This window comes from Carcharodon carcharias, chromosome 13 (assembly GCF_017639515.1).
Source record: "Carcharodon carcharias isolate sCarCar2 chromosome 13, sCarCar2.pri, whole genome shotgun sequence".
Lineage (NCBI taxonomy): Eukaryota > Metazoa > Chordata > Chondrichthyes > Lamniformes > Lamnidae > Carcharodon > Carcharodon carcharias.
Window position 1 is genome coordinate 81,238,388 of NC_054479.1, and position 144,179 is coordinate 81,382,566.

Here is a 144,179-nt window from a genome sequence, read left to right on the forward strand (position 1 = left end):
GTTATCTCCTCCCTTGCCTCACTCAACAGCCTGGGATAAATTTCATCTTGGGCTGGAGATTTATCTACTTCTAAGCCTGCCAGACCACTTAGAACCTCCTCCCTTTCTATGCTAGTTTCTTTAATCATATCACAGTCCTTCTGCCTGATTTCCATACCCATGTGTCCTTCTCACTTGTGAACACCGACCAAGTATTCATTTAGAATCCTACCTACATCTTTCGGCTCCACACACAAATTACCACTATGGTCCTTAATGTGCTCTACTCTTTCCCGAGTTATCCTCTTACTCTTAATGTATTTCTAAAATAACTTTGGATTTTCCTTTATTTTACCTGCCAATGTTTTTTTCATGCCCCCTTTTTGCTCTCCTAATTTCCTTTTTAAGTCCCCCTCCTACACATTCTGTACTCCTCTAGGGCTTCTGCTGTTTTGAGCCCTCGGTATCTGCCATTAGCCTCCCTTTTTCTCTTTATCCAATCCTGCATATCACTCAACATCGAGGATTCCCTGGATTTGTTGGTCCTACTCTTTGTCTTTACTGGAATATGTTGGCCCTGTACTCTCCCCATTTCCTTTGAAATATTGTCTGTTTGGGATAGTGAAAAAAATTACAAATGATAATGTATCAATTACTTAAAATTTTAAAAACCTTATTCACTTAGATGCTCTGCTTCATCTAGATCGGTCAACAGCATGGAGGTTTGAGACGTTACCCCGGACCACCATTGATTGGAGAGAAGACAAATCCAACTCATCCTTTGGAATAGGGAATTACCCTCTAGAAATTGAAACTGTTCAGTTTTGTTTTACCTTCCCCAGTGCTTGGGCATTCAGGTCCCACATATTTAGACTTACAGAAGAATTTAGGTGAAGTGCAGACTAGTATCGGTGGTTGTTTGCAAATAAATTGAACATGTCTAATGGAGGGCGAGAAACATGGAGGATGAAATATAAGGTAATTTTGAAAAGTATTTATTTCAATCATTGCCTTATTAACAGGTGGTTTGTTGCAATTCTGCGACATTGCAATTTTAACATTATTGTACAATGTACAGCTCAGTTTTCAGTTGACATGACAGGGGTAAATGAATCGAAAAGCTGAGTACTTTTGTAATTTAGGATCTCAGTGATAATACTCTTGCCTCCAAAGCAGTAAGTTGTGAGTTCAAGCCCCACTCCAGAGACCCAAGCACAATCTAGGCTGACACTTCAATGCACAAGTAAGGGTGTGCTGCATTGTCAGAGGCATCATCTGTCAGATGTGAAGTCCCATCTGCCTTCTCAGTTAGACCTAAAGATTGTATGGCACTATTTGAAGCGTAGGGGAGTCTTTAATACTGGCAAGGAATATTTTGGTTCCTCATGTAGGTTGCATTCGACATTAAGAAAAATAGAAATAATCAGAATGTAAGCTTTCAAGTCTGGAATATATAAATCTTTTGGTGTTTCAGTAGCTTTATGCAAACCATGAATACAGAATATAAAGGTTTAAAATAAAGTCAGACACAATATATTTCTTGTGATAAACAAAATCACTCCAACTTTCTGCAGGAACAGTACAGATCTCGCCAGTACATTACAATAGCACTCTCTGCTGAATAACTTGTGGGAGAGCATCTACCCACTTAGAAAGCTCTGAACGATTCTGACTTCTGCAATAAAAACAAAGTGCTGGAAATACTCAGCAGGTCTGGCAGCAACTGTGGAGAGAGAAACAAGTTACATTGAGTCAAGTGTGACTCTTCTTCAGTTTGGTATTCTTTCTGCAATTTGGTATTAGGAGAAGTCTTTACAATAAGTACAAATTAGTCCTCCCCTCCCCATTATATAAAACAAGGAAGGAATCTCCAATATCTGCGGCTCAGTGAACTATTTCTTGTCTGAGGCCTGTTATTTCCTGAGGCTTCACTAGGTATTCTGACAACATGCATCATGGTGTAGCTCCACATCATAGTCCTTCCTCCACTCCTGTTAAGGCTTCAAAATCACAACTTTAGTGTCAGCTGGAAAAGCAGCCCTTGATTAACAAACTACATATACTAAATTACACATACTAAACTGAATATTAAGCAGCTCCAAGTAGTACCAAGTCAGATTCATCATGATGAATCCGTGAATCTTTGTACAGGGAGGTTGAATTTCTTTTGACGCATATGTGTAAGGCTTTATCTAATGGTAAATATGTCGTGTTCTCCCTTATTCGTTGAATCTCAACGTAAAATAATAGTACTATACCAAAGTGGTACAGAAATCAGTAGGATTCATGGATATCCAGCTTCCTTAGAGCTTTACCATATCAAAGCATCTGTTATCATATGAAGACAATGATACGTTGCAAAAGCATGCTCGTTTCTCGAAGTAGCTTCTCTATGGAGAGCAAAGAGAGAGATTGCCTGCAACTTAGTCTATGGAACGATCAAAGAATACATAGAATAATTCTTCCCTGTTATTAGCTCACAAGGAAATGATGCAAGGAGATTTACTTCAATATCCAATTCAGCACTGTATGTGGGGACTTCAATTTATTTCATTTCAATAAGAAACAGCATCTTGGAAATAAATAGGTTTATCTTTATCTAGGTAATTGAAGCTCAATAAAACACCAAAATGATGGTTTCTTTCACTGGCAGACATTTAGAAAAATACAGCCTACTGGAAGTGGTTTTGGTAATAATAGCTAGATAAATTCATTATGGCAAGTAATCACAATATCTCTCAGAAAGCAACACTTTCACTGTCTCAGATTCAGCAAATTGTGTATACAAAGGTTTAGACACTTAAAAGCTATAACAATTTGGATTTTTCCTGAGCTCAAATTTTTTGAATGTATAATGACCCAGAATTTGCTGCAGCAGGGCATCTCACAATAAGTGCCTTGATTTGAATTGTTTCTTTAGCCTTCAGCTCCAATTATTTTTTTATGCCACAAATTGCTGGCAGCATGAATTGGTTACAGCGAGATCAACAGGGCATCAGGGTTCTTGATGAATGATGGGACAAATAGCTCATTGCTCTGCCCAATGAAACAAAGTGAAGGATGGAAAAGGAAATAGGATGTATTTGAATCAAATTAGATACAAGAGAGAGAAAAACAAGGAGGAAATAAATGAGGGAATGAAGATTGGATTAAGCGAGGAAAAAAGATATGCAATATTAAGAAACCCTCTAAGAACAATACATTATCTTCAGGAGTGAGACTACAGTTTTAATTGTTCCCTTCCTGGACCTTTGAGGTTCAGTAGCATTACAAGATCATAAATTGAGTCACCAAATGTGTCCTTACATCCTGCAAGACCAGTCCTATCCTAGGCATCTCAAAGGATAAGCCAATCACTTACTCTAGTTGCATTTCATTGATTACAAACGTACTTAAAATTATTTCAAAAATTAACTAAATGATTTACAATCTCATATTAGCAACTGGATTTTCAGGAAGGATCTGATGATTCGGAAGTTAATGTTCAAGAAATTAATAGGAATTTTGATACCTGGGCTGAAAACCACGGACTGAGGTGAAAGCAAAAATAGATTGGTCTTGGGTAACAGTAAACTTACTGACAAACCTCTACACTCGCCATTAAGTTGTAACATCTTTGAGATTAGCTATTCCAAGAATAAAATGAATTAAAGTCCTATTAAGAGGGGTGGAAGTTACAGTAAAAATGAGTTATTCAATGATTCTCTGAGGCTTGACATTTTCAGAACAAATATGCAGGTGGGGGTTGTGGTGAACAAAGGCTGTCCAGGACAACCTGCTGGAGTTGAAAAGTGAGAATGTGGCATGACTAAAAGGTGAAGTTCAGGCCTACTTTTAGCTGAAATAGAACCTTTTACTGATCACGAGGCCCTTTCATCAAGTGCAGTACTTCTTTTGTGACTTTCACACCCAGTTAAAACATCTCTGGTGCCCATAGCTACCATGCATCCCATGTTATCATCTCAACATCTTTTTTAATTTTAATGGGCATGAGATGTCCCATTATTTTTGGTGCAACCTAGCATTCAGTTCAAATTGTATCTCGGTGGCTTTGGAAGTTACTTCCACGTTTCATTGCCCACAGCTTCACCATAACCTCTGATTTTGGGAGGTGGCTGGCCTTGTGAAATTGGAAATGTTCCTACAATTGTAATTTCTCTAAACTAATAATACAGCTGTCAGAGGTAGTTCCTCAATGAATGGTCAGCCAGCATAAGTGAATCAGTAATCCTGGAAAATTGCAGAGCATTATAAGAGGCAGTACAGGAAATTTTTTCTCTGTGGCTCTGGTGGTCTTACGTGTTCCCTGGGTTTGTCTATTCTCTGAGCTAAAAGGCCCTCTCCCTACCAGCAGTAATGTGGGTGACGCAGACTTAAGCATTTAGGAATCAGAGATGATCTGTTCTACCTTAGATTTCTATCTGGGTGTTATCCTAAATCTGTTGAGGTGCAACCGTAATTGGGTAATTTTTTGCATAAGCGTTACCCAGTCACTTTGCTAAAGAAACTATTTATACTTCAATTGCACTTCAAGAATATACCAATCTCTTGAGCTAGCTTTTTCCGGAACAACCAACACCTTATTTTATGCTGTAAAGTTACTTTTCTTTTTTACAATGGAATTCTGTCAAAACATCTGTGACAGAATGTCTTAGTGGGAAAGGCTGTCAAACAATGTAGGACCTATATCCAAAGAAAGAACTTGCACATTTATAAAGCACTTTATCACATTCTCAAGGCATCCCAAAACCTTTCACAATTAATTGCTGTGCACAGTAAGGGTTCCAAATAACAAATGAGATGAATGACCAGTTAATCTGCTTTTAGAGATATTGAAATTAATCGGGACACGAGAATTGGCTAATCTTGAGAAGTGGACCTTGGACCTCTGCCTGCTGATCAGGCCCTAACTCCTATAACCAAAGTTTCTGCAAACACTAGGTGGGACCTGGCCTCCATTTAGCACATAGGCTTGATCTCAATCCATACCACGAACACCGTTCTCACTGACATCAACTGGTTCATTTTCAAATCATTCCATGGTCTCACTACATCTTACCACTGCAATTTTCTACAGTCCTACATGCTGACATTACCTTCCAATCTCAACTCTGTCCTACTTTGCTTCCTCACTCTTTCCCACCATTGGTGTCAGGAACTTGGGCCATCATTTTCCCGCACTCAAAATCTTTGCCACTTTCAAAAGCCAAATCAAAACTCACCTCACAGTCCACACTTTGTCACCTCCTGTGACATATCTCCGTCATCCTGCACGGCGCCTTCTGGTCTCCTGTAAAGCTCCTTGAAAAGTGTCAGCCTTGGTTCAGAGCGTAGCACTCTTGCCCAAATCAGAAGAATGCAGGCTCAAGCCCCAATTCAGAGGCTTTTGTGCAATACTGAGGGAATGCTGCAGTGTCATAGGTGCTTCATTTCAGGAAAAAATGTTAAACCCCCTCTGCCTGTTCAACTGGGCATAAAAGATCCCATGGCATTAATTGAAGAATAGCAGAATTCTTTTGGGATCCTGGCCAATGTTCATTCCTCAACCAAAACTGAAAACCTATGATCTGATTCTTTATCCCATTGCTTTTTTAGGAGTTTGCTCACAAGAATTAGGAGCAGGAATAGGGCATGTGGCCCCTCAAGCCTGCTCTAGCATTTGATAAGATCATAGCTGATTACAGTCTCAACATCATTTTCCTGTCCGTCCCCCATAGCCCTCGGCTCCATGGTCAATCAAGAATCTACCTAACTCAGCTTTGAAAACATTCAATGACCAGCCTCCACTGCTCTCTGAAGAGAATTCCAAAGACTCTCAAACCTCAGAGGAAAAGCTCGAAACGGACTCGAAATATTAATTCTGTTTTTCTCTCCACAGATGCTGTTAGACCTGCTGAGTTTTTCCAGCACTTTCTGCTTTTGTTTGAGAAAAAACTTATCCTTATCTCAGTCTTCATGGGTGACCTCTAGCTTTTGAACCGTGCGCCTAGTTCTTGACTCCGTCGCAAGTGGAACATTCTCTCAGCATCTGAAATAAAATGCAGCAAAAATTTCTCAAGCTCTACAAAATTCTCACTTCATCAGTTTTAATTTCTGCCAATGTCCGGCTGAGTACTGAACTAAGTTTCTGAGCAGCCAGGATACAAATCTCAAACTAAAAATACAGCAAGTCATTGAACACGACTAATGTTCAAATTTTCCATCTTGTTTAAAAACTGTTTTTCTTAGCCTCTCCAATTTAAAATATTTTATACAGCTTTGGATATGTTTAAATGCACAATGTAGTAACCTATAGCTTAATCTCTCCGAAAAATAAATATTTGGTAACTGATTGTTAAAAATAGGAGTGCAATAGCTTTAATCAGCTTTTATCAAAACATCCAACAAGTAATAAACTCGATTTCCCTCTGAAATGTCCTAACAATGCGGTATATCATATTAAAAACACAAAATACGCACTGCTTAGCAGCTTTCAACTCTTCCAAGATGCATGTGATTATTAAATCCAAGTTTTCTTTTGTCAAAATATTTTAATGATCGATCACGTGTAGGATGATTTTCCTTGCTGCAGTAGCAAAAATTTTAACAGCACCCGAGTATTTAAAAATACACCAAAAGTTTATCGATATATTTATTGCTTAACATGTTTGATATAGTATATTTTCCATCAAAAATATACTGCAATTTAATTGTTAATTCAAAAACCAAATCCACACAGGAATTCTTTTATAAAATTGAAGTGCTACAACAGTGTGTAAGGTTCCATATAAACAATTACTTAATTCTAGACAACTGTTGCATATCAGGCCAAGCAAGGACAGTAAATTGGAGTAACTGGCTTACTGCTGTCTGATCAACCTACTTCCTTCAAAAACCCACTAGTTCTTAAAAAAGGCACTTAAGACCATCCTTTCAGCAATGATGCAGTATTTTTAAATTTAGTTTCACTTCTCCAGAATCCTGAAAATACTGCTTACACCAGAAACAGATATAAAACAAGGTAAAGCAGTATCTTTTGTAAGTACAAGAAAAACTCAAAGATATCACTGACAAGCAATCCCAATTTAAGGATCCGAACAGATATGGCGATTGTTGTTGTAGGACAAAAACATAAAATCATAAAAGTAGAATCTATAATAGAAAACGCCTCATCTAAAACAATCTCTACTCAGAACTGTTCTTTTCCTGGAGTGATATTTTCATTCACTAATTTATTTTAAGAAATTCCAGGACAGCAGAATTTGACTAAATGCATATCTAATCCAATCTTTGTTCTGATTCATATACTGAATTTCAATGGGATCCTTATTCATTCGCATTATATAGGAGCCTTGATTAAAGCATACTCCTTGGAAGATCAGCTAGACATCCATCAGAATTCAGCTGTTTCGCCTCTGAAAATTCTGCTAGTTATAGATCTTCAATGCTTTTGTTCCAACCATTTTAGTGGAATGGTATTAGTTCATTTTAGAACAAAGGCTGACTAATATCAGGAACTTTCCTGTTTTACAAAACATTTAACATGTTAACTATTTTGAAACAGTTTGAAATCAGTGTCCACCATCTGGGTCTTCCTTGCTGCAAGAAGCTATTGCTTCTTCTCATCAGAATGAAACACTCTTGCTGCAGTGAGTGCTCAGAAATGTACTATTAAAATGTTGCACGCAGTCTTTTATTCTCTTCTCGTAATCTCTCATTTTCTGACACCAAAGCTTCATTAACAGAATATTTTTCAAGTAAACCATGGATTTCATTCTGAAAGGAAAATGTGATATTTAAGTCAAGTTTACATAAGAAACCCACTGCAAAAAAACAAATTAAATAGAGACTAAGATAAGTGATATAGTTATAAAGTAAAGCATAGTTTAAACAACTGAGATTTCTTGGAAAATGAAGTTTATTCCCTCAGTACCATTCCTTTCATTTTCCACTTCACTTTGTAGTTCCTGTGTTCTAATATTTTGCCGTGCCTCTCTACTTTATTTCCCCTGAAGTTCATTTGGAGGAGGCTGAACTCCATGCTCAGTAAGATGGATGAAAGCAATGCTGGGGAACAAATACATCATTCAATTTTATCTACCATGTCAACATCAAGTCCCCACAAAGCCATAATATAGCCAACTCCAGACCAAGGCTCCCTTCACTCAAACTTAGGAAACGCTCTCTATTGCACCACTCTAATGTTCGTATTTCTCCCCATCTCCCAAGGCATTAATCCCTTGCTAATGTGCAGTTCCACAGTCACTGACATCCTTCATTGCCTTACCATGCAAGTGCCAACAGGTTAAATGAGCATAGGGCAGGCCATCAAAGCCACACCCAATCCTGCATTCATCAGGCAGGCATACATGAGATGTGGGGGGCGGGGTCAATGGTTAGCAATCGCTTGATCTTTCCTCTTCCTAACCCAAAGATACTGAAGGCAATTGTACGATGGCCTCGCCCAAACTACAGCACAACTGTTTGGTAGGAGAATTATTCAGAACATTAGCTTTGAAGACTGGCATGTGTCATTTTTTTTTTTTGTTCTTACTGTCTTTCATTGTATAACTGTAATTTCAGCTTTCTTTAGGTAAAGTGAAATGCTGCAATATGGGTCATATTTTGCTCAACTTCAAAAACCATACACAAATTGCATTCAGAGCTTTAACTACAAAAAGACAATTTGTGGGTTTCAGATTGATTCAGCTTTTTAAAAGATTGTGTAAACAATATTTAAAATATTGTGTTAAGCAAAAAATAAATCTGGTTAATGTGCGCTGGCAAGCATTCTTTAGGAAAACATCCCTGTTTTTGCAAAGGAGAGATAATGTGATTGGAATCTCATGATGGAGAAAGGTTGCTGACAGCAAGGGTGAGATGGCAAAATAAAACAGTGATGGTCCTTTGTGGAAATTCGAAGTAAAAACTAATTCGACTCCTGTAGCACTTAACTCGCGTCATTCCAGAAATTTATTTGCAACTTCAAATTTAATCCAAAGAAAGCACCTGTTAAAAAGTAAAACAGTCCAACATTGATCAACTGAGTTCAACACCTGAAATAAAGAGAAAATGCTGCAAATATTCAGCAGGCCATTTGTGCAAACAGAAACAGTTAACTTTTCAGGTCAATGACCTTTCAACAGAGCTGTAGTCAAATACAGAGGCCAAGAAAGGGGAGGAAAGGACAAAAGAAAAGAAAGACAAAAGGGCAGAGGACAATCACAAAAGGATTGATGGCCCATGGCAATAGGAACTAGTAATGGAACAAAGTAAAAGTTCAGAGGAGCTGTAAATGGCAACAGCAGAACCATTACCCAGCACCTGATGTCTGAAACTGCTGAACGCCTAGTACAGCGCCTTGTACAAATTCACCCAATTTCAGTACTATTACCCTACTCTTGTCCCCAGCACAACAGTTTCTGGATTCCCTCATATAAGTCTGGCCTACATGTGACTCCAGGCCCACAGCAATGTGGTTGACTCTTAAATGCCCTCTGAAATGGCCTAGCAAGCCACTCTGTTGTACCAACCCACTACAAGGTCTAAAAGGAATGAAACCGGATGGGCCACATGATATTGACTTAGGCACCAGAAATGACATCAGCAAACTCAGCCCTGCCAACACTGCGAAGTCCTCCTTACTAAGGTCATGGAGCTAGTGCCAAAATTGGGAGAGCTGTCTCACAGGTAATCAAGCAACAGCCTGACATAGTCATCCTCACGGAATCATACCTCACAGATAATGTCTGTCAAGAAACTATCATATTTTTCCCAGTATTATTGTGGGATATTTTAAAGCAAGCTTTTGTGTATGTGTGTGTATGTTTCTGTATCTGTGGTTAATTTAGTTAAACTAGAGACGATTAGACTATAAGGTTTATATTATTAAAGAAGTGAGGTGTAAAACAGGCATTTGAAATGGAGATGAGTAAAGCTAGGGTGAGGTCAACAGATAACAGTGTGAATGAAGTTTGCATTTTTAGATAAGTGGAAAAGGTGTTTGATTTTCAAAGGGACCTGATAAGATTTTTACAACTGACAAGATAAATAAGGCAAGGTTCTAACAATTTTTCCCAAAAGTGCTGGCCATAATGAGAACATGAAAGATTTTTATATTCTAGGAAAAATAACTTTTAAAGGCAAGTGGAAACAATGGGATTTACAGACCAAAAGGGGAGAAATATATTTAAAGAAGGATGGAAGGCTAAGAGAGGTGTGGCTGTGTGAGATCTTGAAAGCTGCACCGTGTGAAACAGACTTGGGGAAAAAGCCTCTAGCCAACCTGCAGAAGTTTACTGTTCCAATAACTGAAATTGTGTTAAGCACCTTTGGAAGTCCATTGACCAGTGGGTGCTTGTGGTAGTATTGCTGGATGACTTTATTAGCTTGGAACCTATTTGGACTGTTGCCTTAAAGGGCGTATGTAGATGGGAATCTGGTTAAGTAGAAATTTTGGGAACTGTTATACTCTGTAACTGTAATCTTGTGTGTGTTTAAGTTTGTTCTTCTTTTGTTAATAAACGCTTTAATTTAATCTCTAAAGGTGGTAGTGGACTCATTACCTTTGATTTCAGTGCACAAGCCTTCTCGTAATTAATACAAATTGCAAAATCGTTGTGATAGCGTGGCCAAGTTTCCCTTGTAGAGATGGTCAGCGTAGCAAGTGCTGCCTGCCACATCATAACATGTCCTTGACATCACCATCACCATTCCTGGATATATCCTGTTCCACCAGCAAGACAGACCCAGCAGAGGTGGCAACACGGTGATATACAGTTGGGAGAGAGTTGCCCTGGTCCTCAACATCGACTCCGGACCACATGAAGTCTCATGGCATCAGATCAAACATGGGCAAGGAAACCCCCTGCTGATCACCATATACCATCCCCCTCAGCTGATGAATCAGCTGTTCCACGTTGAACACCACTTGGAGGAAGCACTGAGGGTAGCTAGGGCGCAGAATGTACTCTGGGTGAGGGACTTCAATACCCATCACCACGGGGGACTGGGTAGCACCACGACTGACCGAGCTGGCTGAGTCCTAAAGGACATAGCTGCCAGGCTGGGTCTGTGGCAGGTGGTGAGGGAACCAACAAGAGGGAAAAACCTACTTGACCTCATCCTCACCAATCTTCCTGTTGCAGAGGCATCTGTCCATGATAGTATCGGTAGGAGTGACCACTGCACAGACCTTGTGGCGACAAAGTCCCGTCTTACCATTTCTGGACCATTTCAGATTCAAGAGTTTGATCTTCACCATGGTTCTGCACAGAGGCATGCTGAAATCACCTGCACTCTTCAATAGTTTCATGCAGCCCTAGGAATATTTTCACAGTTTCCCACTGACAGGTCAATATAGTCATTCTCAACAATCACTGCGGGGAGTTCAGTCACTAGTGCAATTACCTTCAACTGCATCTTGTACTACCAAGATAAACTAATCTATTCAACATGCTATAACACTAGAAATAAAGGACAGAACAGTTCAACTATTGTTGAATACCTGTTGGATTTGGAATTGCTTGATCATCTCCAGCTGCAAGTTTACAATGTCTCGATGCCACGCATCTCTGGGTTAAATAAAAAGAAACTTCAGAATTTCAGTTCCATAATTTGACAGAGTATGCAGAGTTTTAAGCATTTCTAGAGTGAAACAGAAAAAGGCAAACAATAGCTAAAATAACTAGCTTCTTTATCTCTTTTCTTTTTAAAAACACTGAATGTCAAGTCTCTAATAATAAAAAGTACAGATTTACTTCTGGTTTCATCCAAACAACTCTGAAAAACAGAAGAAAATAGGTTCGTCTTTCTAAAAAAGATTTTTTGCAAGATTTTTTAGTCTCAACATTCCTTACTTGTAATCCTCCAAGGTTTCTTGTATTATGGTCCTAACTAACTGAATTTGAACAGATGTTAATTGTTGCCCAATGTCATCATTTCCAAAAGTATCCACAATTTTGTCAGCCAGCTTCGGAATTCCTGCTGATGTAGGCATTGTCAACTTAACACCTGTTGAACAAGCACAAACGCAATCACTGATCTGAACATTTTACAATTTTCCTTACAAGTGGCAGAACTTGCACTCTGCAGTGACATATTAAAACTCTGGCATATGGAATATAATTGTGTCTAACTATTTGATAGTTCATTAAACAAAATGTATTAAAAGCTTTGGTCCTTACTTTGTCATCCTTATATATATTTCAGTTTAACCTTTGGGTAACTTTCCAAACTCTTGGTTGAATTAAAGTTCTTTGATAAATTAATGGAGAGGGTTGATGAGGATGGTGCCCTTGACATGTTTATGGACTTTCAAATGGCATTTGACAGAATAACACATAGGCTTCAATCTTGCTAACAAGCCTATCAAATTGAGTGGACTGCAGCAGCATGGATACAAAATTAGATAAAGGATAGAAAGCAGAGACTGGTTTTCCAAACTACAGGGCGTATGCATTGGTGTCCCTCACTGATTAGCATCAAGACCATTTACTCTTTCTGATATATATTAATGGTCTGGGCTTGGGTACATAACGCATAATTTCAAAGTTTGCAGGTCACACTCGACTCAAATGTAGTAAATGGTGAGGAGGAAAGTAACAGACTTCAGGAGGAAACAGATTGGTGAAATGCACAGACACATAGCAGATGAAATGTAACAAAAATAAGTGTGACGTGATACATTTTGCTTGGGAGAATGAGGAGAGGCAATACAAATCAAATGGTACAATTTTAAAACTAGTACAGGAACAGAAGGCACCTGGGGGTTTTTGAAGGTGGCAGGACAAACTCAGAAGGCTGTGAAGAAACATTTGGAATCCTTGGTTTTATTAATAGATGCTTAAAGTACAAAAACAAGGAATTATGACAAATCTTTGTGAAGCATTGGTTAGGCTCCAGCTGGAGAAGTGTATTCAATTCTGGATGCCACACTTTAGAAAGGCCTTAGACAAGGTGCAGATGTTTATTAGAATGGTACCAGGGATGAGGGACTTCAGTTATGCAGACAGACTACAGCATCTGGGAAGAACTCAGATGTTTCCACATAGTGAATTATTATCTGAAATGCACTACATGAAAGGATGGTGAAAGCAGATTCAATAGTAACTTTCAAAAGGGAATTGGATAAATACTTGAAAGGAAAAAAAATGAGAGCTATGGGGGAAGTACAGGGGAGTGAGACTAACTAGACAATTCTACCAAAGATAAAAGCAAAGAACTGCAGATGCTGGAAATCCAAAACAAAAACAAAAATACCTGGAAAAACTCAGTAGGTCTGGCAGCATCGGTGGAGAAGAGCACAGTTGATGTTTCGAGTCCTCATGACCCTTCAACAGAACTAAGTAAAAATAGGAAAGGGGTGAAAAATAAGCTGTTTTGGGGCGGGGGGGCTGGGACAAGAGGAGCTGGATAGAGGGCCAGTGATTGGTGGAGATAACCTTTTTGGTTATTTCCACCTATCACTGGCCCTTTACAACTGTGCTCTTCTCCACCGATGCTGCCACACCTGCTGACTTCTACCAAAGAGTCAGCACAGACATGACAGGCCAAACAGCCTCTTTCTGTGCTTTATCATTCTATTTAAGTAATTTATAAACAGGAAACCCAAAATTAAACTCTCAGCAAGTTTCATGACCCTGCTTCTGGTAAATTTCACTAAAAACACGAAGTTTTATTTTATCTAAGGGCCACTACATCATGTAGGCTGCAAAGTCTAACTGATATTAATGAAACACTGGGATTCTTAGAGGTCTCTAAGTAGACAGCTGCTGTTGAACCAAACAGATACTAATGAAGAGACTGGCTCTATGATTACATGTTCCAGCACTTTTCTTTGAAAAGAAACATGAGTCAAACAAAACTGATTGAGAAATAAATTGCAAACTTGACATACTGGTTTTATCGACAGCCCTTTGTTAAGTGTTCGGCTCACTAGAGTGTTTGTATGAAAAGCTATTATCTTTCTGGTGAAAGCTGTCGTGTCCAAATAGCAAAATAAATTATTTAGAATTGGAAAACTAGTGTCTCTCTTGATTCTGAGCATTTCACACCTAAAATGAGAGGAGGAAATCCCTAGTTTCTCAATAATGATTAAAGCTGTATTATTGAACTCTACCCTGAAAGTATATAGCATTCCTTCATAGAGTAATGCAATCAATGGCATGTTGGAATTGCATTTCCCTTTTAATTTCCCTACACATAGGATCACAGTCACTAAAGTAAGTCTACCTACGCAGAAGCCTTGCTGTGCATCTTGTAGCACCTTTGGCCTGGTCTCACAATGTGCCTCTTGTTCTCACTTCAATTACTCTATCCTTCCCAACATATGACAGAATTTTTCCGTTTAAATCTCCCTTCAGTAATCTTCAGATGTTTCATCAATGACCCTCTTCCATCATAAGGTCAGAAGTAGGGAGTCGAGGATGACTGTGCAATGTTCAGCACCATTGGCGACTCCTTAGATACTGAAGCAGTGTGTCTCCATATGCAGCATGATCTGGACAATATTCAGGCTGGGGCTGGTAAGTAGCAAGTAACATTCATGCCACATATGTGCCAGGCAATGACTATCTCCAACAAAAGAGAATCGAACCATTGGCCCATGACATTCAATGGCATTACCATCGCTGAATCTCCTACGATCAACATTGAGGATAAAACTATGGGTGGGGGAAGAGGGGAGGACGAGCTCCAGGCATGACAAAGCAGAGCTAAGAAAGGAACCCATTGCTGGACATGATCAGCTGCATAGAGAGCAGGACAAACCAAAGGTAACCCCAATGAGCTGGAGGAGAACAGAGGAGAGGCTTTGGAGGACATCATTGGTCAACCATATCAAAGGCTGCAAAGGGATAAGAAACCAGTCACACAGCATATTATTTGTTTCAGTGCTGTGACAGGGCTAGAATCTGATTCAAACTGAGCTGCAGGAAAGGTCGGCAAGCATTTGGTCGACTACAACACATTCAAGGACTTGAGATGGAAGAGGGGTTGAAGTTGGGGCAGAAATTTGCATAGGGGGAAGGGTTAAGGGTGGGCTGAGGGTGGGGGGGGTGGAATTATGACAGATTTGAAAGGAAGGGATGTTGTTGAGAAGGAATGGGGTTATCAGGAGGAGAAGTTGTAAGGGATTGGAGCTCGGTAACCTTTTATTTTTAACTGAAAAGCCTTTCTTTAAAAAAATTGCCATAAGTGAAAACTTCTCAGAGCCTCAAGACAAAAATAAAGAATGAAGTAAAGGTATAAGTGTACATTAAGAGGAAAAAAACTAATGTAATGATGACATGAACTGACAGATGGTCTTCCTTTAGCTGCTGGAGTGGGCTGAGTTGTACTGGCAGATAACAGAATGAGTCTTCTAAAATACTACTCTCTTTAATTTCAAAACACTGCTTCAATATGTTGAATGAGAGACTCTGGAATATGTTGAGCACTTCCCATGTCTTGGCAACCAACTCTTTCAAAAGGCCATAATTGACGAGGAGATTCAACACTGGGTCAGCTCTGCCGGCACAGCTTTCTACAAACTAAGGAACATTATGCACTTATGTGCCAGGAGTAATAAACCATTATTTTTGTTTTCAAAGTTGAATCTTGATGCGACCCAAATCTTAAATTTGCCTTTGACTTTATTAACTTTCTTCTGGAAAATCATAAAGGAATATTTTCTTTTACTTCAAAATGGATATTTTAAGCAAAGGTTTGGAGTTTTGCTAACTTGCTGCAGTGAGTTTAATGCACCTTATTATTTGAACATGTTGAATTTTAAAATTCATTAAGATATAAAGTCCATGAAAGATACTATATATATTTCTGGATTAGTTAAATCACATCTTGGGCTAACTAATGCAATGATGACATGAACTGGTAGAGAGGCTTTCTTTAGCTGCTGGGGTGGACTGAGTTGCACTGGCAGATAACAGAATGAATCTTCTAAAATACTACACTTTTTTATTTCAAAATGCTGTTGTAAAACATATGCTGAAGGAAATACACTAGGATATGTTGAGCACTACCCATACCTCGGCAGCCATCTCTCTCAAAAGGCCATCAGTAATGAGCAAATCCAACATGGGATCAGGCGTGCCAGCTCAGCCTTCTACAAACTACAACAACGCATCTTTGACAACAAAGACCTCCACAAGTCAATAAAAGTCCCAGGGAACAAAGCAATTGTCATCACCACACTCCAGTGCTGCACCAAGATGTAGCCTGTGTATCAGTGACATATAAGAACGAGAGAGAAATTCCATCAGCAATGCCTCTGCCACATCCTCTGGATTCATCTGGGGAACCGTCAAACAAACTCTAACGTCCTTCTTGACTGGGCACCATGTCCAGATGGCCAAAAAGCGTCTCCCCACCAGATCTTGTTTTCTCAATTCTCAAATGGCCAATGTACCAGGGGAGGACAAAGAAAATGCTTCAAAGACACTATGAAACTCTCCTTGAAGTTCAGCAGCATTACATTAATGACTAGGAGGAGCTTGCTGCAATGGTTCAAAATGACAACGACCTGTCCATCAAGCTGCATCACGCTTTGAGTCACAACGTCTCAATGATGAGGCAGAGCAGTGACAGAGAAGGAAAGAAAAGGAAGCAAATCCTGCACTCTGGACCTCACTACCTTGTTGGACGTTCTGCCGTATGTGCTTGAAGATCTGAGGATCAAGAATTGGCCTGTTCAGTCACAGGAAGGCCCATGGCAGAAACTCGCAACCCTGAGTAGGCATCACTTTCGAATTGAGGTACACTAAGTCCTCACTTAATGTTGTAATTGTGTTCCTGAAAATGGCGACTTTAAGTGAAACGACTTTAAGCAAATCATGTTTTCCCAAAAAAAAAATGAAGTAAAAGCTGTAGTTAGGTTCTGTAGGATCTTCCTCACCACCAAAAAAACATGGAAAACATTATATCTTTAAGTTGAAATATTTTACATTGCTAAATTCCTATATTGGTAAATGAAATAACGTTTAAAATAAGCGTAAAAATATTTAAATAATGTGACACAGAACCTCCTGCTTGCTGCCAACCCTGCTTCACCACACATCCCACTTTCTTGACCCTCTTAGACATTGTGGACCCTTTCTCTTGCCAACCTTCTGACGTGCAGCCTGTGCTGCTCTCTGACTCACCCTCTCACCATCCTTGCTCTCGCTGAACCTCCTGCTCGTCACTTCCCTGTCCTGAACCCTCGCTGTGAGCAAGGGCTCTGGACATGAGCGGTGAGACGCAGGAGGAACAGCATCAAATTGCAGGAGATAAGTTCTCTTCAAGTAGTTTGTGATCAGCTTGACCTTTTTTTGATCGGAAATCTCTCTTTTCAGCCTCTCCGAGGTCTTAAAGCCACCAGAAATGGTTCATGAGCAGAGCGAGTGGAGGTAAAGTAAGCAAGGTCTCTACCCTGCTGGTTTTACTGCAGTAGAGAAGAGTTGTGTCCCAGCCTGGTGTCCCAAAGATATTCAATCCATTGTTGAATAAATTGACTCATTGTCAGGATCAAGAAACTGTTAACCAGGAGATCTCTGATCAAAAAGGGGTGAAGCTCCTGCAACTCTAAGCTGTTTGTCCTGCCTCTCATTTCCAGAGCCCACGCTCACAGCAATGGTCCAGTAGAGGGAAGTGATGAGCAGGAGAGTCAGGGAACAGGGAGGCCACAATTCGGAGGGCCAGTAGTAAGAGGGTGGGTTAGGGAGCGGGAGACACCTCAAGTCGGAGGGTCGGCAGCAATATAGTGGGCTAGGGAGTGGGAAAGGCTGCTCCAAAATGTCGCTGATTGAGTCACGCAGCCCTCTGTCAGACTGGTGCAAAACAACGTTAAAATGAATCTTGCAATGCTAAACGAGAATACAGGACCATTAAGTGACAGTGTTAAAGTGAAACAACGTCAAACAGGGTCTTAATGTACAATGATATGCAAAATATTCCCATAGGAGCAGAAACATTGATTCCTAAATGTTACCAAATCTTTACAAATCGTTAGTATAAACAACACTAAACAGGAGCTGCAAACGGATGTTAAAGAAGCCCACAGGGCTCCGGTGCTGCAGATTGCCAATTCCTGGAATAGGATGTACATCTCATGGATGAGATGACCTTGGAGGGATGCCCTTTTTCAGTTATATATGTGGCAAAAGAGCAGGGAGGTGGATTAATGGAATAACTCTTTAAAACACAATTGGCCATATGGTCTCTGATCCTATGTTTTGATTTACAATAGGGAAGATTATAGGACAAGTGTCACTTCTACCGACATTGAAACCTTTAAATAAATTACAGGCTGCTACATTGATTGCACAGGGTCGACGATGTTAACAACCGAAAAACAGCAGTGAAAACTGAGTGCTGCTGTGCGGATTAAGCTGCAAGTTAAGTCCATTGTAATTTGGATTAAGGCAAGATTTTTGAAACGCTACTTATATTAAGACGTGAGGGGAAACCACACAAAACTCTCAGTTTTTAAGTAGATTACAGTTTAAAAGAGTGAACCATACATAAGCAGGCCTTATGTAAAAGTGCATTAAAATCTTCTCATCAAACTAAAATTGTTCGGTTTTCAAAAAATCAATTTCGCTCTTTCAATCTCCCTGATATACCTTTATACTCTGTGCCTATTAAATTCATAGAACATATAGCACAGAAATAGGCCATTCAATCCATCCTGTCATGCCTTTTGGAACTAGTACAAATATAGATCAGTGACTGCTCACCAGATGTAGAGGTCTCCTGCTCTGGAGATTCCTGAGGAAACGGAAATTCTCTTCCTTTTCTTTCACATACATCAGGTGTTTTCACCATGGAAGATGTTAGAGGTGTCCCCAAGGTCCCACAATCAGCAACAGAAGAGTTTAACTTTGTAAACATATTGAAACCATGAACAAATTAACATCTTAACATTTAAAGCCTTTGAGAACTGAAGCGAGATTTCAAAATAAAAACAAAAACATGTTTCATTATATTCATTTATACTAACATTCATGGTTTTATATATTTTTCTTTTTCAGTATTTACAATATTCATGCAAGCTACATAGTCGACTGTATTGAGGTTCTGGACAAAGCTATACATATTGAATACTAAACAGGGCTAGTCATATTATGGGTTAAAGATCTGTATTCATTTCAGTCCTAACAGTTTTAAAAAAAAGTATTTTTAAAAAGGATAATAAATCCAGCTAAGGATATGAATACATTTCAAGCTAAATATATTTACGGCAAATAGGATCACAATAGATAAGGAACATAGGAACAGCTGTTAACCATTCAACCTCTACAGCCTGTTACTGAACTCAATGAGAGATCATAGCTTGGCTCACCACCTTGGCTGTGTATTTTTATATCTTTGGGAAGCAAAATCTGATCAGTCTCATTTAAAATTATTAATTGGGGTTGAGCGTTCCACACTTTTACCACACTTTGTGAAAAAAGTATTTCCTAACTTCTCTCTAAAATAACCAGGCTCTGATTTTAAGGTTATTTCCCCTAAGCCTAGACCCCCCCACCAGCAGAAAAAAAATCTTATCTAACCTCTCAATTCGTCTCAAAATTCTAAAAGCTTCAATCAATTCCCCTTCAACTGTCTACATTCTAGGGAATACAAGCCTAGTTCATGTAGTCTCACTTCAATCAAACCCTTGGAGTCCATGTTGGTGAATCTGCACTGTATAAGTCCTTTCTAAAGTGTGGTGCCCATAACTGTACTCAGTCCTCTAGATGGGATCTATCCAGGGCTTTGTTTAGCTGTAACAGAATTTCATCCCTTTTACACTCTTGACTTCTAAATAGAAAGGTCAACATTTCATTAGCTTTTCAGATTGTTTTTGTACCTTATTTACATTTGTGTACAACCACCTAAATATCTTTGGGCCTCAACTGTTTCACCTTTTAATATTCAGATGTATTCTTTAGTAAAAATGAATGACTTCACACTTGCCTGCACTGAAATCCATCTACCACAGTTTTGCCTATCAATCTCTTTGTAATGTTATGCTTCCAACTACACTTCTGACTATTCTGGGGAAGTGGTGGCATAGTGGTATTGTCACTGGACTGATATTCCAGGGTAATGTTCTGGGGACCTGGGTTCAAATCACCAGATGGTGAAATTTGAACTAAAGGTCTGATGATGACCATAAAGTCATTGCTGTAATAAACAGTTCTGAAGAAGAATCATACGGACTTGAAACGTGGTCTTTCTCTCCACAGAAGCTATCAGACCTGCTGAATTTTTCCAGCAATTTTTGTTTTTTGTTTCAGATTTCCAGCATCCGCAGTATTTTGCTTTCATCGTTGTAATAAACCCATCTGATTCACTAATGCCCTTTAGGGAAGGAAATCTGCCGTCCTTACCTGGTCTGGCCTACATGTGACTCCAGACCCACAGCAATGTGGTTAATGAGGACAATTAGGCATGGACAATAAATACTGGCCAGCAATGCCCACGTCCCATGAATGGATAAATAAAAAAACCACCATTCTTTTGTGCCATTGGCAATCTTGGATAAAAAGCAGCTCTGAAGAAGAGTCATACGGACTTGAAATGTTAACTCTGTTTCTTCTCCAGATGCCGAGATGCTGACCCAGGCCTGCTGAGTGTACCAGCATTTTGTTTTTATTTCAGATTTACAGCATCTGCAGTATTTGGCTTTAATAAAAGTCTCACTAATATGTTATGCAAGTTATTAATAGTGTAAATCGTTGAGGCCTCAGCACAGATTCTTTTGGGACAGCACTAATCACTTCCCTCCAATTCGAGTGCAAACCTATTGTCCCTGTTGTTTTCAAACACCTAAACAATCTCCTAACCAGGTCAATAGTTTGCCCTCTATTTTATGAACCTTAATTTTAGGTAACAGTCTGTTCCGTGGAACCTTACTGAATGTGTTCTGGAAGTCCAAAAACAGTACATTGAGATATTACCCTGCTTAGAACTTTAGTCACTTTCTCAAAAAATTCGATTTGCTTCATTAGACACAACCATCCCTTCACAAATCTATTTTAAGCTCTCTGCAATCAGCTCAAATTGCTGAGTGCCCAGTCACTCTGTCCTTAATTATACATTCCAATAACTTCCCACAAGAGATGTTAGACTAACAGGTCAAAAGTTCACTGATTTCTTTCTCTCTCACCCTTTAAAAATAATGAAATTACATCTGCAAATTTCCATTCTAAAGAGACATTTCTGAATCGCATACGCTTTGAATTGTGTCTGACGCACCTCCAATTTCTTCACCTACTTCCTTTTAAATCATTTGTTTTCATGATAGAAAACACAAAACATGCTCTGGAAACAGTGAGAATGGGGAATTTTAAAGAAAATAGTAAAGAATTAGTCCTGGGGAAGTTAATGGGACTAAAATCTGTCAAACCCTCTGGACCCAATGGTTTACATTCTAGAGTTTTAAAAGAGGTAGCTGCAGAGATAGTGAATGAATTGGCTTAAATTTCCAGAATTTATAGAATTGGAAAATAGAAAATGCAGTGCACTATTTAAGAAATGAGACACAAGAGGAGATTACAAGGAAGTTAGCCTGAAATCAGTAGTAGGGAAAATACTAGAATATTCTTAGAGACATGGTAACAAGGCACTTTGGTAAGTTTGCGCTGATGCTTCCCAAAGGGAAATCATGTTTGACAAATCTAGTAGAGTTTTTTCTGGGGGGCTGCAACTAGTAGCATGGATAAGGGGAAACAGCGCATTTCGCTTTTCAAAAAGCATTCAATAAGATGCCATCACAAGAGATTATTACACATAGTTATGGCTCATTGGATTAAGGGTAATATATTATCATGGCTAAGGATTGGTGAATGGACAGAAGGCAGAATAAATGGATCATTTAGTCACATGGCAGTACAGAACTTGAGTATTGTTGAAAGAGAGACATGCTGTTGCAGCGTTTCCTCTTGCACACATCAAGACATTGCTATAGAGAATGAACCAGGCAACCATATAGTTTAATTTAAAAAGGCACAATGCCTGGATATTCCTTTTGCCTGCAGGGGACAAGGTCCTTGTATATGAATATATGTAGCCTCTAGCGAGCATAAGTGACCTACATTGTAAGCCCAACTGATAATCTTAAGTTGATTGTGTCGCTGGGTTCCTACAACATGAAAAGGAATCCAACTTTATGTTCAAACCTTAATCCTTATTGCTATTTTAAAAAAAAGTTGAACAATTAAGATGGCTGCTACAAGTCACCTGATCACAGGGTTGGCCCTTTGCCTGGGAGCTTTCCCCAGGAGTTAAGGACAAAAGAATTCTTCTGAGTTTCTGGAATGTCACATCTCATTATGCCTAGGTGGTTACTAACAGATTCATATAGGGAGGCAATGGTATAGTGCTGTTGTCACTGGACTAGTAATCGAGAAACCCAGGGTTTGAATCCCTACATGACAGAAGGTGGAGTTTGAATTCAATAAAAATCTGGAATTAAAAGTAAAAATGATGACCATAAAACCATTGTCGATTGTTGTAAAAACGCCTCTAGTTCAGTAATGCCCTTTAGGGAAGGAAATCTGCCATTCTCACCTGATCTGGCCTACATGTGACTCCAGATCCACAGTAATGTGGTTGACTGTTAAATGCCCTCTGAAATGGCCCAGCAAGCCATTCAGTTGTAACAAAACGGTACAAAGCCAATAAAAAGGAATGAAACCGGATGCACCACCCAGCATCAACCCAAGCACCAGAACGACAATGGCAAAATCATCCTCGTCGACCCTGCAAAGTCCTCCTTACTAACATCTGGGGGCCTGTGTCTCAGGCTAGTCAAGCAACAGCCTGCCATAGTCATACGAGATCATGTCCCAACCATAGAGGTATACAATTGGGAAGGACTTGCCCTGGGAGTCCTCAACATTGACTCTGGACCCCATAAAGCCTCATGGCATCAAGTCAAACATGGGCAAGGAAACCTCCTGCTGATTATCACGTACCACCACCCACACCCCCCCTCCCCCCCACCTTCAGCTGATGAACCAGTGCTCCTTCACATACACCACTTGGAGGGAGCACTGAGGGTGGCAAGGACGCAGAATGTACTCAGTTGGGGGACTTCAACATCCATCACTAAGAGTGGCTCGGAAGCAGCACCACAGACTGAGCTGGCTGAGTCCTAAAGGACATAGCTGCTAGGCTGGGTCGGCAGCAGGTGGTGAGGGAACCAACAAGAGGGAAAAGCATACTGAAGTCATCTTCACCAACCTGCCTGTTGCAGATACACCTGCCCATGACAGTCAGTATCGATAGGAGTGGCCACCGCACAGTCCTTGTGGAGACAAAATACCATCTTCACACCATGTTGTGTGGCACTACCACCATGCCAAATGGGATAGATTTCAAACATTTCTAGCAACTTAAGACTGGGCATCCTTGACATGCTGTGGGCCATTAGCAGCAGCAAAATTGTACTCAACCACAATCTGTAACTTCAGGGCCTGGCATGTCCCCCACCTACCATTACCACCAAGCCAGGGGATCAACCCTGGTTCAATGAAGAGTACAGGAGGGCATGCCAGGAGCAGCACCAGGCATACCTAAAAATGAGGTGTTAGCCTGGTGAGTTACAACACAGGACTACTTGTGTGCCAAATAGCATAAGCAGCAAGTGATAGACAGAGCTAAGCAATCCCACAACCAACGGATCAGATCTAAGCTTTCCAGTCCTGTCACATCCAGTCATCAACGATGGTGGGCAAGTAAACAACTCACTGGAGGTGGCGGCTCCATAAATATCCCAATCCTCAATGAAGCAAGAGCTCAGCACATCAGTGCAAAAGATAAGGCTGACGCATTCGCAACAATCTTTGGCCAGAAGTGCCTAGTGGATGGTCCATTTGGCCGCCTCTGGAGGTCCCCAGCATCACAGATGCCAGTCTTCAGCCAATTTGATTCACTCCGGCTGAAGGCACTGGATATTGCAAAGGCTATGGGCCTTGACAATATTCTGGCAATAGTACTGAAGACTTGTGCTGCAGAACTTGCTGCACCCCTAGCCAAGCTGTTCCAGTACAGCTACAACACTGGCATCTACCCGGCCATGTGGAAAATTGCCCAGGTATGTCCTATATACAAAAAGCAGGGCAGACTCAACCCGGCCAATTACTGCCCTATTAGCCTACTCTCCATCATCAAGGGGTCATCATCAGTGCTATCAAGTGGCACTTGCTTAGCAATAACCTGCTCAATATCACAATTTGGGTTCCACCAGGGCCACTTAGCTTCTGGCCTCATTAAAGCCTTGGTTCAAACATGGATAAAAGGGCTGAACTCAAGGTGAGTTGAGAGTGACTGCTCTTGACATTAAGACAGCATTTGACAGAGTGTGACATCAAGAAGCCCTGGCAAAACTGGAATCAATGGGAATCAGGGGGAAAACTCTTCACTGGTTGGAGTCATACCTAGCACACAGGAAGATGGCTGTGGTTGTTGGAGGTCAATCAGCTCAGCTCCAGGACATCACTGCAGGAGTTCCTCAGGATAGTGTCCTCAACCCAACCATCTTCAGCTGCTTTATCAATGACCTTCCTTCCATAAGGTCAGACGTGAGGATGTTCACAGATAAGTGCACAATGTTCAGCACTATTCATGGCTCCTCAGGTCCTAGAGCAGTCCATGTCCAAATGCAGCAAAACCTGGACAATATCCAGGCTAGAGCAGACAAATGGCAGGTAACATTCGTGCCACACAAGTTCCGAGCAATGACCACCTCCGACAAGAGAAAATCTAATCATCACCCCTTGACATTCAATTACATTGCCATCACTGAATGCCCCACTATCAACATCCTAGACGTTACCATTGATCAGAAACTGAGCTGGACCAGCTATATAAATACTGTGTCTACAAAAGGTCACAGGCTCGGAATCCTGCAGCGACTAGCTCACTTGCTGACTCCCCAAAGCCTGTCGACCCCTACAAGTCAGGAGTGTGGTGGAATACTCTCCACTTGCCTGGATGAGTGTAGCTCCAGCAACACTTAAAGCTTGACACCATCCAAGGCAAAGCAGCCCATTTGATTGGCACCCCACTTACAAACATTCACTCCCTCCACCACTGATGCACAGTAGCAGCAGTGTGTACCATCTACGAGATGCACTGCAGAAACTCACCAAAGTTTCCTAGACAGCATCTTCCAAACCTACGACTGCTACCATCTAGAAGGACAAGGGCAGCAGACACATGGGAACACCACCACCCAGAAGTTCCCCTCCAAGGCACTCACCATCCTGACTTGGAAATATATTGCTGTTCCTTCACTGTCGCTGGGTCAAAATCCTGGAACCCCCCTCCCTAACAGCACTGTGGTGTGCCTGTACCACGCTGACTGCAGAGATTCAAGCAAGTAGCTCACCACCACCTTCTCGAGGACAATTAGGGATGTGCAATAATTGCTGGTCAAGCCAGCGATAGCCACTTCTCATGATTGAATAAAACAAAATCAGAGGGTTTGGAAAAACACGCTACCACCTGGTCTTTAAAAGACAAATAGAAAACATCTTCTGTTTACAGATAGGTGGTAAGAGGAAATCTTACCTCTGTTTCACTGTCTCTAGCTCCTATCCATAACAGTGCAATTCTTAGCACACCTGGCATTGTTCAGCAGGTGCTGCATTCATGGAATCACATCTAACATTAGACATTATAGTCTGAGTTTTGCAAGCACAGGTTGGTTGAGTACTATCAGTATTCTGCAGACAGCCAAAGGGATGAGCTGGTTGATACAATCTGCCAGTTGTTGGGACATACGGACTATGTAACTGGCATCGTACTGGCACTGAAATTCACACAGCACATTATTTATTTGTGTGGTAGGCAAAAAGTCTTTTTGTCTTGACAGCAACAGCCTGTTAGTGGAGAATACTATTCATGTTGCTACTGTATAGTGGCAGCGTGAAACTGCTATTTTCACCTATTGCTCAAATTTTTAAGATACTTTATCCTTCCAAGATAATTTCAGGTAGATGGGACACTTTGTAGGTGCAAAAGTGACATCCTGAGGCCCATTCCTGATTATGCAAGATACATTGCGAGCAACGGTCTGATTGTGGTAGCCATTATCCTGCAGGATAACTTTGATGCACCCCATTTTGGCATTAAGCTTGCACAGCATGCAAATGGCTCAGGCCTTATTCACATTATTGCTGATGAGGTTGATCTTATAGCTCATGGAACTGTAGGAACCCCAACGTGTATATTGACCAAAGTAGGCTTGTGGTAGACAGAAGAAAATACATTGGCGGATTTCTCAACTAGTATGTTGAGGAAAGTGTGATCATTAACCTGCTTCATTTCAAAGGTGAATTTGAGTGCAAGATGGAGCACATTAAAGGTGTTTAAGAAAATTCATACATGTAGCTGCAGATTCAAATGTAGCAAATGTATCATCTAGGCATCGGAAATATGCAAGGGGTAGGAGGTTAGGGGTTGATTAGGGGTAGCTAAAGTTGTCACAGGACTAGTAATCAAGATACCCAGGCATGGGGACATGGTTTCAAATGCCACCATGGCAGCTGGTGGAATTTAAATTCAATTCATGGAATTAAAAGCTAGTCTCAGTAATGGTGACCATGAAGCTATCATTGATTGTTGTAAAAAACCCATTTGGTTCACTAAAGCCCTTTAGGCAAGGAAATCTGCCATCCTTAACTTGGTCTGGCCTACATGTGACTCCAGACCCATAGCAATGTGGTTGACTCTTAACTGCCCTCTGAAATGGCCTAGCAAACCACTCAGTTCAAGGGCAATTATGGATGGGCAACAAATTCTGGCCTTGCCAGCGATGCCCACATCCCATAAAAGAATTTTTTTTTAATAAAACTGGTGGGGTGCCAAGAGGATCAGTACCTGGGCCTCAGCTTTTTACAATCATTATCAATGACTTAGGTGAGGGGATTGATGTAACATATCCTAATTTGTTGGCAACACAGGGTTAAGTAGGAAAGTAAGCTGTGATGAGGATACAAAGAGGCTGCAAAAGGATTAGACAGGTTAAGTAATGGAAAAGAATACGACAGATGATATATAAAGTGGAAACATGTAAGCAGAATTTGTTTTTTAAATGATGGGAGAATGGGAAATGTTGATATTCAGGGAAATTTGGCTGCCACTGACGAAAATCACTGATAGTTAACATGCAGGTATAGCAAACAATTAAGAAAACAAATGGCAGGTTAGCCTTTATTACAAAGGGATTGGACTAAAAGAGTAATATAGTCTTACTACAATTGTATAGGGCTTTACAAGACTACATAGTTGGAGTACTATGTGCAATTTTGGTCTCCTTACCTAAGGAAGGATATACTTTCTTGAGAGGGTGTGCAACAGAAGTTCACTAGGCTGATCCTGGAATGGGAGAATGGTCCCATGAAGAGAGCTGGAGTAGGCTTGGCCTATATTCTCTAGATTTTAGAACAAGAGGTGATCTTTTTGAAATATATAAAATTCTTAGGGATCTGACCGAGTAGATGCTGGAAAGATGTTTCCCTGGCTAGCAAGTCTGGAACAAGGAGGTCACAGTTCCTGAATAAAGGGCTGAAATGAAGAAAATAAAATTCACTCAAAAGGCTGCAAATTTTTGGAATCCTCTACCCAAAGGAATTGAGGATTCTAGAACATTGTCAGGGACATAACAAGGCACTTAGAAAAGCATAATATGATTGGGCGGAGTCAGCATCTACTTTTCAAGAGATCGATAGATTTTTGGCTACTAATGGAATCATGGGGTATGGGGGTATGCAGGAAGGTGTCATGAGGTAGATCAGCCATGATCCCATTGAAAGGCAAAGGAGGCTCAAAAGGCTGGTCTACTCCTACCTCTATTATGTTATGTTAAATCCAGAGGTGAAAACCATTGGCCCTGTAGATTCATCAGTTTTTTGTGTCCTTACTTTTTCCAATACTTTTTTCTTAACTAGATCTTGATTCATTATTAATTTCCCTAGCAAGTCAGGTATATTATCCTCTTCGATTTTAAGTGTCCCCTAGAGAGATTTTTTTTTACACCAGCTTCCATCATAATTTTTAGATTACTTCCCAGTTGGTAGATCAATGAAAAACAATTGTCTTAATGCTTTTACTAGAAAAATATCTTATTTTTGCTGAGACTTGCTGAGTTCAATGTGATCACAAAATTCACAACCGGGTAAGTGGTTATATTATTGGCCTAGCAGAGGTCTGGACAATAACCCAGAGTTTAAACCCCACTTTGGTAGCCTGAGAATTTGAATTCAGAAGTCAACACAAAGCTTGATGTGGAAAAAAAATAGCTGATTCACAAATGTCCTGTAGGGAAGGAGACCTGCCATGTTTTTACCTAGTCTGGCCTATACTTGACTTCAGTCCCACATCAATATAATTGGCTCGTAACTGCTCTCTAAAATGCACTTGCAAGTCTCTTTGTTCTAACACGTATCTTTGTTCTAGCAAGTATCTCATCTAAAATAGCATCTTCGATGGTGTAGCACTCCTTCAACACTGCAATGAAGTGTAAATATCAATCCAGGAGTGAGCTTTAAACCCACAAGAATGCTACGACTGAGCCATGCAGCTTAATGTGTCTTTTTAAGGAAATGCCATACTTGTTATGTTGGCCTCTAGCGACACTCCAAATAAAACTGGATTCCACATATTTCCTTCAATTTACTTAGGTTATTTTTTTAAGACCAATTTGTCCACTCTGTCTCCTTGTTTATGTTAAAATGAGACTGTAAAATAGGTTTTTAAATTGGAAATAAAACCCTATTTAATGGCCCTTAATAATGAAGTATTTCCATTATTAAAAGTCTTTGAAACATATTGCTCCATTATTCCAGTTATTTAGGAACGGTTTAGAAAACAGAAAAGATGACAAGTAAATTTTCTAGCCACAGAAAATAATCACTTCAGCATCCACCCAGCTTTGAAAGTTGATGGACACAGCAAACAAATCCATTTTGGATGGGGTGTCTTCATATGGCGCACCACTGCTGATGGCAAGAGCGGCCAATACTTGAGGGGTAGTTCTGGAATAAGTGCCACACACGAAGCTGCTCAAGTGTCATTGTGGGTTTTTGGCTTTGGTGTCAGTTGCAAAGCCATTGTAGCCACTGGTCAACGTGGTGATGCACACCACTCTACAGGAGGTGTTGCCATTTTTCTCTGTCATCAGCTAGTGACTCCCAGGTGTGGTAATAGATGTCTCGAGCCTTCATGTCATACTTGCAAGCATCCTTGCAGCGGAGCTTCGGGCATCCTACTGGTTGTCTGACTCCAGGTACCCCACCGTACAGAAAGTCCATCTTCCATCCTGAAAGTGTGCCTGATCCACTGAAGCCACCTCTGCTTGATGACCTTTAACAAACTTGAGAGCTCTGCCTTTGAGAGAATTGCCACATTGATGATTTTGTCCTGCCAGGATATGCTCATAATGTGCTGCAGACAGCGAAGATTGAAATTGTTGAGCTTCTTTTCTTGATAGTTGTAAGTCATCCATCTTTCACAGCCATAGAACAAAGTACTAAGAACACAGTCTTTATAAACCTTCTGCTTAGTTCTAAGGGTCAGCTTCACAAAATCACAGAATTTTACAATATAGGAGGCCATTCACCCATCGTGTCTGTGCCAACTCTCTGCAGAAGCAATTTACCGACTGTCACTCTTCCGCCTTCTCATCGACCTGCACATTCTTCATTTTGAGATAACAATCCACTTCCCTCTTGAATGCCTCCACCACATTCCCAAAGCGTGCATTCAAGATCCCAACCACTCGCTGCAAGACCAAGTTTCTCTTTATATCTCCATTGCTCCTTTTGCCAATTATGTTAAATGTGTGTCCTCTTGCTCTCAATCCTTCCACCAATGGGAAGTTTCTGTCTATCTACTCTGTCCAGACCCTTCAATTTTGAACGACTTTAACAAATCTCCTCTTAACCCGTTTTTCTCTAAGACAACAGCTCCAATTTTGCCAAACTATCCTCATAACTGAAGTTCCTCATCCCTGGGACCATTCTCATGAATCATTTCTGCACTTTCTCCAATGCCTTCACATCTTCCCTGAAATGTGGCACCCAGAAATGAACGTAATACTCCAGTTGCGTCCGAACCAGTATTCTATGCAAGCTTAACATAACTTCTTTGTTTTTATACTCTCTGCCCCTATGAAAAAAGCCCAGGATGCCACATCCTTTAACTGTTTTCTCAACCTGTCCTGGGCCACCTTCAATGATTTATGAACATGATGTTATTCCATGCATTTCAAAATTTCATTTGATTCCCTTGAATATAAAAATTTACATAATAAAAGTCCACTTTGAACACATCGACTGTTGCCCTGCAAAGCCCAAGCAACACCTACCTGATCCCGCCTTGCAGTTTCAAACTGACCACTGTGCTCAATCATTTTGGATTTCTGCAGTCCCAGGACATCAATTTCCTGTTGAGAAATTGGAATACGTACATCATTGGAGACTGAGATTTCTTGGGTTAACACACTACATCACATTTACCAAAATCAATGCACAGGAGAGGCTAAGAGAAACTATTTTCTACAACAAATACTCTTTGATACTATTACTGGCCTAACCTTTATAATGGATAAAAACTGGTCACAGAAAGCTTGGTGCATGCAAAGCACATCATGGTGCGATTGGCTTAACAAGAAACAAGTGGAAAATGCACCTTGAAAGAAGTCAATGGCCAGGATTTGCCATGCCCACCAGTGTCAGGCATGTTCAGTAGCATGAGCAGACAATATGGCGCGATCGGTTTCACGACAGCATGAAACCTGTTTGTGATCGTCCATTCAGCCTGCTAATGGTGGGCCCCGTTTCCCACCATCGGATGTTGGAAACCTCACTGTAACACATCAGCTGGATTGTGCGCCCACGTCAGTGGGAAAACACGCTGATGTGTTTCACAATAGCACATATGTACTGTGCACCTGGCAGGCTGCACTACGCTCAGGTTTGTTTGTCTACCTTGCTTCAGTCAGCACTCTCCGTCATCAGCGCCAGGCTTCACAGACAGCACATCATCAATTTTAGAGGGGCTCACGGCAGGTGTCGACCTACAGATCAGCCAAATGTGGGTGGCTTTTCAATGGTTGCAGGGTTAGGGCTTGCTTGGAGATGGGGGAGGATGGCCACAGGCAAGGGAAGAGGCTGCAGGGCGAGGGCTGTACTGGGGAAGGAGGGTAAACCAGGGTGTGTGTGGGGATATGTGTTGACCTGTGCAAGTGGCCTCAAGATGTTGAGAGCTGAGGAAGCAGTCTCCAGAGGAGACGAGGCCAGATGGACATGAGGATATGTGAAAAAATGGCTGATGTCCCATGAGCTGGTGAGTGAGTGAGATGACAGTGAGTGTGTGATGGGCCTGAGTGTGAGAGTTTAGAATGATGAGATGGTTGCCTTAACCTGGATATGATCATTCATCCTCTATCTGCATTGGATGGCCAACCTTTTCTGTGCAGCACTGGCGTTGATCACCACTGCCACTGCCCCCGCCCCCCAAACCTGGCTGGTCACAGTGCTGTCCATCCTTCGGCCAGAGTGGGGGTAAAGAACATCGCGGCAGGCCACCACGGCGTCCAAAAGGAGTTCCAGTTATGCGTCACTAAACCTGGAGGCTGCAGTCTTTCTGCCTTTCGTGGACACCTTTCCTGCAGTATTCGTGGGCTGGAAGCACCAAGATATGTGCAGGGGTCTGGACTTTAAATATGGCGCCCGGCATGATGGCATGGTGAGGTGATGGCATGGTGGGCAAATAAGAGCCTGCTTACCATCGAAATGGTATATTTCCCAGGAATGCATTACAAATGAGGCTGGTTTGGGATGATATAGCGTGAAAACCCGCCATTGCGGCTGGGTACTGCACTTAGTGCGAATCTGGGACGATTCCACCCAATGTCACATCACGTTATAAATACTCTACGTGCCAGAGCGGTAACATGTAGGTTCAAAGCAGCAATTCTCCATACGCAAGACCCTTATCACAACCATACCAGATACGCACTGAGGCAGGTACTCGAACAGAGTAATGAAAACACTGAAGATAAATCACACCCAAGGTCTCTGTCACTCATTGTGTAAAGTGCAAGTTCAGAAAGGTGACTGCAAAGGTTTGTGAGCTTAACTGGTATTTTGCAGCCAAGATATGGAAGGAGAAAATGTAAAGGGCCTTCTATAAAAGGGGTCTGCCATCATGGATAAAAGAAATTTACAGCAAAGGAATAGGGAAAAGGCTGGTCACTGATCAGATGATGTCATTATCCTTATAATTCTGATTCACCTGCAGAGTTCTTGCGTTTCCCAGAACTGATCAGGTTTTCCATATCTATCAAAATCAGCTGAACTTTTTGAATATACGAAACAAAGGTACTTTTCTGCCATTGACAAATTTTCTCCTTTCACAGAAACGCTACTCTTGCTACAGTTTTGTAGCACCAATAATTCAACTAGACAGTATTTGCCTTGACTGTGAGCAGTCAAGACTATTCAACCACAGGGACCATCATAGCCAAACCATGCACACTTCTAGTGAATATATTTGGATAGTCTTCAGGAGCAGGACGTTTACAATTCTTCCTTCTCACGCCCAGAAGTTATGCTGTTACCTGTGGTGTTCCTCACTGAGATCAGCCAAATCAGCATAGACCAAGGATCAAGTCTGGACCTTCCTCGCCTTGGCTGCTTCAACTATTCACTGTGTACACTGGTAAGCTATTAATTTAGGAACGTAAGTCATTCAGCCGCTCAAGCCTGATCAGTCATTCAGTTGGAGTATGGGTGATTTGTACCTCAACTCCATTTACCTATCTTTGCTTCATATCCAATGCTATCCTTACAAAACAAAAATCTATTAATCTCAAGCTTGATTATTTCAATTACCTCAGCATCCAGTTTTTTGGGAGAAATGCTCCAGATTTCCAATACCGTGTGTGTGGAAAAAGTGCTTTCTTTTTTCACTCCTAGATGGTATAGCTTTAATTTTAAGATAATGCCTTCTTATTCTGGATTTCACCCACCCCAGCCCAAGAGGAAATAGTTTCTCTATATCTACCTATAGGAACCCTTAAACAGTATAAACACCTTAATTAGATCACTGCTTAATCTTTTAAACTCAAGGTACAAGTCAAATTGATGTGACTTGTCCTCATAAAAGCAAACAGAAATCTAAGTGCCGTTGATATGGATTTTATACCTGGCCAGCTGTCTCTTTTGAATCTTGTCTCACACTTTGGAGTTTGTTAAATATGGCACTCATGTCTCGTTGTGGAGTCTGTTCTTTAATGGGAGATGGAGATCCAAAACCATGTAATGAGTTTGAGTTCAACTCTTCTTTTGTACTGGCACCCACGGGATTACTTCTTGCGGAAAATATGGTGTTCAACTGTGGCAAAAAGCCAGAACCTACAAAGAAAAATATATTTCAGCCTTTTGTCCTAGAGGAGCAAAAGATAAAAACATGAAACCATAAAATGCAGGTACCCTTTAGGGGCATTTCTAATAATGATTGGGGCAAGATTAATCATATATTAAAATAAAGGAATAAAGGCGTATTTTCTCTGCTTGAATTTAGCTGGATCTTAATTGATAACTACAATTATGGTGAATTACACATGCACTGACCTTGTTAAAATGGTTGCATTTCATACTCCTCCCTCAACCAAATTTCAATGTTTGTTTTGAATGGAAATTTGTGAAAATCAACATTTATCACAAAGGTCTTCTTAAAATCATATGAAAATTTATATCAAAAAATAACAGGCTGAAATTTAGATTTGGGAAAAGTCAATAATTTCAACTTCATCTAGAATAGTCACATTTCTTGCCTGAATGATTGCAGCTCCAGCAACACCCAAGAAGCTTGACACCAATCAGGACAAAGCAGCCCATCTGACTGCACCCATTCCACCACCTTAAACATTCACTCCCTCCACCTGTTGTGTCTGCAGTATTTACCATATACAAAATACACTGAAACAACTCGCCAAGCCTTCTTCGATACATCTTCCAAACCTGTGACCTCTACCAGGACAAGGGCAGCAGATGCAAGGGAACACTACCACCTGGAAGTTCCCCTCCAAGTCACTCACCATCCTGATTTGGAAATATATCACAGTTCCTTCACTATAGCTGGGTCAAAATCCTGGACTCCCTTCCTAACAGCACTGTGGGTGTACCTATACCACTTGGACTGCAGCCCTTCAAGGCAGAGGCTCACCACCACTTTCTCAAGGACAATTAGGGATGGACAACATATGCCCGTAATTCCCACATCCCACAGTGTAGTGGCAATGTCACTGGAATAAAAATCCAGAGGCCCAGACTAATGCTCTGGCAATATGGGTTCAAAGCAAACCATGACAAATGGTAGAATTTAAATTCAATTTTTTTTTTAAATCAGGAAGGAAAGTTGGTTTTAGTAACAGTGGCCATGAAATCGCTGTCGATTGTCATAAAAATCCATCTGGTTTACTAATGTCCTTTAGGGAAGGAAATCTGCCATCCTTACCTGGGTCTGGCCTACATGTGACTCCAGACCCACAGCAATGTGGTTGACTTTTAACTGCCCTCTGAAATGGCCCAGCAAGCCACTCAGTTCAAGGGCAATTAGGAATGGGCAATAAATGCTGGCCTTCCCAGCAATGCTCACATCCCACGAAGGAATAAAATAAAAATAACGCAAGTTGCATACCCAGCTTCTGAATTAGCTGCTCTCCAAACTTCCAATTGTGAGTTGCACTTAGTCCAATTCTGTGATACAATATTGCAAATTCAGCAGAGCATAAAACCCCACTGACACTGATTTTTATTAAAGTGATGCCAGGATTTGTGAGTCATCTGAAAAATGCTGAATTTACTTTACTGAACAAAAAAAGTCAAGAGGTGACACAACTGAAATCTTGAAGAGAAATGAATGGAAGAGATGTAACAAGGATTTATTTAAGACCATAAGACATAGGAGCAGAAATTAGGCCATTCGGCCCGTCGAGTCTGCTCCACCATTCAATCATAGCTGATAGGTTTCTCAACCCCATTCTCCCCGTAACCTTTGATCCACTTACCAATCAAGAACCTATCTATCTCGATCTTAAATACACTCAATGACCTGGCCTCCACAGCCTTCTGTGGCAATGAATTCCCTAGATTCACCACTTTGGCTAAAGAAGTTTCTCCTTATCTCTGTTCTAAAAGGTCTTCCCTTTACTCTGAGGCTGTGCCCTCGGGTCCTAGTCTCACCTACTAATCTTCCCCACGTCCACTCTATCCAGGCCTTTCAGTATTCCGTAAGTTTCAATCAGATCCCCCCTCATCCTTCTAAACAAGTATAGACCCAGAGTCTTCAAAAGTTCCTCATATGTTAAGCCTTTCGTTCCTGGGATCATTCTCGTGAACCTCCTCTGGACCCTCTCCAGGGCTAGAAAATCCTTCCTGAGATACGGAGCCCAAAATTGCTCACAATATTCTAAATGTGGTCTGACCAGAGCCTTATAAAGCATCAGCAGCACATCCCTGCTTTTATATTCTAGTCCTCTCGAAATAAATGCCAACATTGCATTTGCCTTCCTAACTACTGACTCAACCTGCAAGTTAACCTTAAGAGCATCCTGGACTAGGACTCCCAAGTCCCTCTGCACTCCAGATTTCTAAATTCTCTCCCCATTCAGAAAATAGTCTATACCTCTATTCTTCCTACCAAAGTGCATAACCTCACACTTCCCTACATTGTATTCCATCTGCCACTTCTTTGCCCATTCTCCTAACCTGTCTAAATCCTTCTGCAGCCTCCCCGCCTCCTCAATACGACCTGCCCCTCCACTTATCTTTGTATCATCTGCAAACTTAGCCAGAATGCCCTCAGTTCCTTCATCTAGATCATTAATGTATAAAGTGAAAAGTTGTGGTCCCAACACTGACCCTTGCGGAACTCCGCTAGTCACCGGCCGCTATCCTGAGAAGGGCCCCCTTATCCCCACTCTCTGCCTCCTGCCAGACAGCCAATCTTCTATCCAAGTTAGTACCTTACCTCTAACACCATGGGCTCTTATCTTACTGAGCAGCCTCCTGTGCGGCACCTTGTCAAAGGCCTTCTGGAAGTCCAAGTAGATAACATCCATTGGCTCTCCTTTGTCTAACCTGCTCATTACCTCCTCAAAGAATTCTAACAAATTTGTCAGGCATGACCTCCCCTTGATGAAACCATGCTGACTTTGCCCTATTTTACCATGAACTTCCAAGTATTCTGAAATCTCATCTTTAATAACGGACTCTAAAATCTTACCAACGACTGAGGTCAGGCTAATTGGCCTATAATTTCCTGTCTTTTGCCTCACTCCCTTCTTAAACAGGGGGGTTACATTAGCGATTTTCCAGTCCTCTGGGACCCTCCCTGGCTCCAGTGATTCCTGAAAGATCACCACTAACGCCTCCACTATCTCTTCAGCTATTTCCTTCAGAACTGTGGGGTGTAATCCATCTGGTCCAGGTGATTTATCCACCTAGCACCTTCTATTTGGTAATGGTCACCATACTTACCTCTGCCCCCCCGACTCGCTTGAACTTTGGGGATGTTACTCGTGTCTTCCACCGTGAAGACTGACGCAAAGTACCTATTTAGTTCCTCCGCCATTTCTTTGTTCCCCACTACTACTTCTCCAGCGTCATTTTCCAGCGGCTCAATGTCCACTTTTGCCTCTCTCTCACCCTTTATATATCTAAAAAATCTCTTGCAATCTTCTTTTATATTACTGGCTAGTTTACCCTCATATTTAATCTTCTCCCTCCTTATTTCTTTTTTAGTTGTCCTCTGTTGATCTTTGTAGGCTTCCCAATCCCCTAGCTTCCCACTGCTCTTCGCCGCATTGTATGCTTTCTCTTTAGCTTTTATGCTGTCCCTGACTTCCCTTATCAGTCATGGTTGCCTCGTCCTCCCTTTAGTATGCTTCTTCTTCAGAGGGATGAATTTTTGCTGTCTCTCCCAAATTACTCCCAGAAAATCCTGCCATTGCTGTTCCACTGTCTTTCCTGCTAGGCTCATCTCCCAATCAATTCTGGCCAGCTCCTCCCTCATGCCTCAGTAGTTACCTTTATTCAACTGTAATACTGTTATATCTGATTCCGGCTTTTTCCTCTCAAATTGCAGGGTAAATGCTATCATATTATGGTCACTTCCTCTTAAAGGTTCCTTCACCTTAAGTTCCCTTATCAAATCTGCCTCATTACACATCACTAAACCACAAGCTGCTCCAAAAAGCCATCTTGTAGACATTGCACAAATCCCTTTTCTTCGGATCCACTACCAACTTGATTTTCCCAGTCTATCTGCATCTTGAAATCCCCCACGATCACTGTAATCTTGCTTTTCTTACACAACTTTTCTATCTCCTGGTGTGTCTTGTGCCTGACATCCTGACTACTGTTCTGAAGCCTGTACCTAACTTCCATTTTGGTTTTTTTAACTTTGTGGCTCCTCAACTCTACCCACACAGATTCTACATCGTCTGACCTTACGTCATTTCTTGCTATCGATTTGATTTCATTTCTTGCTAACAAAGCAACCCCACCCTCTCTGCCAACCTGATTTCTGACTTCAATTGCAGTTCTGAGAATGCAGAATATCAATTCATGATAGCCAAATCTTATATGAGAACAAAGGTTTATAGCAATTATTTTCTTTGCATTGCAATTTTTAAAAAATGTATTCATGGGATTTGGGCGTCGCTGGCTAGGCCAGAATTTATTGCCCATCCCTAACTGCCCTTGAGAAGATGGTGGTGAGCTGCCTTCCTGAATCGCTGCAGGCCCTGTGGTGTGGGTACACCCACAGTGCTGTTAGGGAAAGAGTTTCAGGATTTTGGCTCAGCAACAGTGAAGGAACAACAATATATTTCCAGGTCAGGATGGTGAGTGGCTTGGAGGGGAACTTCCAGGTGGTGGTATGCCTGTTGCCCTTGTCCTTCTAGATGGTAATAGTTGTGGGTTTGGAAGGTACTGTCTAAAGAGACTTGGTGAATTCATGCAACACATCTTGTAGATGGTACACACTGCTGCCACTGTTCATTGGTGGTGGAGGGAGTGAATGTTTGTGGATGGGATGCCTATCAAGCGGGCTGCTTTGTCCTGGATGGTGTCGAGCTTCTTGAGCGTGGTTGGAGCTGCACTCCTCCAGGCAAGTGGAGAGTATTCCATCATATTCCTGACTTGTGCCTTGTAGACTGGTGACGGGCTTTGAGGAGTCAGGAGGTAGGTTACTCATTGCAGGATTCCTAGCCCCTGACCTGCTCTTGTAGACACAGTATTTATATGGCTAGTCCAGTTCAGTTTCTGCTCAATGGTAACCTCCAAGATGTTGATAGCGGGGGATTCAGTGATGGTAATGTCATTGAATGTCAAGGAGCGATGTTTAGATTGTCTCTTATTGGAGATGGTCATTGCCTGATACTTGTGTGGCGTGAATATTGCTTGCAACTTGTCAGCCCAAGACTGGATATTCTCCATGTCTTGCTGCATTTTGACATGCACTGCTTCAGTATCTGAACAGTCGCAAATGATGCCGAACATTATGCAATCATCAGCGAACATCTCTACCTGACATTATGATGGAAGGAAGGTCATTGATGAAACAGCTGAAGATGGTTGGGCCTAGGACACCACCCTAAGGAACTCCTGCAGTGATGCCCTGGAACTGAGATGATTGACCTCCAACAACCATCTTTGTGCTAGGTATGACTCCAGTCAGCAGAGAGTTTACCCTGATTTCCATTGACTCCAGTTTTGCCAGAACTCCTTGATGTCACACTCTGTCAAATGCTGCCTTGATGCCAAGGGCAGTCACTCTCACCTCATCTGTGGAGTTCAGCTCTTTTGTTAATGTTTGAACCATGGCTGTAAGAGGTCAGGGAAGCCCTGGCAAAACCCAAATTGAGCGTCATTAAGCAGGTTATTGCTAAGCAAGTGCCACTTGATAGCACTGTTGATGACCCTTTCCATCACTTTACTGATGATAGGGTGTAGACTGATGGGGTGGTATTGGCTGGGTTGGATGTGTCCTGCTGCTTGTGCACAGGGCATACCTGGCCAATTTTCCACATTGCCGGGTACATGCCAGTGTTGTAGCTGTACTGGAACAGCTTGGCTAGGGGCATGATGTCAAGGCTGACATTCCTAACCAGAGATGCGTCATCAAAAAGCCAGTATAGACTTTTCGCTTGCCTACCTGGAGGTCCAATTTGGTGAGTCAACCTGTTATCAAACAAATACAATTTCTGCTACTCTCAATGAAATCACTATTTCTCACCCATGATGCCAAATTTTGTGCAACTTTGATATGGGATTACAATTGGTAGGCATTAGCTTCATATGGGAATGCTGCAGGCAGCTGCAGCTTTCATCTCATCAGTCTAAACTACATTCAAATCCAGGCCTCAGAAAGGACAGTCCATTAGTGGATTTCTAAAAGCAAGTTAACTAAATCATGTTCATGGAAGCCTATCTTACCATTTTCTCTTGCAATGCTGTCTTCACTAGTCTTTATTCCTGTAACATCTATAAAAGCAAACCATAATTCATGTTATGTAGTTAACGAACCATTTGCACAATTCAATAAATGCCAAAGAGTGCTAATTTAATTCAACTTACCATCTCTGACTGGTGAGAACACGTCTCCAAAACTATTTCTACCCACACAATCAAGGTTTTTAAAATCGCCACTGTTGTCTGCTCTTTTTGTATTTTCTGTCTCTTTGGATGGAATGACATCCAAACTGGTGCTATGTGATAAACCTAGAAATAAAGCACAAGTAGCAAAGCAGTTTTCTATTGGTGAGTGAAAATTTTGTTTTGCCCCAATTTATTTAAAAGTATCATACATCTATCCAAGAATACTGCTATTATAATCCCCAAACTAAAGATCCGTTAAGCATTTATATTACAAAAACAGGAGATGAGGGCATTTAGACCAACAGCATCTTGATTAATTCCTCCTACCTTCCCTTTCACAATACCTATCAGTTCTTTTCTCTGAAGAAATGAATCTACTTCTCTCCTGAACCTGTTTATGCAGTTCACTGACATTCCCTGGAAAATTAATCCTAAATTTATTGCTTAACTCACTTGCTTAGACTAAATATACCAATACACAGAACTTCGAATGTTAGGATTTTAAATCTTTATGACTAAGGTTAATTATATAATCATTTGATCTTGGAATGTTGGTAACACTGGCAATCAATATTCATTACCCATCCCAGGTTGCCTTGATGCCATTAAGTCAATCATAGTATGGGACATGAGTCATGTACACAGTAGAGTGGGATAGGGGTGGCAACCGCCCTTTCCTGAACAATATTAATGGACTAGCTTTGTGTGCTGGACAATTTATAGTTTGCATGGTAGGATCTGAACTCCTGACTTTGGGCTGGTCGTGCAGTATCAGAACCACTTAGCTACTATACCCATGCTTGAGTAAAACAAAGTTCGAAGAGCTACTCGGTCAACATTTTGCACTGGAAGATTTCCAAGGTCCTCTCTTCAAAACTTTTCAATAAATCTGCTTTGGATTTGGGTCATTTTGGCATAGCACTAATAGTTGCCTTTCCTTTGGACTCTGAAGGCATCAAGAATCAGCCATGCAGCAGGGAACTGGAGGTGTATATCAGCCACACTGGATAGGAATGGCAGCTTTCATTGCACCAGCCCACAAATTAGGAGATTTATTCTTAATTAAATTCAATTTGACAATTTGTCCTTTTAGGTTGCCAGTCCAGGACCATAGCAACAAGGCTAATATGCTCCTGTAGCTGCAATTTGAATTATTTTCAACCTTAATGTATTGCCCTTGTCCATTTAATTCAAATAGAAATAGTTCTACCTTTTACATCTAGATTAGCTTCAGCTCCTTTTTGTTCTACAATAGCAGGAGGTACTTTGACAGCTGGTGCAGATGTCATCAATGCAGTAAGCTCCTGGATTTCCTTAGCATTGCCACTACCTGAAGCACTGTTCACCTTAGCTGAAGTCCTCTTAGTAGCTGCAGCGGACAATGAGGATGAACCCCTGCTTGCAAAGCTTTTACCTCCATTTGACTGGAAGAGAGAAAAGACATATTTAAAAAGTGCAACAAAGCTACCAGCCAACCGAAAGGCTGACAATGTTATGTCTACGTGACTCGCACAACACCCACTGAAGAGTGCTGAAACAATCAAAAGGCCCAATGTCAATGGCACAAAATCAGTGATTTCTACAATGATGCTACAATCTAAACCTACATTAAACTTAAAACAGATAACTTCAGTGCAATCCTCTTGATGCTTCGAAAGTGGTTTATCCTCCAAATACAAATAAACAGGCTGAGGAATCCAACAGAGAGAGAAGAAATCAAATATGGACCTTGAAATTCCTTGAGCTGCATTTACTCCCTCAGAGGGGGCCTGAAATATGGTCAGAGCCTGGCTCTCACCTCCCCATTTGGGCATTTGTGGAGTTGTAGGGGATTGGGGCAGAGGCTTTAAACTTATTTCCCATGTATACCTATGTCAAAGGGGTGAGTAGGGCAGTTTTCTGCTCTTGAATGACCCATGGCAGTTGAGACCCTTTCAGGCCCAATAGACCTCAATGCTTCACCAGAGTAAGATAATCAAATCCAGAGTGGCTCCAGTAGGAGCCAGAGTTATATTCTATGACCCTCTAGAGGGATACACGTGGCCTTACAAGAGCAGATCTGTCCAACCCTCTGCAGCTGCTGCAATGCATCTTTGTAATAATAGCAACCCTCTACAGCTTTGCAACTGAAGTAGCCTCCAATGTCTGTGATGTGATCAAGCCTTGGACAAAGGAGGGCTGGGGTACCACTTCGCCTTAGCAATTCCCAGGTTATGATCTCTTTCAGGATCAACACCAACTTGCTCTTCCACCAGAACTCCATTTAAAAATAAAGACTGTGCTTACAATAAGATATTTTCTTTATTGGGTTGACAAGTGGCAAGGAACATTTGCGGCACACAAGTGCCAGGCAATGACCATCTCCAACAAGAGAAAATCTAAACATCGCTCCTCGACGTTCAATGGCATTACCATCACTGAGTCCCCCACTATCAACATCCTGGGGGGTCCAATTGACCAGAAACTGAACTGGATTAGCCATATAAATACTGTGGCTACAGGAGCAGGTCAGAGGCTAGGAATCCTGCGGCGAGGAACTCACACCCTGACTCATCAAAGCCTGTCCACCATCTACAAGGCACAAGTCAGGATGATGATGGAATACTCCCCACTTGCCTGGATGAGTGCTGCTCCAACAACACTCAAGAAGTTTGGCACCGTCCAGGGCAAAGTAGCCCACTTGATTGGCACCACATCCATAAACATTCACTCCCTCCACCACCAACGCACAGTGGCAACAGTGTGTACCATCTACAAGATGCACTACAGGAATTCACCAAGGCTCCTTCAACAGCACCTTCCAAACCCACAACCATTACCATCTAGAAGAACAAGGACAGCAGATAGATGGGAACACCACCACCTGGAAGTTCCCCTCCAAGTCACTCACCATCCTGACTTGGAAATATATCCCCGTTCCTTCACTGTCACTGGGTCAAAATCCTGGAATTCCCTTCTTAACAGCACAGTGGGTGTACCTACACCACATGGATTGCAGCGGTTCAAGAAGGCAGCTCACCACCACCTTCTCAAGGGAATGGGCAATAAATGCTGGCCTAGCCACTGAAGCCCACATCCCCTGAATGAATAAAAAAAAATTTCCATTTACAAACTGAGAATGGGAAATGGAAATCTGCTGCTCAGTGTCGAGACAAGATTAAAGCAGCACAAGAATCGTTCCATCATATAAACTGCCAGACCAAAGTCAATCAGGTTTCTCCATATCTTGCACACTAAGGTCCCAAACTGCCTGGGCAGTAACTATAGTAGGGGCTGTAAATGCCTCACATTGTTCTTGACTTGAAGAACATAGCAAAGAAAGCTTGAAAAGAAAAACCATGAATGCTGGACAGATTATAGAAAATAACAGGTCAATTAATAGTGAAAGAAGTCACTGGTCCGTGTGTCTTCCTGACATTTTGGATGAAATCCGTCATCATGTATCATTTGAAAATTGAATTTGCTGAAATTTATTCTGTAATATAAAATCAGAATCTTATAAGAGAACAGGAGTCCATACTGTGTTTCTTTGAAAGTGCTCTCCAACTTAATCCCACATTCCAGTTTTTACTACTTAATCCAACAAATTAGTCCTCTTCAAAAAACACTGGACAAGTACATGAAAGTTCCTATGGAATCTGACTCCACCACTAGTTCAGGTAGTGTTCTACATCATAACTGAGGGAAAGAATTTCTCAATTCCCCTTTTTGTAAGTTATTTTATATCTATGACCTATCCGCCTGCCAAAGAAAACAGCTTCTTCCTTCATTGCTCTGTCAAAACCCCTCAATTTTAAATACATCCATTAGGTCTCCCTTAACTTTCTCTGCACCAAGTAAAACAATTTCAGCTTCTCCCCCTCTGTATATAATGAAATCCTTCATCCGTGGTACCATCCTAGTAAGCCTCCTGTGCACCTTACCCAGGCCCTTCCCAAATTGTGGTGCTCAGAACTGTACACAATGCTCTAGCTGGGGCCTAACAGGTGATTTGTAAACATTTCAATGACTTCTTTGTTTTCATATTCAATACCCCTTTCACAAAGCTAAACATCCCATATGCTTTCTTAACTGCCTTATCAACTAGCCCTACTGCCAGCTTCAATGATTTGTGAATATACACACCCAGCGCACTCTGCCTTTGCACCCCTTCAAAATTTCACTTATTGAGATTATACATGCTGTTCCTACCAAACTCCATCACTTCATACATATTCACACTAAACTGAATCTTCCTATTTCTGCACACTTCACTGGTCTATGTGCCTTCCTGAAGCCTATTTCAGTACTATCTTCCTTACTATTTACAGGTTGCCACCTTTTGTATTGTTCACAAAATTCAGCATATGTTCCCACCAAAACAAATAAAAGGTTATGACTAAAAATGCCGAGCCTCAGTAAATGTGAACAGAATAAAGTGGGAGGTTGGAAATAGGAGGTATTGGCTAAGACTTTGGTGCTGTTACTTGGTTAAGTTTGTATCCCTCTAATCAGGATCCCGCCCCTGCTGCAGCACTGAAATTGCTTTCAAACTCACAAATGACATCCTTTGGGATTGTGACTGTGAATTATCCCTCCTAATCATCTCAATTCTTCAGCCACCTGCAGCCATGGTTCTCCAACGCCTCTCTTCCATTGCCCAGTGGGGTGGATCTGCTATTCCTGTCTATCCAGTCACAGCTAGAGGATCTCCTACAATGGATTCTCTTCCCCCTCCTCCGCTGTTATCTCTGGTATCCTCCGAGGATCTATCCTTGGGCCCCTCATATTTCTCACCTGTATGCTGTCGATTTCCACACCTACGCAGATGGCACTCAAATCTACCTCTCAATTCCTCCACTGCCTCCAATGTGTCACACTGCTTCTCCTACATCCAGTACCGGATCAGCAAAAATTTCCTCTGGTTAAATATTGGGAAGACTGAAGCCATTTGCTTTCAGTCCCAGCCACAAACTCCATTCCATAGCCACTGACTCCATTCCACTCTCTGGCCACTGTCTGAGGGTAAACTGGACCATTGGGAAACTTGCAATCCTATTTAACCTTGAGCTGAGCTTCCAACCCCGTATTTCCTTCAACCACAATGACTGCATTCCATCCCAGCCACATTGCCAATTGTCCCCACCCATCTCAGTTCATCTGCTGCCGAAATCCTCATCCAAACCTTTTCAACCTCCAGAGTTTATTATTCCAATGCTCTATTGGCCAGCCTGCCAACCTTGCACCTTTTGTAAACTTTAGCTCATCCAAAACTCTGCTTGTGTCCCAACTTGTACCATATCCTGTTCACCCATCATTCCTGAGCTTGCTGACTCCACTGGCTTCCAGTACAGTGATGCCTCGATTTTAAAATTCTCATGCTTCAATGGCTCCCCCCTGCCCTATATCTCTGGACGTTCCTCCAGATCCACAGCCATTAAAGATCACAACACTCCTCCAATTCTAGCCTTGTGCATCCCTGACTTTCTTTGCTCCACCGCTAGCAGCCCTGCCTTCAACTGCCCAGGCCCTAAGCTTTGGGATTCCTTTCCTAAACTTCTCTGCGCCTTTACCTCCTTCTCACCCTATAAGCCGCATCTCAAAACATACCTCCTTGACCAAGCTTTTGCTGCCTTGTCCTAACATCTCTATATGGTTCAACGTCAAATTTTATTTAACAATTTTATTTTGAAGTGTCTATGTTAAATGCACTATATAAAAACAAGTTGTCAAATAATTAGAGCTCTTTGCTGACAAACTCAAACGTTAGAAGAAAGTAATGGGTCAGATCTAATCTCACTAATGATTCATTCTGGGACACCATATACAGGTGTGACCCTTAAAAAATATTTGCATTTATATAGCACCATTCATGACTAAAGGACATCCTAAAGTGCTTTTAAAATAAATGTAGGAAACACAGCAGCAAAGCTGCACACAGCAAGGTCCCACAAACAACAATGTGATAATGACTGTGTACTCTGTTCTAGTGATGTTGACTGAGGAATAATATTGGCCAGGACACCAAGGATGAATCCCTTGCTCTTCTTCGAAAGAATGTCACTGGGTCTTTTATGCCCTGAGAGTACACAGGGAGCCTTAGTTTAACCTTTCAATTTGAAAGATTACATCACATTTTATTGAAAAAATTGATATAGCACCTTTGACAAAATGAATGTGCCAAGGCACTTCACAGGAGCATTATGAAACAAAATATGACACCGAGCCACACAAGGAGATATTATGTCAGATGACTGAAAACTTGGTCAAAGAGACAGGTGTTAAGGAGTGTCTTAAAGGAGGAAAGTGAAGTAGAGAGGTGGGGAAGTGTAGCAAGGGTATTCCAGAGCTTAGAATCTAGGGAACTGAAGGCATGGTTACTAATGATGGAGCAATTATAATGGGGAATGTAGGAAGACCAGAATTAAAGAAGTGCAGATTGCAGATAGGGAGAGACAGGCCATGGAGGGTTTTGGTTTTAAAATTTGCATCCCTGTTTTCAAGATGTTGCTTGACTGGGAGTCCATGTCAGTCAGCGAGCACAGGAGTAGTAGGTGAATGAAAATCGGTTTGAGTTAAGTCACAGACAGCAGAGTTTTAGATGATCTGAAGCTTGTGAAAAGTAGAATGTAAGAGACCAGCCAGGGAGATATTGGAATAGTTAAGTCTAAAGGTAAAGTGTGAATTAGGGTTTCAGCACGTAAGCGGAGTCAGGGGCAACCTCAGGCGATGTTACGGAGTTGGAAATAGGCAGTTTTAGTGATGGCACAAAATATGAGGTCAGAAACTCACCTCAGAGTCCAGTGTGACACCAAGGTTGTGAACAGAGTGGCTGATGCTTTTATTAAATGAAACAAATATGTACTCGGTGATAATTAAGTGCTTTGGTGTTTGGTGATATAGTGACAATTTTATACCGCTTCACTTCAATACCCTTGGCTTTAAAACTAAAAAGATATTGTACAAGGTAGGAATTTAGTAAGAGTCAGTGTACCTACCTTGAATTGTGTCGAACCATTCTGAAACTTTAAGCACCGTATAGATTTCTTGTGGGCACTGACAATTTTTAGTGGTGACGTTGTCACTCGTAAATCATAGACATAAATTTTGCCCCTGATGGATCCGACAGCCAAAGTTGCTCCATCAGTCATAAAATCTATCGCAGTCAAAGGAGCTTCAACAGAAATAGTTCTCAGTAGCCTGTGCAAAATGAAATTTAACAAGATCACAAAGCTTTAGCTTAAATTCTTTAGGCAGTACAGTTTCCTAGATAAAAGATTAATACAATGATATGCCATTTTTAATGATTTTTCCACTAAACCATACGCTTATTGTTCTCTAATATACCTATATAAAAATGTTTTGTCATCACATTTTAAATGTTGCGAGTCTGTGCATAAATTTCTAAGTTGCACTTGTGCCTGATTTATAAATATGAAATTTAATTCAAATAACAAAGTATAGCTAAAGGGATGGGGATCAAGCAGCAAGTTAGGAGCAGAAATGAAACAATGTGAAAACAGACAACCAAAAATAAAAATATAGGCGTTGAAGCAAATTGCTCAAAATATATTTTTCTGAAAGCTTTTCAGCCATCTCAATGTCCAAAAAGCCGAATGCTTATTGTTGAAAACAGGATTTGCAACCAATTAAAAATTACTATCTTATTGAATTACTATCACCAAGTTTGCAGATGACACAAAAATAGGTGGGAAGGCAAGTGGTGAGGATAACACAAAGTCTACAGAGGGATATAGACAGTTTGAGTGAGTGGGCAAAAGCTTGGCAGATGGAACATAATGTGGATTATATACTTTGGCAGGAAGAATAGAGGAACTGAATATTATTTAAATGGTGAAAGACTGCATAAAGCTGCAGCACAGAGGAATCTGGGGGTCCTTGGGCATGAATCCCAAAATGATAGCATACAAATTCAGAAGGAAATGGGGAAGGCAAATGGAATGTTGGCCTTCAGTTCAAAGGGAATGGAGTATAAAAATAGGGAAGTCTTGTTAAACTATACAAGGCACTAGTCAGACTACATCTCGAATACTGTAAACAGTTTTGGTCCCCTTATCTAAGGAGAAATATTTTGGCATCGGAGCCAGTCCAGGGATGGTTCACTAGTTGATCCCGGCTTTGGAGGGATTTTCTTATGAGAAGTTGAATGGTTTGGGCCTGTATTCATTGGAGTTTTGAAGATGAGAGGCGACCTTATTGAAACATGTAAGACTCTTAGGGGGCTTGACAGAGGGGGAGAGGTTGTTTACCATTGTGGGAGAGTCTAGGACCAGAGGGCATAATCTCAGAGTAAGAGGTCGCCCATTTAAGACAGAGATGAGGAGGAATTTCTTTTCTCAGAGGGTAGTGAATCTGTGGAATTCTTTACTGCATGGGCTGTAGAGGCTGAGTCATTAAGTATATTCAAGGTTGAGACAGACAGATTTTTAATCTGTAACAGAATCAAGAGTTATGAGGAAAAGGCAGGAAAGTGGAATTTGGGATTATCAGGTCAACCATGATCGCGTCGAATGGCGCAGCAGACTACTTCTGCTCCTAGGTCTTATGGTAATGACAAAAGCTTCTTGAAAAAAAAACAATTGAGCTATGCATCAGCAGTTCTCCATTCGAATAGCTTTATGACAATATTTTCTGTAGAGGGGTCCAACTGGGGAGGAGAACTAAATAACCTAAAAACACAAGTCTTACACAAAAAAGAATGGACGTTTTGAACTGCCCCAACATCTGATCTGTGTATAACTGCTCAAAGTGGTCACTTCATCCAAATCTGCCTTTAAAAGTGAAATGCCATAGCTCTATGATTTGAAAGATTGTTTCCCTGATCAATAGCAAGAATACTGCATGCAAATCATTAAGTCTGTATTTTTTAAATTATTTTTACCCCAATAATATATACAAATAATAAAAGAAAGACTTGCATTCACAGTGCTTTTCACGACCACCAGGCGTCTCAAAGTACTTTGCACCCAAAGTAGCTCAATATACTCTTCCAGTTTACGTGGGAGCAATAAACCATCCCACAAGAATACAAAGAAGCCTCCATTGTCCATCTGTACAAGCGGAAAGAAACACACCAATCTTGCAAGAGAAATCTCACTCATCTCCATCGCCAGCAAAATCTTCACCAGAACCCTCCTGAACCACTTAGTGCAACATCACGACCAAGGTTTGCTTCCATTGAGTCAGTGTGGTTTCAGAAAAGTCAAGGAACCACAAATATGATGTTTACAGTTAGACAGCTTCAGGAAAAATGCCAAGAACAGAACATGGACCTCTACTCCAGGTTTGCTGACCTGACCAAGACCTTTGAAACAGTCAGCCGTGAGGGCCTTTGGAAGGTTATGGAGAAATTTGGCTGCCCTGAGAAATTCATCGCAATGGTTTGACTGTTCCATGGCAGCCTGCTTGTGCATGTCCTGGATGATGGTGAGTCTTCTGACCCATTCCCAGTCACTAATGGAGTTAAACAAGGCTGCATGCTAGCACCAACCCAATTCAGCATGTTTTTCTCTGCCATGCCTTCCGATGCCTTCCACAGTGACGATCCTGGCATCGAAATCAGGTATGGCATGGACGGGAAGCTGCTCAATCTGAGATGACTCCAGGAAAAGATCAAGATCTCCAAGGTCATATATCGCGATTTCCTGTTTGCCAATGACTGGACTGTGCACTAGCTACTGGTCCAAATCTGCACATGCAACATAGCATGGATTTTTTTCTCCGATGCATGCTGCAACTTCAGCCTTATGATCAGCATGAAGAAAACTGAAGCAATGTACCAGCCTGCTCCAGGAAAGCCCTCTCTTGAGCCCAAGGTCCACGACCAGAACCTGTCAGCAGCAGATAAGTTAACTTATCTCAGCAGCACACTTTCTTGAGCTGTCTATATTCAGGAGACGCATGCAGAAATTGTCAAAATATATGTAGCCTTTGAACATCATTCTGGGAATGAAGAGGAGTAAGTCTGCTGAGAGCCTTTAGAGCAATAGTCCTGCTCACTTTGCTGTACACATGAGAGGCATGTACCAAAGTCAGGCCAAAAAAGCTCAACCGCTTTCACTTCAGCAGTCTTCGGAAACTTCTGAAGATTTGATGGCAAGACAAGATGCCACTGAGGAGCTCACCTGAGCTGGCATATCAAGCATCCATACCAAATTGAGTCTCGGCTGAATTTTTTTTTACTCATTTACAGGATGTGGGCATTGCCGGTTAGGTCAACATTTATTGCCCATCCCCAATTGCCCTTATGATGGTGAGCTGCCTTCTTGAACTGCTGCAGTCCATGTGGTGTAGGTACACCCACAGTGCTGTTAGGGAGGGGGTTCCAGGATTTTGACCCTGTGACAGTGAAAGAATGGCGATGTATTTCCAAGTCACGATGGTGAGTGACTTGGAGGGGAACTTCCAGGTGGTGGCAATCCCCTCTATCTGCTGCCTTTGTCCTTCCAGATGGTAGCAGTCATATATTTGGAAGGTGCTGCCTAAGGAGCGTTGGTGAGCTTCTGCAGTGCATCTTGTCGATGGTACACACTGCTGCCACTGTTCTTTGATGGTGGAGGGAAGGCGAATGCTTGTGGATGGAGTGAAAATCAAGCGGGCTGCTTTGTCCTGGATGGTGTCAAGCTCCTTGAGTGTTGTTAGAGCTGCACCCATACAGGTAAGTGGAGAGTATTCCATCACACTCCTGACTTGTGCCTTGTAGATGGTTGACAGGTTTTGGGGAGTCAGGAGATGAGTTACTCGCCACAGAATTCCTAGTCCCTGACCTGCCCTTGCAGCTACAGTATTTATATGGCTAGTCCAGTTCAGTTTCTGGTCAAAGGTAAGCTCCAGGATGTTGATACTGGGGGATTCAATGATGTTAATGCCATTGAATGTCAAGGGGCGATGGTTAGATTCTCTCTTGTTGGAGATGGTCACTGCCTGGCACTTCTGTGGTGTGAATGTTACTTGCCACTTGTCAGCCCAAGCCTAGATATTGTCCAGGGCTTGCTGCATTTGGGCATGGACTGTCACAGTATCTGAGGAGTCACAAATGGTGCTGAACATTGTGCAATCATCAGGGAACAACCCCACTTCTGACCTTGTGATGAAAGGAAGGTCATTGAAGCAGCTGAAGATGGTTGTACCTTGGACACTACCCTGAGGAGCTCCTGTAGTGATGTCCTGGAAATGAGATGATTGGCCTCCAACAACCGCAACCATCTTTCTTTATGCTTATGACTCCAACCAGTGAAGAGTTTTCCCCCGAATCCCATTGACTCCAGTTTTGCCAGGGCTCCTAGATGCCACACTCAGTCAAATGTGACCTTGACGCTGACAGACACTCACCTCACCTCTGCAGTTCAGCTCTTTTGTCCATGTTTGAACCAAGGCTGTACTGAGGTCAGAAGCTGAGTGGCCCTGGCAGAACCCAAACAGAGTGTCAGTGAACAGATTATTACTAAGCAAGAGCTGCTTGATAGCACTATTGAGGACCCTTTCCATCACTTTACTGATGTCCGAGAGTAGACTAATCAGGCAGTAACTAGCCGGCTTGGATTTGTCCTTTTTGTGTACTGGACATACATGGGCAATTTTCCACATTGTCAAGTTGGGCTGATCATGTAGCCAAAATACCTGATACTTGCTTACCAAAGTGAATCTTCTATGGACAGCTCGAGTCTGGAGTGCACTCTCATGGCGGTCAAAAGAGGTGTTGCAAGGGCACCCTGAAGGCTTCACCTTGGAGATACATACTGTGTAGTGTAATGTAATGCTCCTTCAGTACTGCACTGTAGTATCAGCACTGATGTTTGTGATTCATAAGGAAATGTGCTACCAACTGAGACACGGCTGACATGGCTAAAGTGTAAGGAAATGATTCATAATTAGACCTTCCGTATTTAATGATGAGCTCATTTTGAATATATGTAATGCATGGTGCTATGTGCTGTTAAACTATGAAAAGCTAAATATAATTAAGGCATTGTAACTTCATGATAAGAATAGAATCACTATCTACAGATGTTTGCTGTACAGTATCTCAATGTTCCTCCCACTCTCTTGAAGGCAGTGGCCATTTTTGATACAGTTCCATCGGTGAACACGACTGTGTAACTTAGAATACAGGCAGCAGGTTTTTGAATTCAAAAATGGATATTACTTCAACAGTTCATAATGTGATGTGCAAGCAATGTTCTACCAACAGATATTGCTAGATGACAGCCTCACTCAGAGCTCCTGCCTACCATCTGTTAGCAATTTGAAAAAATGGTAGAATGCTCTATAGTACTTGTAAGAATGAGTAATTCTACTAAAAGCCTTGCATAATCTTTCATGGCATGTGGACATCGCTGGCAAGGCCAGCATTTATTACCTTTGAACTGAGTGGCTTGCCAGGTCATTTCAGAGGACCCATTGCTGTGGTCTGAAGTCAATTGTGGGTCATACCAGGGCAAGGATGGCAGGTTTCCTTCCCTAAAGTGAACTAGACGGGTTTTTACAAGAATCAGTAAGAGTTTCACGGTCACCTTGACTGAGACTAGCTGTCAAGTCCAGATTTTATTCATTTAATTTAAATTCCACCAGCATTAACCTGGGCCTCTGGATTACTAGTCCAGTGACACTACCATTACACCACAAGCTGCTCATAAATATTCATATATTATATGCGATAGTCTTAGAATCATAGAATAGAACATCACAGGAGGATATTCATCCCATCGAGTCTACACTGGCTCTTTTAAAAAGCAATCAAGCTAATCCATTCCCTGTTCTTTCCCCTTTCCCCTGCAACTATTTATCCAAGTATTTATCTAATTCCCTTTGGATGGCACAAAAATTCAATAATAGCTTTCCAATCACGTAGTGCATTTGAAATTCTAAGCACTGCTGTATAAAAAACGTTTTTCCTTATGTCATCTCTGGTTCTTTTGCCAGTTACTTTTAATCTGTGCCTTGAGTTATTTACCCTGCAGCCACTGGAAACAGTTTCTCTTTATTTGCTTTATCTAAACCCTTAACCATTCCAAATACCTCTATTGGATCTCCCCATAGCCTTCATTACTCGAAGAGAAGAAAACAAAGTTTCTCCAGTCTATCCAAGTACTGCAAATCTTCTTCCCTGAACCATTCTAATAAATCTCCTCTTCACCTTCTCCAATTTAAATCCCTCTAAATCCCTTCTACAGAGTTTTGCCCAGGATTGGACATAACACACTTGTTTGGTCCCAGATGTGTATCATGTAGGTTAAGCATAAATTTCTGGATTTTATACTCCATGCCTAACTTATAAAGCCCAGGATCACATACATTTTATTAGCTGCTTTGTGCACAAAGATCTATGCATAAATAGCCCAAGGTCTCTCTGGCTTGTACCAATTATCATGCATGGTTTCTCCCCATTCTTTGAATCAAATGTATCATCTTGCACTTCCTTGTATTAAATTTCATCAGAATTTCTGTTCAGGGCCATGCGGCTGGACCTGTTATGTAGAAGGTTCCATATCAAAAAAGAATGAAGGCTACAAAAGGATAGAAGAACATTCAGGACCTGGATCAGTTTTGAAGGAGTTAAAATTTCACCATGATTCTGTCTTAATCAATAGCTACTTTTATTGTGTGTATAACTCTTGGTATATTACGATCAGTTCGGGCCACTAAATTTCAACTTTCAACCTTGGTGTTGCATTTGACTCCAAGATGAACCACTGATCATGTATCTGCCCATCAGCAAGATCATCACCAGCTTCGCAATACCAAGCTTTCTCCACTGGATTTGCCAATTGTCCGATTTGACCCATAGAACTTTAAGAGCTTTAAGCTTTAGGGGGAGGCAGTGGCACAATGGTATTGTGACTGGACTGCTAACCAGACACCCAGAGTAATACTCTGGGGACCCAGGTTTGAATCCCGGGGCCCAGGTTTGAATCCCGGGGCCCGGGTGGAATTTGAATTCGTTAAAAATTCAATAAAAATCTGGAATTCAAAGTTTAACGACCACCATGAAAGCGGTGTCAATTGTCGTAAAAATCCATCTGGTTCACTAATATCCTTTAGGGAAGGAAATCTGCCTACATGTGACTCGAGACCCACAACAATGTGGTTGACTCTTAACTGCCCTCTGCAGTGCCCTAGCAAGCCACTCGGTTGTATCAAAGCCGCTAAAATAATCAATAAAAAGGAATGAAATCAGATGGACTACGCGGCGTCGACAATGACAACAGCAAGCCCAGCCCTTTCGACCCTGCAAAATCCTCCTTACTAACATCTAGGGGCCAAAATTGGGAAAATTGTGTCACAGACTAGTCAAGCAACAGCCAGACAGAGACATACTCTCGGGATCATACCTTACGGATCATGACCCAGATTTGACCATCACCATCCCACCAGAGGTGATGGCACAGTGGTATAAGTCGGGAGGGACTTGTCCTGGGAGTTCTCAACATCGACTACGGCCCACATAAAGTCTCATGGCATCAGGACAAACATGTGCAAGGAAATCCCCTGTTGATTACCATGTACTGCTCTCCCTCATTACTCCTCCATGTTGAACACCACTTGGAGGAAGCACTGAAGGGTACAGAACGTTCTCTGGGTGGGGAATTCAACATCCATCACCAAAAGTGGCTCAGTAGCACCACCACAGATGCAGCTGGTGGAGTCCTAAAGGACATAGCTGCTAGGCTTGGTCTTCAGCAGGTGGTGAGGGAACCAACAAGAGCGAAAAACATTCTTGACCTCATCCTCACCAACTTGCCTGCCACAGATGCATCTGTCCATGACAGTATCGGCAGGATTGACCACCTCGTGGAGACAAAGGCCCGTCTTTACATTGAGGATACCCTCCATCGTGCAGTGTGACACTACCACCATGCTAAATGGGGTAGATTTTGAACAGATCTAACAACTCAAGAGGTGCGGGTCATCTGCAGCAGCAGAATTGGACTCAACCACAATCTGCAACCTCATTGCCCAACATATCCCCTACTTGATCATTACCACCAAGCCAGAAGATCAACCTTGGTTCAATGAAGAGTGCAGGAGGGCATGCCAGGAGCAGCACCAGGCATACCTAAAAATGAGGTGTCAACCTGGTGAAGCTACAACACAGAATTGCTTGTATGCCAAACAGCATAAGCAGCAAGTGATAGGCAGAGCTAAGTGATTCCACAACCAACAGATCAGACCTAAGCTCTGCAGTCCTGCCACATCCAGTTGTGAATGGTGGTGGACATTTAAACAAGGCACTGCAGGAAGAGGCTCCACAAATATCCCCATCTCCAATGATGGAGAGGCCCAACATATCGGTGCAAAAACATTCACAACAATCTCCAGCCAGAAGTGCCAAATATCCATCTCGACATCACAGATGCCAGTCTTCAGCCAATTTGATTCACTCCATGTGATAAAGAAATGGCTCAAGGCACTGGATACTGCAAAGGCTTTGGGCCCTGACAACATTCCAGTAGTACTGAAGGCTTGTGCTCCAGAAATTGCCACACCCGTAGCCAAGCTGTTCCACTACAGCTACAGCACTGGCATCTCGCCGACAATGGAAAATTGCCCAGGCATGTCTTGTACACAAAAAGCAGGACAAATCCAACACGGCCAATTACCGCCCTATCCTCAATCTCAATCATCTGTAAAGTAAGGGAAGGGGTCATCAACAGTGCTATCGAGCGGCACTTGCTCAGCAATAACCTGCTCACTGACGCCCGGTTTGGGTTCTGCCAGGGCCACTCAATTCCTGACCTCATTACAGCCTTGGTTCAAATATGGATAAAAGAGCTGAGCTCCCGAGGTAAGGAGAGAGTGACAGCCCTTGACATCAAGACAGCACTTGACCAAGTGTTGCATCGAGGAGCCCTAGCAAAACTGGAGTCAATGGGAATCAGGGGGAAAACTCTCTGTTGGTTGGAGTCATACCTAGCATAAAGGAAGGTGGCTGTGGTTGTTGGAAGTCAATCATCTCAGTTCCAGGATATCAGTGCAGGAGTTCCTCAGGGTAGTGTCCTCAGCCCAGCCATCTTCAGGTGTTTCATCAATGACCTTTTTTCGATCACAAGGTCAGAAGTGGGGGTGCTTGCTGATGATTGTGCAATGTTCTGCATCATTCATGACTCCCCAGGTACTGAGGCAGTCCATGTCCAAATGCAGCAAGACCTGGACAATATACAAACTTGGGCTGACAAGTGGCAAGTAACATTCACACCACACAAGTGCCATTCAATGACCATCTCCAGCAAGAGAGGATCTAACCATCACCCCTTGATATTCAATGGCATTATCATCGCTCAATCTCCCACTATCAACATCCTGGGGGGGGGGTTTCCATTGACCAGAAACTGAACTGGGCTAGCCATATAAATAATGTGGCTGTAAGAGCAGGTCAGAGGCTAGGAATCCTGCAGCAAGTAACTCACCTCCTGACTCCCCAAAACCTGTCGACCACCTACAAGGCACAACTCAAGAGTGTGATGGAATATTCTCCATTTGCCTGGATGAGTGCAACTTCCTCAACACTCAAGAAGCTTGACACCATCCAGGACAAAGCAGCCGCTTGATTGGCACCACATCCACAAACATTCATTCCCGCCACCACTAACACACACTGGCAGCAGTGTGTACCATCTACAAGATGCAGGAGTTCACCAAGGCTCCTTAGGCAGCATCTTCCAAACCAACGACAACTACCATCTAGAAGGACAAGGACAGTAGATAGATGGGTACATCACCACCTGGAAGTTCCCCTCCAAGCCACACTCATCATCGTGACTTGGATACATATCACCGTTCCTTCACTGCCGCTGGGTCAAAATCCTGGAATTCCTTCCCTATCAACACTGTGGGTGTACCTACACCACATGGACTGCAGCAGTTCAAGAAAGCAGCTCACCACCACCATCTCTAGGGATATGGGGACAGGCAATAAATGCTGGCCTAGCCAACGACGTCCACATCCCGCATAGAATAACAGACGGTTACAGCACTGGAGGCCATTTGGCCCATCAAGTGAATGCTAGCTCTTTGGAACTGCAATTTAGCTAGGCACATTCCCCTATCCCTTTTCCATAGCTCTTCAAATATTTTGCCTGCACATGTTTATATATTTCCCTTTTGAACACCATAACTGACCCTGCTTCCACCACACTCTCAGGCAATGCAATCCAGATCCTAACCACTTGCTAATTAAAAAAGTTCTTCCTCCTGTTACCATTGGCTCTTTTGCCAATCACTTTAAATCTGTGCCCTCGTTCTCGATCCTGCCACAAATGGGAACAGTTTCTCCCTATCTATTCTGTCTAGGCCATGCATGATTTTGAACATCTCTATCAAATCTCCTTTCAATCTTCTCTTCTCCAAGGAATACAGCCTAGCTTCTCTAATCTACCCTTGTAATTGAAGTCCTTCATCCCTGGGACCATTCTCGGAAAGTCTTTCTGCCCCCATTCTAAAGCCCTCACATCTTTCATAAAGTGCATGCCCCGAACTGGACACAATATTCCAGTGTTTTGTAAAGGTTCATCAGAACCTCCTTGCTGTGCCAGAATTCCATATCCTTTTTTAAGTAACTTTTCCAACTTACCCTGCCACCACAACATCAACTTATAATATAGCACTTTTACTGTAATTAACATCTCAAGACACTTCACAGGAACATTATGAAACAAGGTATCACACCAAACCTCAAAAGGAAATATTAGGTCAGATGACTAAAAGCTTGGTCAAAGAGGTAGGTTTTAAGAAATGTCTTAAAAGAGGAGAGCAAAGTACAGGGGCAAAGAAGTGTAGTGAAGAAAATCCACAGACTGGGGCCGAGGTAAGGGCCACTGCTGCTGGGTCAATTATAACTAGGAATGCACAGCAGGCCAAAATTAGAGCAGCACAGATACCTGAGGGTTATGGTGCTGGAGGAGATTATAGAGGTAAAGAAAGGTGAGGCCTTGGAGGGATTTGAAATATTGCTTGGCTGGGAGGCAATATAGGTCAGAGAGCTCAGGGGTGATAGGGAACGGGAATTGGTGCAAGTTAAGGCATGGGCAGAGTTTTGGATGACCTCAAGTTTACAGAGGAATCTTGACATGTGAGAGACCAGCCAGGAGAGCGTTGGAATAGTTGAGTCTACAGAAAGCAAAGAGATGGATCAGGGTTTCAGCAGATGTGCTGAGACTGCGTGGGGGAGGGGGTGGCAGCATTGGGCAATGTTACAAAGGTGGAAACAGACAGTCTTAGCAATGGTGCAATTGTCTTGTGATCAAACATGACACCAAGATTGTGAACAAACTGACTTAACCTCAGGGTGCTGCCAGGGAGAGGGATGGAATCAGTAGCTAGGAAATGGAGTTTGAAGCTGGGACCAAAAATATCCAGTCTTCCAACATTTGCTCGGAGTACTGGATGTCGGATAAGCAGTCTAAATAGTTTAGAAATAGTAGAGGAATCAAGAGAGGTGGTGGTGTCATAGAGCTGGGTGTCTTCAGTATACACGTGAAAATTAACGCTGTCTTCAGATAATGTCCGAGGGGCAACAGAAATAGGAAGGGCCAAGGATTGAACCTTGGGGGAACAGCAGTGCAGGAGCAGGAAGAGAAGCTGATTCCTTGGCTACGATTAGACAGATAAGAATGAAATCACATCAGAGCAGCCCCACCCACCTGGACAACAGGGGAGAGGTGGTGGAGAAGGATGGTGGGGTCAAGTGTGTCAAAAGTTGTCTTTAACAACTTGTTCACATTTGCCCCCAAGTGTCTCTGTTCTTGCAATCCCTTTATTTATAATACCTCCCTTCATTCTTCCCACCAAAATGTATCACTTCAATACTTTCTACATTAAATTTAACCTGCCCACGTGTCTGCCCATTCCACCAGCCTATGTCCTTGAAGTCTATCACTATCCTCCCCACAGTTCACTGTACATCCAAGTTTTATTTCATCTTCAAATTTTGAACTTATGTCCTGTACACCCAAGTCTAAGATACTAATGTATTTCAAGAAAAGCTAGGGTCCTCATACTGACAATACATAACGGAGATATGTAAAGTAACCACCACACATCCCAAAACATACTCACATCTTGCTGGATGAATCATAGCAGTTGATCTTTTTATCCAAACCAACTGTGGCAAACAATAGATCATTTACTGGTGAAAAGCACAGTCCAGAAGCTGGAGCCTTGTGGGCATTTTCAAAGTTATGATAAGGTTGTTGTGTATTAACATCCCAAAGGGTTACAGTTCCACTGTCATGGACACTTCCCAGTAAAGCTTTCTTAAAGATGGAATACTTGAGATTTTGCACTGGCTGAAAAAGGAAAAAAGAAAATCAAGCAGAAATACTTGAAATGTGTAGCCATGGAGGGAGGTAGAAACAGATGTGGAATTTTCTCCAGTTAAAATGAAAGAAATAATTTCAATCTTCCAACATTTAACTTGCCAATTCAGTTAATTATTTTATTGGGACACAGAATGCTGCTTAAAGTTCTGATAAAAGGTAATTGAACTGAAACATTAACTGTTTCTCTCTCCACAGATGCTGCCAGACTTGCTGAGTTTTTCCAGCATTTTCCACATAAAGTCAATCTGATTTGTGAAGAAAACATCTTATGTTAAATACACTGTCATACCAAATTAAGTTTTAGTTTGACATTATACATTAAGCAGCAAGTAACCAGTCACTAATTGTGGTACTAAAACAAAAGAAAGCTCAATTATGTTTTTTTGAAGTGATTTGTGTAGGGCCATTCTGGTTCCATGTATAGCAACAAACAGTTCCAACCTGTTGACAGATTAATATGTAGATTTTGCAGTATCAATATTTAAAAAAAATATTTTGTTGAGAGCAATAAGATGGTGAAACTGGTGCTCTAACTGAAGTAAAACCAACAACTTGAATTTCTAATTAATGCACAGCTTTTCTGATAGTTTATTTATTTACAGGGATAGGGAGAGGATGACAAATTAGTTGAATACGTCTCTGAATTTAGTTCATTCAGCAGAGTTTATTTTTTGGACTCAGCTAAACTCGAACACAAACATGACTTTCATGCAGAGTTCAGTAGTTGCCTGAAAAAAAATAGCAATGAGATTTCCCCAGGGTAGCAATATCCACTAAATTAAAGCAACACAATTCAGGACAGCAATCAGGAATTTCCCCTCTCTCCATCCTTCCACTGCACCCCAATCCCCCAGACCCCTTACACACATTAAGCAGCAAGGTAAAAGTGAACACATTTTTAAAGTTTTACCCTGGTTTTACAATTATAACACAAACAATTCCGTGTTTGATTAAGGACTTCGGCAAAAATTGTTCAAATAAAAACAGGCAAAATAAAGTTAGCTCTTATTTATGCAAAAAAGTGCATAACTTTATTTTATGTAGGCTGATAGCCATCAGGAAGAGGAGATTTCCAACTAAATGGTTTGAGCTGGATTTCATCTCCAGTCCTGTAAATAAAAACCAGCGTTGAATTCACTGCTCCCAAGAGGAGCAAATTGAAATGATAGTGGGAGCCTATCACCACATCGTTAGCAAATGAGTTCCTGCATAGGGTACAATTTGGAGAAAATGATGCTTATTTGGAGTCAAACTTGGTATGTTAGCTAAAGATTTTAAAATAGACACCAATTAGCATGTATAACACAAAATCAAATATACATATTAAACCACTTTCAAATCAATAATCATAGAATAACACAGCAGAGCAGGCGGCCATTTGGTCCATTGTGCCTGTGCTGGTTCTTCGAAAGAGCTATCCAGTTAGTCCTACTCCCCTGCCCTTTCTCCAAAGCCCTGCAAGTTTTTTCCCCCCTTCAAGTATTAACCCAATTCCCTTCGAAAGTTACTAATCCACTTCCACCATCCTTTCAGGCAATGCATCCAGTAATTTATCCCAATAAAGCCTCAAATCAAGATTATTTCCAATTTCTTCCTGACCAAAACAAACAGTCAAGCACTAAACTATATGTGACAACTCATTTCCCCAACATATTGCCAGTTTACAAAAGTAGAAAAAAGAGCATTTACAAAATTTTAAACTTCAAAACACTGGCTGAAGAAAATATGTACCTGAGTTTTACCGTGACCAAATGGAGCACTAGAAATATTAGTTGTAACACTGTGTAGAATAATATCACCACTGCGGGAGCCTGATGCTATATAGTAGTCATTCCAATTGAAACATACACTACTGACTTCATCCCGATGATCCTGCAATGCACATTATTGATTAGAACGCCATTAACATGGAAGCTGTTTTTAGATATGTAAATTGTAAAAAATATATATTAAGCATAAAAATGTCAAAGAAAGTAACGCTAACATAATACTAAGAATGGTACATCAATTTTTTAAACTTCCACAATTAGGAAGACACAAAAGTAGTTAGCGCACAGTTTGGGAGTGGCAGAGATGCTTTAAGGCACTCAAACACCAAAACGCTGATCCTGAACAGAAAGGTAAATGTTACAAAGCTCAGGGAGAATAGATGGGGTAATACAAATTCAGAACTGTTTTATACCTTCTCAGATCTAGTGGAATCAGCTACTCTGATAAGCAGTCTGAACACTTATTTTTGTAGGATTTGACTCATGCTATATCTGTTTCTACAACAGAATGACCTAGGATTCTAATAACAGTACCCGCCTTCACAACCAGAACTAGATATTTGTGTCTCTTACACCACTATTCTCTATGAAGGCAGAGCAAGCAATTATTTGGTGAGGGTAGAAATTAACTTATTTATCTGCTTCATTTTACAGGGAGAGGACATACAGAACAACTGTTAAGATCAGCCTCTTTAATTTATTAATACCAAAGAACATTAATGCCCCATCTTAACTACCTTAAGGAACTTGCTTATGCGTTTAATCCCACGGAACTTTAACTAAACACAGTTGTTGGCATTAGAATTGCATTTCTCTTGTTTTCTACAGTTGAAACGTGAAGTATGTAAAAAGCACAAGTTAAAATGTCCAACTTGAAATTCTTAACATCATATTATACAAGATTTTTGGGTGTTGCTGGCAAGGCAAGGCTAGAATTTAATTAGCAATCAACCAATTATTGGGAGAAAGTCATGTGGAGCTCGGGGCTCAGAGGCTTGACCCAGGTAAGCAGAGCAGGTTTCATTCCCTAAAGGACATGAATGGGTTTTTGCAACAATCTGACAGTTTCGCGATCACTTTTATTGACATCAGGTTTGTTCAATTTCAATATTTTTTCAGAGCTTAAAATCAAATTCACAAAATGCCATAATGGGATATGAATTCATGTTTCTGAAATTATTAACTCAGATCTCTAATTTACCAAGTCTATTAACAGGCACTATGCGCATATCCAGTTTTTACATTTCTACCCAACAGGCATGTTGTCTATCCTGGAATAAACTGTAAACTCTTCCCATCTCCCTGCTATCAAAACAACTTGCATTCTTTCAGGTCCTCCTCACCCATATACGATTCCCAGGCTGAGGGGGCAAAACTGAAACTGCTCTTAACTTCTGATAAAGGCTTCTGGCCCAGGAATGGGAAGATGCAAGTAAAAGATTTGGATCAACTTGCTCTGATTCTCTCTCTCCTTGTCTCTGAGGGAACAGACAGATTTTACTGCACTCTGAATAAAATAAATAAGAGCAGATATTGGCCACTTAGCCCCTCGAGCCTATTCCACCATTCGGTAAGATCATAGCTCATCTGATCCTGGCTTCAACTTCACTTTCCTGCCATTTCCCCATAACCTTAGGCCTCCCTATGGATCAAAAATCTGTCTTTCGCAGCCTAGGATATATTGAATAACCCAGTTTCTACTTCTTTCTGGGATAGAGAATTCCAAAGATTCATAACCCTTTAGGAGAAATTCCTCCTCACCTCAGTTTTAAAGGGGCAACTCCTTATTTTGAAACTATGCTCCCTAGTTCTAGTTGGGGATTATGAGAATGGACTTGTGACATATTCATCACGGTACAGCAAAACTGAAGTCTCCACTAACACTTAACCACGTTGAACAAAATACCTTCAGTGTCCTATGAGATCTCTTTGACTTGATATCCCAGATATTGACTGTGTTATCAAGACCACCACTTACAATACACTTGGAAGTAGAATTCAGGCTTAGACATGTCTGCTTTTTCTGTGGAATGAGACAAAATTTAATTATCAAAACTGACTCAAGCATATTAAATGGAAGATATTGTAATTAAATTAATCAAGCTCAGTGCAAAAGAAGTTCCCAAACTTTATTCTCCAACCTTAAGTAATCTTTATAGCTTTAAATAACGAATAGTTACCTACCCCTTCGGCAAGATCTTTTATAGGAACTGGAGTGGGTTTGCAGGATGACAATACTATTTTGTCACCACTGCTAGATGAGCTCACCAAACACTGATGTAGAGGAATGAAGGTAAAATGGTTTCAGAAATGAAGTTATTTTGCCTCATTACAAGAGTCAAATTACTATTTGAAGAACAAAACACTTTGTAAATTAAGCTGTGACTCTGATACTCAATGGCGTTCAAATTCTGAAGATAAGAAATTTTGAAGTGTTACAAGAGGTTTGTTAAAGTTGAAACCAGGCTAAAAATACGCTCAAAGTTCAAACAAAAAATTCTGCTGACACTTTTATCCACTATATCATCTCTGGTCTATTTCAAACAAGTTTAAGCAATCTCTGAACAAGGATGAGCTTTTTTTTTAAAACTTAGGAAGAATTTGAGCACATTTCAGAATGACACGGGGGGAATTAATGGGCGCAGTGATGTGAACAGGTCTAAAAGAGAAGGATGGAGGCAGGAAGAGACTAGCAAAAACTCTGACGTTGGAAATAAAATCCTAAGATCAGAAAGTGACGTGAAATTCCAGCAGAATGGGGAACTTGGGAGTTGAACATTAAAAAAAAATCAATCTGCCCTGCTTAAAGATGCTGTATTGTAAACCCCCATTTCTCTTATGATAGCTTGTTAATTTGGGATCCTATTGACAGATTATAAAATTATTTTATAAAACAATATAAAACCATATAAAATATTTTACATATGCTGGGAGCCGCTTGATTAAGAAAGACATAACGGAATTCAACATCACCTCCAATGTACCAGCTCAGCCTTTGGCCAAGCAGCAGGATGTGAAACCCCAGACTAAGGTCATGGTTTATGGGACAGCAATGATCCCTACACTCCTACATGCTTCAAAGACTTGGATAAGCTACTGCAGGCACTTAAAAGCACTGATGTACCGCCAGTGTTGCCTTTGCAAGAGCCTCCAAATCCGGTAGCAAGAAAGGCCAATAGCAGTGTCCTCTCCCAAGCTAACATGCCCAGTATTGAGGTGCTAATCACTCAAAACCAGCTCCGCTGGGCGGGACATGTCATTTGTATGCCTGATACCCCCCCAGGGAACTGCTCTACTGGGTGCATGGCCACGGTAGGACACTCCCAGGAGAGGAAACGCTTTAGGGATGCCCTCAAAGCGTCTCTGAAGACATCAAACATCCCCACTGACTCACAGGAGACCCTGGTTTGTGACCGACCAAAATGGAGAAGGTTCATTCAGGAAGGCACAAAACACATTGATAGACTTTGTTGGGAACATGCAGAGGTGAAGTAGAGGCATTGGAGAGAGTGCACAAATCTCCTAACAACTCATTTACTCAACCCTTCAAGCACCACCTGCCCCACATGTGACAGAGTCTGCAGATCGCACATTTGAATTATCAGCCATCTCAGAATCCATCGAACCGGAGAGGAAGCAAGTCATCCTCGATCCTGAGGGACTGCCTTAGAAGAGAAAATCAATTACCACAACATTCCAATGGCAACTGATTCGTTTTGCATTTGATTAACTTACATAAATGCAATAGTTATTGACAGCAATGAGCTCCAAAGGATATTATCAACAGTCCAGCAAACAGATGTTACTTCACAGGGTTTCTTGTGAGGGTTAAACTGCTCCACCACTGTCATTGAAACTGAATCCCAGATTTTAATGTCATCCCCACATGAGACTAATTTGATGCTATCCTGCATGGTATATCCTGCAAAGCATGAACATGAGAAATAGGATTGCCACCAGAATTAGACGCTTGGTTAAGTATACAGTCGTTTCTCAAAGATTGACTAGATCCTGGGTCTGAATATAGATTAATAGAAAGATAAAAACAACATACAGAATTTAAACATGCACAGTTTAGGATATCCAGCATTTCAAATCTGCATGTATATTGCCACTAACAGCATTCAAACAGTTAACAGTTTGCATTTATATGAGCACCTTAAAACATGCCTGTGCACACTGCAGTTGTACGAAGAGGGGCAAACACTGAGCCAGGAGTTTAGAAAGGATGATTGAAAGCTAAGAGAAAAATAAGATGGGTTTTTAAGAAGATCCATTAGTCTGATACCTTGATTCCAAACTGGAAGAACCTAATTTGACTAAGTATCAAATACTTCGAGGCAAAAGGAGACCTTTAAAATCACAATTATACATTACACAGAGGCCCGCTTCCAGTGTAAAAATTGAAGACTTTTGTTCAATGGCAGGGTCAACCATTTATAGTTTAAATAAAGTAGCATTTATAGCAGCATTTTCCCATTTTGATCATTTTAGCAAAATGTTGACATGAATAAAAGAGCATCAGTAGAAAATGAAAGACTTGCATTTATACACACTTTTCACAACCTCAGGAAGTCCCAATGTGCCTCACAGCCAATGAGCTTTAGTCACTGTTGTAAGGTAGAAAACACTTTGTGTTTCCAAGTTATGCACAGCAAGTTCCCACAAATGACAACCAACCAGTTGAGGAATGAATGTAGACCAGAAGACTAGAAAGAACACCAACCCCCTTCCTCTCAAAGTAATGCCAAAGGCCCTATGTCCAGCTGAGTTGGCAGATCAGGCCTCATTTTAACATCTCATCTGAAAGAGTGCAGCACTCCCCCCGTTGCTGCACTGAATTAGCAGTCTGGAATATGTGGAGTGAGATTTGAACCAACAATCTTCTGTTCGGTTCAAGCGCTCTCACTTCTGAGTCAAAGGAAATGACAATAACGGAGCTGGGAACTGGGTAACTCAATGTGTTTAGGACAATTTAATCACATGGGAGAATAAATACTACTGCAAACCAGTTAACTTGTCTCACATTGTGCATTTAACATATTTCTACAGATGCTGTAAAAGTAAATTTTATTTGATGCAAACTGATAGTATTGCACATTTTTGATGCCTATTGCAGCTGGATCTAGTTATTAAACATTGTAAATAGATCGGTAATGAAATCACATTCTCAACAAGACATCTTTTAAAACAAATTAGCTGAAGTCACAACAAGATACCATGACACATAATCCTTCCTTGTCCACACCATCCTCCACCACTGCCTGTCCTGTGCTCAATTATGTTCTTACCCAACTGATCACAGCCTGAACATCTCTACCTTACACTACTGCCCCAGGAATCCCTCAAGAATCCATCCTGGAGTCGAACATCAGGAATGTGCTGCATGGATTAACAAACAGATTCTGCAGAAGCAGCGGTCGTTTTAAGATGCATGCACGGAAATCTTAAAGGGGCATTGCACTGCAACAAACTGCCCACGCACGGGAAAGGGAAGAGGGAACACTGCTCAAGTCCAACCTCATTTACTTCTGCTTAAAGGTAGAAAAATCAACAGAAATGGCAACACAAGTCAATGAGGCTATAAAAATTTCATTGGAATTCATTTCAAACACTGAAGGGGGAATAGAGTTAATGTTGAGGGTGTGGAGTTTACCTTGGAAGTCTTCAGTCTTCCCACTTTAAATGGAAGTAGTTCTGGTTCATTTCAGTCTGGATTTTGGACAGTCTGACAGCACAGAGACAGTTCAGAACGAGCTGGGTGTCATCAGCGCACATGTGAAAGTTGACTCCATGTCTGTGGATGATATTGCCAAGTGTTGTCCCACCTCACCCTTAAACCAGCTTACATTTCACCTCTCTTCTATTTTTACTTAGTTCTGTTGAAGAGTCATACAGACTCGAAACGTTAACTGTGTCCCTCTCCGCAGATGCTGCCAGACCTGCTTTCTTCCAGGTATTTTTATTTTTGTTGTGGATTTCCAGTATCCGCAGTTTTTTGCTTTAATTTTGCCAAGTATTATGTTGTACATAGATCGCACAATACAGAAAACAGGCCATTTGACCTAACTGGTCAATGCCAGTGTTAACATTCCACAGTATTCTCCTCTCAGCCCTCTTAATCTAATCCTATCAGCATTTCCTTTGGTTCCTTTCTCCCTCATGTTTTTATGTAGCTTCCAATTTTATTTTTATTCATTCCCAGGATCTGGGCTTCACTGGCTGGGCCAGCATTTATTGCCCATCCCTAACTGCCCTTGAGAAGGTGCTAGTGATCTGCCTTCTTGAACCACTGCAGTACATCTGGTCCAGGTACACCCATAGTGCTGTTAGGGAGTTCCAGGACTTTGACCCAACAACAGTGAAGGAACAGCGAAATATTTCCAAGTAAAGATGGTGAGTGACTCAGAGGGGAATTTCCAGGTGATGATGTTCCCATCTATCTGCTGCCCTTGTCCATCTAGATGGTAGTGGTCGTGGGTTTGGAAGGGGCTGTCTGAAGAACCTTGGTAAGTTTCTGCAGTGCATCTTGTAGATGGTACACTGCTGCTACTGTGAGTCGGTGGTGGAAGGAGTGAATGTTGGTGGATGTGGTGCCAATCAAGCGGATTGCTTTATCCTGGATGGTGTCCAGCTTCTTGAGGGTTGTGGGAGCTGCACTCATTCAGGCAAGTGGGGAGTACTCCCATCACACTCCTGGCTTGTGTCTTGTAGATGGTGGAGAGAGGCTATGGGGAGTCAGGAGGTGAGTTACTCATCACACAATTCCTAGTCTCTGACCTGTTCTTATAGCCACAGCATTTATATGGCTAGTCCAGTTCAGTTTCTGATCAATGATAACTCCCAGGATGTTGATAGTGGGGGATTCAGTGATGTTAATGCCATTGAACATCAAGGAGTGATGGTTGGATTCTCTCTTGTTGAAGATGGTCATTGCCTGCCACATGTGTGGCTCAAATGTTACTTGCCATTTGTCAGCTCAAGCTTGGATATCGTCCAGGTTTTGCTGCATTTGGACATGGACGGTTTCAGTATCTGTGGTGTCGCGAATGATGCTGAACATTGTGCAATCATCAGTGAACATCCCCATTTCTGACCTTATGATGGAAGAAAGGTCTTTGATGAAGCAGCTGAACATGGTTGGGCCAAGGACACTACCCTGAGGAACACTTGCAGTGATGTCCTGGAGCTGAGATGACTGACCTCCAACAACCACAACCATCATCCTTTGTGCTAGGTATGACTCCAACCAGCAGAGAGTTTTCCCCTTGATTCCCATGGCCTCCAGTTTTGCTAGGGATTCTTGATGCCACACTCGGTCAAATGCTGTCTTGATGTCAAGGGAAGTCACTCTCACCTCACCTCGGGAGTTCAGCTCTTTTGTCCATGTTTGAACCAAGGCTGTAACGAGGTCAGGAGCTGAGTGGCCCTGGAAGAACCCAAATTTGGCATCAATGAACAGGTTATTGCTAAGCAAGTGCCGCCTGATAGCACTGTTGATGACTCCTTCCATTATTTTACTGATGATCGAGAGTAAATTGATGGGGCGGTAATTGGCCGGGTTGGATTTGTCCTGCTTTTTGTGTACAGGGGATACCTGGGCAATTTTCCACATAGCCAGGTAGATGCCAGTGTTATAGCTATACTAGAACAGCTTGACTAAGGGCACGGCAAGTTCTGGACCACATGGCTTCAGTACTATTGCTGGAATATTGTCAGGACCCATAGCCTTTGCAGTATCCAGTGCCTTCTGCCGTTTCTTGACATCACATGGAGTGCATCGAATTGGCTGAAGACTGGCATTTGTCATGTTGAGGACCTCCGGAGGAGGCCGAGATGGATCATCCACTCGGCACTTTTGGCTGAAGACTGTCGGCAATGCTTCAGCCTTATCTTTTGCACTAATGTGCTGGGCTCTTCCATCGTTGAGGATGAGGATATTTGTGGAGCCTCCTCCTCCTGTTAGTTATTTAATTGTCCACCACCATTCACAACTGGATGTGACAGGGCTGCAGAGCTTAGATCTGATCCGTTGGTTATGGGATCATTTAGCTCTGCCTTAACACTTGCTGCTTATGCTGTTGGGCACGCAAGTGGTTCTTTGAATGAATGGACTGAAAGCCACTCCATGCAGTAACAAGTTCCCCAGTTAAATCTCCCTAAGTAAAAGGTTTTCCAGAATTCCCTATATTGGAATGAGTAACTATCTTGCACTTATTGCCCTAGTTTGACAGTTTCTACTGTCTGCAGTTTCAGGCTGATTAAGTGCGATACAAAGTTAAAAACGAAATGTATCCTCACCATCATAAAAACTGCCACCATACAACTCTCATTGCCCAACTCTATCACTGGCTTAACTATTTGCTGTTGGCACCTTCATTAATGCTTTTATCAATTCAGGGCCAATTACTCAAAAGTTCTTGTAAACAATTTCCCTCCACAAGCTTGAACTCATCCAAAACCAAAATCTTTCAGGAACAATGCTTTATAATTAGAAGCTGAAATTTTAATTGTAACCCATTGTGGTGACACTCTTGCCTGAGTCAGAAATCATGGGGATTTAAATTCCACTCCAGAGACCTGAGCCGATAATCCAGGTTGACGTTCAATGGAATATTGAGGGAGTGCTACACTGTCAGAGATACTGTTTTAACAATAATACATTAAGCATAGACTGCTCTCGAGTAAAATAACTCCCAACCAAATTCAAAATAGAGTACGAGCATTCTCTCTGGTATCCTGGCCAATAGTTATCCCTCAATCAATACCACCAAAACAGGTCTTTTGGTTATCACGTTGTTTATCAGCCATGACTGAATTGGTAGCACTGTTTTTGAATCAAAGTTCTAGATTCAAATCCCACCCCTGGGTGGGAGCACAAAAATCAAGGTTGACACTCCAGTGCAGCATTGAGGGAGTGCTGCGCTGTCAGGCTCTCAGATGAGACGTTAAATTCTGCTCCGTGAATGTAACAGCTCCCATGGCACAATTTCAAAGAGATTAGTTATACTTCAATATATTTCCCACAATCAACATCACAAAAACAGGTCATTATCACACAGCTCTTTGTGGGAGCTTGCTGTGTGCATGTTGGTTGCCAAGTTTCCACATTACAACAGCAACGACACGAGAAAAAGTACATCCTTGAAACTAAAGCACTTTGAGACCGCCTGAGGCTCTTAAAGACGCTACAAAATCTAAGTCTTTTCTAATTAGAAAATTATTCCACGTTCCAGACTTAAATATGGTTAAAAACAGACCCTGATCCCCAGAGACAGAGTTGTGGGAAAGTTGCAGCTCCAGCCCACCAGCCGCTGAATATTGCAGCAGGAGCCGAGCTGCCTCCTGAGGAGATGATCTGTAGTCAGGCCGGACACAGGACGCTCTTACCGCCAGCTCCGCGGGAGGAGAGGGCGGGCTCCGGGACCACCGACAGGGGAAAGGGAGACCTAGCTGCGGCTAGGGTGTCAAAACGGGGCCTCCGGTCGGACACTCCGGTGCCTCACGCTGTACCTCGGGCCCTAAAGGACTAACAGACACCGTTTTTCCCCGGGTCACTTACTGACCCCCAGCCACTGGGCCAAACACTCAACACCTTGGCGCCAACAGCCGCCTCCCGAGGATGCGCGCGCACCTCCAACAAAACAAAACCCCCCCAAGCATGCGCGCGCAAAAACGGCAAGGCACGCCCCACTTCGGCTGTGAGAACGCCCGTACAAACCCCGCCCCCTGCCCAGATTGCGCGCGCAGCACCAAGCACGACACACGTCAGGCAGGTCTGCGTGCGCACATCCAACGATCACCAACAACTCCGCGGGATGCGCGCGCATCTGAAGGCTCGCCGTTCCTCCTGCGTTGTGGACCAGGTGATGAGGGAGGAATCGGTTTTCACTGTGCTGGTCACAGAATCATGGAATTGGTGAATACATACAGTCAATTAATGTTCCTGCAAGCTCACTAACAGAGCAATTCACCTGGAAGCGCGCTTCCACCTTCTCCACTAACCCTTCACTAACTTTAATGATACAGTTCCCCTTTCAGAACATCCATTGACCATGTCTCCCCCACACTCTCAGACAGTGCATTCCGGATCCTAACCACTCGATTTTCCGGATCCTAACCACTCGACTGACCATGTCTCCCCCACACTCTCAGACTGCATTCCAGATCCTAACCACTCGATTGACCGTGTCTCCCCCACTCTCTCAGACAGTGCATTACAGACCCTAACCACTCCATTTACCTTGTCTCCACCACACTCTCAGACAGTGCATTCCAGATCCTAACCACTCGATTGACCATGTCTCCCCCACACCCTCAGACTGCATTCCAGATCCTAACCACTCGATTGATCCTGTCTCCCCCACACTCTCAGACAGTGCATTCCACATCCTAACCTCTCGATTGAGCCTGTCTCCACCACACTCTCAGAAAGTACATTCCAGATCCTTACCACTCCATTGACCCTGACTCCACCGCACTCAGACAGTGCATTCCAGATCCTAACCACTCGATTGACCCTGTCTCCACGAAACTCTCAGACAGTGCATTCCAGATCCAAACCACTGGATTGACGCTGTCTCCACCACACTCTCAGACAGTGCAATCTAGATCCTAACCACTCGATTGAGGCTATATCCACCACATCTTAGGAAGTGTATTCCAGACAGTAACCACTCGAATGATCCTTTCTACACCACACTCGCAGGCCGTGCATACCAGATCCTAACCACTCGTTTTACCCAGTCTCCACCAGACTCTCAGGCAGTGCATTCCAGGCACTAACCACTGGATTGACCTGTCTGCATCACAATTTATAACAATGCATTCTAAATCCTAACCACTTGTTTGACCCTGTCTCCACCACGCTCTCAGGCTGTGCATTCTAAGTCCTAATCACTCGAATGACCCTCCCTCCACCACAATCTTGGACAGGTCATTCGAGACCCTAACCACTCAACTGACCCTGTCTCCACCACACTCTCAGACAGTGCATTCCCGAACCGAACCAATCAATTGTCACTTCTCCACCACACCCTCAGACAGTGCATTCCGGATCCTAGGCACTCGATTGACCCTGTCTCCACGACACTCTCAGACAGTACATTCCAGATCCTTACAACTCGAATGACCCTCCCTCCACAATAATCTCAGACAGGGCGTTCCAGACCCTAACCACTCGATTGACCATGTCGCCACCACACTCAGACAGTGCATTCCAGATCCAAACCACTCGATTGACCCTGTCTCCACCACACTCTCAGACAGTGCACTCCAGATCCTAACAACTCGATTGACCCTGTCTCCACCACACTCTCAAACAGTGCATTCCAGATCCTAACCACTCGATTGACCCTGTCTGCACCACGCTCTCGGACAGTGCATTCCACATCCTAACCACTCGATTGACCCTGTCTCCACCACACTCTCAGACAGTACATTCCAGATCCTTACCACTCGATTGACCCTGACTCCACCACACTCAGACAGTGCATTCCAGATCTGAACCACTCGATTGACCCTGTCTCCACGAAACTCTCAGACAGTGCATTCCAGATCCAAACCACTGGATTGACGCTGTCTCCACCACACTCTCAGACAGTGCAATCTAGATCCTAACCACTCGATTGAGGCTATATCCACCACATCTCAGGAAGTGCATTCCAGACAGTAACCACTCGAATGATCCTTTCTGCACCACACTCGCAGGCCGTGCATACCAGATCCTAACCACTCGTTTTACCCAGTCTCCACCAGACTCTCAGGCAGTGCATTCCAGACACTAACCACTGGATTGACCTGTCTGCATCACAATTTATAACAATGCATTCTAAATCCTAACCACTTGTTTGACCCTGTTTCCACCACACTCTCAGACAGTGCACTCCAGTTCTTAACAACTCAATTGACCCTGTCTCCACCACACTCTCAAACAGTGCATTCCAGATCCTTTACACTCGATTGACCCTGTCTCCACCACACTCTCGGACAGTGCATTCCACATCCTAACCTCTCGATTGAGCCTGTCTCCACCACACTCTCAGAAAGTACATTCCAGATCCTTACCACTCCATTGACCCTGACTCCACCGCACTCAGACAGTGCATTCCAGATCCTAACCACTCGATTGACCCTGTCTCCACGAAACTCTCAGACAGTGCATTCCAGATCCAAACCACTGGATTGACGCTGTCTCCACCACACTCTCAGACAGTGCAATCTAGATCCTAACCACTCGATTGAGGCTATATCCACCACATCTTAGGAAGTGTATTCCAGACAGTAACCACTCGAATGATCCTTTCTCCACCACACTCGCAGGCCGTGCATACCAGATCCTAACCACTCGTTTTACCCAGTCTCCACCAGACTCTCAGGCAGTGCATTCCAGACACTAACCACTGGATTGACCTGTCTGCATCACAATTTATAACAATGCATTCTAAATCCTAACCACTTGTTTGACACTGTCTCCACCACGCTCTCAGGCTGTGCATTCTAAGTCCTAATCACTCGAATGACCCTCCCTCCACCACAATCTTGGACAGGTCATTCGAGACCCTAACCACTCGACTGACCCTGTCTCCACCACACTCTCAGACAGTGCATTCCCGAACCGAACCAATCAATTGTCACTTCTCCACCACACCCTCAGACAGTGCATTCCGGATCCTAGGCACTCGATTGACCCTGTCTCCACGACACTCTCAGACAGTACATTCCAGATCCTTACAACTCGAATGACCCTCCCTCCACAATAATCTCAGACAGGGCATTCCAGACCCTAACCACTCGATTGAACCTGTCTCCACCATACTCTCAGACACTGTATTCCAGATCCTAACCACTCGATTGACCCTGTCTCCCCCACACTCTTAGACAGTGCATTCCAGATCCTAACCAATCGATTGTCCCTGTCTCCCCCACACCTTCAGACAGTGCATTCCGGATCCTAACCACTCAATTGACCCTGTCTCCACGACACTCTCAGACAGTGCATTCCAGATCCTAATCACTCGATTCACCCTGTCTCCACCACACTATCGGAAAGTGCATTCCAGATCCTAACCACTCGATTGACCGTCTCCCCCACTCTCTCAGACAGTGCATTCCAGATTCTAATCACTCAATTGACCCTGTCTCCCCCACACTCTCAGACAGTGCATTCCAGATCCTAACCACTCGATTGACCCTGTCTCCACACACTCTCAGATAGTGCATTCCAGATCCTAACCACTCATTTCACCATGTCTCCCCCACACTCTCAGACAGTGCATTCCAAATCCTAACCACTCGATTGACCATGTATCCCCCACACCCTCAGACTGCATTCCAGATCTTAACCACTCGATTGACCGTGTCTCCCTCACACTCTCAGACAGTGCATTACAGACCCTAACCACTCCATTTACCCTGTCTCCACCACACTCTCAGACAGTACATTCCAGATTCTAATCACTCAATTGAACCTGTCTCCCCGACACTCTCAGACAGTGCATTCCAGATCCTAACCACTCGATTGACCATGTCTCCCCCACACACTCAGACTGCATTCCAGATCCTAACCACTCGATTGACCGTGTCTCCCCCACTCTCTCAGACAGTGCATTACAGACCCTAACCACTCCATTTACCTTGTCTCCACCACACTCTCAGACAGTGCATTCCAGATCCTAACCACTCGATTGACCATGTCTCCCCCACACCCTCAGACTGCATTCCAGATCCTAACCACTCGATTGACCCTGTCTCCCCCACTCTCTCAGACAGTGCATTCCAGATTCTAATCACTCAATTGACCCTGTCTCCCCCACACTCTCAGACAGTGCATTCCAGATCCTAACCACTCGATTGACCCTGTCTCCACACACTCTCAGATAGTGCATTCCAGATCCTAACCACTCATTTCACCATGTCCCCCCCACACTCTCAGGCAGTGCATTCCAAATCCTAAACACTTGATTGACAGTGCATGCAACACACTCTTCCACAGAGCATTCCAGTTCCTAACCACTTGATTGACCCTGTCACCCCCACAATCTCAGACAGTGCATTCCAGATCCTAACCACTCAATTGACCCTGTCTCCACGACACTCTCAGACAGTGCATTCCAGATCCTAATCACTCAATTGACCCTGTCTCCACCACACTATCGGAAAGTGCATTCCAGATCCTAACCACTCGATTGACCCTGTCTCCCTCACACTCTCAGACAGTGCATTACAGACCCTAACCACTCCATTTACCCTGTCTCCACCACACACTCAGACAGTGCATTCCAGATTCTAATCACTCGATTGACCCTGTCTCCACGACACTCTCAAACAGTGCATTCCAGATCCTAACCACTCAATTGACCCTGTCTCCACGACACTCTCAGACAGTGCATTCCAGATCCTAATCACTCGATTCACCCTGTCTCCACCACACTATCGGAAAGTGCATTCCAGATCCTAACCACTCGATTGACCGTCTCCCCCACTCTCTCAGACAGTGCATTCCAGATTCTAATCACTCAATTGACCCTGTCTCCCCCACACTCTCAGACAGTGCATTCCAGATCCTAACCACTCGATTGACCCTGTCTCCACACACTCTCAGATAGTGCATTCCAGATCCTAACCACTCATTTCACCATGTCTCCCCCACACTCTCAGACAGTGCATTCCAGATCCTAACCACTCGATTGACCATGTATCCCCCACACCCTCAGACTGCATTCCAGATCTTAACCACTCGATTGACCGTGTCTCCCTCACACTCTCAGACAGTGCATTACAGACCCTAACCACTCCATTTACCCTGTCTCCACCACACTCTCAGACAGTACATTCCAGATTCTAATCACTCAATTGAACCTGTCTCCCCGACACTCTCAGACAGTGCATTGCAGATCCTAACCACTCGATTGACCATGTCTCCCCCACACACTCAGACTGCATTCCAGATCCTAACCACTCGATTGACCGTGTCTCCCCCACTCTCTCAGACAGTGCATTACAGACCCTAACCACTCCATTTACCTTGTCTCCACCACACTCTCAGACAGTGCATTCCAGATCCTAACCACTCGATTGACCATGTCTCCCCCACACCCTCAGACTGCATTCCAGATCCTAACCACTCGATTGACCCTGTCTCCCCCACTCTCTCAGACAGTGCATTCCAGATTCTAATCACTCAATTGACCCTGTCTCCCCCACACTCTCAGACAGTGCATTCCAGATCCTAACCACTCGATTGACCCTGTCTCCACACACTCTCAGATAGTGCATTCCAGATCCTAACCACTCATTTCACCATGTCCCCCCCACACTCTCAGGCAGTGCATTCCAAATCCTAAACACTTGATTGACAGTGCATGCAACACACTCATCCACAGAGCATTCCAGTTCCTAACCACTTGATTGACCCTGTCACCCCCACAATCTCAGACAGTGCATTCCAGATCCTAACCACTCAATTGACCCTGTCTCCACGACACTCTCAGACAGTGCATTCCAGATCCTAATCACTCAATTGACCCTGTCTCCACGACACTCTCAGTCAGTGCATTCCATATCCTAACCACTCGATTGACCCTGTCTCCACGACACTCTCAGACAGTGCATTCCAGATCCTAACCACTCAATTGACCCTGTCTCCCTCACACGCTCAGACAGTTCATTCCAGATCCTAACCACTCGATTGACCCAGTCTGCACAACTCTCTCAGATAGTGCATTCCCGATCCTAACCACTCGACTGACCCTCACTCCCCCACACTCTCAGGCATTGCATTCCAAATCCTAAACACTAGATTGACACTCCATGCAACACAATCTTCCACAGTGCATTCCAGATCCTAAACTCTTGATTGACCCTGTCTCCCCCACACTCTCAGACAGTGCATTCCAGATCCTAAAAAGTCGAGTGACCCTGGCTCCTCCACAGTCTCAGACCGTGCACTCCAGATCCTCACAAATCGATTGACCCTGTCTCCCCCCGCCTCCCAGGCAGTGCATTCCAGATCCTAACTACTCAATTGACCTTGCCTCCACCTCAATCTCTAACAGTGCATTCCAGATGCCAACCATTCGATTGACCCTGCCTGCACCACACTCTCAGAGACTGAATTCCAGATCAAACCACTCGACTCACCCTGGCTCGTCAACACTATACGGCAGTGCATTCCAGATCCTAATCACTCGATCGACCCTGCTTCCACCACAATCTCAGGCAATTCATTCCACATCCTAACCAATTGATTGAGCCTGTCCCCTCAACAATCTCTGGGAGTGCATTACAGATCCTAACCACTCAAGTGACCCTGTCTCCACCAGACTCTCAAACAATGCAATCCATACACTAACCATACGATTGACCGAGTCTCCGCCACACTCTGAGACAGTGCATTCCAGACCCTAACCACTCGACCCACCCGGTCTCCACCACACTCTCAAGACAGTGCAATTCTGATCCACACCACTCGATTGAGGCTATATCCACCACATCTCAGGAAGTGCATTCCAGACAGTAACCACTCGAATGATCCTTTCTCCAGCACACTCTAGACAGTGCAATCCAGATCCTAACCACTCGATTCAACCTGTCTCCAAAACATTCTCGGAAAGTGCATTCCAGATCCTAACCACTCGATTGACCCTGTCTCCACGACACTCTCAGACAGTACATTCCAGATCCTTACAACTCGAATGACCCTCCCTCCACTATAATCTCAGACAGGGCATTCCAGACGCTAACCACTCGATTGAACCTGTCTCCACCATACTCTCAGACAGTGTATTCCAGATCCTAACCACTCGATTGACCCTGTCTCCCCCACACTCTTAGACAGTGCATTCCAGATCCTAACCAATCGATTGTCCCTGTCTCCCCGACACCTTCAGACAGTGCATTCCGGATCCTAACCACTCAATTGAACCTGTCTCCACAACACTCACAGTCAGTGCATTCCATATTCTAACCACTCGATTGACCCTGTCTCCACGACACTCTCAGACAGTGCATTCCAGATCCTAACCACTCGATTGACCCTGTCTCCCTCACACGCTCAGACAGTTCATTCCAGATCCTAACCACTCGATTGACCCAGTCTCCACGACTCTCTCAGATAGTGCATTCCCGATCCTAACCATTCAATTGACCCTCACTCCCCGACACTCTCAGGCATTGCATTCCAAATCCTAAACACTTGATTGACACTCCATGCAACACAATCTTCCACAGTGCATTCCAGATCCTAACCTCTTGATTGACCCTGTCTCCCCCACACTCTCAGACAGTGCATTCCAGATCCTAAAAACTCGAGTGACCCTGGCTCCACCACAGTCTCAGACCGTGCACTCCAGATCCTCACAAATCGATTGACCCTGTCTCCCCCTGACTCCCAGGCAGTGCATTCCAGATGCTAACTACTCAATTGACCTTGCCTCCACCTCAATCTCTAACAGTGCATTCCAGATGCCAACCATTCGATTGACCCTGCCTGCACCACACTCTCAGAGACCGAATTCCAGATCAAACCACACGACTCACCCTGGCTCGCCAACACTATACGGCAGTGCATTCCAGATCCTAATCACTCGATCGACCCTGCTTCCACCACAATCTCAGGCAATGCATTCCACATCCTAACCAATTGATTGAGCCTGTCCCCTCAACAATCTCTGGGAGTGCATTACAGATCCTAACCACTCAAATGACCCTGTCTCCACCAGACTCTCAAACAATGCAATCCATACACTAACCAATCGATTGACCGAGTCTCCGCCACACTCTGAGACAGTGCATTCCAGACCCTAACCACTCGACCCACCCGGTCTCCACCACACTCTCAAGACAGTGCAATTCTGATCCACACCACTCGATTGAGGCTATATCCACCACATCTCAGGAAGTGCATTCCAGACAGTAACCACTCGAATGATCCTTTCTCCAGCACACTCTAGACAGTGCAATCCAGATCCTAACCACTCGATTCAACCTGTCTCCAAAACATTCTCGGAAAGTGCATTCCAGATCCTAACCACTCGATTTACCCTGTCTCCACCACACTCTCAAACAGTGCATTCCAGATCCTTTACACTCTATTGACCCTGTCTCCACCACACTCTCGGACAGTGCATTCCACATCCTAACCTCTCGATTGAGCCTGTCTCCACCACACTCTCAGAAAGTACATTCCAGATCCTTACCACTCCATTGACCCTGACTCCACCGCACTCAGACAGTGCATTCCAGATCCTAACCACTCGATTGACCCTGTCTCCACGAAACTCTCAGACAGTGCATTCCAGATCCAAACCACTGGATTGACGCTGTCTCCACCACACTCTCAGACAGTGCAATCTAGATCCTAACCACTCGATTGAGGCTATATCCACCACATCTTAGGAAGTGTATTCCAGACAGTAACCACTCGAATGATCCTTTCTACACCACACTCGCAGGCCGTGCATACCAGATCCTAACCACTCGTTTTACCCAGTCTCCACCAGACTCTCAGGCAGTGCATTCCAGACACTAACCACTGGATTGACCTGTCTGCATCACAATTTATAACAATGCATTCTAAATCCTAACCACTTGTTTGACCCTGTCTCCACCACGCTCTCAGGCTGTGCATTCTAAGTCCTAATCACTCGAATGACCCTCCCTCCACCACAATCTTGGACAGGTCATTCGAGACCCTAACCACTCAACTGACCCTGTCTCCACCACACTCTCAGACAGTGCATTCCCGAACCGAACCAATCAATTGTCACTTCTCCACCACACCCTCAGACAGTGCATTCCGGATCCTAGGCACTCGATTGACCCTGTCTCCACGACACTCTCAGACAGTACATTCCAGATCCTTACAACTCGAATGACCCTCCCTCCACAATAATCTCAGACAGGGCGTTCCAGACCCTAACCACTCGATTGACCATGTCGCCACCACACTCAGACAGTGCATTCCAGATCCAAACCACTCGATTGACCCTGTCTCCACCACACTCTCAGACAGTGCACTCCAGATCCTAACAACTCGATTGACCCTGTCTCCACCACACTCTCAAACAGTGCATTCCAGATCCTAACCACTCGATTGACCCTGTCTGCACCACGCTCTCGGACAGTGCATTCCACATCCTAACCACTCGATTGACCCTGTCTCCACCACACTCTCAGACAGTACATTCCAGATCCTTACCACTCGATTGACCCTGACTCCACCACACTCAGACAGTGCATTCCAGATCTGAACCACTCGATTGACCCTGTCTCCACGAAACTCTCAGACAGTGCATTCCAGATCCAAACCACTGGATTGACGCTGTCTCCACCACACTCTCAGACAGTGCAATCTAGATCCTAACCACTCGATTGAGGCTATATCCACCACATCTCAGGAAGTGCATTCCAGACAGTAACCACTCGAATGATCCTTTCTGCACCACACTCGCAGGCCGTGCATACCAGATCCTAACCACTCGTTTTACCCAGTCTCCACCAGACTCTCAGGCAGTGCATTCCAGACACTAACCACTGGATTGACCTGTCTGCATCACAATTTATAACAATGCATTCTAAATCCTAACCACTTGTTTGACCCTGTCTCCACCACGCTCTCAGGCTGTGCATTCTAAGTCCTAATCACTCGAATGACCCTCCCTCCACCACAATCTTGGACAGGTCATTCGAGACCCTAACCACTCAACTGACCCTGTCTCCACCACACTCTCAGACAGTGCATTCCCGAACCGAACCAATCAATTGTCACTTCTCCACCACACCCTCAGACAGTGCATTCCGGATCCTAGGCACTCGATTGACCCTGTCTCCACGACACTCTCAGACAGTACATTCCAGATCCTTACAACTCGAATGACCCTCCCTCCACAATAATCTCAGACAGGGCGTTCCAGACCCTAACCACTCGATTGACCATGTCGCCACCACACTCAGACAGTGCATTCCAGATCCAAACCACTCGATTGACCCTGTCTCCACCACACTCTCAGACAGTGCACTCCAGATCCTAACAACTCGATTGACCCTGTCTCCACCACACTCTCAAACAGTGCATTCCAGATCCTAACCACTCGATTGACCCTGTCTGCACCACGCTCTCGGACAGTGCATTCCACATCCTAACCACTCGATTGACCCTGTCTCCACCACACTCTCAGACAGTACATTCCAGATCCTTACCACTCGATTGACCCTGACTCCACCACACTCAGACAGTGCATTCCAGATCTGAACCACTCGATTGACCCTGTCTCCACGAAACTCTCAGACAGTGCATTCCAGATCCAAACCACAGGATTGACGCTGTCTCCACCACACTCTCAGACAGTGCAATCTAGATCCTAACCACTCGATTGAGGCTATATCCACCACATCTCAGGAAGTGCATTCCAGACAGTAACCACTCGAATGATCCTTTCTGCACCACACTCGCAGGCCGTGCATACCAGATCCTAACCACTCGTTTTACCCAGTCTCCACCAGACTCTCAGGCAGTGCATTCCAGACACTAACCACTGGATTGACCTGTCTGCATCACAATTTATAACAATGCATTCTAAATCCTAACCACTTGTTTGACCCTGTCTCCACCACACTCTCAGACAGTGCACTCCAGTTCTTAACAACTCAATTGACCCTGTCTCCACCACACTCTCAAACAGTGCATTCCAGATCCTTTACACTCGATTGACCCTGTCTCCACCACACTCTCGGACAGTGCATTCCACATCCTAACCTCTCGATTGAGCCTGTCTCCACCACACTCTCAGAAAGTACATTCCAGATCCTTACCACTCCATTGACCCTGACTCCACCGCACTCAGACAGTGCATTCCAGATCCTAACCACTCGATTGACCCTGTCTCCACGAAACTCTCAGACAGTGCATTCCAGATCCAAACCACTGGATTGACGCTGTCTCCACCACACTCTCAGACAGTGCAATCTAGATCCTAACCACTCGATTGAGGCTATATCCACCACATCTTAGGAAGTGTATTCCAGACAGTAACCACTCGAATGATCCTTTCTCCACCACACTCGCAGGCCGTGCATACCAGATCCTAACCACTCGTTTTACCCAGTCTCCACCAGACTCTCAGGCAGTGCATTCCAGACACTAACCACTGGATTGACCTGTCTGCATCACAATTTATAACAATGCATTCTAAATCCTAACCACTTGTTTGACACTGTCTCCACCACGCTCTCAGGCTGTGCATTCTAAGTCCTAATCACTCGAATGACCCTCCCTCCACCACAATCTTGGACAGGTCATTCGAGACCCTAACCACTCGACTGACCCTGTCTCCACCACACTCTCAGACAGTGCATTCCCGAACCGAACCAATCAATTGTCACTTCTCCACCACACCCTCAGACAGTGCATTCCGGATCCTAGGCACTCGATTGACCCTGTCTCCACGACACTCTCAGACAGTACATTCCAGATCCTTACAACTCGAATGACCCTCCCTCCACAATAATCTCAGACAGGGCATTCCAGACCCTAACCACTCGATTGAACCTGTCTCCACCATACTCTCAGACACTGTATTCCAGATCCTAACCACTCGATTGACCCTGTCTCCCCCACACTCTTAGACAGTGCATTCCAGATCCTAACCAATCGATTGTCCCTGTCTCCCCCACACCTTCAGACAGTGCATTCCGGATCCTAACCACTCGATTGAACCTGTCTCCACAACACTCTCAGTCAGTGCATTCCATATTCTAACCACTCGATTAACCCTGTCTCCACCACACCCTCAGACAGTGCATTACAGATCCTAACCACTCGATTGACCCTGTCTCCACCACACTCTCAGACAGTTCATTCCAGATCCTAACCACTCGATTGACCCTGTCTCCACGACACTCTCAGATAGTGCATTCCCGATCCTAACCACTCGATTGACCCTCACTCACCCACACACTCAGGCATTGCATTCCAAATCCTAAACACTTGATTGACACTCCATGCAACACAATCTTCCACAATGCATTCCAGATCCTAACCACTTGATTGACCCTGTCTCCCCCACACTCTCAGACAGTGCATTCCAGATCCTAAAAACTCGAGTGACCCTGGTTCCACCACAGTCTCAGATCGTGCACTCCAGATCCTCACAAATCGATTGACCCTGTCTCCCCCCGACTCCCAGGCAGTGCATTCCAGATCCTAACTACTCAATTGACCCTGCCTACACCTCAATCTCTAACACTGCATTCCAGATGCCAATCATTCGATTGACCCTGCCTGCACCACACTCTCAGAGACTGAATTCCAGATCAAACCACTCGATTCACCCTGGCTCGCCAACACTATACGTCAGTGCATTCCATTCCTAATCACTCGATCGACCCTGCTTCCACCACACTCTCAGGCAATGCATTCCACATCCTAACCAATTGATTGAGCCTGTCCCCTCAACAATCTCTGGGAGTGCTTTCCAGATCCTAACCACTCAAATGACCCTGTCTCCACCACACTCTCAGACAATGCATTCCATACACTAACCATTCGATTGACCGAGTCTTCACCACACTCTGAGACAGTGCATTCCAGACCCTAACCACTCGACCCACCCGGTCTCCACCACACTCTCAAGACAGTGCAATTCTGATCCACACCACTCGATTGAGGCTATATCCACCACATCTCAGAAAGTGCATTCCAGACAGTAACCACTCGAATGATCCTTTCTCCAGCACACACTAGACAGTACAATCCAGATCCTAACCACTCGATTCACCCTGGCTCGCCAACACTATACGGCAGTGCATTCCAGATCCAAATCACTCGATCGACCCTGCTTCCACCACACTCTCGGGAAATGCATTCCACATCCTAACCAATTGATTGAGCCTGTCCCCTCAACACTTTCTGGGAGTTCATTCCAGATCCTAACCACTCAAATGACACTGTCTCCACCACACTCTCAGACAATGCATCCATACCCTAAGCATTCGATTGACTGAGTCTCCACCACACTCTGAGACAGTGCATTCCGGAGCCTAACCACTCGACTCACCCTGTCTCCACCACACTCTCAAGGCAGTGCAATCCGGATCCACACCACTCGATTGAGGCAATATCCACCACATCTCAGGAATTGCATTCCAGACAGTAACCACTCGAATGATCCTTTCTCCACCACACTCGCAGGCCGTGCATACCAGATCCTAACCTCTCGTTTTACCCAGTCTCCACCAGACTCTCAGGCAGTGCATTCCAGACACTAACCACTGGATTGACCTGTCTGCATCACAATTTATAACAATGCATTCTAAATCCTAACCACTTGATTGACCCTGTCTCCACCACACTCTCAGACAGTGCACTCCAGATCTTAACAACTCGATTGACCCTGTCTCCACCACACTCTCAAAAAGTGCATTCCAGATCCTAAACATTCGACTGACCCTGTCTCCACCACACTCTCGGACAGTGCATTCCACATCCTAACCACTCGATTGACCCTGTCTCCACCACACTCTCAGACAGTACATTCCAGATCCTTACCACTCGATTGACCCTGACTCCACCACACTCAGACAGTGCATTCCAGATCTGAACCACTCGATTGACCCGGTCCCCACCACGCTCTGCAGCAGGGCATTCCAGATCCTAACCACTCGATTGACCCTGTCTCCACCACACTCTCAGACAGTGCAAACCAAATCTTAACCACTCGATTGACCTGTCTCCTCCACACACTCAGACAGTGCATTCCAGATCATAACCACTCGATTGACCCGGTCCCCACCACACTCTGCAGGAGCGTATTCCAGATCCTAACCACTCGATTGAACCTATCTCCACCACACTCTCAGACAGTGCATAACAGATCCTAACCACTCGATTGAACCTGTCTCCTCCACGCTCTCAGAAATTGCATTCCACATCCTAACCACTATTTTGACCCTGTCTCCAAAACACTCTGAGACTCTGCATTTCAGATCATAATCAGTCAATTGACCCTGTCTCCACCACACTCTCGGATAGTGCATTCCAGATCCTAACAACGCGAATGTCCCTCTCTCCACCACACTCTCAGACAGTGCATTCCAGATCCTAACCACTCGATTGACCCGGTCCCCACCACACTTTGCAGCAGGCTATTCCAGTTCCTAACCACTTGATTGACCCTGTCTCCACCACACTCTCAGACAGTTCATTCCAGATCCTATCCATTCGATTGACCGTGTCTCCACCACACTCAGACAGTGCATTCCAGATCGTAAGCACTCGATTAACCCAGTCTCCACCACACTCTCAGACAGTGCATTCCAGATCCTAACCACTCAATTGAACCTGTCTCCACCACACTCTCAGGCAGTGCATAACAGATCCTAACCACTCGATTGAACATGTCTCCACCACAATCTCTGACAGTGCACTCCAGATCCTAACCACTCGATTGACCATGTCTCCACCATAATCTCAAACAATGCATTCCAGATCCTTACCACTCGAATAACCCTGTCTCCTCCACACTATCATACAGTGCATTCCAGATCCTAACAAATCGATTGAACCTGTCTCCACGACACTCTCAGACTTTCCATTCCAGATCCTAACCACTCGATTGACCCTGTCTCCACGACACTCTCAGGCAGTGCATTCCAGATGCTAACCACTCGATTCAACATGTCTCCCCCACACTCTCAAACAGTGCATTCTAGCTCCTAATCACTCGATTGACCCTGTCTCCACCACACTCTCAGACACTGCATTCCAGATCCTAATCACATGATTGACCCTGTCTCCACCACACTCTCGGACATTGCATTCCAGATCCTAACCACTCGATTGACCCTGTCTCCACCACACTCTCAGACAGTGCATAACAGATCCTCACCATTCGATTGAACCTGTCTCCACCACAATCTCCGGCAGTGCAATCCAGATCCTAACCACTCGATTGACCCTGTCTCCCCCACATCTCAGACATTGCATTCCACATCCTAACCACTCGATTGACCATGTCTCCACCATAATCTCAAACAGTGCATTCCAGATCCTAACCACTCGATTGAACCTGTCTCCAAAACACTCTCAGACATTGAATTCCAGATCTTAACCACTCGATTGACCCGGTCCCCACCACGCTGTGCAGCAGGGCATTCCAGATCCTAACCACTCGATTGACCCTGTCTCCACCACACTCTCAGACAGTGCAAACCAAATCTTAACCACTCGATTGACCTGTCTCCTCCACACTCTCAAACAGTGTATTCTAGCTCCTAATCACTCGATTGACCCTGTCTCCACCACACTCTCAGACACTGCATTCCAGATCCTAATCACATGATTGTCCCTGTCTCCACCACACTCTCGGAAGGTGCATTCCAGATCCTAACAACTCGATTGACCCTGTCTCCACCACACTCTCAGACAGTGCATAACAGATCCTCACCACTCAATTGAACCTGTCTCCACCCCAATCTCAGGCAGTGCAAGCCAGATCCTAACCACTCGATTGACCCTGTCTCCACCACACTCTCAGACACTGCATTCCAGATCCTAATCACTCGATTGACCCTGTCTCCACCACACTCTCAGACAGTGCATTCCAGATCCTAACCACTCGATTGAACCTGTCTCCAACACACTCTCAGACATTGAATTCCAGATCCTAACCACTCGATTGACCCGGTCCCCACCACGCTCTGCAGCAGGGCATTCCAGATCCTAACCACTCGATTGACCCTGTCTCCACCACACTCTCAGACAGTGCAAACCAAATCTTAACCACTCGATTGACCTGTCTCCTCCACACACTCAGACAGTGCATTCCAGATCATAACCACTCGATTGACCCGGTCCCCAACACACTCTGCAGGAGCGTATTCCAGATCCTAACCACTCGATTGAACCTATCTCCACCACACTCTCAGACAGTGCATAACAGATCCTAACCACTCGATTGAACCTGTCTCCTCCACGCTCTCAGACATTGCATTCCACATCCTAACCACTATTTTGACCCTGTCTCCAAAACACTCTGAGACTCTGCATTTCAGATCATAATCAGTCAATTGACCCTGTCTCCACCACACTCTCGGATAGTGCATTCCAGATCCTAACAACGCAAATGTCCCTCTCTCCACCACACTCTCAGACAGTGCATTCCAGATCCTAACCACTCGATTGACCCGGTCCCCACCACACTTTGCAGCAGGCTATTCCAGTTCCTAACCACTTGATTGACCCTGTCTCCACCACACTCCCAGACAGTTCATTCCAGATCCTATCCATTCGATTGACCGTGTCTCCACCACACTCAGACAGTGCATTCCAGATCGTAAGCACTCGATTAACCCAGTCTCCACCACACTCTCAGACAGTGCATTCCAGATCCTAACCACTCAATTGAACCTGTCTCCACCACACTCTCAGGCAGTGCATAACAGATCCTAACCACTCGATTGAACATGTCTCCACCACAATCTCTGACAGTGCACTCCAGATCCTAACCACTCGATTGACCATGTCTCCACCATAATCTCAAACAATGCATTCCAGATCCTTACCACTCGAATAACCCTGTCTCCTCCACACTATCATACAGTGCATTCCAGATCCTAACAAATCGATTGAACCTGTCTCCACGACACTCTCAGACTTTCCATTCCAGATCCTAACCACTCGATTGACCCTGTCTCCACGACACTCTCAGGCAGTGCATTCCAGATGCTAACCACTCGATTCAACATGTCTCCCCCACACTCTCAAACAGTGCATTCTAGCTCCTAATCACTCGATTGACCCTGTCTCCACCACACTCTCAGACACTGCATTCCAGATCCTAATCACATGATTGACCCTGTCTCCACCACACTCTCGGACATTGCATTCCAGATCCTAACCACTCGATTGACCCTGTCTCCACCACACTCTCAGACATTGAATTCCAGATCTTAACCACTCGATTGACCCTGTCTCCACCACACTCTCAGACAGTGCAAACCAAATCTTAACCACTCGATTGACCTGTCTCCTCCACACTCTCAAACAGTGTATTCTAGCTCCTAATCACTCGATTGACCCTGTCTCCACCACACTCTCAGACACTGCATTCCAGATCCTAATCACATGATTGTCCCTGTCTCCACCACACACTCGGAAGGTGCATTCCAGATCCTAACAACTCGATTGACCCTGTCTCCACCACACTCTCAGACAGTGCATAACAGATCCTCACCACTCAATTGAACCTGTCTCCACCACAATCTCAGGCAGTGCAAGCCAGATCCTAACCACTCGATTGACCCTGTCTCCACCACACTCTCAGACACTGCATTCCAGATCCTAATCACTCGATTGACCCTGTCTCCACCACACTCTCAGACAGTGCATTCCAGATCCTAACCACTCGATTGAACCTGTCTCCACCACACTCTCAGACATTGAATTCCAGATCCTAACCACTCGATTGACCCGGTCCCCACCACGCTCTGCAGTAGGGCATTCCAGATCCTAACCACTCGATTGACCCTGTCTCCACCACACTCTCAGACAGTGCAAACCAAATCTTAACCACTCGATTGACCTGTCTCCTCCACACACTCAGACAGTGCATTCCAGATCATAACCACTCGATTGACCCGGTCCCCACCACACTCTGCAGGAGCGTATTCCAGATCCTAACCACTCGATTGAACCTATCTCCACCACACTCTCAGACAGTGCATAACAGATCCTAACCACTCGATTGAACCTGTCTCCTCCACGCTCTCAGAAATTGCATTCCACATCCTAACCACTATTTTGACCCTGTCTCCAAAACACTCTGAGACTCTGCATTTCAGATCATAATCAGTCAATTGACCCTGTCTCCACCACACTCTCGGATAGTGCATTCCAGATCCTAACAACGCAAATGTCCCTCTCTCCACCACACTCTCAGACAGTGCATTCCAGATCCTAACCACTCGATTGACCCGGTCCCCACCACACTTTGCAGCAGGCTATTCCAGTTCCTAACCACTTGATTGACCCTGTCTCCACCACACTCTCAGACAGTTCATTCCAGATCCTATCCATTCGATTGACCGTGTCTCCACCACACTCAGACAGTGCATTCCAGATCGTAAGCACTCGATTAACCCAGTCTCCACCACACTCTCAGACAGTGCATTCCAGATCCTAACCACTCAATTGAACCTGTCTCCACCACACTCTCAGGCAGTGCATAACAGATCCTAACCACTCGATTGAACATGTCTCCACCACAATCTCTGACAGTGCACTCCAGATCCTAACCACTCGATTGACCATGTCTCCACCATAATCTCAAACAATGCATTCCAGATCCTTACCACTCGAATAACCCTGTCTCCTCCACACTATCATACAGTGCATTCCAGATCCTAACAAATCGATTGAACCTGTCTCCACGACACTCTCAGACTTTCCATTCCAGATCCTAACCACTCGATTGACCCTGTCTCCACGACACTCTCAGGCAGTGCATTCCAGATGCTAACCACTCGATTCAACATGTCTCCCCCACACTCTCAAACAGTGCATTCTAGCTCCTAATCACTCGATTGACCCTGTCTCCACCACACTCTCAGACACTGCATTCCAGATCCTAATCACATGATTGACCCTGTCTCCACCACACTCTCGGACATTGCATTCCAGATCCTAACCACTCGATTGACCCTGTCTCCACCACACTCTCATACAGTGCATAACAGATCCTCACCACTCGATTGAACCTGTCTCCACCACAATCTCCGGCAGTGCAATCCAGATCCTAACCACTCGATTGACCCTGTCTCCCCCACATCTCAGACATTGCATTCCACATCCTAACCACTCGATTGACCATGTCTCCACCATAATCTCAAACAGTGCATTCCAGATCCTAACCACTCGATTGAACCTGTCTCCAAAACACTCTCAGACATTGAATTCCAGATCTTAACCACTCGATTGACCCGGTCCCCACCACGCTGTGCAGCAGGGCATTCCAGATCCTAACCACTCGATTGACCCTGTCTCCACCACACTCTCAGACAGTGCAAACCAAATCTTAACCACTCGATTGACCTGTCTCCTCCACACTCTCAAACAGTGTATTCTAGCTCCTAATCACTCGATTGACCCTGTCTCCACCACACTCTCAGACACTGCATTCCAGATCCTAATCACATGATTGTCCCTGTCTCCACCACACTCTCGGAAGGTGCATTCCAGATCCTAACAACTCGATTGACCCTGTCTCCACCACACTCTCAGACAGTGCATAACAGATCCTCACCACTCAATTGAACCTGTCTCCACCACAATCTCAGGCAGTGCAAGCCAGATCCTAACCACTCGATTGACCCTGTCTCCACCACACTCTCAGACACTGCATTCCAGATCCTAATCACTCGATTGACCCTGTCTCCACCACACTCTCAGACAGTGCATTCCAGATCCTAACCACTCGATTGAACCTGTCTCCACCACACTCTCAGACATTGAATTCCAGATCCTAACCACTCGATTGACCCGGTCCCCACCACGCTCTGCAGCAGGGCATTCCAGATCCTAACCACTCGATTGACCCTGTCTCCACCACACTCTCAGACAGTGCAAACCAAATCTTAACCACTCGATTGACCTGTCTCCTCCACACACTCAGACAGTGCATTCCAGATCATAACCACTCGATTGACCCGGTCCCCAACACACTCTGCAGGAGCGTATTCCAGATCCTAACCACTCGATTGAACCTATCTCCACCACACTCTCAGACAGTGCATAACAGATCCTAACCACTCGATTGAACCTGTCTCCTCCACGCTCTCAGACATTGCATTCCACATCCTAACCACTATTTTGACCCTGTCTCCAAAACACTCTGAGACTCTGCATTTCAGATCATAATCAGTCAATTGACCCTGTCTCCACCACACTCTCGGATAGTGCATTCCAGATCCTAACAACGCAAATGTCCCTCTCTCCACCACACTCTCAGACAGTGCATTCCAGATCCTAACCACTCGATTGACCCGGTCCCCACCACACTTTGCAGCAGGCTATTCCAGTTCCTAACCACTTGATTGACCCTGTCTCCACCACACTCCCAGACAGTTCATTCCAGATCCTATCCATTCGATTGACCGTGTCTCCACCACACTCAGACAGTGCATTCCAGATCGTAAGCACTCGATTAACCCAGTCTCCACCACACTCTCAGACAGTGCATTCCAGATCCTAACCACTCAATTGAACCTGTCTCCACCACACTCTCAGGCAGTGCATAACAGATCCTAACCACTCGATTGAACATGTCTCCACCACAATCTCTGACAGTGCACTCCAGATCCTAACCACTCGATTGACCATGTCTCCACCATAATCTCAAACAATGCATTCCAGATCCTTACCACTCGAATAACCCTGTCTCCTCCACACTATCATACAGTGCATTCCAGATCCTAACAAATCGATTGAACCTGTCTCCACGACACTCTCAGACTTTCCATTCCAGATCCTAACCACTCGATTGACCCTGTCTCCACGACACTCTCAGGAAGTGCATTCCAGATGCTAACCACTCGATTCAACATGTCTCCCCCACACTCTCAAACAGTGCATTCTAGCTCCTAATCACTCGATTGACCCTGTCTCCACCACACTCTCAGACACTGCATTCCAGATCCTAATCACATGATTGACCCTGTCTCCACCACACTCTCGGACATTGCATTCCAGATCCTAACCACTCGATTGACCCTGTCTCCACCACACTCTCAGACATTGAATTCCAGATCTTAACCACTCGATTGACCCTGTCTCCACCACACTCTCAGACAGTGCAAACCAAATCTTAACCACTCGATTGACCTGTCTCCTCCACACTCTCAAACAGTGTATTCTAGCTCCTAATCACTCGATTGACCCTGTCTCCACCACACTCTCAGACACTGCATTCCAGATCCTAATCACATGATTGTCCCTGTCTCCACCACACTCTCGGAAGGTGCATTCCAGATCCTAACAACTCGATTGACCCTGTCTCCACCACACTCTCAGACAGTGCATAACAGATCCTCACCACTCAATTGAACCTGTCTCCACCACAATCTCAGGCAGTGCAAGCCAGATCCTAACCACTCGATTGACCCTGTTTCCACCACACTCTCAGACACTGCATTCCAGATCCTAATCACTCGATTGACCCTGTCTCCACCACACTCTCAGACAGTGCATTCCAGATCCTAACCACTCGATTGAACCTGTCTCCACCACACTCTCAGACATTGAATTCCAGATCCTAACCACTCGATTGACCCGGTCCCCACCACGCTCTGCAGCAGGGCATTCCAGATCCTAACCACTCGATTGACCCTGTCTCCACCACACTCTCAGACAGTGCAAACCAAATCTTAACCACTCGATTGACCTGTCTCCTCCACACACTCAGACAGTGCATTCCAGATCATAACCACTCGATTGACCCGGTCCCCACCACACTCTGCAGGAGCGTATTCCAGATCCTAACCACTCGATTGAACCTATCTCCACCACACTCTCAGACAGTGCATAACAGATCCTAACCACTCGATTGAACCTGTCTCCTCCACGCTCTCAGAAATTGCATTCCACATCCTAACCACTATTTTGACCCTGTCTCCAAAACACTCTGAGACTCTGCATTTCAGATCATAATCAGTCAATTGACCCTGTCTCCACCACACTCTCGGATAGTGCATTCCAGATCCTAACAACGCGAATGTCCCTCTCTCCACCACACTCTCAGACAGTGCATTCCAGATCCTAACCACTCGATTGACCCGGTCCCCACCACACTTTGCAGCAGGCTATTCCAGTTCCTAACCACTTGATTGACCCTGTCTCCACCACACTCTCAGACAGTTCATTCCAGATCCTATCCATTCGATTGACCGTGTCTCCACCACACTCAGACAGTGCATTCCAGATCGTAAGCACTCGATTAACCCAGTCTCCACCACACTCTCAGACAGTGCATTCCAGATCCTAACCACTCAATTGAACCTGTCTCCACCACACTCTCAGGCAGTGCATAACAGATCCTAACCACTCGATTGAACATGTCTCCACCACAATCTCTGACAGTGCACTCCAGATCCTAACCACTCGATTGACCATGTCTCCACCATAATCTCAAACAATGCATTCCAGATCCTTACCACTCGAATAACCCTGTCTCCTCCACACTATCATACAGTGCATTCCAGATCCTAACAAATCGATTGAACCTGTCTCCACGACACTCTCAGACTTTCCATTCCAGATCCTAACCACTCGATTGACCCTGTCTCCACGACACTCTCAGGCAGTGCATTCCAGATGCTAACCACTCGATTCAACATGTCTCCCCCACACTCTCAAACAGTGCATTCTAGCTCCTAATCACTCGATTGACCCTGTCTCCACCACACTCTCAGACACTGCATTCCAGATCCTAATCACATGATTGACCCTGTCTCCACCACACTCTCGGACATTGCATTCCAGATCCTAACCACTCGATTGACCCTGTCTCCACCACACTCTCAGACAGTGCATAACAGATCCTCACCACTCGATTGAACCTGTCTCCACCACAATCTCCGGCAGTGCAATCCAGATCCTAACCACTCGATTGACCCTGTCTCCCCCACATCTCAGCCATTGCATTCCACATCCTAACCACTCGATTGACCATGTCTCCACCATAATCTCAAACAGTGCATTCCAGATCCTAACCACTCGATTGAACCTGTCTCCAAAACACTCTCAGACATTGAATTCCAGATCTTAACCACTCGATTGACCCGGTCCCCACCACGCTGTGCAGCAGGGCATTCCAGATCCTAACCACTCGATTGACCCTGTCTCCACCACACTCTCAGACAGTGCAAACCAAATCTTAACCACTCGATTGACCTGTCTCCTCCACACTCTCAAACAGTGCATTCTAGCTCCTAATCACTCGATTGACCCTGTCTCCACCACACTCTCAGACACTGCATTCCAGATCCTAATCACATGATTGTCCCTGTCTCCACCACACTCTCGGAAGGTGCATTCCAGATCCTAACAACTCGATTGACCCTGTCTCCACCACACTCTCAGACAGTGCATAACAGATCCTCACCACTCAATTGAACCTGTCTCCACCCCAATCTCAGGCAGTGCAAGCCAGATCCTAACCACTCGATTGACCCTGTCTCCACCACACTCTCAGACACTGCATTCCAGATCCTAATCACTCGATTGACCCTGTCTCCACCACACTCTCAGACAGTGCATTCCAGATCCTAACCACTCGATTGAACCTGTCTCCACCACACTCTCAGACATTGAATTCCAGATCCTAACCACTCGATTGACCCGGTCCCCACCACGCTCTGCAGCAGGGCATTCCAGATCCTAACCACTCGATTGACCCTGTCTCCACCACACTCTCAGACAGTGCAAACCAAATCTTAACCACTCGATTGACCTGTCTCCTCCACACACTCAGACAGTGCATTCCAGATCATAACCACTCGATTGACCCGGTCCCCAACACACTTTGCAGGAGCGTATTCCAGATCCTAACCACTCGATTGAACCTATCTCCACCACACTCTCAGACAGTGCATAACAGATCCTAACCACTCGATTGAACCTGTCTCCTCCACGCTCTCAGACATTGCATTCCACATCCTAACCACTATTTTGACCCTGTCTCCAAAACACTCTGAGACTCTGCATTTCAGATCATAATCAGTCAATTGACCCTGTCTCCACCACACTCTCGGATAGTGCATTCCAGATCCTAACAACGCGAATGTCCCTCTCTCCACCACACTCTCAGACAGTGCATTCCAGATCCTAACCACTCGATTGACCCGGTCCCCACCACACTTTGCAGCAGGCTATTCCAGTTCCTAACCACTTGATTGACCCTGTCTCCACCACACTCCCAGACAGTTCATTCCAGATCCTATCCATTCGATTGACCGTGTCTCCACCACACTCAGACAGTGCATTCCAGATCGTAAGCACTCGATTAACCCAGTCTCCACCACAATCTCAGACAGTGCATTCCAGATCCTAACCACTCAATTGAACCTGTCTCCACCACACTCTCAGGCAGTGCATAACAGATCCTAACCACTCGATTGAACATGTCTCCACCACAATCTCTGACAGTGCACTCCAGATCCTAACCACTCGATTGACCATGTCTCCACCATAATCTCAAACAATGCATTCCAGATCCTTACCACTCGAATAACCCTGTCTCCTCCACACTATCATACAGTGCATTCCAGATCCTAACAAATCGATTGAACCAGTCTCCACGACACTCTCAGACTTTCCATTCCAGATCCTAACCACTCGATTGACCCTGTCTCCACGACACTCTCAGGAAGTGCATTCCAGATGCTAACCACTCGATTCAACATGTCTCCCCCACACTCTCAAACAGTGCATTCTAGCTCCTAATCACTCGATTGACCCTGTCTCCACCACACTCTCAGACACTGCATTCCAGATCCTAATCACATGATTGACCCTGTCTCCACCACACTCTCGGACATTGCATTCCAGATCCTAACCACTCGATTGACCCTGTCTCCACCATAATCTCAAACAGTGCATTCCAGATCCTTAAAACTCAATTAACCCTGTCTCCACCACACTCTCATAAAGTGCATTCCAGATCCCAAACACTCAATTGAACCTTCTCCACGACATTCTCAGCCTTTCCATTCCAGATCCTAACCACTCGATTGACCCTGTCTCCACCTCATTCTCAGACAGTGCGTACCAGATCCTTACCACTCGATTGACCCTGTCTCCAACATAATCTCAGACAGTGCAATCCTGATCCTAACCACTCGATTGAACATGTCTCCACCACACTCTCAGACCTTGCATTCCGGATACTAACAACTCGATTGACCCAGTCCCCACCACACTCTGCAGCAGGGCATTCCAGATCCTAACCACTCGATTGACCCTGTCTCCACCACACTCTCAGACAGTGCAATCCAGAACTTCACCACTCGATTTACCCTGGCTGCTCCAAAACACTCAGACAGTGCATTCCAGATCATAAACACTCGATTGACCCTGTCCCCACCACACTCTGCAGCAGCGTATTCCAGATCCTAACCATTCGATTGACCCTGTCTCCACCACACTCAGACACTGCATTCCAGATCCTAAGCACACGATTAACCCAGTCTCCACCACACTCTCAGACAATGCATTCCAGATCCTAACCACTCGATTGACCATGTCTCGCCCCTAAGCACAGACAGTGCATTCCAGATCCTAACCACTTGATTGACGCTGTCTCCACGACACTCTCAGGCAGTGCATTCCAGATCCTAACCACTCGATTGAACCTGTCTCCACGACACTCTCAGGAAGTGCATTCCAGATGCTAACCACTCGATTCAACATGTCTCCCCCACACTCTCAAACAGTGCATCTTAGCTCCAAATCACTCGATTGACCCTGTCTCCACCACAATCTCAGACATTGCATTCCAGGTCCTAATCACATGATTGACCCTGTCTCCACCACACTCTCGGACATTGCATTCCAGATCCTAACCACTCGATTGACCCTGTCTCCACCACACTCTCAGACATTGAATTCCAGATCTTAACCACTCGATTGACCCGGTCCCCACCACGCTGTGCAGCAGGGCATTCCAGATCCTAACCACTCGATTGACCCTGTCTCCACCACACTCTCAGACAGTGCAAACCAAATCTTAACCACTCGATTGACCTGTCTCCTCCACACTCTCAAACAGTGTATTCTAGCTCCTAATCACTCGATTGACCCTGTCTCCACCACACTCTCAGACACTGCATTCCAGATCCTAATCACATGATTGTCCCTGTCTCCACCACACTCTCGGAAGGTGCATTCCAGATCCTAACAACTCGATTGACCCTGTCTCCACCACACTCTCAGACAGTGCATAACAGATCCTCACCACTCAATTGAACCTGTCTCCACCACAATCTCAGGCAGTGCAAGCCAGATCCTAACCACTCGATTGACCCTGTCTCCACCACACTCTCAGACACTGCATTCCAGATCCTAATCACTCGATTGACCCTGTCTCCACCACACTCTCAGACAGTGCATTCCAGATCCTAACCACTCGATTGAACCTGTCTCCACCACACTCTCAGACATTGAATTCCAGATCCTAACCACTCGATTGACCCAGTCCCCACCACGCTCTGCAGCAGGGCATTCCAGATCCTAACCACTCGATTGACCCTGTCTCCACCACACTCTCAGACAGTGCAAACCAAATCTTAACCACTCGATTGACCTGTCTCCTCCACACACTCAGACAGTGCATTCCAGATCATAACCACTCGATTGACCCGGTCCCCAACACACTTTGCAGGAGCGTATTCCAGATCCTAACCACTCGATTGAACCTATCTCCACCACACTCTCAGACAGTGCATAACAGATCCTAACCACTCGATTGAACCTGTCTCCTCCACGCTCTCAGACATTGCATTCCACATCCTAACCACTATTTTGACCCTGTCTCCAAAACACTCTGAGACTCTGCATTTCAGATCATAATCAGTCAATTGACCCTGTCTCCACCACACTCTCGGATAGTGCATTCCAGATCCTAACAACGCGAATGTCCCTCTCTCCACCACACTCTCAGACAGTGCATTCCAGATCCTAACCACTCGATTGACCCGGTCCCCACCACACTTTGCAGCAGGCTATTCCAGTTCCTAACCACTTGATTGACCCTGTCTCCACCACACTCCCAGACAGTTCATTCCAGATCCTATCCATTCGATTGACCGTGTCTCCACCACACTCAGACAGTGCATTCCAGATCGTAAGCACTCGATTAACCCAGTCTCCACCACACTCTCAGACAGTGCATTCCAGATCCTAACCACTCAATTGAACCTGTCTCCACCACACTCTCAGGCAGTGCATAACAGATCCTAACCACTCGATTGAACATGTCTCCACCACAATCTCTGACAGTGCACTCCAGATCCTAACCACTCGATTGACCATGTCTCCACCATAATCTCAAACAATGCATTCCAGATCCTTACCACTCGAATAACCGTGTCTCCTCCACACTATCATACAGTGCATTCCAGATCCTAACAAATCGATTGAACCTGTCTCCACGACACTCTCAGACTTTCCATTCCAGATCCTAACCACTCGATTGACCCTGTCTCCACGACACTCTCAGGAAGTGCATTCCAGATGCTAACCACTCGATTCAACATGTCTCCCCCACACTCTCAAACAGTGCATTCTAGCTCCTAATCACTCGATTGACCCTGTCTCCACCACACTCTCAGACACTGCATTCCAGATCCTAATCACATGATTGACCCTGTCTCCACCACACTCTCGGACATTGCATTCCAGATCCTAACCACTCGATTGACCCTGTCTCCACCACACTCTCAGACAGTGCATAACAGATCCTCACCACTCGATTGAACCTGTCTCCACCACAATCTCCGGCAGTGCAATCCAGATCCTAACCACTCGATTGACCCTGTCTCCCTCACATCTCAGACATTGCATTCCACATCCTAACCACTCGATTGACCATGTCTCCACCATAATCTCAAACAGTGCATTCCAGATCCTTAAAACTCAATTAACCCTGTCTCCACCACACTCTCATAAAGTGCATTCCAGATCCCAAACACTCAATTGAACCTTCTCCACGACACTCTCAGCCTTTCCATTCCAGATCCTAACCACTCGATTGACCCTGTCTCCACCTCATTCTCAGACAGTGCGTACCAGATCCTTACCACTCGATTGACCCTGTCTCCAACATAATCTCAGACAGTGCAATCCTGATCCTAACCACTCGATTGAACATGTCTCCACCACACTCTCAGACCTTGCATTCCGGATACTAACGACTCGATTGACCCAGTCCCCACCACACTCTGCAGCAGGGCATTCCAGATCCTAACCACTCGATTGACCCTGTCTCCACCACACTCTCAGACAGTGCAATCCAGAACTTCACCACTCGATTTACCCTGGCTGCTCCAAAACACTCAGACAGTGCATTCCAGATCATAAACACTCGATTGACCCTGTCCCCACCACACTCTGCAGCAGCGTATTCCAGATCCTAACCATTCGATTGACCCTGTCTCCACCACACTCAGACACTGCATTCCAGATCCTAAGCACACGATTAACCCAGTCTCCACCACACTCTCAGACAATGCATTCCAGATCCTAACCACTCGATTGACCATGTCTCGCCCCTAAGCACAGACAGTGCATTCCAGATCCTAACCACTTGATTGACGCTGTCTCCACGACACTCTCAGGCAGTGCATTCCAGATCCTAACCACTCGATTGAACCTGTCTCCCCCATACTCTCAGACAGTGCATTCTAGCTCCTAATCACACGATTGACCCTCTCTCCAAAACACTCTGAGACACTGCATTTCAGATCCTAATCATTCGATTGACCCTGTCTCCACCGCACTCTCGGATAGTGCATTCCAGATCCTAACCTCTCGATTGAACCTGTCTCCACCACACTCTCAGGCAGTGCATTCCAGATGCTAACCACTCGATTGAACCTGTCTCCCCCACACTCTCAAACAGTGCATTCTAGCTCCTAATCACTCGATTGACCCGGTCCCCAACACACTCTGCCGCAGGCTATTCCAGATCCTAACCACTCTATTGACCCTGTCTCCAAAACACTCTCAGACAGTTCGTTCCAGATCCTATCCATTCGATTGACCCTCTCTCCACGAGACTCAGACAGTGCATTCCATGTCCTAATCACTCGATTGACCCTGTCTCCACCACACTCTCGGACAGTGCATTTCAGATCCTAACCACTCGATTGACCCTGTCTCCACCACACACGCAGGCAGCGCATTCCAGATGCTAACCACTCGATTGAACCTCTCTCCCCCACATTCTCAAACAGTGCATTCTCGCTCCTAATCACTCGATTGACCCTGTCTCCACCACACTCTCAGACACTGCATTCCACATCCTAATCACTCGATTGACCCTGTCTCCTACACACTCTCAAACAGTGCATTCTAGCTCCTAATCACTCGATTGACCCTGTCTCCACCACACTCTCAGACACTGCATTCCAGATCCTAATCACTCGATTGACCCTGTCTCCACCACACTCTCAGACAGTGCATTCCAGATCCTAACCACTCGATTGAACCTGTCTCCACCACACTCTCAGACATTGAATTCCAGATCCTAACCACTCGATTGACCCGGTCCCCACCACGTTCTGCAGCAGGGCATTCCAGATCCTAACCACTCGATTGACCCTGTCTCCACCACACTCTCAGACAGTGCAAACCAAATCTTAACCACTCGATTGACCTGTCTCCTCCACACACTCAGACAGTGCATTCCACATCATAACCACTCGATTGACCCGATCCCCACCACACTCTGCAGGAGCATATTCCAGTTCCTAACCACTCGATTGAACCTGTCTCCACCACACTCTCAGACAGTGCATAACAGATCCTAACCACTCGATTGAACCTGTCTCCTCCACGCTCTCAGACATTGCATTCCACATCCTAACCACTATTTTGACCCTGTCTCCAAAACACTCTGAGACACTGCATTTCAGATCATAATCATTCGATTGACCCTGTCTCCACCACACTCTCGGATAGTGCATTCCAGATCCTAACCACGCGAATGACCCTCTCTCCACCACACTCTCAGAAAGTGCATTCCAGATCCTAACCACTCGATTGACCCGGTCCCCATCACACTTTGCAGCAGGCTATTCCAGTTCCTATCCACTTGATTGACCCTGTCTCCACCACACTCTCAGACAGTTCATTCCAGATCCAATCCATTCGATTGACCGTGTCTCCACCACACTCAGACAGTGCATTCCAGATCGTAAGCACTCGATTAACCCAGTCTCCACCACACTCTCAGACAGTGCATTCCAGATCCTAACCACTCGATTGAACCTGTCTCCACCACACTCTCAGGCAGTGCATAACAGATCCTAACCACTCGATTGAACATGTCTCCACCACAATCTCTGACAGTGCACTCCAGATCCTAACCTCTCGATTGACCCTGTCTCCCCCACACTTTCAGACATTGCATTCCACATCCTAACCACTCGATTGACCATGTCTCCACCATAATCTCAAACAATGCATTCCAGATCCTTACCACTCGAATAACCCTGTCTCCTCCACACTATCATACAGTGCATTCCAGATCCTAACAAATCGATTGAACCTGTCTCCACGACACTCTCAGACTTTCCATTCCAGATCCTAACCACTCGATTGACCCTGTCTCCACGACACTCTCAGGCGGTGCATTCCAGATGCTAACCACTCGATTGAACATGTCTCCCCCACACTCTCAAACAGTGCATTCTAGCTCCTAATCACTCGATTGACCCTGTCTCCACCACACTCTCAGACACTGCATTCCAGATCCTAATCACATGATTGACCCTGTCTCCACCACACTCTCGGACAGTGCATTCCAGATCCTAACCACTCGATTGACCCTGTCTCCACCACACTCTCAGACAGTGCATAACAGATCCTCACCACTCGATTGAACCTGTCTCCACCACATCTCAGACATTGCATTCCACATCCTAACCACTCGATTGACCATGTCTCCACCATAATCTCAAACAGTGCATTCCAGATCCTTAAAACTCAATTAACCCTGTCTCCACCACACTCTCATAAAGTGCATTCCAGATCCCAAACACTCAATTGAACCTTCTCCACGACACTCTCAGCCTTTCCATTCCAGATCCTAACCACTCGATTGACCCTGTCTCCACCTCATTCTCAGACAGTGCGTACCAGATCCTTACCACTCGATTGACCCTGTCTCCAACATAATCTCAGACAGTGCAATCCTGATCCTAACCACTCGATTGAACATGTCTCCACCACACTCTCAGACCTTGCATTCCGGATACTAACGACTCGATTGACCCAGTCCCCACCACACTCTGCAGCAGGGCATTCCAGATCCTAACCACTCGATTGACCCTGTCTAAACCACACTCTCAGACAGTGCAATCCTGATCTTCACCACTCGATTTACCCTGGCTGCTCCACACACTCAGACAGTGCATTCCAGATCATAACCACTCGATTGACCCTGTCCCCACCACACTCTGCAGCAGCGTATTCCAGATCCTAACCATTCGATTGACCCTGTCTCCACCACACTCAGACACTGCATTCCATTTCCTAAGCACACGATTAACCCAGTCTCCACCACACTCTCAGACAGTGCATTCCAGATCCTAACCACTTGATTGACGCTGTCTCCACGACACTCTCAGGCAGTGTATTCCAGATCCTAATCACTCGATTGACCCTCTCTCCAAAACACTCTGAGACACTGAATTTCAGATCCTAATCATTCGATTGACCCTGTCTCCACCACACTCTTGGATAGTGCATTCCAGATCCTAACCTCTCGATTGAACCTGTCTCCCCCACACTCTCAGACATTGCATTCCACATCCTAACCACTCGATTGACCATGTCTCCACCATAATCTCAAACGATGCATTCCAGATCCCTACCACTCGAATAACCCTGTCTCCTCGACACTCTCATACAGTGCATTCCAGATCCTAACAAATCGATTGAACCTGTCTCTTCGACATTCTCAGACTTTCCATTCCAGATCCTAAACACTCGATTGACCCTGTCTCCACGACACTCTCAGGCAGTGCATTCCAGATCCTAACCTCTCGATTGAACCTGTCTCCCCCACACTCTCAGACATTGCATTCCACATCCTAACCACTCGATTGACCATGTCTCCACCATAATCTCAAACGATGCATTCCAGATCCTTACCGCTCGAATAACCCTGTCTCCTCGACACTCTCATACAGTGCATTCCAGATCCTAACAAATCGATTGAACCTGTCTCTTCGACACTCTCAGACTTTCCATTCCAGATCCTAAACACTCGATTGACCCTGTCTCCACGACACTCTCAGGCAGTGCATTCTAGCTCCTAATCACTCGATTGACCCTGTCTCCACCACACTCTCAGACACTGCATTCAAGATCCGAATCACTCGATTGACCGTGTCTCCACCACACTCTTGGACAGTGCATTCCAGATCCTAAACACTCGATTGACCCTGTCTCCCCCACATCTCAGACATTGCATTCCACATCCTAACCACTCGATTGACCATGTCTCCACCATAATCTCAAACAATGCATTCCAGATCCTTAAAACTCGATTAACCCTGTCTCCACCACACGCTCATACAGTGCATTCCACATCCTAACCACTCAGTAGAATCTTCCCCACGACTATCTCAGCCTTTCCATTCCAGATCCTAACCACTCGATTGACCCTGTCTCCTCCACAAACTCAGACAGTGCAGTCCAGATCATAACCACACGATTGACCCGGTCCCCACCACCCTCTGCAGCAGCGTATTCCAGATCCTAACCATTCGATTGACCCTGTCTCCACGACACTCTCAGGCAGTGCATTCCAGATCCTAACCACTCGATTGAACCTGTCTCCCCCACACTCTCAGACAGTGCATTCTAGCTCCTAATCACTCGATTGACCCTGTCTCCAAAACACTCTGAGACACTGCATTTCAGATCCTAATCATTCGATTGACCCTGTCTCCACCACACTCTCGGATAGTGCATTCCAGATCGTAACCACTCGAATGACCCTGTCTCCATCACACTCTCAGACAGTGCATTCCAGATCCTAACCACTCGATTGACCAAGCCTCCACCACACTCTCAGACATTGCATTCCACATCCTAACCACTCGACTGACCATGTCTCCACCATAATCTCAAACAATGCATTCCAGATCCTTTCCACTCGAATAACCCTGTCTCCTCCACACTCTCATACAGTGCATTCCAGATCCAAACAAGTCGATTGAACCTGTCTCCACGACACTCTCAGACTTTCCATTCCAGATCCTAACTACCCAATTGACCCTGTCTCCACGACAATCTCAGGCAGTGCATTCCAGATGCTAACCACTCGATTGAACCTGTCTCCCCCACACTCTCAAACAGTGCATTCGAGCTCCTAATCACTCGATTGACCCTGTCTCCACCACACTCTCAGACACTGCATTCCAGATCCTAATCATTCGATTGGCCCTGTCTCCACCACACTGTTGGACAGCGCATTCCAGATCCTAATCACTCGTTTGACCCTGTCTCCACCACACTCTCAGAAAGTGCATAACAGATCCTCACCACTCGATTGAACCTGTCTCCACCACAATCTCAGGCAGTGCAATCCAGATCCTAACCACTCGATTGACCCTGTCTCCCCCACATCTCAGACATTGCATTCCACATCCTAACCACTCGATTGACTATGTCTCCACCATAATCTCAAACAATGCATTCCAGATCCTTAAAACTCGCTTCACCCTGTCTCCACCACACTCTCAGACAGTGCATTCCAGATCATAACCACACGATTGACCCGGTCACCACCACCCTCTGCAGCAGCGTATTCCAGATACTAACCATTCGATTGACCCTGTCTCCACCACACTCAGACAGTGCATTCCAGATTCTAAGCACACGATTAACCATGTCTCCCCCCTACCCACAGACAGTGCATTCCAGATCCTCACCACTCAATTGACACTGTATCCAAAACACTCTGAGACACTGCATTTCAGATCATAATCATTCGATTGACCCTGTCTCCACCACACTCTCGGATAGTGCATTCCAGATCCTAACCACTCGAAAAACCCTGGCTCCACCACAGTCTCAGAGAGTGCATTCCAGATCCTAACCACTCGATTGACCCCGTCCCCACCACACTCTGCCGCAGGCTATTCCAGATCCTAACCACTCGATTGACACTATCTCCACCACACTCTCAGACAGTTCATTCCATATCCTATCCATTGGATTGACCCTGTCTCCACCAGACGCAGACAGTGCATTCCATGTCCCAATCACTCGATTGACCCTGTCTCCACCACACTCTCGGACAGTGAATTCCAGATCCTAACCACTTTATTGACCCTGTCTCCACGACACTCACAGGCAGAGCATTCCAGATGCTAACCAATCGATTGAACCTGTCTCCCCCACACTCTCAAACAGTGCATTCTAGCTCCTAATCACTCGATTGACCCTGTCTCCAAAACACTCTGAGACACTGCATTTCAGATCCTAACCACTCGATTGACCCTGTCTCCACCACACTCTCGGACAGTGCAATCCAGATCTTCACCACTCGATTGACCCTGGCTCCTCCACACACTCAGACAGTGCATTCCAGATCATCACCACTCGATTGACCCTGTCCCCAACACAATCTGCAGCAGCGTATTCCAGATCCTAACCATTCGATTGACCCAGTCTCCACCACACTCAGTCAGTGCATTCCAGATCCTAACCACTCGATTGACCCGGTCCCCATCACACTTTGCAGCAGGCTATTCCAGTTCCTATCCACTTGATTGACCCTGCCTCCACCACACTCTCAGACAGTTCATTCCAGATCCTATCCATTCGATTGACCGTGTCTCCACCACACTCAGACAGTGCATTCCAGATCGTAAGCACTCAATTAACCCAGTCTCCACCACACTCTCAGACAGTGCATTCCAGATCCTAACCACTCGATTGAACCTGTCTCCACCACACTCTCAGGCAGTGCATAACAGATCCTAACCACTCGATTGAACATGTCTCCACCACAATCTCTGACAGTGCACTCCAGATCCTAACCTCTCGATTGACCCTGTCTCCCCCACACTCTCAGACATTGCATTCCACATCCTAACCACTCGATTGACCATGTCTCCACCATAATCTCAAACAATGCATTCCAGATCCTTACCACTCGAATAACCCTGTCTCCTCCACACTATCATACAGTGCATTCCAGATCCTAACAAATCGATTGAACCTGTCTCCACGACACTCTCAGACTTTCCATTCCAGATCCTAACCACTCGATTGACCCTGTCTCCACGACACTCTCAGGCGGTGCATTCCAGATGCTAACCACTCGATTGAACATGTCTCCCCCACACTCTCAAACAGTGCATTCTAGCTCCTAATCACTCGATTGACCCTGTCTCCACCACACTCTCAGACACTGCATTCCAGATCCTAATCACATGATTGACCCTGTCTCCACCACACTCTCGGACAGTGCATTCCAGATCCTAACCACTCGATTGACCCTGTCTCCACCACACTCTCAGACAGTGCATAACAGATCCTCACCACTCGATTGAACCTGTCTCCACCACATCTCAGACATTGCATTCCACATCCTAACCACTCAATTGACCATGTCTCCACCATAATCTCAAACAGTGCATTCCAGATCCTTAAAACTCAATTAACCCTGTCTCCACCACACTCTCATAAAGTGCATTCCAGATCCCAAACACTCAATTGAACCTTCTCCACGACACTCTCAGCCTTTCCATTCCAGATCCTAACCACTCGATTGACCCTGTCTCCACCTCATTCTCAGACAGTGCGTACCAGATCCTTACCACTCGATTGACCCTGTCTCCAACATAATCTCAGACAGTGCAATCCTGATCCTAACCACTCGATTGAACATGTCTCCACCACACTCTCAGACCTTGCATTCCGGATACTAACGACTCGATTGACCCAGTCCCCACCACACTCTGCAGCAGGGCATTCCAGATCCTAACCACTCGATTGACCCTGTCTAAACCACACTCTCAGACAGTGCAATCCTGATCTTCACCACTCGATTTACCCTGGCTGCTCCACACACTCAGACAGTGCATTCCAGATCATAACCACTCGATTGACCCTGTCCCCACCACACTCTGCAGCAGCGTATTCCAGATCCTAACCATTCGATTGACCCTGTCTCCACCACACTCAGACACTGCATTCCATATCCTAAGCACACGATTAACCCAGTCTCCACCACACTCTCAGACAGTGCATTCCAGATCCTAACCACTTGATTGACGCTGTCTCCACGACACTCTCAGGCAGTGCATTCCAGATCCTAATCACTCGATTGACCCTCTCTCCAAAACACTCTGAGACACTGAATTTCAGATCCTAATCATTCGATTGACCCTGTCTCCACCACACTCTTGGATAGTGCATTCCAGATCCTAACCTCTCGATTGAACCTGTCTCCCCCACACTCTCAGACATTGCATTCCACATCCTAACCACTCGATTGACCATGTCTCCACCATAATCTCAAACGATGCATTCCAGATCCCTACCACTCGAATAACCCTGTCTCCTCGACACTCTCATACAGTGCATTCCAGATCCTAACAAATCGATTGAACCTGTCTCTTCGACATTCTCAGACTTTCCTTTCCAGATCCTAAACACTCGATTGACCCTGTCTCCACGACACTCTCAGGCAGTGCATTCCAGATCCTAACCTCTCGATTGAACCTGTCTCCCCCACACTCTCAGACATTGCATTCCACATCCTAACCACTCGATTGACCATGTCTCCACCATAATCTCAAACGATGCATTCCAGATCCTTACCGCTCGAATAACCCTGTCTCCTCGACACTCTCATACAGTGCATTCCAGATCCTAACAAATCGATTGAACCTGTCTCTTCGACACTCTCAGACTTTCCATTCCAGATCCTAAACACTCGATTGACCCTGTCTCCACGACACTCTCAGGCAGTGCATTCTAGCTCCTAATCACTCGATTGACCCTGTCTCCACCACACTCTCAGACACTGCATTCAAGATCCGAATCACTCGATTGACCGTGTCTCCACCACACTCTTGGACAGTGCATTCCAGATCCTAACCACTCGATTGACCCTGTCTCCCCCACATCTCAGACATTGCATTCCACATCCTAACCATTCGATTGACCATGTCTCCACCATAATCTCAAACAATGCATTCCAGATCCTTAAAACTCGATTAACCCTGTCTCCACCACACGCTCATACAGTGCATTCCACATCCTAACCACTCAATAGAATCTTCCCCACGACTATCTCAGCCTTTCCATTCCAGATCCTAACCACTCGATTGACCTTGTCTCCTCCACAAACTCAGACAGTGCAGTCCAGATCATAACCACACGATTGACCCGGTCCCCACCACCCTCTGCAGCAGCGTATTCCAGATCCTAACCATTCGATTGACCCTGTCTCCACGACACTCTCAGGCAGTGCATTCCAGATCCTAACCACTCGATTGAACCTGTCTCCCCCACACTCTCAGACAGTGCATTCTAGCTCCTAATCACTCGATTGACCCTGTCTCCAAAACACTCTGAGACACTGCATTTCAGATCCTAATCATTCGATTGACCCTGTCTCCACCACACTCTCGGATAGTGCATTCCAGATCCGAACCACTCGAATGACCCTGTCTCCATCACACTCTCAGACAGTGCATTCCAGATCCTAACCACTCGATTGACCCAGCCTCCACCACACTCTCAGACATTGCATTCCACATCCTAACCACTCGACTGACCATGTCTCCACCATAATCTCAAACAATGCATTCCAGATCCTTTCCACTCGAATAACACTGTCTCCTCCACACTCTCATACAGTGCATTCCAGATCCAAACAAGTCGATTGAACCTGTCTCCACGACACTCTCAGACTTTCCATTCCAGATCCTAACTACCCAATTGACCCTGTCTCCACGACAATCTCAGGCAGTGCATTCCAGATGCTAACCACTCGATTGAACCTGTCTCCCCCAAACTCTCAAACAGTGCATTCGAGCTCCTAATCATTCGATTGGCCCTGTCTCCACCACACTGTTGGACAGCGCATTCCAGATCCTAATCACTCGTTTGACCCTGTCTCCACCACACTCTCAGACAGTGCATAACAGATCCTCACCACTCGATTGAACCTGTCTCCACCACAATCTCAGGCAGTGCAATCCAGATCCTAACCACTCGATTGACCCTGTCTCCCCCACATCTCAGACATTGCATTCCACATCCTAACCACTCGATTGACTATGTCTCCACCATAATCTCAAACAATGCATTCCAGATCCTTAAAACTCGCTTCACCCTGTCTCCACCACACTCTCAGACAGTGCATTCCAGATCATAACCACACGATTGACCCGGTCACCACCACCCTCTGCAGCAGCGTATTCCAGATACTAACCATTCGATTGACCCTGTCTCCACCACACTCAGACAGTGCATTCCAGATTCTAAGCACACGATTAACCATGTCTCCCCCCTACCCACAGACAGTGCATTCCAGATCCTCACCACTCAATTGACACTGTATCCAAAACACTCTGAGACACTGCATTTCAGATCATAATCATTCGATTGACCCTGTCTCCACCACACTCTCGGATAGTGCATTCCAGATCCTAACCACTCGAAAAACCCTGGCTCCACCACAGTCTCAGAGAGTGCATTCCAGATCCTAACCACTCGATTGACCCCGTCCCCACCACACTCTGCCGCAGGCTATTCCAGATCCTAACCACTCGATTGACACTATCTCCACCACACTCTCAGACAGTTCATTCCATATCCTATCCATTGGATTGACCCTGTCTCCACCAGACGCAGACAGTGCATTCCATGTCCCAATCACGCGATTGACCCTGTCTCCACCACACTCTCGGACAGTGAATTCCAGATCCTAACCACTTTATTGACCCTGTCTCCACGACACTCACAGGCAGAGCATTCCAGATGCTAACCAATCGATTGAACCTGTCTCCCCCACACTCTCGGACAGTGCATTCTAGCTCCTAATCACTCGATTGACCCTGTCTCCAAAACACTCTGAGACACTGCATTTCAGATCCTAACCACTCGATTGACCCTGTCTCCACCACACTCTCGGACAGTGCAATCCAGATCTTCACCACTCGATTGACCCTGGCTCCTCCACACACTCAGACAGTGCATTCCAGATCATCACCACTCGATTGACCCTATCCCTAACACAATCTGCAGCAGCGTATTCCAGATCCTAACCATTCGATTGACCCTGTCTCCACCACACTCAGACAGTGCATTCCAGATCCTAAGCACACGATTAACCCAGTCTCCACCACACTCTCAGACAGTGCATTCCAGATCCTAACCACTCGATTGACCATGTCTCCCCCCTACCCACAGACAGTGCATTCCAGATCCTAACCACTCGATTGACGCCCTCTCCACGACACTCTCAGGCAGTGCATTCCAGATCCTAACCGCTCGATTGAACCTATCTCCCCCACACTCTCAGACAGTGCATTCTAGTTCCTAATCAATCGATTGAACATGTCTCCACCACAATCTCAGACAGTGCAATCCAGATCCTAACCTCTCGATTGACCCTGTCTCCCCCACACACTCAGATATTGCATTCCACATCCTAACCACTCGATTGACCATGTCTCCACCATAATCTCAAGCCATGCATTCCAGATCCTTACCACTCAAATAACCCTGTCTCCTCCACAGTCTCATACAGTGCATTCCAGATCCTAACAAATCGATTGAACCTGTCTCCACGACACTCTCGGCCTTTCCATTCCAGATCCTAACCACTCGATTGACCCTGTCTCCACGACACTCTCAGGCAGTGCATTCCTGATGCTAACCACTCGATTGAACCTGTCTCCCCCACACTCTCATACAGTGCATTCTAGCTCCTAATCACTCGATTGACCCTGTCTCCACCACACTCTCAGACACTGCATTCCAGATCCTAATCACTCGATTGACCCTGTCTCCACCACACTCTCGGACAGTGCATTCCAGATCCTAACCACTCGAATGAACCTGTCTCCACCACACACTCAGACAGTGCATTCCAGATCCTAACCACTCGATTGACCCGGTCCCCACCACACTCTGCCGCAGGCTATTCCAGATCCTAACCACTCGATTGACCCTCTCTCCACCACACTCTCATACAGTTCATTCCAGATCCTATCCATTTGATTGACCCTGTCTCCACCAGCCTCAGACAGTGCATTCCATGTCCTAATCACTCGATTGACCCTGTCTCCACCACACTCTCGGACAGTGCATTCCAGATCCTAACCACTCGATTGACCCTGTCTCCACGACACTCGCAGGCAGCGCATTCCAGATGCTAACCACTCGATTGAACCTGTCTCCCCCACATTCTCAAACAGTGCAATCTTGCTCCAAATCACTCTATTGACCCTGTCTCCACCACAGTCTCAGACACTGCATTCCAGATCCTAATCACTCGATTGACCCGGTCCCCACCACGCTCTGCAGCAGGGCATTCCAGATCCTAAACACTCGATTGACCCTCTCTCCACCACACTCTCAGACAGTGCATACCAGATCCTAACAAATCGATTGAACCTGTCTCCTCGACACTCTCAGACTTTCCATTCCAGATCCTAAACACTCGATTGACCCTGTCTCCACGACACTCTCAGGCAGTGCATTCCAGATACTAACCACTCGATTGAACCTGTCTCCCCCACACTCTCACACAGTGCATTCTAGCTCCTAATCACTCGATTGACCCTGTCTCCACCACACTCTCAGACACTGCATTCAAGATCCTAATCACTCGATTGACCGTGTCTCCACCACACTCTTGGACAATGCATTCCAGATCCTAACCACTCGATTGACCCTGTCTCCCCCACATCTCAGACATTGCATTCCACATCCTAACCACTCGATTGACCATGTCTCCACCATAATCTCAAACAATGCATTCCAGATCCTTAAAACTCGATTAACCCTGTCTCCACCACACTCTCATACAGTGCATTCCAGATCGCAACCACTCAATAGAATCTTCCCCACGACAATCTCAGCCTTTCCATTCCAGATCCTAACCACTCGATTGACCCGGTCCCCACCACCCAATGCAGCAGCGTATTCCAGATCCTAACCATTCGATTGACCCTGTCTGCACCACACTCAGACACTGCATTCCAGATTCTAAGCACACGATAACCCAGTCTCCACCACACTCTCAGATAGTGAATTCCAGATCCTAACCACTCGATTGACCATGTCTCCCCCCTACCACAGACAGTGCATTCCAGATCCTAACCACTCGATTGACGCTGTCTCCACGACACTCTCAGGCAGTGCATTCCAGATCCTAACCACTCGATTGAACCTGTCTCCCCCACACTCTCAGACAGTGCATTCTAGCTCCTAATCCCTGGATTGAACCTGTCTCCAAAACACTCTGAGACAGTGCATTTCAGATCCTAATCATTCGATTGACACTGTCTCCACCACACTCTCGGATAGTGCATTCCAGATCCTAACCACTCGAATGACCCTGTCTCCATCACACTCTCAGACAGTGCATTCCAGATCCTAACCACTCGATTGACCCGGTCTCCACCACACTCTGCAGCAGGCTATTCCAGATCCTAACCACTCGATTGACCCTGTCTCCAAAACGCTCTCAGACATTGCATTCCACATCCTAACCACTCGATTGACCATGTCTCCAACATAATCTCAAACAATGCATTCCAGATCCTTACCACTCGAATAACACTGTCTCCTCCACACTCTCATACAGTGCATTCCAGATCCTAACAAATCGATTGAACCTGTCTCCACCACACTCTCAGACTTTCCATTCCAGATCCTAACCACCCAATTGACCCTGTCTCCACGACATTCTCAGGCAGTGCATTCCAGATCCTATCCATTCGAAGGACCCTGTCTCCACCTGACTCAGACAGTGCATTCCATGTCCTAATCACTCGATTGACCCTGTCTCCACCACACTCTCGGACAGTGCATTCCAGATCCTAACCACTCGATTGACCCTGTCTCCAGGACACTCGCAGGCAGCACATTCCAGATGCTAATCACTCGATTGACCCTGTCTCCACCACACTCTCAGACACTGCATTCCAGATCCAAATCACTCGATTAACCCTGTCTCCTCCACACTCTCAAACAGTCCATTCCAGATCCTAATCACTCGATTGACCCTGTCTCCACCACACTCTCAGACAGTGCATTCCAGATCCTAACCACTCGATTGACCCTGTCTCCACCAAACTCTCAGAGAGTGCATAACAGATCCTAACCACTCGATTGAACCTGTCTCCACCACACTCTCAGACATTGATTTCCAGATCCTAACCACTCGATTGACCCGGTCCCCACCACGCTCTGCAGCAGGGCATTCCAGATCCTAACCACTCGATTGACCCTGTCTCCACCACACTCTCAGACAGTGCAATCCAGATCTTAACCACTCGATTGACCTGTCTCCTCCACACACTCAGACAGTGCATTCCAGATCATAACCACTCGATTGACCCGGTCTCCACCACACTCTGCAGGAGCGTATTCCAGATCCTAACCACTCGATTGAACCTGTTTCCACCACACTCTCAGACAGTGCATAACAGATCCTAACCACTCGATTGAACCTGTCTCCAACACAATCTCAGACAGTGCAATCCAGATCCTAACCTCTCGATTGACCCTGTCTCCCCCACACTCTCAGACATTGTATTCCACATCCTAACCACTCGATTGACCCTGTCTCCAAAACACTCTGAGACACTGCATTTCAGATCCTAATCATCCGATTGAACCCGTCTCCACCACACTCTCGGATAGTGCATTCCAGATCCTAACCACGCGAATGACCTGTCTCCACCACACTCTCAGACAGTGCATTCCAGATGCTAACCACTCGATTGACCCGGTCCCCACCACACGCTGCAGCAGGCTATTCCAGTTCCTAACCACTTGATTGACCCTGTCTCCACCACACTCTCAGAGAGTTCATTGCAGATCCTATCCATTCGATTGACCCTGTCTCCACCACACTCAGACAGTGCATTCCAGATCGTAAGCACTCGATTAAACCAGTCTCCACCACACTCTCAGACAGTGCATTCCAGATCCTAACCACTCGATTGAACCTGTCTCCACCACACTCTCAGGCAGTGCATAACAGATCCTAACCACTCGATTGAACATGTCTCCACCACACTCTCAGACATTGCATTCCACATCCTAACCACTCGATTGACCATGTCTCCACCATAATCTCAAGCAATGCATTCCAGATCCTTACCACTCGAATAACCCTGTCTCCTCCACACTCTCATACAGTGCATTCCAGATCCTTAGAAATCGATTGAACCTGTCTCCACGACACTCTCAGGCATTGCATTCCTGATGCTAACCACTCGCTTGAACCTATCGCCCCCACACTCTCATACAGTGCATTCTAGCTCCTAATCACTCGATTGACCCTGTCTCCACCAAACACTCAGACAGTGCATTCCAGATCCTAACCACTCGATTGACCCGGTCCCCACCACACTCTGCCGCAGGCTATTCCAGATCCTAGCCACTCGATTGACCCTCTCTCCACCACACTCTCATACAGTTCATTCCAGATCCTATCCATTTGATTGACCCTGTCTCCACCAGCCTCAGACAGTGCATTCCATGTCCTAATCACTCGATTGACACTGTCTCCACCACACTCTCGGACAGTGCATTCCAGATCCTAACCACTCGATTGACCCTGTCTCCACGACACTCGCAGGCAGCGCATTCCAGATGCTAACCACTCGATTGAACCTGTCTGCCCCACATTTTCAAACAGTGCAATCTTGCTCCAAATCACTCTATTGACCCTGTCTCCACCACAGTCTCAGACACTGCATTCCAGATCCTAATCACTCGATTGACCCGGTCCCCACCACGCTCTGCAGCAGGGCATTCCAGATCCTAAACACTCGATTGACCCTCTCTCCACCACACTCTCAGACAGTGCATACCAGATCCTAACAAATCGATTGAACCTGTCTCCTCGACACTCTCAGACTTTCCATTCCAGATCCTAAACACTCGATTGACCCTGTCTCCACGACACTCTCAGGCAGTGCATTCCAGATACTAACCACTCGATTGAACCTGTCTCCCCCACACTCTCAAACAGTGCATTCTAGCTCCTAATCACTCGATTGACCCTGTCTCCACCACACTCTCAGACACTGCATTCAAGATCCTAATCACTCGATTGACCGTGTCTCCACCACACTCTTGGACAATGCATTCCAGATCCTAACCACTCGATTGACCCTGTCTCCCCCACATCTCAGACATTGCATTCCACATCCTAACCACTCGATTGACCATGTCTCCACCATAATCTCAAACAATGCATTCCAGATCCTTAAAACTCGATTAACCCTGTCTCCACCACACTCTCATACAGTGCATTCCAGATCGCAACCACTCAGTAGAATCTTCCCCACGACAATCTCAGCCTTTCCATTCCAAATCCTAACCACTCGATTGACCCTGTCTCCTCCACACACTCAGACAGTGCATTCCAGATCATAACCACTCGATTGACCCGGTCCCCACCACCCTCTGCAGCAGCGTATTCCAGATCCTAACCATTCGATTGACCCTGTCTCCACCACACTCAGACACTGCATTCCAGATTCTAAGCACACGATAACCCAGTCTCCACCACACTCTCAGATAGTGAATTCCAGATCCTAACCACTCGATTGACCATGTCTCCCCCCTACCCACAGACAGTGCATTCCAGATCCTAACCACTCGATTGACGCTGTCTCCACGACACTCTCAGGCAGTGCATTCCAGATCCTAACCACTCGATTGAACCTGTCTCCCCCACACTCTCAGACAGTGCATTCTAGCTCCTAATCCCTGGATTGAACCTGTCTCCAAAACACTCTGAGACAGTGCATTTCAGATCCTAATCATTCGATTGACACTGTCTCCACCACACTCTCGGATAGTGCATTCCAGATCCTAACCACTCGAATGACCCTCTCTCCATCACACTCTCAGACAGTGCATTCCAGATCCTAACCACTTGATTGACCCGGTCACCACCACACTCTGCAGCAGGCTATTCCAGATCCTAACCACTCGATTGACCCTGTCTCCAAAACACTCTCAGACATTGCATTCCACATCCGAACCACTCGATTGACCATGTCTCCAACATAATCTCAAACAATGCATTCCAGATCCTTACCACTCGAATAACACTGTCTCCTCCACACTCTCATACAGTGCATTCCAGATCCTAACAAATCGATTGAACCTGTCTCCACCACACTCTCAGACTTTCCATTCCAGATCCTAACCACCCAATTGACCCTGTCTCCACGACATTCTCAGGCAGTGCATTCCAGATCCTATCCATTCGAAGGACCCTGTCTCCACCAGACTCAGACAGTGCATTCCATGTCCTAATCACTCGATTGACCCTGTCTCCACCACACTCTCAGACAGTGCATTCCAGATCCTAACCACTCGATTGACCCTGTCTCCACGACACTCGCAGGCAGCACATTCCAGATGCTAACCACTCGATTGAACCTGTCTCCCCCACATTCTCAAACAGTGCATTCACGCTCCTAATCACTCGATTGACCCTGTCTCCACCACACTCTCAGACACTGCATTCCAGATCCAAATCACTCGATTAACCCTGTCTCCTCCACACTCTCAAACAGTCCATTCCAGATCCTAATCACTCGATTGACCCTGTCTCCACCACACTCTCAGACACTGCATTCCAGATCCTAACCACTCGATTGACCCTGTCTCCACCAAACTCTCAGAGAGTGCATAACAGATCCTAACCACTCGATTGAACCTGTCTCCACCACACTCTCAGACATTGATTTCCAGATCCTAACCACTCGATTGACCCGGTCCCCACCACGCTCTGCAGCAGAGCATTCCAGATCCTAACCACTCGATTGACCCTGTCTCCACCACACTCTCAGACAGTGCAATCCAGATCTTAACCACTCGATTGACCTGTCTCCTCCACACACTCAGACAGTGCATTCCAGATCATAACCACTCGATTGACCCGGTCTCCACCACACTCTGCAGGAGCGTATTCCAGATCCTAACCACTCGATTGAACCTGTCTCCACCACACTCTCAGACAGTGCATAACAGATCCTAACCACTCGATTGAACCTGTCTCCACCACACTCTCAGACATTGCATTCCACATCCTAACCACTCGATTGACCATGTCTCCACCATAATCTCAAGCAATGCATTCCAGATCCTTACCACTCGAATAACCCTGTCTCCTCCACACTCTCATACAGTGCATTCCAGATCCTAACAAATCGATTGAACCTGTCTCCACGACACTCTCAGGCATTGCATTCCTGATGCTAACCACTCGCTTGAACCTATCGCCCCCACACTCTCATACAGTGCATTCTAGCTCCTAATCACTCGATTGACCCTGTCTCCACCACACTCTCAGACACTGCATTCCAGATCCTAATCACTCGATTGACCCTGTCTCCACCACACTCTCGGACAGTGCATTCCAGATCCTAACCACTGCGATTGACCCTGTCTCCCCCACATCTCAGACATTGCTTTCCACATCCTAACCACTCGATTGACCATGTCTCCACCATAATCTCAAATAATGCATTCCAGATCCTTAAAACTCAATTAACCCTGTCTCCACCACACTCTCATAAAGTGCATTCCAGATCCCAAACACTCAACTGAATCTTCTCCACGACACTCTCAGCCTTTCCATTCCAGATCCTAACCACTCGATTGACCCTGTCTCCACCTCATTCTCAGACAGTGCGTACCAGATCCTTACCACTCGATTGACCCTGTCTCCACCATACTCTCAGACAGTGCAATCCTGATCCTAACCACTCAATTGAACATGTCTCCACCACACTCTCAGACCTTGCATTCCAGATCCTAACCACTCGATTGACCCGGTCCCCACCACACTCTGCAGCAGGGCATTCCAGATCCTAACCACTCGATTGACCCTGTCTCCACCACACTCTCGGACAGTGCAATCCAGATCTTCACCACTCGATTGACCCTGGCTCCTCCACACACTCAGACAGTGCATTCCAGATCATCACCACTCGATTGACCCTGTCCCCAACACACTCTGCAGCAGCGTATTCCAGATCCTAACCATTCGATTGACCCTGTCTCCACCACACTCAGACAGTGCATTCCAGATCCTAAGCACACGATTAACCCAGTCTCCACCACACTCACAGACAGTGCATTCCAGATCCTAACCACTCGATTGACCATGTCTCCCCCTTACCCACAGACAGTGCATTCCAGATCCTAACCACTCGATTGATGCTGTCTCCACGACACTCTCAGGCAGTGCATTCCAGATCCTAACCACTCGATTGAACCTGTCTCCCCCACACTTACAGACAGTGCATTCTAGTTCCTAATCAATCGATTGAACATGTCTCCACCACAATCTCAGACAGTGCAATCCAGATCCTAACCTCTCGATTGACCCTGTCTCCCCCACACACTCAGACATTGCATTCCACATCCTAACCACTCGATTGACCATGTCTCCATCATAATCTCAAGCAATGCATTCCAGATCCTTACCACTCGAATAACCCTGTCTCCTCCACACTCTCATACAGTGCATTCCAGATCCTAACAAATCGATTGAACCTGTCTCCACGACACTCTCAGACTTTCCATTCCAGATCCTAACCACTCGATTGACCCTGTCTCCACGACACTCTCAGGCAGTGCATTCCTGATGCTAACCACTCGATTGAACCTGTCTCCCCCACACTCTCATACAGTGCATTCTAGCTCCTAATCACTCGATTGACCCTGTCTCCACCACACTCTCAGACACTGCATTCCAGATCCTAATCACATGATTGACCCTCTCTCCACCACACTCTCAGACAGTGCATAACAGATCCTCACCACTCGATTGAACCTGTCTCCACCACAATCTCAGGCACTGCAATCCAGATCCTAACCATTCGATTGACCCTGTCTCCCCCACATCTCAAACATTGCATTCCACATCCTAACCACTCGATTGACCATGTCTCCACCACACTCTCATACAGTGCATTCCAGATCCCAACCACTCAATTGAACCTTCTCCACGACACTCTCAGCCTTTCCATTCCAGATCCTAACCACTCGATTGACCCTGTCTCCACCTCATTCTCAGACAGTGCGTACCAGATCCTTACCACTCGATTAACCCTGTCTCCACCATACTCTCAGACAGTGCAATCCTGATCCTAACCACTCGATTGAACATGTCTCCACAACACTCTCAGACCTTGCATTCCAGATCCTAACCACTCGATTGACCCTGTCTCCACCACACTCTCAGACAGTGCAATCCAGATCTTCACCACTCGATTGACCCTGGCTCCTCCACACACTCAGACAGTGCATTCCAGATCATAACGACTCGATTGACCCTGTCCCCACCACACTCTGCACCAGCGTATTCCAGATCTTAACTATTCGAGTGCCCCTATCTCCACCACTCTCAGACAGTGCATTCCAGATCCTAAACACATGATTAACCCAGTCTCCACCACACTCTCAGACAGTGCATTCCAGATCCTAACAACTCGATTGACGCTGTCTCCACCACACTCTCAGGCAGTGCATTCCAGATCCTAACCACTCGATTGAACCTGTCTCCCCCACACTCTCAGACAATGCATTCTAGCTCCTAATCACTCGATTGACCCTGTCTCCAAGACACTCTGAGACACTGCATTTCAGATCCTAATCATTCGATGGACCCTGTCTCCACCACATTCTCGGATAGTGCATTCCATATCCTAACCACTCGAATGACCCTGTCTCCACCACATTCTCAGACAGTGCATTCCAGATCCTAACCACTCGATTGACCCGGTCTCCAACACACTCTGCAGCAGTCTATTCCAGATCCTAATCACTCGATTGACCGTGTCTCCACCACACTCTCAGACACTGCATTCCAGATCTTAACCACTCGATTGGCTCTGTCTCCACCTCACTCTCGGACTGTGCATTCCAGATCTCAACCACTCGATTGACCCTGTCTCCACTACACTCTCAGACAGTGCATAACAGATCCTCACCACTCGATTGAACCTGTTTCCACCACAATCTCAGGCAGTGCAATCCAGATCCTAACAACTCGATTGACCCTGTCTCCCCCACACTCTCAGACAATGCATTCTAGCTCCTAATCACTCGATTGACCCTGTCTCCAAGACACTCTGAGACACTGCATTTCAGATCCTAATCATTCGATGGACCCTGTCTCCACCACATTCTCGGATAGTGCATTCCATATCCTAACCACTCGAATGACCCTGTCTCCACCACATTCTCAGACAGTGCATTCCAGATCCTAACCACTCGATTGACCCGGTCTCCAACACACTCTGCAGCAGTCTATTCCAGATCCTAATCACTCGATTGACCGTGTCTCCACCACACTCTCAGACACTGCATTCCAGATCCTAATCACTCGATTGGCTCTGTCTCCACCTCACTCTCGGACAGTGCATTCCAGATCCTAACCACTCGATTGACCCTGTCTCCACTACACTCTCAGACAGTGCATAACAGATCCTCACCACTCGATTGAACCTGTCTCCACCACAATCTCAGGCAGTGCAATCCAGATCCTAACCACTCGATTGACCCTGTCTCCACCACACTCTCAGACACTGCATTCCAGATCCTAATCACTCGATTGGCTCTGTCTCCACCTCACTCTCGGGCAGTGCATTCCAGATCTCAACCACTCGATTGACCCTGTCTCCACTACACTCTCAGACAGTGCATAACAGATCCTCACCACTCGATTGAACCTGTTTCCACCACAATCTCAGGCAGTGCAATCCAGATCCTAACAACTCGATTGACCCTGTCTCCCCCACACTCTCAGACAATGCATTCTAGCTCCTAATCACTCGATTGACCCTGTCTCCAAGACACTCTGAGACACTGCATTTCAGATCCTAATCATTCGATGGACCCTGTCTCCACCACATTCTCGGATAGTGCATTCCATATCCTAACCACTCGAATGACCCTGTCTCCACCACATTCTCAGACAGTGCATTCCAGATCCTAACCACTCGATTGACCCGGTCTCCAACACACTCTGCAGCAGTCTATTCCAGATCCTAATCACTCGATTGACCGTGTCTCCACCACACTCTCAGACACTGCATTCCAGATCCTAATCACTCGATTGGCTCTGTCTCCACCTCACTCTCGGACAGTGCATTCCAGATCCTAACCACTCGATTGACCCTGTCTCCACTACACTCTCAGACAGTGCATAACAGATCCTCACCACTCGATTGAACCTGTCTCCACCACAATCTCAGGCAGTGCAATCCAGATCCTAACCACTCGATTGACCCTGTCTCCCCAACACTCTCAGACATTGCATTCCACATCCTAACCTTCTCCACGACACTCTCAGCCTTTCCATTCCAGATCCTAACCACTCAATTGACCCTGCCTCCACCTCACTCTCAGACAGTGCATACCAGATCCTTACCACTCGATTGACCCTGTCTCCACCATACTCTCAGACGGTGCAATCCTGATCCTAACCACACGATTGAACCTGTCTCCACCACACTCTCAGACATTGCATTCCAGATCATAACCACTCGATTGAACCTGTCTCCACCACACTCTCAGACAGTGCAATTCAGATCTTAACCACTCGATTGACCCGGTCCCCGCCACACACTGCAGGAGCTTATTCCAGATCCTAACCACTCTATTGAACCTGTCTCCACCACACTCTCAGACAGTGCAATTCAGATCTTAACCACTCGATTGACCCTGTCTCCTCCACACACTAAGACAGTGCATTCCAGATCATAACCACTCGATTGACCCGGTCCCCACCACACACTGCAGGAGCTTATTCCAGATCCTAACCACTCTATTGAACCTATCTCCACCACACTCTCAGGCAGTGCATAACAGATCCTAATCACTCGATTGAACCTGTCTCCACCACAATCTCAGACAGTGCAATCCAGATCCTAACCTCTCGATTGACCCTGTCTCCCCCACACTCTCAGACATTGCATTCCACATCCTAACAACTCGATTGACCCTGTCTCCAAAACACTCTGAGACACTGCATTTCAGATCCTAACTATTCGATTGACCCTGTCTCCACCCGACTCAGACAGTGCATTCCATGTCCTAATCACTCGATTGATCCTGTCTCCACCAGACTCTCGGGCAGTGCATTCCAGATCCTAACCACTCGATTGACCCTGTCTCCACGACACTCGCAGGCAGCGCATTCCAGATGCTAACCACTCGATTGAACCTATCTCCCCCACATTCTCAAACACTGCATTCTAGCTCCTAATCACTCGATTGACCCTGTCTCAACCAAAATCTCAGTCACTGCATTCCAGTTCCTAATCACTCGATTGACCCTGTCTCCATCACACTCTCAGAGAGTGCATAACAGATCCTAACCACTCGATTGAACCTGTCTCCACCACACTCTCAGACATTGAATTCCAGATCCTAACCACTCGATTGACCCGGTCCCCATGACGCTCTGAAGCAGGGCATTCCAGATCCTAACCACTCGATTGACCCTGTCTCCACCACACTCTCAGACAGTGCAATCCAGATCTTAACCACTCGATTGACCTGTCTCCTCCACACACTCAGACAGTGCATTCCAGATCATAACCACTCGATTGACACGGTCCCTACCACACTCTGCAGGAGGGTATTCCAGATCATAACCACTCGATTGACCCTGTCTCCACCACACTCTCAGACAGTGCATAACAGATCCTAACCACTCGATTGACACTGTCTCCAAAACACTCTGAGACACTGCATTTCAGATCCTAATCATTCGATTGACTCTGTCTCCACCACACTTTATGATAGTGCATTCCAGATCCTAACCACGCGAATGACCCTGTCTCCACTACCCTCTCAGACAGTGCATTCCAGATCCTAACCACTCGATTGACCCGGTCCCCACCACACTCTGCAGCAGGCTATTCCAGTTCATAACCACTTGATTGACCCTGTCTCCACCACACTCTCAGACAGTTCATTCCAGATCCTATCCATTCGATTGACCGTGTCTCCACCACACTCAGACAGTGCATTCCAGATCGTAAGCACTCGATTAACCCAGTCTCCACCACACTCTCAGGCAGTGCATAACAGATCCTAACCACTCGATTGAACATGTCTCCACCGCAATCTCAGTCAGTGCACTCCAGATCCTAAACTCTCGATTGACCCTGTCTCCCCCACACTCTCAGACATTGCATTCCACATCCTAACCACTCGATTGACCATGTCTCCACCATAATCTCAAACAATGCATTCCAAATCCTTACCACTCGAAAAACCCGGTCTCCTCCACACTCTCATACAGTGCATTCCAGATCCTAACAAATCGATTGAACCTGTCTCCACGACACTCTCAGACCTTCCTTTCCAGATCCTAACCCTCGATTGACCCTGTCTCCACGACACTCTCAGGCAGTGCATTCCAGATGCTAATGACTCGATTGAACCTGTCTCCCCCACACTCTCAAACAGTGCATTCTAGCTCCTAATCACTCGATTGACCCTGTCTCCACCACACTCTCAGACACTGCATTCCAGATCCTAATCACTCGATTGACCCTGTCTCCACCATACTCTCTGACAGTGCATTCCAGACCTAACCACTCGATTGACCCTGTCTCCACCACACTCTCAGACAGTGCATAACAGATCCTCACCACTCGACTGAACCTGTCTCCACCACAATCTCAGGCAGTGCAATCCTGATCCTAACCACTCGATTGACCCTGTCTCGGCCACATCTCAGACATTGCATTCCACATCCTAACCACTCGATTGACCATGTCTCCACCATAATCTCTAACAATGCATTCCAGATCCTTAAAACCCGATTAACCCTGTCTCCACCACACTCTCATACAGTGCATTCCAGATCCCAACCACTCAATACAACCTTCTCCACGACAATCTCAGCCTTTCCATTCCTGATCCTAACCACTCGATTGACCCTGTCTCCAACTCATTCTCAGACAGTGCGTACCAGATCCTTACCACTTGATTGACCCTGTCTCCACCATACTCTCAGACAGTGCAATCCTGATCCTAACCACTCGATTGAACATGTCTCCACCACACTCTCAGACATTGCATTCCACATCCTAACCAATCGTTTGACCCGGTCCCCACCACACTCTGTTTCAGGGCATTCCAGATACTAACCACTCGATTGAACCTGTCTTCACCACACTCTCAGACAGTGCAATCCAGATCTTAACCACTCGATTGACCCTGGCTCCTCCACACACTCAGACAGTGCATTCCAGATCATAACCACTCGATTGACCCTCTCCCCACCACACTCTGCAGCAGCGTATTCCAGATCCTAACCATTCGATTAACCCTGTCTCCTCCACACTCAGACAGTGCATTCCAGATCCTAAGCACACGATTAACCCAGTCTCCACCACACTCTCAGACAGTGCATTCCAGATCCTAACCACTCGATTGACCATGTCTCCCCATACCCACAGACAGGGCATTCCAGATCCTAACCACTCGATTGACGCTGTCTCCACGACACTCTCAGGCAATGCATTCCAGATCCTAAACACTCGATTGAACCTGTCTCCCCTACACTCTCAGACAGTGCATTCTAGCTCCTAATCACTCGATTAACCCTGTCTCCAAAACACTCTGAGACACTGCATTTCAGATCCTAATCATTCGATTGACCCTTTCTCCACCACACTCTCGGATAGTGCTTTCCAGATCCTAACCACTCGAATGTCCCTGTCTCCACGACAATCTCAGACAGTGCATTCCAGATCCTACCCGCTCGATTGACCCGGTCCCCACCACACTCTGCAGCAGGCTATTCCAGATCCTAACCACTCGATTGACCATGTCTCCACCACACTCTCAGACAGTTCATTCCAGATCCTATCCATTCGATTGACCGTGTCTCCACCACACTCTCAGACAGTGCATTCCAGATCCTAATCACTCGATTGACCCTGTCTCCACCACACTCTCAGTCACTGCATTCCAGATCCTAATCACTCAATTGACCCTGTCTCCACCACACTCTCAGACAGTGCATTCCAGATCCTAACCACTCGATTGACCCTGTCTCCACCACACTCTCAGAAACTGCATAACAGATCCTAACCACTCGATTGAACCTGTCTCCACCACAATCTCGGACAGTGCAATCCAGATCATAACCTCTCGATTGACCCTGTCTCCCACACACTCTCAGACATTGCATTCCACATCCTAACCACTCGATTGACCCTGTCTCCACCATAATCTCAAACAATTCATTCCAGATTCTTAACACTCGAATGACCCTGTCTCCACCACACTCAGACAGTGCATTCCAGATCCTAAGCACTCGATTAACCCAGTCTCCACCACACTTTCAGACACGGCATTCCATGTCCTGATCACTCGATTGACCCTGTCTCCACCACACTCTCGGAAGTGCATTCCAGATCCTAACCACTCGATTGACCCTGTCTCCACGACACTCTCAGGCAGCGCATTCCAGATGCTAACCACTCGATTGAACCTGTCTCCCCCACATTCTCAAACAGTGCATTTTAGCTACTAATCACTCGAATGACCCTGTCTCCACCACACTCTCAGACAGTGCATTCCAGATCCTAATCCCTCGATTGACCCTGTCTCCCCCACACTCTCAGACAGTGCATAACAGATCCCAACCACTCAATTGAACTTGTCTCCACCACAATCTCAGACAATGCAATCCAGATCCTAACCTCTCGATTGACCCTGTCTCCCCCACACTCTCAGACATTGCATTCCACATCCTAACCACTCGATTGACCCTGTCTCCACCATAATCTCCAACAATGCATTCCAGATCCTTAACAATCGAATAACCCAGTCTCCTCCACACTCTCATACAGGGCATTCCAGATCCTAACAAATCGATTGAACCTGTCTCCACGACACTCTCAGACTTTCCATTCCAGATCCTAACCACTCGATTGACCCTGTCTCCACGACACGCTCAGGCAGTGCATTCCAGATGCTAACCACTCGATTGAACCTGTCTCCCCCACACTCTCAAACAGTGCATTCTAGCTCCTGATCACTCGATTGACCCTGTCTCCACCACACTCTCAGACACTGCATTCCAGATCCTAATATCTCGATTGACCCTGTCTCCAACACACTCTCGGACAGTGCATTCCAGATCCTAACCACTCGATTGACCCTGTCTCCACCACACTCAGACAGTGCATTCCAGATCCTAAGCACACGATTAACCAAGTCTCCACCAAACTATCAGACAGTGCATTCCAGATCCAAACCACTCGATTGACCCTGTCTCCCCCATACCCACAGACAGAGCATTCCAGATCCTAACCGCTCGATTGACGCTGTCTCCACGGCACTCTCAGGAAGTGCATTCCAGACCTAACCACTCGATTGAACCTGTCTCCCCCACACTCTCAGACAGTGCATTCTAGCTCCTAATCACTCGATTGACCCTGTTTCCAAAACACTCTGAGACACTGCATTTCAGATCCTAATCATTCGATCGACCCTGTCTCCACCACACTCTCGGAGGTGCATTCCAGCTCCTAACCACTCGAATGACCCTGTCTCCACCAGATTCAAACAGTGCATTCCACATCCTAAGCACTCGATTAACCCAGTCTCCACCACACTCTCAGACACTGCATTCCATGTCCTAGTCACTCGATTGACCCTGTCTCCACCACACTCTCGGACACTGCATTCCAGATCCTAACCACTCGATTGACCCTGTCTCCACGACACTCTCAGGCAGCGCATTCCAGATGCTAACCACTCGATTGAACCTGTCTCCCCCACACTCTCAAACAGTGCATTCCAGCTCCTAATCACTCGATTGACCCTGTCTCCACCACAATCTCAGACACTGCATTCCAGATCCTAATCACTCGATTAACCCTGTCTCCACCACAATCTCAGACAGTGCATTCCAGATACTAACCACTCGATTGACCCTGTCTCCACCACACTCTCAGACAGTGCATAACAGATCCTAACCACTCGATGGAACCTGTCTCCACCACAATCTCAGACAGTGCAATCCAGATCCTAACCTCTCGGTTGACCCTATCTCCCCCACGCTCTCAGACGTTGCATTCCACATCCTAACCTCTCGATTGACCATGTCTCCACCATAATCTCAAACAAGGCATTCCACATCCTTAACACTCGAATAACCCTATCTCATCCACACTCTCATACAGTGCATTACAGATCCTAACAACTCGATTGACCCTGTCTCCACGACACTCTCAGACTTTCCATTCCAGATCCTAACCACTCGATTGACCCTGTCTCCACGACACTCTCAGGCAGTGCATTCCAGATGCTAACCACTCGATTGAACCTGTCTCCCCCACACTCTCAAACAGTGCATTCTAGCTCCTAATCACTCGATTGACCCTGTCTCCACCACACTCTCAGACACTGCATTCCAGATCCTAATCACTCGATTGACCCTGTCTCCAACAATCTCTCGGACAGTGCATTCCAGATCCTAATCACTCGATTGACCCTGTCTCCACCACACTCTCAGACAGTGCATAACAGATCCTCACCACTCGATTGAACCTGTCTCCACCACAATCTCAGGCAATGCAATCCAGATCCTAACCACTCAATTGACCCTGTCTCCCCCACATCTCAGACATTGCTTTCCACATCCTAACCACTCGATTGACCATGTCTCCACCATAATCTCAAACATTGCATTCCACATCCTTAAAACTCATTTAACCCTGTCTCCACCACACTCTCATACAGTGCATTCCAGATCCCAACCACTCAATTTAATCTTCTCCACGACACTCTCAGCCTTTCCATTCCAGATCCTAACCACTCGATTGACCCTGTCTCCACCTCATTCTCAGACAGTGCGTACCAGATCCTAACCGCTCGATTGACCCTGTCTCCACCACACTCTCAGACAGTGCATAACAGATCCTCACCACTCGATTGAACCTGTCTCCACCATAATCTCAAACAATGCATTCCAGATCCTTAAAACTCGATTAACCCTGTCTCCGCCACACTCTCATACAGTGCATTCCAGATCCTAACAACGCGATTGGACCTTCTCCACGACACTCTCAGCCTTTCCATTCCAGATCCTAACCACTCGATTAACCCTGTCTCCACCTCACACTCAGGCAGTGCATACCAGATCCTTACCACTCGATTGACCCTGCCTCCACCATATTCTCAGAGGGTGCAATCCTGATCCTAACCACTGGATTGAACCTGTCTCCACCACACTCTCAGACATCTCATTCCAGATCCTAACCACTCGATTGACCCGGTCCCCAGCACACTCTGCAGCAGGGCATTCCAGATCCTAACCACTCGATTGGCCCAGTCTCCTCCACACTCTCAGACAGTGCAATCCCGATCCTTACCACTCGATTGACCCTGTCTCCACCATATTCTCATAGGGTGCAATCCTGATCCTAAACACTCGATTGAACCTGTCTCCACCACACTCTCAGACATTGCATTCCAGATCATAACCACTCGATTGACCCGGTCCCCACCACACTCTGCAGCAGCGTATTCCAGATCCTAACCATTCGGTTGACCCTGTCTCCACCACACTCAGACAGTGCATTCCAGATGCTAAGCACACGATTAACCCAGTCTCCACCAGACTCTCAGACACTGCATTCCAGATCCTAACCACTCGATTGACCATGTCTCCCCCATACCCACAGACAGTGCATTCCAGATCCTAACCACTCGATTGACGCTCTCTCCACGACTCTCTCAGGCAGTGCATTCCAGATCCTAACCAACGATTGAACCTGTCTCCCCCACACTCTCAGACAGAGCATTCTAGCTCCTAATCACTCGATTGACCCTGTCTCCAAAACAATCCGAGACACTGCATTTCAGATCCTAATCATTCGATTGACCCTGTCTCCACCACACTCTCGGATAGTGTATTCCAGATCCTAACCACTCGAATGACCCTGTCTCCATCACACTCTCAGACAGTGCATTCCAGATCATAACCACTCGATTGACCGGGTCCCCACCACACTCTGCAGTAGGCTAATCCAGATCCTAACCACTCGATTGACCCTGTCTCCACGACACTCTCAGGCAGCGCATTCCAGATGCTAACCACTTGATTGAACCTTTCTCCCCCACACTCTCAAACAGTGCATTCTAGCTCCTAATCACTCGATTGACCCTCTCTCCACCACACTCTCAGACACTGCATTCCAGATCCTAATCACTCGATTGACCCTGTCTCCACCACACTCTCAGACAGTGCATTTCAGATACTAACCACTTGATTGACCCTGTCTCCACCACACTCTCCGAAACTGCATAACAGATCCTAACCACTCGATTGAACCTGTCTCCACCACAATCTCAGACAGTGCAATCCAGATCCTAACCTCTCGATTGACCCTGTCTCTCCCACACTCTCACACTTTGCATTCCACATCCTAACCTCTCGATTGACCATGTCTCAACCATAATCTCAAACAATGCATTCCAGATCCTTAACACTCGAATAACCCTGTCTCCTCCACACTCTCATACAGTGCATTCCAGATCCTAACAACTCGATTGAACCTACCTCCACGACTCTCTCAGACTTTCAATTACACATCCTAACCACTCGATTGACCATGTCTCCATGACACTCTCAGGCAGTGCATTCCAGATGCTAACCACTCAATTGAACCTGTCTCCCCCACACTCTCAAACAGTTCATTCTAGCTCCTAATCACTCGATTGACCCTGTCTCCACCACACTCTCAGACACTGCATTCCAGATCCTAATCACTCGATTGACCCTGTCTCCACCACAATCTCGGACAGTGCATTCCAGATCCTAACCACTCGATTGACCCTGTCTCCACCACACTCTCAGACAGTGCATAACTGATCCTCACCACTCGATTGAACCTGTCTCCACCACAATCTCCGGCAGTGCAATCCAAATCCTAACCACTCGATTGACCCTGTCTCCCCGACACTTTCAGACATTGCATTCCACATCCTAACCTCTCGATTGACCATGTGTGCACCATAATCTCAAACAATGCATTCCAGATCCCTAACACTCGATTAACCCTGTCTCCACCACACTCTCAGACAGTGCATTCCAGATCCTAACCACTCGATTGAACCTACCTCCACGACACTCTCAGACTTTCCATTCCAGATCCTAACCACTCGATTGACCATGTCTCCACGACGCTCTCAGGCAGTGCATTCCAGATGCTAACCACTCGATTGAACCTGTCTCCCCCACACTCTCAAACAGTTTATTCTAGTGCCTAATCACTCGATTGAACCTGTCTCCACGACACTCTCAGCCTTTCCATTCCAGATCCTAACCACTCGATTGACCCTGTCTCCACCACACTCTCAGGCACTGCATTCCAGATCCTAAACAGTCAATTTACCCTGTCTCCACCTCACTCTCAGTCAGTGCATACCAGATCCTCAACACTCGATTGATCCTGTCTCCACCATTCTCTCAGACAGTTGAATCCAGATCCTAACCACTCGATTGAATCTGTCTCCACCACACTCTCAGACTTTCTATTCCAGATCCTAACCACTCGATTGACCATGCCTCCACGACACTCTCAGGCAGTGCATTCCAGATGCTAACCACTCGATTGAAGCTGTCTCCCCTACACTCTCAAACAGTTCATTCTAGCTCCTAATCACTCGATTGACCCTGTCTCCACCACACTCTCAGACACTGCATTCCAGATCCTAATCACTCGATTGACCGTGTCTCCACCACACTCTCGGACAGTGCATTCCAGATCCTAACCACTCGATTGACCCTGTCTCCACCACACTCTCAGACATTGCATAACAGAGCCTCACCACTCGATTGAACCTGTCTCCACCACAATCTCCGGCAGTGCAATCCAGATCCTAACCACTCGATTGACCCTGTCTCCCCCACATTCTCAGACATTGCATTCCACATCCTAACCACTCGATTGACCATGTCTGCACCATAATCTCAAGCAATGCATTCAAGATCCCTAACACTCGATTAACCCTGTCTCCACGATACTCTCATACAGTGCATTCCAGATCCTAACAACTCGATTGAACCTGTCGCCACGACACTCTCAGCCTTTCCATTCCAGATCCTAACCACTCTATTGACCCTGTCTCCACCACACTGTCAGGCACTGCATTCCAGATCCTAATCATTCGATTGACCCTGTCTCCACCTCACTCTCAGTCAGTACATACCAATCCTTACCACTCGATTAACCCTGTCTCCACCATACTCTCAGACAGTGGAATCCAGATCTTAACCACTCGATTGAATCTGTCTCCACCACACTCTCAGACATTGCATTCCAGATCCTAACCACTCGACGGACCCTGTCTCCACGACACTCTCAGACAGTGCATTCCAGATCCTTTACACTCGATTTTCCCTGTCTACACCACACTCTCATACAGTGCATTCCAGATCCTAACAACTCGATTGGATCTGTCTCCACGACACTCTCAAACAGTCCATTCCAGATCCAAACCCTTCAATTAACCGTGTCTCCACCACAATCAGACAGAGCATTCCAGATCCTAATTACTCGATTGACCCTGTCTCCACAACAATCTCAGACACTGCATTCCAGATCCTAATCACTCGATTGACCCTGTCTCCACCACACTCTCAGACAGTGCAATCCAGATCTTAACCACTCGATTGACCCTGTCTCCTCCACACTCTCAGACAGTGCATTCCAGATCCTAACCACTCGATTGACCCGGTCCCCAACACACTCTCAGACACTCCATTCCATGTCCTAATCACTCGATTGACCCTGTCTCCACCACACTCTCGGACAGTGCATTCCAGATCCTAACCACTCGATTGACCCTGTCTCCACGACACTCTCAGGCAGCGCATTCCAGATGCTAACCACTTGATTGAACCTTTCTCCCCCACACTCTCAAACAGTGCATTCTAGCTCCTAATCACTCGATTGACCCTCTCTCCACCACACTCTCAGACACTGCATTCCAGATCCTAATCACTCGATTGACCCTGTCTCCACCACACTCTCAGACAGTGCATTTCAGATACTAACCACTCGATTGACCTTGTCTCCACCACACTCTCAGAAACTGCATAACAGATGCTAACCACTCGATTGAACCTGTCTACACCACAATCTCAGACAGTGCAATCCAGATCCTAACCTCTCGATTGACCCTGTCTCCCCCACACTCTCAGACATTGCATTCCACATCCTAACCTCTCGATTGACCATGTCTCAACCATAATCTGCATTCCAGATCCTTAACACTCGAATAACCCTGTCTCCTCCACACTCTCATACAGTGCATTCCAGATCCTAACAACTCGATTGAACCTACCTCCACGACACTCTCAGACTTTCCATTCCAGATCCTAACCACTCGATTGACCATGTCTCCACAACACTCTCAGGCAGTGCATTCCAGATGCTAACCACTCGATTGAACCTGTCTCCCCCACACTCTCAAACAGTTCATTCTAGCTCCTAATCACTCGATTGACCCTGTCTCCACCACACTCTCAGACACTGCATTCCAGATCCTAATCACTCGATTTTCCATGTCTCCACCACACTCTCGGACAGTGCATAACAGATCCTCACCACTCGATTGAACCTGTCTCCACGACACTCTCAGACAGTGCATTCCAGATCCAAACCACTCGATTGACCCTGTCTACACCACACTCTCATATAGTGCATTCCAGATCCTAACAACTCGATTGAACCTGTCTCCACGACACCCTCAGACTGTCCATTCCAGATCCTAACCACTCGATTGATCCTGTCTCCACCACAATCAGACAGAGCATTCCAGGTCCTAAATACTCGATTGACCCTGTCTCCACCACACTCTCAGACACTGCATTCCAGATCCTAATGACTCGATTGACCCTGTCTCCACCACACTCTCAGACAGTGCAATCCAGATATTTACCACTCGATTGACCCTGTCTCCTCCACACTCTCAGACCGTGCATTCCTGATCCTAACCAATCGATTGACCCGGTCCCCACCACACTCTGCAGCAGGGTATACCAGATCCTAACCATTCGATTGACCCTGTCTCCACCACACTCAGACAGTGCATTCCACTTCCTAAGCACATGATTCACCCAGTCTCCACCACACTCTCAGACAGTGCATTCCAGATCCTAAGCACTCGATTGACCATGTCTCCTCCATACCCACAGACAGTGCATTCCAGATCCTAACGACTCGATTGACCTTGTTTGTACGACACTCTCAGGCAGTGCATTCCAGATCCTAACCACTCGATTGAACCTGTCTCCCCCACACTCTCAGACACTTCATTCCAGATACTAATCACTCGATTGACCCTGTCTCCAGCGCACTCTTGGACAGTGCATTCCAGATCCTAACCACCCGATTGACCATTTCTCCTCCACACTCTCAGACAGTGCTTTCCAGATCCTAACCACTCGATTGACCCGGTCCCCACCACACTCTGCAGCAGGTTATTCCAGATCTTAACCATTCGATTGTCCCTGTCTCCACCACACTCAGACAGTGCATTCCAGATCCTAAGCACACGATTAACCCATTCTCCACCACACTCTCAGACAGTGCATCCCAGATCCTAACCACTCGATTGACCCTGTTTCCACGACACTGTCAGGCAGTGCATTCCAGATCCTAACCACTCGATTGACCCTGTCTCCACCACACTCTCAGGCACTGCATTCCAGATCCTAATCAGTCGATTGACCCTGTCTCCACCTCACTCTCAGTCAGTACATACCAGATCCTTACCACTCGATTAACCCTGTCTCCACCATACTCTCAGTCAGTGGAATCCAGATCTTAACCACTCGATTGAATCTGTCTCCACCACACTCTCAGACATTGCATTCCAGATCCTAACCACTCGATTGGATCTGTCTCCACGACACTCTCAGACAGTCCATTCCAGATCTTAACCACTCGATTGACCCTGTCTCCTCCACACTCTCAGACAATGCATTCCAGATCCTAACCACTTGATTGACCCGGTCCCCACCACACTCAGACAGTGCATTCCAGATCCTAAGCACACGATTAACCCATTCTCCACCACACTCTCAGACAGTGCATTCCAGATCCTAACCACTCAATTGACCCTGTTTCCACGACACTGTCATGCAGTGCATTCCAGATCCTAACCACTCGATTGAACCTGTCTCCCCCACATCTCAGACAGTGCATTCTAGCTCCTAATCACTCGATTAACCCTGTCTCCACCACACTCTCAGACACTGCATTCCAGATCCTAATCACTCGATTGACCCTGTCTCCACCAGAGTCTCGGACAGTGCTTTCCGGATCCTAACCTCTCGATTGACCATGTCCCCACCAAACTCTCAGACAGTGCATTCCAGATCCTAACCAATCGATTGACCATGTCTCCACCACAATCAGACATTGCATTCCTGATCCTAACCATTCGATTGACCCTGTCTCCATGACACGCTCAGACAGTGCATTCCAGATCCAAACCTCTCGATTGACCCTGTCTCCTCCGCAGTCTCAGACAGTGCACTCCAGATCCTAAACACTCGATTGACCCTGTCTCCACCATAATCGCAAACAATTCATTCCAGATCCTTAACACTCGATTAACCCTTTCTCCTCCACACTCTCATACAGTGCATTCCTAACAAATCGATCGAAAATGTCTCCACGACACTCTCAGACACTCCATTCCAGATCCTAACCACTCGATTGACCCTGTCTCCAGCACGCTCAGACAATGCATTCCTGATCCTAAATACTCGATTGACCCTGTCTCCACCACACTCTCAGACACTGCAATCCAGAACCTAACCAATGGATTGACCCTGTCTCCACCACACTCTCAGACAGTGCATTCCAGATCCTAATCACTCGATTGACCCTGTATGCACCACACTCTCAGACAGTGCAATCCAGATATTTACCACTCAATTGACCCTGTCTCCTCCACACTCTCAGACCATGCATTCCTGATCCCAACCAATCGATTGACCCGGTCCCCACCACACTCTGCAGCAGGGTATTCCAGATCCTAACCATTCGATTGACCCTGTCTCCACCACACCCAGACAGTGCATTCCAGTTCCTAAGCACACGATTCACCCAGTCTCCACCACAATCTCAGACAGTGCATTCCAGATCCTAAGCACTCGATTGACCATGTCTCCTCCATACCCACAGACAGTGCATTCCAGATCCTAATGACTCGATTGACCCCGTTTATACGACACTCTCAGGCAGTGCATTCCAGATCCTAACCACTCGATTGAACCTGTCTCCCCTACACTCTCATACAGTGCATTCTAGCTCCTAATCAATCGATTGACCCTGTCTCCACCAAACTCTCAGACACTTCATTCCAGATACTAATCACTCGATTGACCCTGTCTCCAGCGCACTCTTGGACAGTGCATTCCAGATCCTAACCACCCGATTGACCATGTCTCCTCCACACTCTCAGACAGTGCTTTCCAGATCCTAACCACTCGATTGACCCGGTCCCCACCACACTCTGCAGCAGGTTATTCCAAATCTTAACCATTCGATTGACCCTGTCTCCACCACACTCAGACAGTGCATTCCAGATCCTAAGCACTTGATTAACCCAGTCTCCACCACACTCTCAGACAAGGAATTCCAGATCCTAACCACTTAATGGCCCTGTCTCCCTCACACTCTCAGACATTGCATTACAGATCCTAACCACTCCATTTACCCGGTCTCTACCACATTCTCAGACAGTGCATTCCAGATTCTAATCACTCAATTGACCCTGTCTCCCCCACACTCTCAGACAGTGCATTCCTGATTCTAATCACTTGATTGACCCTGTCTCCCCTACACTCTCAGACAGTGCATTCCAGAACCTAACCAATCGATTGTCCCGGTCTCCACCACACCCTCTGACAGTGCATTCCAGATCCTCACCACTCGATTGACCAAGTCTCCACGACACTCTCAGGCAGTGCAGTCCACATAGTAACCATTCGATTGACCCTGTCTACACCACACTCTCGGACAGTGCAATTCAGATCCTAAACACTCAAATGACCCTCCCTCCACCATAATCTCAGACAGGGCATTCCAGATTCTCACCACTCGATTGACCCTGTCTCCAGCACACTCTCAGAAAGTGCATTCCAGATCCTAACCACTCGATTGACCCTGTCTCCCCCACACTCTCAGACAGTGCATTCCAGATCTTAACAACTCGATTGACCCTGTCTCCACCACACTCAGACAGTGCATTCCAGATCCTAAGCACACGATTAACCCATTCTCCACCACACTCTCAGACAGTGCATTCCAGATCCTAACCACTCAATTGACCATTTCTCCCCCATACCCACAGACAGTGCATCCCAGATCCTAACCACTCGATTGACCCTGTTTCCACGACACTGTCAGGCAGTGCATTCCAGATCCTAACCACTCGATTGAACCTGTCTCCACGACACTCTCAGCCTTTCCATTCCAGATCCTAACCACTCGATTGACCCTGTCTCCACCACTCTCTCAGGCACTGCATTCCAGATCCTAATCAGTCGATTGACCCTGTCTCCACCTCACTCTCAGTCAGTACATACCAGATCCTTACCACTCGATTAACCCTGTCTCCACCATACTCTCAGTCAGTGGAATCCAGATCTTAACCACTCGATTGAATCTGTCTCCACCACACTCTCAGACATTGCATTCCAGATCCTAACCACTCGATTGGATCTGTATCCACGACACTCTCAGACAGTCCATTCCAGATCTTAACCACTCGATTGACCCTGTCTCCTCCACACTCTCAGACAATGCATTCCAGATCCTAACCACTCATTTGACCCCGTCCCCACCACACTCAGACAGTGCATTCCAGATCCTAAGCACACGATTAACCCATTCTCCACCACACTCTCAGACAGTGCATTCCAGAGCCTAACCACTCAATTGACCCTGTTTCCACGACACTCTCAGACAGTCCATTCCAGATCTTAACCACTCGATTGACCCTGTCTCCTCCACACTCTCAGACAATGCATTCCAGATCCTAACCACTCGATTGACCCGGTCCCCACCACACTCAGACAGTGCATTCCAGATCCTAAGCACACGATTAACCCATTCTCCACCACACTCTCAGACAGTGCATTCCAGAGCCTAACCACTCAATTGACCCTGTTTCCACGACACTGTCATGCAGTGCATTCCAGATCCTAACCACTCGATTGAACCTGTCTTCCCCACACTCTCAGACAGTGCATTCTAGCTCCTAATCACTCGATTAACCCTGTCTCCACCACACTCTCAGACACTGCATTCCAGATCCTAATCACTCGATTGACCCTGTCTCCACCAGAGTCTCGGACAGTGCATTCCATATCCTAACCTCTCGATTGACCATGTCCCTACCACACTCTCAGACAGTGCATTCCAGATCCTAACCAATCGATTGACCATGTCTCGACCACACTCTCAGACAGTGCATACCAGATCCTAACCACTCGATTGACCCTGTCTCCACCACACTCTCAGACATTGCATTCCAGATCCTAACCGCTCGCTTGAAACGGTCCCCACCACACTCTGCAGCAGGGCATTCCAGATCCTAAACACTCGATCGACCATGTCTCCACCACACTCTCAGACAGTTCATTCCAGATCCTATCCATTCGATTGACCCTGTCTCCACACACTCAGACAGTGCATTCCAGATCCTAAGCACTTGATTAACCCAGTCTCCACCACACTCTCAGACAAGGAATTCCAGATCCTAACCACTTAATGGCCCTGTCTCCCTCACACTCTCAGACATTGCATTACAGATCCTAACCACTCCATTTACCCGGTCTCTACCACATTCTCAGACAGTGCATTCCAGATTCTAATCACTCAATTGACCCTGTCTCCCCCACACTCTCAGACAGTGCATTCCTGATTCTAATCACTTGATTGACCCTGTCTCCCCCACACTCTCAGACAGTGCATTCCAGAACCTAACCAATCGATTGTCCCGGTCTCCACCACACCCTCTGACAGTGCATTCCAGATCCTCACCACTCGATTGACCAAGTCTCCACGACACTCTCAGGCAGTGCAGTCCACATAGTAACCATTCGATTGACCCTGTCTACACCACACTCTCGGACAGTGCAATTCAGATCCTAAACACTCAAATGACCCTCCCTCCACCATAATCTCAGACAGGGCATTCCAGATTCTCACCACTCGATTGACCCTGTCTCCAGCACACTCTCAGAAAGTGCATTCCAGATCCTAACCACTCGATTGACCCTGTCTCCCCCACACTCTCAGACAGTGCATTCCAGATCTTAACAACTCGATTGACCCTGTCTCCACCACACTCAGACAGTGCATTCCAGATCCTAAGCACACGATTAACCCATTCTCCACCACACTCTCAGACAGTGCATTCCAGATCCTAACCACTCAATTGACCATTTCTCCCCCATACCCACAGACAGTGCATCCCAGATCCTAACCACTCGATTGACCCTGTTTCCACGACACTGTCAGGCAGTGCATTCCAGATCCTAACCACTCGATTGAACCTGTCTCCACGACACTCTCAGCCTTTCCATTCCAGATCCTAACCACTCGATTGACCCTGTCTCCACCACTCTCTCAGGCACTGCATTCCAGATCCTAATCAGTCGATTGACCCTGTCTCCACCTCACTCTCAGTCAGTACATACCAGATCCTTACCACTCGATTAACCCTGTCTCCACCATACTCTCAGTCAGTGGAATCCAGATCTTAACCACTCGATTGAATCTGTCTCCACCACACTCTCAGACATTGCATTCCAGATCCTAACCACTCGATTGGATCTGTCTCCACGACACTCTCAGACAGTCCATTCCAGATCTTAACCACTCGATTGACCCTGTCTCCTCCACACTCTCAGACAATGCATTCCAGATCCTAACCACTCATTTGACCCCGTCCCCACCACACTCAGACAGTGCATTCCAGATCCTAAGCACACGATTAACCCATTCTCCACCACACTCTCAGACAGTGCATTCCAGAGCCTAACCACTCAATTGACCCTGTTTCCACGACACTCTCAGACAGTCCATTCCAGATCTTAACCACTCGATTGACCCTGTCTCCTCCACACTCTCAGACAATGCATTCCAGATCCTAACCACTCGATTGACCCGGTCCCCACCACACTCAGACAGTGCATTCCAGATCCTAAGCACACGATTAACCCATTCTCCACCACACTCTCAGACAGTGCATTCCAGAGCCTAACCACTCAATTGACCCTGTTTCCACGACACTGTCATGCAGTGCATTCCAGATCCTAACCACTCGATTGAACCTGTCTTCCCCACACTCTCAGACAGTGCATTCTAGCTCCTAATCACTCGATTAACCCTGTCTCCACCATACTCTCAGACACTGCATTCCAGATCCTAATCACTCGATTGACCCTGTCTCCACCAGAGTCTCGGACAGTGCATTCCATATCCTAACCTCTCGATTGACCATGTCCCTACCACACTCTCAGACAGTGCATTCCAGATCCTAACCAATCGATTGACCATGTCTCGACCACACTCTCAGACAGTGCATACCAGATCCTAACCACTCGATTGACCCTGTCTCCACCACACTCTCAGACATTGCATTCCAGATCCTAACCGCTCGCTTGAAACGGTCCCCACCACACTCTGCAGCAGGGCATTCCAGATCCTAAACACTCGATCGACCATGTCTCCACCACACTCTCAGACAGTTCATTCCAGATCCTATCCATTCGATTGACCCTGTCTCCACACACTCAGACAGTGCATTCCAGATCCTAAGCACTTGATTAACCCAGTCTCCACCACACTCTCAGACAAGGAATTCCAGATCCTAACCACTTAATGGCCCTGTCTCCCTCACACTCTCAGACATTGCATTACAGATCCTAACCACTCCATTTACCCGGTCTCTACCACATTCTCAGACAGTGCATTCCAGATTCTAATCACTCAATTGACCCTGTCTCCCCCACACTCTCAGACAGTGCATTCCTGATTCTAATCACTTGATTGACCCTGTCTCCCCCACACTCTCAGACAGTGCATTCCAGAACCTAACCAATCGATTGTCCCGGTCTCCACCACACCCTCTGACAGTGCATTCCAGATCCTCACCACTCGATTGACCAAGTCTCCACGACACTCTCAGGCAGTGCAGTCCACATAGTAACCATTCGATTGACCCTGTCTACACCACACTCTCGGACAGTGCATTCCAGATCCTAAACACTCAAATGACCCTCCCTCCACCATAATCTCAGACAGGGCATTCCAGATTCTCACCACTCGATTGACCCTGTCTCCAGCACACTCTCAGAAAGTGCATTCCAGATCCTAACCACTCGATTGACCCTGTCTCCCCCACACTCTCAGACAGTGCATTCCAGATCTTAACAACTCGATTGACCCTGTCTCCCCCACAACTCAGACAGTGCATTCCAGATCCTAATCACTCGATTGACCCTGTCTCCACGTCACTCTCAGGCAGTGCTGTCCAGATCGTAACCATTCGATTGACCCTGTCTGCACCACATTCTCGGACAGTGCATTCCAGATCCGAACCACTCGACTGACCCTCCCTCCAGCATAATATCAGACAGGGCGTTCCAGACCCTAACCACTCGATTGACCCTGTCTACACCACACTCTCAGACAGTGCATTCCAGATCCTAACCAATTGATTGTCCCTGTCTCCCCCACACCTTCAGACAGTGCATTCCGGATCCTAACCACTCGATTGACCCTGTCTCCACGACACTCACAGACAGTGTATTCCAGATCCTAACCACTCGAATGACCATGTCTCCCCCATACCCACAGAAAGTGCATTCCAGATCCTAACCACTCGATTGACCCAGTCTCCCCCACAACTCAGACAGTGCATGCCGGATCCTAACCACTCGATTGACCCTGTCTCCACGTCACTCTCAGGCAGTGCTGTCCAGATTGTAACCATTCCATTGACCCTGTCTACACCACACTCTCAGATAGTGCATTCCAGATCCTAATCACTCGATTGACCCTGTCTCGACCACACTCTCAAACATTGCATACCAGATCTTAACCACTCAATTGACCCTGTCGCCACCATGCTCTCAGACACTGCATTCCAGATCCTAATCACTCGATTGACCCTGTCTTGACCACACTCTCAGACAGTGCATACCAGATCCTAACCACTTGAATGACCCTGTCTCCACCACACTCTCAGGCAGTGCAATCCAGATCCTAACCACTCGATTGACCCTCTCTCCACGACACTCTCAGACAGTGCATTCCAGATCCAAACCACTCGATTGACCCTGTCTACACCACACTCTCATATAGTGCATTCCAGATCCTAACAACTCGATTGAACCTGTCTCCACGACACCCTCAGACTGTCCATTCCAGATCCTAACCACTCGATTGATCCTGTCTCCACCACAATCAGACAGAGCATTCCAGGTCCTAAATACTCGATTGAACCTGTCTCCACCACACTCTCAGACACTGCATTCCAGATCCTAATGACTCGATTGACCCTGTCTCCACCACACTCTCAGACAGTGCAATCCAGATATTTACCACTCGATTGACCCTGTCTCCTCCACACTCTCAGACCGTGCATTCCTGATCCTAACCAATCGATTGACCCGGTCCCCACCACACTCTGCAGCAGGGTATTCCAGATCCTAACCATTCGATTGACCCTGTCTCCACCACACCCAGACAGTGCATTCCACTTCCTAAGCACATGATTCACCCAGTCTCCACCACACTCTCAGACAGTGCATTCCAGATCCTAAGCACTCGATTGACCATGTCTCCTCCATACCCACAGACAGTGCATTCCAGATCTTAACAACTCGATTGACCCTGTCTCCCCCACAACTCAGACAGTGCATTCCAGATCCTAATCACTCGATTGACCCTGTCTCCACGTCACTCTCAGGCCGTGCATACCAGATCCTAACCTCTCGTTTTACCCAGTCTCCCACCAGACTCTCAGGCAGTGCATTCCAGACACTAACCACTGGATTGACCTGTCTGCATCACAATTTATAACAATGCATTCTAAATCCTGTCCACTTGATTGACCCGGTCGCCACCACACTCTCAGACTGTGCATTCCAGATCCTAACCTATCGATTGACCCTGTCTCCACCACACTCTCAGACAGTACATTACATATCCTAACCACGTGATTGACCCTGTCTCACCCACACTCTCAGACAGTGCATTCCACACCCTAACCAGTCAATTGACCCAGTCTCCACCTCACTCTCAGACAGTAGATTCCAGATCCTAACCACTCGAATGACCCTGTCCACACCACACTCCCAGACAGTTTATTCCAGATCCAAACGACTCGACTGTCCCTGTCTCCACCACACTCTCAGACGGTGCATTCCACTCCCTAACCACTCGATTGACCCAGTCTCCACCACAATCTCAGACAGTGCATTCTAGATTCTAAACACTTGATTGACATGGCCTGCAAAACATTCTCAGAAAATGCTCACCAGATCCTAACCACCCGACTGACCATGTCTGCATGACATTCTCAGACAGTGCATTCCAGATCCTAACCACTCGATTGACCCTGTCTCCCACACACACTCAGACAGTGCATTCCAGATCCTAACAACTCAATTGACCCTGTCTCCACGACACACCCAGACAGTGCATTCCAGATCTTATTCACTTGATTGAACCTGTCTCCCTCACACTCTCAGACAGTCCATTCCTGATCCTAACCAATCCATTTACCCTGTCTCCATCACACTCTCATGCAGTGTATTCCAGATCCTAACCAATGGACTGACCCTGTCTCCACCACAGTCTCAGGCAGTGCATTCCAGATCCTAAACACTTGAATGACACAGCCTGCAAAACACTCTCAGAAAGTGCTCACCAGATCCTAACCACCCGATTGACCCTGTCTCCATGACATTCTCAGACAGTGCATTCCAGACACTAACCACTCGATTGACCCTGTCTCCACCTAACTCTCAAACAGTGCATTCTAGGTCCTAAAAACTCCAATGACCCTGTCTCCAGTAGATTCATACATATTGAATTCCAGATTCTAATCACTCAATTGACCCTGTCTCCCCCACACTCTCAGACAGTGCATTACAGATCCTAACCACTCGATTGACCCTGTCTCCATGACACTCTCAGACAATGCATTCCAGATACCAACCACTCGATTGACTCAGTCTCCACCTCACTCTCAGACAGTGCATTCTAGGTCCTAAACACTCGAATTAACCTGTCGCCAGCAGACTCTCAGACAGTGCATTCCAGATCCTAACCAATTGATTGACACTGCCTGCAACAAACTCTCAGAAAGTGCTCTCCAGATCCTGACCACCCGATTGACCCTATCTTAACGACACTCTCAGACAGTTCATTCCAGATTCTAACCACTCGATTGAACCTGTCTACCCAACAATCTCAATCAGCGCATTAGAAATCCTAACCACTTGATTGACAATGTCTCCATCACACTCACAAGCAGTGCCTTCCAGATCATAAACACGCGATTGACCTACTCTCCCCCACAGTCTCAGGCAGTGCATTCCAGATTCTAAACACTTGATTGACACAGCCTGCAAAACATTCTCAGAAAATGCTCACCAGATCTAAACCACCCGATTGACCCTGTCTCCACGACACTCTCATTCAGTGCATTCCAGATTCTTATCACTCAATAGACCCTGTCTCCACGACACTCTCAGACAGTGCATTCCAGATCCTACCCACTCGATTGACCCTGTCTCCGACACTCTCAGGCAGTGCATTCCAGATCCTAAACACTTGAATGACACGGCCTGCAAAACACTCTCAGTAAGTGCTCACCAGTTCCTAACCACCCGATTAACCACGTCTTCACGACACCCTCAGACAGTGCATTCCAGATCCTAACCACTCGATTGAACCTGTCTCCACGACACTCTCAGGCAGTGCATTCCAGATACTAACCACTCGATTGACCCTGTCTCCACCACACTCTCAGACAGTACATTACAGAACCTAACCACTCGATTGACCCTGTCTGCCCAACAATCTCAATCAGTGCATTACAAATCCTAACCACTTGATTGACCCTGTCTCACCCACACTCTCAGACAGTGCATTCCACACACTAACCAGTCGATTGACCCAGTCTCCACCTCACTCTCAGACTGTGCATTCCAGGTCTTAACCACTTGATTGAGCCTGACTCCACCACAATCTCAGACAGTGCAATCTAGCTCCTAAAGACTCGATTGACCCTGTCTCCAGCAAACTCTCAGTCAGTGCATTCTAGATTCTAAAAAATTAATTGACAAGGCCTGCAACACACTCTCAGAAAGTGCTCACCAGATCTTGACCCTATCTCCACG

The 144,179-nt window shown here is 45.7% G+C and overlaps 1 protein-coding gene across 3 annotated transcripts; it reads right to left on the reverse strand.

The window, feature by feature from the left end:
* Nucleotides 1-6,320: 6,320 nt before the first annotated feature.
* nedd1 (NEDD1 gamma-tubulin ring complex targeting factor) lies at nt 6,321-70,314 on the reverse strand. Of its 3 annotated transcripts, none has more exons than XM_041202674.1 (16): nt 70,075-70,314; nt 64,463-64,606; nt 62,869-62,963; nt 62,591-62,707; nt 60,647-60,787; nt 58,653-58,882; nt 46,577-46,778; nt 40,810-41,023; nt 39,579-39,722; nt 39,438-39,485; nt 33,139-33,347; nt 30,296-30,373; nt 18,672-18,813; nt 11,817-11,970; nt 11,465-11,531; nt 6,321-7,734 (listed from the first exon to the last, which is right to left on the reverse strand). In XM_041202674.1, the coding sequence occupies exons 2-16, from the start codon at nt 64,596-64,598 to the stop codon at nt 7,630-7,632; spliced, it is 2,082 nt and encodes a 693-aa protein (XP_041058608.1). In that variant the 5' UTR covers nt 64,599-64,606; nt 70,075-70,314; the 3' UTR covers nt 6,321-7,629. The 3 variants fall into 3 exon arrangements, with proteins under 3 accessions (XP_041058608.1, XP_041058607.1, XP_041058609.1); XM_041202673.1 differs by having other exon boundaries at nt 69,945-70,314; XM_041202675.1 differs by lacking the exons at nt 6,321-7,734; nt 11,465-11,531 and having other exon boundaries at nt 11,833-11,970; nt 18,672-18,730; nt 69,945-70,314.
* Between the last annotated feature and the right edge of the window lie 73,865 nt (nt 70,315-144,179).

What these genes read in the sequence shown, in the direction of transcription:
- nedd1 (XM_041202674.1), bottom strand. Translation starts at nt 64,598, where the DNA reads ATGCAGGATAGCATCAAATTAGTCTCATGTGGGGATGACATTAAAATC. An exon ending in ATGGTTCGACACAATTCAAG is followed by an intron (nt 41,024 to 46,576) that starts GTAGGTACACTG and finishes TCTCTCTTCCAG; the next exon opens with TCAAATGGAGGTAAAAGCTT. An exon ending in AAACTGCAAGGCGGGATCAG is followed by an intron (nt 18,814 to 30,295) that starts GTAGGTGTTGCT and finishes ATGTTTACAAAG; the next exon opens with TTAAACTCTTCTGTTGCTGA.